Genomic DNA, 121,896 nt, shown 5'->3' with positions numbered 1-121,896 from the left:
CCAATCAAATTTGAATTCTAGTAGAGACTAACTTTATTATTTCCAAATGAACAAGAAAAACCAAATTTGTCCAAACTAGAAATAGAAATTAAATTCCGTCTAAAAGACGGTACAACAAAAGTCTCATACAAATCCAAATAAAATCCAGTCTTTAACTGCAATCTAAAAGTTCCTATAGCCTCCACCACAACCCTTTTGTCATCGCCAACAAATATTAATCTTTCATCATCACTTGGCAGTCAGCTCCACAGGAAACCTTGCATGGTTACACTTATGTGAGTAGTAGCACCAGAATCTACCCACCAAGTATCTTTAGGTACAAAAGCTAAATTAACTTCAGAACAAACAAGAACAAGAGATTTACCTTTCTTTACACGCCATGTGGCGTACTTGGGACACTTTTTCTTCATGTGTCCAGACTTCTTGCAGAAGTAGCAGGTAAATTCCCCATTCTTCTTTGGTTCTTTTGCTAAGAGGACCCTTCAGCAGCACCCTTAGTTTTCTTTCTTTTCTTATTCTGAGAGGTGGAGCTTAAATGAGCATTTTCATATCTGTCTCTCTGCAGCCTCTCTTCCTCTTACACACAGTGAGATATAAGCTCATTAAGGGACCATTTGTCCTTCTGAGTGTTATAACTCACTTTGAATTGCCCAAAGTGTGCAGGAAGTGAGATCAAAACTAAATGCACGAGCGAGTCTTCACCAAGCTCTAACTTAAGTGCTTTTAGTTTAGATGCCAAGTTAGACATTTCCATTATGTACTCCCTTATATTACTTTTGCCCTTATACTTCATGGAGATGGGTTTAGCCAAAAGGTTACTCGTCTCTGCCTTCTCATTTTTGGCAAAGTACTGTTCAATTTCATCAATAAATTTCTTTGCATTTTCACCCTCAGAAATAGATCCCCGAAACGCTTCTGGAATAGAGCGCTTCATTATCATAATGCACATTAGATTGGAACGATCCCATTTCTCAATTTTTACCTCATTGGAGGCTTTCGAAGTGGAAGTGGGTCGTTCCATTCTTAGTGCCAAATCCAAATCCATACAGTCGAGAACAATTTCTATGACTTCCTTCCAAACCTGAAAATTTGTCCCATTCAGCATGGAGATACTGTTCACTTGAGCAGATACATTTACAACACTAGCAACAGAAACTGAATATTAATAAAAATAAAAAATAATTACATGCTCACAATATATATATATATATATATATAACAAGACATGTGCAAAATAGTTCACATAACAAACTCATCACAAGATACCCAGCACAACATTAATTCATAATCTTTGGACAAAGAAATTAATTTGTAATTGGTACTCTCAACGCAATGATCAAATATTGACAATAAATTCTGTTAAATCATAATCTTTCTTTGGACCAACTATAATTCACATGAAAATACTTTATAATTGTCACGCATTTATCATCACAGGTATACAATTATTTGGCCAAATTGTGTCTTCCTTTGGGCTAAGCACAATTCACATAAATAATTTTATACTAATATCTATGCAATTTTAATTAAATTAATTTACGCAATAGAGATTTCTTTGACAATATATTGTTTCAATCAACTCAATCAAAATTACCAGACATAATTTTTTAGGGTTTGTAATTTCTGAATTTACACCAAAACATAATGGGAATCACCAATTACTACACATAATTCACAAATAAAAACAAGGAAAAAAAATAAAATGCAAAAGTCCAATTGCATTTAACGATATGCAAGAGAGGTTTTCTTATGATGATATAATAAAGCCAAAGATTATGTATCACATGTATATCATGTCATGACATGTATGGCATGGATTCATGGCATGCATAAGGAAACGAAACCAACAGCCATAAAAAAGTAAACACGTGAACGAAAAACAAAAATGGATGACTATTCTGGAGCGAGAAAAAAAAAGTTTTTCTCATGGAATCCAAACGCAAAACATGAACGCGCATATGATGATTATTATATCGTGATTGAAAAGAAAAAAAATCCAAACTTACAATCATAATTATAATTGTAAAGATAAAATCCCAAAATAAAATTAGGGTTCATGTAACAAAAAAATACAGGTATAACACAAACCAAATAGCTTTAATTCCCAATAATCTAACAATAATGGTGGCTCTGATACCACTTGTTTGATATTTTAGGGATCTTAATAAAATACAAATAATTACCAGAAATATTAAATTTTATTGAGACTCATTTTTATCTTAGTTTGGTAAATATTAAATTTTTAGTTTAGATTTAGTTCCTTGAGTTGCATCTAATATTTTTTTGTCTACTTTTTGTAGAAGTGGAGTGGAAAATGGAAAAGCTTTAGAGCCAATTTTTGAAGAAAAAGCAAACTTTGATGTAGTTAAGCCAAAAAATAGAGTTGGAGCTAAAATTTGACAACAAGTAAAACGGATTTCTATAAGCTAAAACTAAATTTTGGGACTGAGCTAGATTTTGTTCTCTTAATTAGAATGTTTTGCACTTTTAGCTAAGATGGAATTTTGAGCTCCGCTAAAAGTAACTTAAAATAGAACTTTTTGCTCTTGTATAAATAGGGTTGACTGTCATTTATGGCACATGAGGCACTTCATTTAGCACGTTTTTGCAGACCTATTGAGAGAGAAAGCTTCACTTAGGTTCCATTCTTTATCTTCTTTTTTCCTCCATGTATTTTGATGCTACTCATGGCTATGAGTAGCTAATTTTCTCCATTGTTGGGGTTAGATGTAACTAAACTCATACTCTCTTATATCTTTTGATTATATATATATATATATATATATAGTGTATTGATGTTAGTATCTTGCTTCTTTTCTTAATGCTTGTCGTGGAATGGTCTATCATGACATGTTTTTGGGACTTGATTGTTGTTGGAAAATGCTTTTATAGTCTTGAACTAAAGCAAAATACTCAATGAACTTTGCATCTATGAATGAAGCTTAGTCCATTGGTTATTTTGAGTCACTAGACTTAAAGTTAGTCCTTTTATTAAGTTTTTGAGGAATCGAGACTTAATAACTAAACTAAGACTCTTATCACCTACAGGATTAGGGCTTTGTTGAGTAATTTTAACATTGATTCACGGCGAGCATATGTATTGTGCATTCAAGCAAGTAGAGACTGTAGTTTGGTGAAGCCTAACCCTGATAATATCTTTGTTATTTGAAAACCCCATTTGTCCAAGCTTTATTTTTATTCAAAAATCACAAAAATAGTTTCTTTAACTATGTTACCCCACTTGTTCTATTTTTACTTCACAAACAATAATTTAAAGTTTATGTTTTTATCGCTTTCTTGTGATATTTGTTATCTTAAGTTAATATTTACGTGAAAATTGCTAATATTGTGCATGTACTAGGGAAACAATATTTGCACTTTCCATTTTACTACTTGTACGATTTGGTATGCTTACCAAAGAGGTGACAAGTTTTTGGCCTCATTGTTGGAGACTTGCGTCTCAATATTAGGCAATTTAGCATTCTTACTATCTTAGGCGTTATTCTTTATTCTTTTATTCTTTGTGTCTTATTTTAGTTGTGTTTAATTTCTTGTGCTACCTTATCTCTTTTAGTGTGTTGTTTTCCTTGTTTATCCAAACTAGACGCTAAATTGATCCTTTGTTTTACAACCCGGAAGTTGAAAGTACTACTCGAAGAAACAATGGTTTGACAAGGAAGAGGAAGGCACTAGAGAGACTATCCATCCAAGAGCCCAATTCACCCATTTCACCAAATCTTTTGTTACCATCCATTCATGAGGAAGAAGAACTCATCATGGCGGAAGAAAAACATGTATATCTACCACTAAGACAGACTCTACATAACCACTTAACTTAGCCAACACTGGACCATGGTACTTCAACACTATTGCTAGGCTGAATGTGATAGCTCACAATGTGGAAATGAGAGCATCTCTAGTTCAATTTATCCAACATAACAAATTCCATGACTTTGATTATGAAGATCCTTATGCCCACTTGACTACCTTTGTGCATATTTGCAATACTACAAAGATTCATTAAGTGGATGATGATTTTATTCATATCAGTCTTTTCCCATTTTCATTTGCTGACAAGACTGAACATTGATATCAAGCTATTCCTCCCAACATTCCTTTGGCATGGGACGAACTTTGTGACAAATTCTAGAATAGATTATCTCCTTCAATCTAAGATCAATGAAAGGAAGACGACTATTTCTACTTTCACTCAAGGAATTGATAAGCCACTCTGTGAAGCTTGGGAGCTATTTAACAGTCTCTTTAGACAATGTCCAACCCATAGCCTTGACGATGCAGGTCAAATTAACACTTTCTTGGTGTGGTTGAGACCTCAAACCAATCTTATGCTTGATGCTTCAACTAGAAACAAAATCATGTACAAGACACCGGATGAGGACAAAGGAGATAATTGAAAATATGGCCTCAATAACTATGAGGTGCATCATGATAGAAAACTCATGCCTATGCAAAAGAGAGGAGTTCTTAAGTTAAATTCAGAAGATGCACTCTTAGATCAAAACAAGCTTTTCACTCAACAACTTGATGCACTCACCAAGAAAATTTTCAAAATTCCTCAACTCCAAAGTGTGCAAGCTACTCAATTTGGTACTCAACAAGTTTTAAGTTGTACTCTTTATGGAGGTGGTCACCCAAGTGGTCAATGCTTCATGCTAGGTGGTTCCCTAGAAGAATTCAATTACATGGGAAATCAAAACCGGCAAGGAAACTATGGCAATCCTCCCTACAACAATATCTTTAATCTATGGTGGAGGAACAACAATCTCGGTTGGAAGCAAGATGTCGGTCCCTCCAATAGACCACTGCCTTATGGTTATTAAGCTCAATAAGGCCAATAATATCAACCTCTTCATCAAGACTATACTTCTACGTTGGAGGGCACTGTTAATCAATTCATGCAAACCCTTATCACCAACCAAAAGAATATAGATATTTCTATCAAGAACCTCAAGGTGAAAATGGGAAAAATTGCCAAGGATGTGACGGAACTTAAAAGTGGAGCACTTTCGCTAATACTCAAGCTAATCCAAAGGAGCAATGCAAGGCCATCACCACAAGGAGAGGTAGATTGGTAGGTGACTTAAGTAAAGAGAAAAGTAAGTAAGAGGTTGTAATTGAGGAAGTTAATGAGGATGAGGAAAGTGAGCTTGAGAGTGAGGATGGAGAAAAAAATGAGAATGAGGTAGTGAAGAATGTTGGGGAATTGAAAACAAACAGTCAATTAGCTAAGGAAAAGAAGAATGTGGTAGTGAATCCTCCCACCAAGGATCTTTTATATCCACATGCCCCTACAAGGAAGGACAAGAAAAGGCATTTTGCAAGGTTTCTAGAGATTTTCAAAAGATTGCAAATCAATATTCCTTTTTCGGAAGCTCTATAGCAAATGTCCACCTATGCCAAATTTATGAAACAACTTCTCATCAAGAAGAGAAAATACATAGAGGCGGATACTATTGAGTTAGAAGTGAGATGTAGTGCTATAATTCAAAAGCCATTACCTTTCAAGCACAAATATCCCGGTAGCTTCACCATTCCATGTACAATTGGAAATCTCTCTGTTGACAAAGCTTTGCTAACTTGGGAGCAAGCATAAATCTTATGCCTCTTTCCATGCTTAGCAAGGTGGGGGGTGTAGAAATCAAGCCTACAAGGATGACACTTCAACTAGCAGACCATTCAATCAAGCTTCCATATGGTGTTGTAGAGGATGTCTTAGTGAAAGTGGACAAATACATATTCCCTGCAAACTTTGTAATCATGGATAGGAAAAAGGATGTCGAAGTTCCTCTTATTTTGGGGAGACCTTTCATGATGACAGCCCGTGCCTTATATGTATTGTGTGTTCAAGCATGTAGAGAGTGTAGTTTGATGAAGCCTACTTCCAACAATATCTTTGTTATTTAAAACCCCCCCTTTGTTCAAGCTTTGTTTTTATTCAAAAATCACAAAAATAGTTTCTTTAACTTTGTTACCACACTTGTTTTGTTTTTAGTTCACAAACAATAATTTAAAGTTCATGTTTTTATCGCTTTCTTGTGATATTCGTTAACTTAAGTTAATATTTACGTGAAAATTACTAATACTACACAAGTCTATAGGAAAATGATATTTGAACTTTTCATTTTATTACTTATACAATTTGATACATTTGTGAAAGCATTAACATCAAGCTCCAATTTTTGTCTTTTCAATTCTCATCCGGCTTATTACCAAAATCAATCTCACATACCGAGATACACATTTTAGTATAAAATCTGTAACTTACATTAATTTGAGTATGCATCTTAATTAACATCCTGTTCATCAACAATTCAAAATTGAAATCAACCCTAACAACTAATACAAACGGACACATAAACAATGCTTCAACTTGTTTCACTTCCATTGCTCCAGTAGTGGTAGTTGAACTATACTTGAGTTTCCTATGCTATTTTCACTACATAGCTTTAAGTTCATCAGTTCTGCACTCTCAAGAACATGATTTTCTCTTAACCTACCACCACCAGCTTCATTGCCAACATATGTTGTGAGAGCAGTTGCTAGTGCTGATTGAAACTTTGGGTTACTTGTGATTGCCTTGGTTGCAGCAACAATGGGATCAGGCAAAGAATGCTGAGAAATGGTATTGCTTCTCATGTAAATAGGTTGATGGAGATTTCCTAAAGAATGTGGTTGATTTTGATTTCCAGTGTTTAACAAGTAATTACCACCATGTTTTCTATTTTGAGAAAGTGTTCCAGAATTGAAGTAATTATAACTGCTCCAAGGTGATTGAGGCATGCTAGAATGTAGAGGAGAGAAACCAGAGGAGAAATTCAGGTTTGTTGATGAGTATTTTGGCATGTGAGTGAAGCTTGAGTTTGAGGAAGTTGGGGGTGCTGTAAGGTCCAGAGTGATTGTAGGGTGAGAATTCAAGGTTGAAATGGATGAGTTGGAGAAGTAGAATTGGTTTGGTCTAGAAACTTGGTGTGTGGAGAAGTTTAGAGCATTATTAGGATTGTAGTAATTAGCAGCACTGGAGTTGATGATGGAGGATATAGCTGAATCGACTAGTCCATGTTGTGAACTCAATGAGGGAGATTGAAGCATGGAAGCTGCAGCAGAAGTTGTGCAGGCCATTGCAGTGGCTGACATAGGAAGAGGGTGATTGTGTGTTCCTTCATAGGTGGTAATCAATATGGACATGTCTTCAGCACATCTTTGCACCTGAAAGTTAATTAATTACAAGAAAATATGGTTAATAATTACTAGCTAGCTAGTATTCTTTAAAATCCTTTTGCATTCAAACTTGAGCTTAATTTGATGTCATAAAATCAATAAAAAGTTAAGAAAACCAGTAGTATTCAATCCTGATAAATCTACCTTTACTTTTACTAACTAATCACTTGGATGCCTAAGTACAAAATGCTAGAAGTTAAAAAGATTTGAAGTGTGCATAGTGTAGTGAAGTTTAGAGGAAATAGAGTACACATTACTATTAGGCCTCCCATCTCATAGCACAATTAAATTAGCAACTCAATTTATATTAATCTAATCCAATGTAATAAAATAGTGAAAATATTGAGATGCTAATTAAGAGAAACAAATTGAAAGAGTAAAGAAAATGAAAGAAATAAAATTAATTAGTAAATACAGGACTGCATGCATGCATCATATGTATCTAGACTAATTGTAATTTTCATTGTTTTCTATGTGCCCATCAAAAGAAAATATTGTTTTCTATTCTGCTCTATTTATTAATTATCCAAAACAAGTCATTAGAGAATTCATACCTGCTTTCTTACAGGGCAAGATGGAGAAGCAGTGCATCGATAGTAAGCTCGGGGGCATGGATTTCCTTTGGCCATTTTCTGTCCATATTTTCTCCATTGGCACCCATCATTCATCTGTATATATAAAAATTTAATAAATCATGCAAGTTTTAATTTCATTTTTTATTTATTTAGAAATTAAAAACAAAATTGCAATATAAAAATAATAATAATAACCCGATTGCAATATTTTTAGACTAACTTGCTCCTTGACACCTATTCATAACTTAGGCTTTTATTTTCTGTTCCAATATTTGTTTTCTTTATGGTTTGATTTCTTTTAGTTTAAGATTAATTTCATTTAAAGTTTTCATGCAATAAAATCAATCCTAGCTATATATATTGTCAAGAATAAGCAATATATCACTATCTTACATAACATCATTAAGAAACATGTTACTAACCGTTTGGGTATCACATCTGGCTCTAATAGAAACCCTAGTCTTCTTGGGCTGATAATGTGGTGAAGCTTCACTTTTATCCTCACTTTTCATTGTCTTCGAAACTTTACTGGGTGGCCACATCTCAGTTGGTTCATCTTCCTTCCCTCCCTCACCAAAGCTACTTTCAGGGGTGGAATTATTTGCAGCTAATTCATCTTGATCTACAGGGTCCAAATTGATATCTAACCCAAGTACAAGTCGTTTATGCACATCCTCATCTTCTCTCTTTTCAATTCCATTATTAATCATTTTCTCATTCTTGCTAGGCTTGCCTTTAGATATTGATATCCCAAGAGAAAGTGACACAAGTTCACTTTCTTCGTTTTCCTCAATATGGCTAAACACACCTTTAGCATTTGTAGCATCATCAGGTTTATCGTGATGAAGGATTCCATAGAACTCTAACATCTTGTTTTCTTCTCTAGTCTCTCCCTTTTCCCCTTTAGCTGATTCAAGATTTTGATCCTGCATGCAATAATGACAACACATATACAAGAGAAAATTATATATAAGAATCTATTAAAATTAGCAAAGTGGTTAATACTTTTGTATGTGATCAGATCGAGAGATGAAAAGAGATGATGGAAACGGAAGGTAATTAATTGATTTCAAGTATATATTCCTCGGTGATGAGTGCAATTGGAAAATGAGATTTCTTTTGAGATTTAAACACGTATGGTCAAAATGCAATTGATTACTTTATTCTTTGTGCATTGAAAAAAAAAAAAAAACGGTTATCATGTTGGTGCAACTGTGCAAGCGTGTGTGTGTACTATGCATGCGTCTTTTACACTTCTGGCTGAAAGAATTTATAAGGTATATATGGTTATTTTTGGAATCACGCACGTATTTAAAAAGATTATTTTAGAGAAAATTGAAACATATTTGGGCAGAAATATTTACATATTTTAGTTATACTTAATTAAATAAATTAGATGATAAATAAAAGAAACGAGAATGAAGAGTATAAATTAATAATTGGATTGCATGATAGCTTTTATTTTCATGTTATGGGAAAAATCATATACACTCAACTTCATCTTGTGATAAAAATAAAGTATAACATAAAAATGTTACTATCTTGTTTCTTATAAATAGAACCAGAACCAAAGATAGTATTTTTTTTTTTAAGAATCAATAATATTTAAGAACATTTTTTTCAGAGCTTTGAACTAAATGGAATGCTATATTTCATATTTGCAATTTTTTAAAATAATTTTACAATCAATAAAACAAATTAATTAAATGGATTGCAAGAAAAAAATGCACATTTTTCACACATTGTCTCATTTTTTAAGAGAACATAAATTAATAACAAGTTTTTTATTTCATGAATAATAGTAAACCTTCTTAATGTCCTCTAGAATTATACATCATTGCACTAATTTGAAATTTTATAAGGAAATATAAAGTGTAATACAGTAATGTGAAACAAACATTACACACTGTACAAATACCATGCCCCTTCGTGAACTCCATTGTGTTGATGTGACCATCGCACCTATACCAAAAACGTACTAGTATAAAGACGACTTTTGGCCAAATTATTTCGTGTGTGCTAGCTTTTCAACATTTCTCCAGAAAATAGGGAGGAAAAGTAGAAGCATATAGATTCTAACATAATTTCAGCTTCAAGGTCTACAATGTTCTAGTTCTAAATAAATTGTCTTTGTCTCTGCTCTCAGTGGAAGCTCAGAGAGAGGAGAGAAGCTGAATATATTTTCCCATTTAATGGGAGAAAAGTAAGAATGTATATTGAATTGTAATAATATTAAGTTTTTAATATTTTATGAAATATTAAAATAAATTTAATATCTTAAAAACATAAAAGACATTATTTTTTCTATTTAATTAATAAGTAGAAATAATTAAGATGTGTAAGAACATATTATAAGAGAATATTATAAATTACTATGTAATTCTTAAAATCGAGAAGGGTAAAGAATTCTTTGTTCCTGTAAGATATAATAGGAGTTCAAGTACGTGGAATTATGGGCAACATATACTTTCCAACATACCTTCAATTATTTACTAATTTTTTAATAGAAATTATAAAATCATTAGTGAGACTAATCAATTAAAAGTAAGACTTGCATAATTCTGTAATTATTTTTAAGGAAATGATTAATGGCAAATAATATTTTTCTTATCAAACAATAATGTATTTAAAAATCACGTTATTAATATTTTCTTATGTACTGTAGTATAATTTGTAGTGAGCCAACCACGACTTTTCTTATTTCTGTTGTCGACAATATGCATGCATACAACCATTGTTTGTCAGGAAAATTAATCATATTCTGCATTTCAATTGGCTTTCATTCCTATGAGTTGAATTGAGCACGGGCACATAAAATAGAGAGACAGTTGGTGCTTTAATTTGTGTGGGGTTCTCCATATACTTCTAGTTTATAGAAATAAATTTCCCCCAGCACACTTACTCATATATTTTATGAAATACACGATAATACAGACTTTTAATTTCCTTCACCACACTTAATTGCAAGTGGAAATTTTTCACTTAAAAATGTTTCTTTTTTTATTTTATCTCTGCTCGATCAAAATCTTCTTTTTTCTGCTTAAAATTTACTAAGTAAAATATCATATTTCACTTAAAATAAAAAATAAATTCATTTTTTTCCCTACAGACTTCAAACTTACCTCCTAGAAAATCTATCAAATTTATACCAAATTCTTAACTTTTAAACTTTTAAAAATGATCTTATATCCCAAATTATTAATCATAAATCCCAAATATTTAGACAAAATGAGAATTTCAAGTAGAAAAAAATGATAGAAGGAACAAATTTGTTTAAATTTAAAATTAAATAGAGAAAATTAATTTGAAAAAAAAATAGAGGATCAAAATTATACATAGCTCAAACTAAAAGGACAACAAAATGCAATTAATAGTAAATAAAAAATAGCAATTAATTAAATAAACGTTCTCCATAATAAATATTTTAATTTAAGCTAATCAATTATTAAAGTAGTTACTCATCATTAAATACCTCTTTAAATATTTAACTACTTTTGGAATCCTTGCATTCTTTTAAATTAAAAATATTTTTTTATAATTTCCCCCTAAATATATTGATCCGACCATCGATCGGTTGCCCAAATGTCCAAACATAATTTTGTCATATGTGATAATTTTCTAAGCGTGTTTAGTTGCCTATAGTCACAATACCAGAAAGTTGCCTATAGTCATTACATACATTAATTATGAGGGAAAAAAACATAAAACAAAAAAAATCCTTGCGTTAACCTAAAATTATTTATTAATCCTTACCAAAAAAAACATTTATTAATTAGACTCTATCCTAATTCTAAAAATTAAAAACAAAACACACGCTAAAATGTTTAAGGTGACTCAGTCTATTTCCTCATCCATATTAGGATTCAATTAATCCAACTCCTTGGCTACTGTATAATTCACGCTGCAAGTACATACAAACTATTTTCAATCTTCTAGAAAAACCCATTACCCATTATTGTAGCTCACAAAATTAACCTTTCAATTGACACTATCTGAAGTATGAGATATTTGACTCAATAATGGCGAAAATGACTAATTCTCACCATGTATAGGAACAAACAAATCATCCGAAAAGCACACATCAAGATATGCTTTTGAATTTTGAGGTGAATTATTATCGATCAAATTCAATGGTCCTGTGATAGAAATTAAGCTAATTAAAATCGACATACACGCACCATTAATTCCTAAATTGTAAAGGTCGTTCACGTGTGGATGAGTTATTAGTAAATTAAATTAACTACCTTTGGAAAAAGGTTGAAGCAGCTAATTATACAGATACCCAGAGATGTAATATGCATGTGAAATACTAGTTAGATACATATTTCAAAAGGCATAAAAACAAAAGCTTTGGAAAGAAACGTATTCATTAAAAAGTCATATATAGAGCAAAGAAAATCATACCTTCACATCGATCTCTTCATCACCGTTTGAATCCAAGAAGTCATTATCTTCCATTACTAGTACTGTATATGATCTCTTCATCACCGTTTCACTTTCTAAAGTTTAATTTCTATGGCGACAAATTTTCTCTACGAGCCTGGCTTCTTATATACTAAAGCTTGCAGATGTTGACTTCAATTAATTATATATGCTGAGATTCAAAGAGAGAGGTTTTTTGCCTTTCATTGTCAATCACAGAAATGTCAATAGCGCCCATATAAACTTGAAGAACAAAAATTATATATATATATATATATATATATATATATATATATATATATATATATATATATATATATATATATATTAGTTGGCTTTATCTTATTAAGATAAAAAATAACATTATAATTCTGAATTTCAACGTTTATGAGAGAGATTGGAGAAATATTTTGTTATATACAACTCATGTTAGTTGATTAGGAGTCTTTACGAATTGAATTGGATTGATTTTGAAAGAAAAAAAAATCCGATCTAATAATTTTTTTTATTTATTAATTTATCATTCAATTAGTTTAGTTTAAATTTTTAATTTGATTCAATCCAATTTAAAGCGATTTGGATTGAATTAATTTTTAGTTTTAATTCTATTTTTAACAATTTTTAGAAAATACTAAATAAAATAAAATATAAGATATATAATAAAAATAATTTAAAATATGAAATATTTTATTATATGGCATTATATAACTAATAATAAAATATTTATACATCTTAACTCAAATTATTAGTAAAAATATTTTTAATCAAATATATTTTTTATAAATAAATATAATTTATATGATAATTTTATAAATATATAAGAAATAAAATATAAATGAGTGATATTATAAATTTATAAATAAAAATACATACATATGTATAAGTTCAGTTTGAATTAATTTCTAAAATAAGTTCAGTTTGAATTGATTTCTAAAATGAAATTTAAAATCCGATCCAATCTAATAAAAAAAATTGATTTTCTAATTTTTCAATATGTTCGATTTAAGTTGAGGTAGGATTGAAGATTCATCTATTTGTGAAAAATGTCGCAAATACCTATCCCAGTCAAAGTTCATCATCACATGCATCATCCTTGACAATGATCACCGACTATGACATTTTATGGATTTAAGGTGAAATAATAAACAATGGCTCTTATATATAAAGGGAGGGAGCTAACATACTCACACCTCTATTTTAATTAGTTGGAGTATGTCAACATTTTAGGACAAAAAAATTCACATCTCTTTTGTTTTAATTAGTTCCTTTAAAAGATATTAAAGTCATTTAATACTTTTTATATAAAAAAAACATTTTCTCTCTCCGCTTTCCTCCCCACTCTAACTCATTTCTTTCTCTTCTTCCTTCTTTCAGATCTGTGTCAGCAATATATGTTCATTCTCGCATATATAGAATAAAAAGTAAAACTTCATTGATAAGTCATACGAAATTTATTCACTTGAGACCGAGGGACCATGTACCCTTGATCATTGATAATGGATCGATCGACATTCTTTTAAGTCTCTTCATGCTACGCATTCAAGGCTGAGGGGTTGTATACTCTTTGGTTGGCCTAAGGCCAAATAAGACCCAACATCCTACATAGTGGTCAGCAGTCAATTGGACCTTCTGAAATGAAGGGTATTAACGAATTGGAAAGGATTAGCATTTATCTTGTTATCCTTTTGCTATATCTTATCATATTTGGTTATATTTGTAGAATATATTTTACCAGATTTCAATCATATTTTGGTTATATCTTATTTATAATCAAGGAAATAAAAATAAACTTGGGGAGCCTATATAAAGCACACAAGAGAAGTAGAGGCAGAGAACACTTGATGCTCTAGGTAAGTTACCTCTAACCCTAGATTGAGTTAACCTCTATTCCGAAACAATTTTGAACCATCGGACAGGTGGATTCACACTTCTTATAACCAACACAATCCTCTTTTGTTGGGTAGAAGTAATTTATTTAGCTTTATACTCATCCCAAGATATCATTTCTAATATATATGTTATGCGAACGATCAACCTTTCATTATTTAATTAGTATAGCTTATCTAAGAAGAAATCAAACTTTTAGAACTAAAGATAGAAAAATAGATTTGAGGTTGGAGAAATTCCTCAAGAGTATATATTTTATACAAACTAATGAAGGAGCAGGCAGGAGTAATTGACTCCTAATGTGTGTGAATTGAAAAACAAATTAAAATTGTTACTAAATGATTGCTCAAGCATATTAGTACATCATTCCAGCTAATGAAACGCGAGAATAAGAATATGTCTCCCAAATTTTCAAAGCCACTCCAACCTTTGAAGAGCCATTCCTGCTGCAGGCTAGCTTCATGGAAGAATTAAAACATTCCAGCATTAATATATGGATCGTTGCATACCTTAATTCTATGGCCAACTTTAAGGGCCGGCAATGTGTGGATGTACATACTATACGTTAATTAATTATTCACGGCTTATGAAGTTTCTCATTCCAATATTACTATTACCAGTATTAATTATTGATTATGTTTTTTCTTTTAGGAGGGGTACTTGTTTTTCAAAGAGAAGAATCAATCTTGCGATATAAGAATATTTATAATAACTTGCACTATTCAACTTTTTTTTATTCATAAAAATTAAAGATAGATACTAAAGATTTATAACAACCCATGCACCATATTTAATTAACTAACTGAATTAGACTCTTTTAACACACTATTACATAACTAATTCAAATAAAGCCACTGGTTACTTAATTATGTTTAACAAGCTCTGTGTGTCTCTAAGAATATCTAATTTTTGGTTTTTGAACGCATATGATGTAGCCATGTAACTGGAACGGTAGCTGGCATACAGATGTATATAAGCTTTGTCTATAGGGAAAAATTAGTTTTGCCTGCAAGGAAAAAATCATTTCTTGTATGCAAAAAAATTATTCAGAAGACAAATAAATTTTAGAAAACAGATCCAAATTTATTTTTGAAAACAATAAATAAACAAAACAACATAAAGATGTTTTGTTTGTTTAGTTTTAAAAACTAAAATGGATATATTAGTTTTGAAAACAATTTTCAAAAATCACTAATTAATTAATTAAATATTTTTTTTTCAACTTCTGCAAATGATGAATGGGTCATCAAAGGCAGCAATTAATTACTTGCTATTTGGTGCAGGAAAGGAATGCTGATGAACCATGCGTGTAGACTATAGCAGCTGTCATCATGTTTGAAGATCCACTAAGTAATGCATGAAGCCACATTGCCTTGTCGCATAGATGTAGAGGGCACCATGAAGTTTGAGGATGTCGGTCTTTTCACTGTAGTCAAGTAATTTTATCAGTTACGTTTTATTTATTAGTAAAATTCATGCGTATTAGATACATACCACTACTAATATTTTTTTTAATTCTAAAATGGCAAAACTTTGAGGGGGAAATTGATTGGAGACTTTGGCTTTAAACCAATTTCATAAGCAGATGTTTTTTCTATTTCTTTTTTGTTCAAAGCATTATGATTATGATTTATGAAGGATTGTCTTATTTTTAACCGACCAAAAAGTCTCTGTAAAAGAAAAGGACTAAAAAGTCCACACAATTACATATCAGAAAATAAACCCAATTGTCTTAACCTTCTTTCGATGAAATAAAATAAAATAATTTTATGAAATGATTAAGTATGCAAACCTAACTAAAAGAAATCATCATTATTATTATTATTATATACAAAAGTCGTATTTATTAAGGGTACATTAGGTAAATTATTTTTTAAAGAAAAAGTAGCATTTGAGTGTGAATTCTTTGAATGAATACTACTTAGTTTCTGTTTGTTTTGTTCCAAATTAACATCACGATATTGTCCAAACAAAATCAATTCTAAAAGAATAGTGTTTGTTTGGTATTTTTTTCAAAATCTATTCTTCTAAAATTTAAAACAAATGGATGCTTATATGTATATTATGTGTTCTTCTTTACAAAAACATTTAAAAACCGGTGGGGCCTTTTAAGCTAGTTAAAATTATGTCTTTTGCTTTGCACATGACTATAAATCTATAATGATCAATACTATTAATCTTTTATGGGGACAAAGTATAAGTAGGGAGGTCTTGTCAGTTTATTTAATTAGTATATATGCGAAAGTGGTCGGTGTTCTTTCTATTTTAGGAGAGAAATTTGGTAATCCATAAGATATTGTGTGTACATCAGAAATTAATGATCAAAGAGGAAAAGTTATAAGGCAAATGAAAAAGCTATTGTTCCACATTGTCATAATTAAGATTAAACTGTGACCCTAAAACAATCAATATTTGTATTGCATGACGCGAGGGGGAGACGGCTCAAATTATCAGTTTATTTAATTAATTCATTGACAGCTTTAATTCATAATTAAGGTTTAATTATCCAGTCTCCTCCACTTGAATTCGGAGACAATTAGACAAATTAAGTATTTCCATTTCGTGCATATTCATCACCCTGCTTGATTCTTCTGCTTAGAACTTAAATATTTGGTGTGCCTTTAACTTTAAGTGTAAAATCCTGAATTTATATATTTTCACACAATCACATCACAAGATTAAAACATTAAAACAGTGTCACAGCTCCGAAATACAACTAATTAACCTAGCCTAGCTAGTGCCATTTTTTATTGATAAAAATAATTTATCGTTCATGGGCCTAGTTAAGTCTGTCTAATATAAGATCAAGGAATAATGAAATTTGTCGCTTACTTCAATAAGAAGGTTTAGCATTAATTAAGAAGCTACTTGGCATAAGTAGTATATACGAGAGTTCAACTGATCATATTAATTTAAACACTTGATGCTACTGACAGCTCAAAAGAAGGTCAGATTTCAAGTAATACTCAAAATATTACTTAAATTTGATGCATTATTAAGATTCTTACAAATTGATAAATTAAGAAAACCCAGGAGGGTCAATCTTCAACAGATTTTGGTCAAGTAGTTTGTATTTAAGTTGATATTATAAGATCATTTTTCAAACAAAAAAAAAATCACTTGCACACGACCTTATATTAGGTTGACCTCAATGTTTTTTTTTATAAGAGCTGAAGTAAATTTAGTATTTGTGTTACATTCCATTAAATTATGTGTATACTACAAAGGAAGCGGCACATAACGTTACCCTTCATGGAATGTCAATGGCCTTTCCGGTAACCATTATATATGCTACACATGCTTTATTAAGAACCCCCATAACTAGCTATAATATTGTGTTAACAAGTCATTTTTCTCCGCATTAAAGGTCAGTAGAGAGATAAAAAAGAAATGAAAAGAAATTAAGTGAATTAGAATGAAAGTTTTAAATTAGAGTGCAAAAGTATGAATCTTATATAATTTTACTGTTATTTTTTTTTCACTCTCTTTCTTTTCAAACGAACACACACCAATTCAAGAGCGAGGGGGGATTTTGATCAATTTTTCAATTTTTTTTACATGAGGAGTCTTTATTAATTATTATATAAAAGATTAGTACATACTTAACAATGTCTATAATATGCAAGTGATAATATTTTTAATTACGTAAAATTAGTGAAACTGATAAAATAATTTCACTTGACCTTCAAGGAAATATATATTTAATTGATGACTATCTAATAGTTTTAAAATTAATTGATAATAATTCTATTACAGCAGTGGCTTGCCAATTTATCAGTCCCACCTAACTATTTAAGCCGATTTGTGCGAATTGAAGAAAATCTAACATAAATTAATAAAAATATATAATAGTTGGAATTCTATTCTATTTAACTTTTTTAAGAATAATGACATGAATCTTCTTTGAATTTAGTAAATATTATAAACTCTATACTTATTTCAAAACTTACTCTACACCTTCATTTCTTATTCGCTCCTTTGTTATTCTTAAGGATACAATGTATATATAGTTCATACATAATATAAAAAAATACGTGTAATTTTAAATAACGAATATTACAAACATAAGAATAATATATAAAAATAAGGGATTAAAATTTAATTTTTTAAACAACTTAGGTTTAAATGTACGTAATTATCACTAACCTCAATAATCAACGTATTTATCCCTGATTTTTAATTTGGAGAATTTTAAACATGGTTAATCTCTACTTATAGAAAAGAGTTTTTCATTAAACAACGAAATAATTGGCAATGAAAATTTGACGAAGATACAATATTGTACCCAAACATTTGATATATAATTGAGGATGGCAAGGACATAGATTATGTTGGGCAAAATATTTTACCTAGTTTTTAATTTTTCTTTTACTAATTAAAAAGTTTGTTTGAAGATTCTTTAATAAGTTTTTTTTTATATAATTTGTAGTATTTTTTGAAATGTTACTTCAATTAACATTTTTTGAAACGTTAACTTTTTATATTTTCTTTCATTTTTATCTTTAATATATTTATTCATTTTATTATTATCTTTTTTAAATAAATCATAATTTTTTTTATTTTACACTTTTTAACTACCTCAATAGTTAATTTTGCAAACATTTATAATTTAATAAGTTAACTTTTTAGATATTAACTTTTAATTATTAACTAACTTTTCAATTTTTAGCTAATTTTATCGAATACAACCATAATTGGATACTTCTATAAGTTCTATTCCATTTTACAAACCCTATTTTTATAGCCTTACATGGTTCATAAGATAATATAAAGAAATCATACAACAAAAAGAATAAATAAAAGATGATGTGTCTTATAAAACATTAAAAACTTATATGATTATCTAAAGAGAACGATGTTAAATTTCTTGCAAATTGTTCTTTAGAATTTAATTTTTATAGATTACCGGTTTAAATATTTTTTTACTATCAACTAATATTAAAAAATCATTCTAGATATAATTTTTAAAATAGTTATTATAAAGCCAATAACTTATCATATATAACAATCTATTATTAGACAATTCTTTTTTATATTCCATAGTCGAAAATCCTCAATTTCAATTGAGCAGCCTGTAATTAGTCACGTAAAATAGGAGTTCGGCTGCATTTTTTATAGATGATTTATATTTTAATAAAAGCAAAATGGAGTGTTGTTAGTTTGGTACAATGTTAATTTGTTTTTTTTTTTTTGTACAATGTTAATTTGTTTTAGACCACGAGGTAACATGTTTTGTCTATTTTGAGAATTTTATGAAATTAATCCTTCATTCAAGAACAAGAACATAAGGACTGTGAATTCTCTCCACAAGAATTATCTACACTTCACCCTTGCATGTTGTCATGTTATATTATCTCCTAATGATGCAACAATGAAATTGAATACTTTTGACCAAAAGAGAAGAATGGACTTCAACAGCGTTATTAATTGGGTTGGCAAGCGATAACCCTTAAACACGACCTTGAAAGCCTATGTTATATGGGCCATTATCCAAAAGTGCAGTGGTAATTGCTTCCTGTACCCTATATAATTTTAAAACAAAATTGAATTCCCAAAAATATCCTTTGCAGACTCTTAGAAAAACTTGAATGGCATATCGAGTAGGCCCTCCGAACTTGCAAATGCCTCCAGCGATCTATGCTTAACTAGCATTCAAGGCACACACTTGTATCTTGATTCCAAGAGCCACCAGATTGATTCCTCAAAATCCCTCATGAATTACCTTCTTGATGAGTTAGTCCGCAACACATTAGTTGTGTAGATTTCCAAAAATACAAATCCAAAATAATTTTTGTATATTACGGATTAAGTAATCCAAAAAACATATTTTTTTCCAAATCACTTATTCCAGAATACTAGTACATAACTTATAGATCTGTAACAAGCAAACATTGGTATACCTTTCTCTGCCTTCACAAATCCAGAATTAGTTTTTGGTAATATCAGATTGAGTAACCTAGAATTAACAAAAACTAATTTCAGATTCGCGAATCCAGAAAGGTATGCCAATGTTTGTGTTACGAATTCAGCATTTTGAAAAATAACCAAAAGGGGGCTGCAGGGTAGTTTTGGAATTTTGTAAAATTTAATGTTAAAAGAAGTGCAAAAAGTGTTTCGTTGGGTGTAGGAAAAAATTGTCAAGTACAATTTGATTTTTGAGGGAAAGCTTTTACATGTAACTTAAAATGGTTGTAGAGTATGGTGGATCTAGAATTTCTTTTTCTGATATAATAATAATAATAATAATAATAATAATAATAATAATAATAATAATAATAATAATAATAATAATAATAATAATAATAATATAATTATTATTATTATTATTATTATTATTATTATTATTATTATTATTATTATTATTATTATTATTATTATTATTATTATTCGTTCGTTTTATCACGGAGCACACAATTAGGCATTGTTAAAGTTTAGGTATTACAGGATTTTCGAATAGACTCCATATGAATTCTATACTTGTTTTTATCTCATCATATGTTTTTAATAAAGTTTGGTTTGGCATAATTTTAAGTCTAATTTGAAGTCCACTTTTAGGTCTTACCTGAAAAAAAAAATCGTTTGATAATTTATGACTAAATAAAATGTGAATATATTGCTTATTAATATTTCTAATTATCCGAAAATGCAGTGACCCCTCTTTTCCTTATGTACTTTCAACAAATTTTTTAAAATTGTTTTTCAATAAAATGTGAATTTGGTTGAGAGACAAAACAAATTGAATCCATTTATCAATGATTTTATGAAATATTTGAATTAATGAGTATATTTATACTTCAATGAAATGAATTTAATGTTATAAAGAGAATGACATCAAGAATTAATTTTCAATAATTCATTCCATTGATAACATTAATATTGAAAATTGATATTACTACGAGCAACAAAATCTCTGTGGTACGACACTGTCCGAGAGATTATTACTACGAGCAATTTGGTATACTTGCCAAAGAGCTAACACGTCTTTAAAACTATGATATTTTCATAAATACAAGAAATTTTAAAGATAATTTTTACGAAAATGTTATTGAAATCACAAAACAACACGACGCATCAAATGATCTTTGTAATAGATTTTTTTAAGTTAAATTTATCTTTTGTGTGAATAAATTTCTATTATATGTTATCAAATCCTTTTGGAAAATACATGATTAGTATTTGATTAAAAATTAGATATATGTTAATTTGTACAATGACTCATAATATTTATTTCCATTTGCCTATGTTCCTGATAAGATTGCAATTAGGCTAAAAATAAATATGGTCCAATTTATTTTACCTTGCAATGTATGTGAGCGGATGAAATGGAAATCTAAGTTAATTAGTTGGGTGGATGGAAAATAATTAAAGAATAAGGAAATAGTTTGAAATTAAATTAAAGAAAAATAGAACAAAAGCAATTTTTTATATTTAGAAGTTTCTTTTTTTACTTTCTCTTTAACCAAAAAAAATATATCATTCTTATTTTTACATAAAAAAAACTATCATTCTTTTTGTTTTAGGAAAAAAAAATATGACTTACTAATAAATAGGAATGATCACCAACTCACTTTAGAAAGTAAATTAAGCCATAATAATCATAAATGTGTTTATGCATCACAGCTCATAAATGTAAAACAAGAATACATATAGCAGAGAGCAACAAACATGGCTCCCTCTGCAGGATATAAACAAAAAAACGCCTAACCCCTTAAACCATATGAAGGAAATAAGAGGCACTAGTAAGTAGTAACCCACCACCAAGCCTTCATATAATCACTCTCCAACTTTACTTTTTAACAGCACCAAGCCCACACAAAAATTAGAGACCTGTACACTTGAAAATTGGCATCACCACAGCTGCACATATATAATTCCAATTTGGTTCCTAACCAGCTTCCTTCTGCGCACGTGTGAACATCTGATAAAAGTAAAACTAATACATCCAAGGAGAAGCTAACAGTAACACATAACATCTGAAAAATTTGCCACACACGTATTATAATTTACTTGATAAACTTGTTGCTTCCCTCTGTTTGCTTCCCAAAACATCTCTGACATTTACATATATTGATCATTATAAGCAGACCCGAACACCCACAATATCATCCTCTGTCAAATATTTCCTTTACTAATTAATTATCTAAATTAATCTAATAATCGCCAACAATCTCCACCATGGTCCAGTCCACTGAAACAAGAATGTTCAGAGGCTTCACATTGCCTTCAACGAAGCAGGTGTACGTGATCAATGAATGCCATCTTGATAATGATAATTCAATTACTGAAGAAAGGGTTGGCGGGAAGGTATGAACCAACACATGGTTAAATTATTCAACATGCCTTTTTATTAACCAGAAAACTATATATATATATATATATATATATATATATAAGCAACTGCGGTTGAATCTAAGACTTCCTACAAACCCTAAGCAATGTAAAGAAAAACTAAAAATATAAACAAATTTAATGAAATTCACAGTTTGTTTAGTAGAAGATATAGCTTGTTATCAACCCTAAAAGACCAAATTTGGAGCTCGTGGCCTTCTTCGAACTCATTGATAAATACGATCCTATTCCAATTTGTTACGAGGTTATAGGTGTCAGTCCTTTGCATGCTCCACTTCTTCAATGCTAAACTAAATTCTCTCAGACATGGGTCTAACACAGTCACTTCGAGACCAACCAGCCGTCCTTTTCCATTGCTTCCATTTCTTTCATCCAATTTTTCAATCTCGTGTGAGAAATTCACACATAATCTCATTCATGGGCATCGAGAGACGATTGTTGTTCGGCCTCACATCTGAACAGAAGAGTCTCTTGTGCATCAAATATTTAAGATCATGACCACTCAACTCAGTGACTCGATTCTTGAATTGTACAGGCAAATCTGGTGATGGTCCGCTATGTTCCAAGATTATCCTTCTTGGCAAATCTGATGATGTTCCACTATGTCCCAAGACTATCCTTCTGGACAAATCTGGTGATGGTCCGTTCTGTACCAAGATTATTTTTCTTGGTTTTTTAATCATTGCGGGCATGATTCTTTCCTCTTTAGGCCTCTCCTCAATTTGTCTGAAAGTACATACACAAGAGAATCATATATTTAATACATCAAGAATAACATTTAATTAAATGACATAAATGGGAGCCCAGGCCCCACAGGTACGCACCTTTTTTTGGCCACCCTCTTGTCAGTCTTGTTTGTATTTGGCTTCGATTCAGCCCTCGAGAGTAGTTTGCTGAAATTCTTTAATTGAATCAACTGTTCTTCGCTATATAAGTGGGGCGCATCTTGTGATATTGCCAAATGCAAAATGGAAGGCTTAAAGGGTTTGCAAGACATCTTCTCAAGCGACTTCCAATCTGTAACGCTTGCCACCAATTCCTTTAAAGTTTTCAAGTCCCTCATGGTGGTCAAAGGAATAAAGCTTAAGAGTTGAAAACACAAATGAAAGAGGAAATCGCTGTGAGACGATTGAACAAATTTTTTGCGGTAAAAGTTGGGAAGAGTGGTGAGGGTTTTAAAGAGAAGAAAATTTTCCCGCTAAAAATAACTTTAAAATAATTTGGTTTGCGTATCAGAGATAAATCTTCTATAAAAAAAGATTATTATACAAAGATAAAACTGTTTCAAAATATCAATCACATAAATTTGACTTGACAATAATTTATTTAGCGATAGATAGTTTTAGATTCTAATATTTACTTCAACTTAATTCTGATATCTTTTTTTGTAACTTTAAAAAAAAATCGATCGCTTTATCTGTAATGTGTACGTCGTGTAGGTCTTCGGTATGATTGATGAAACTGAAACCGTGAAAAATCCATTTATCTAGTTCATCTACGTAAAATCCAATTTAAATCTTCTTTTAGAATAAATACTTAGATCAGATCCAATTGATCTTATAATTAATCAATAACGATTTATCTTATCTTATCTTCAAATCAAATGGACTATTTAATGAACACTTTATGGATAAAAAAATAGGATAAAATGATTTTTTGACAGAATATTTTTTAAAAAATTATTAAAATTTCTTGAATAGTTTCTTAAAAATTAATTTTATGACTCATATATTCTAGCATTTAATTAATTTATTACTCACTAATCAGGGTTGCAGGTCTACTATGAGGTTTGAATAAAAGAAAAAAAGGTTTACATGCAAGGAGGTTTATAATAAGAGATAACTTAGGATTATCTTGGAAACAAGAGAAGAAATTTAACCCTAATCACAATCTTTCTGTAAAACTAATACTATCAGTTTCAATGGAGTAGAGAGTTTAATTAATCTTAAAAATATGCTAACAAAATGTTTAAATAATATATTTATACTCTATTAATAATCTTAAAGTAGATTTAATACTCAATAACTAATCTAATAATTAAAAGACTTAATAATAATAATATATTTTAATATTATAGGAGAGTGATTCAATTAGGTACAATTCTTAGTTCACATTAATCTTACAAGAGTCACATTAATTGTAATACTTATATTATCATATATTTTCAACGAATCCAACTTATAAGCATTATCATTTATTTTTCTAGAACTTAAAAAGGTACATCTCTTCTTTGGTTGTAACTTGGGTTTTTTTGTTAAAACCTCACAACCATATCTTGCAAGGGGATACCGACCGAAGGAAAAAAAAGAAACAAAATAGAAAACCATAGAAAGTAAAGAAAAAAGAAATAAAATAGAAAGACCATTGAAAGCAAAACAAAATTGTGATATCAACAAAATGAATATCTGTACACTTGGCCAAAGGTGGCGGCAAGTAATCCTCCTATGCCTACTTAATTCACAGCTAATGATGAAATACAGAGCATCAACGAACGTGATCGACTGTGGCCCGTACGATCTGATGACCATGGAATGGAACAATCAACGCTGCACTTCCAACTACTTCACCTAACGCTTGTCCAGCCATCCGATTCTGACCAATTCGCCGGCGTCTGATCGGTGAGCAGCCGCCGAAACCGATTCTCCGGCGAACACGAGGACCCGAATTCCGCCATACGCCACTCATCAGAATCAGGGGAAGACGGAAGCCACGTCGTTACGGTGGAAGCCCAGTGAGTTAAATCAAAGTGTGTCCTCGGTGACGGAGACGGTAACGGCAACGGCTCATTAACTTTGTGAAAAGAAACCGTTTCATTGTTAACGAAAGGGTGATGCAAAAGCATCTCAGCGCTCCACCTCTTCATTGGATCCTTAACGAAACATTTCAAAAGAAAATCTTTTCCCTCTTCTGATAACTCTTCTGGAATCTTGGGCAATTCTTCTCCCACCCCAATTCGAATCAACAACGACCATATATTCGACCCGCGAACATCCCACGCGGGTTTTCCGGTCAGCATCTCCACGACTGCGCAGCCCAAAGCCCAAATATCCGCCGGCGACTCGTACTCATTGTCGTTCACAGATTCCGGCGACATAAACAACGGCGTCCCCCTGCACTCAAACGTCCCCTGTTTCTCCCCTTTCTCCTTCGCGAGCCCAAAATCGGCGATCTTAACATCCCCATTCTCAAAAACGAGAATGTTTTGAAGCTTCACATCGCAGTGAACATAACCGTTGTCGTGAATATGTTTTAGACCTTCGACGATCGACCTCGTACACCTCCGAACGTAAGACTCCGGAAGCCTCCCGCCGTGTCTTTTGACCTGATCGGCGAGAGAACCACCGGCGGCGTATTCGAGGAAAATGTTCTAATACTCTTCTCCGTTTTCAACAGTGTGATCATGGCCGAAACATTTGATGACATAAGGGGAAGCTCCAAGGCAATCGAGTATCTCCTTCTCGTTTTTCAGCATAGACGAGGAGTGAACATCGGAGGATTTGACGGCGGTGGGAGAAGGAAAATGAATGGAAGTATTTGTGGGTATGGCTATGTTGACGGTGGCGAAGCTGCCAGTGCCGAGAGAGTCTCCGCGAACCCAAATCATGGTTATGAACAGTGTATGTGTGTGTTCTCTGTTTTGGAGGAGAAAGAAAACAAAAGAAGGAAAGGGTGTGTGTGTTTAATTCAAGTACTAGCTATAAGCGTGGGCGCCGAACTGAATTTGGCGGCAAGGAATATTTGAAGCACGTGATAATTAAGGACATTTTCCGCGAAGGACCCTTTTTCCTCTATGCCCCTCAACGTCTTTATTACTTTGTTTTCTTATTGGGATGGGAAAGTTCTCAATCTCAACGGGATTTTATATACAAAAATTTACAGATATATCATCCTAACTAACTTATCAATTTCACTGCGCTTTGAAAGGTCATACCAATGATATAAAAGACTCTTTTTTTTTAATAATATTTTCGGCAATGTTATTTATTTTTATATATATATATATATTTTTAAATATTGTACTTATCTTTTATATTAAAATTTTAAGAATAGTATTAGATAAGATATACAGTTTTTATATGATTACTTTTTATTTATATCTTTTTTTTTATCAATTCTTTTATTTTTTATCTTTTTCAATTATCTTATTTTAAAAAATTGTAATTATTTTTATCTTAATTTTTTTAAGAATAATAAGTTGGATAAATTATTTAATAACCTTATCAAATATTAGATAAGATATCAAGTTTTTGGTATGATTTTTTTTATTTATGTTTTTTATCAAATCTATTTTATATTTTCTCAGCTATCTTTAAAATATTGTACTTTTTTTTATCTTAAATTTGTAAGATTAATAAGTCGGATAAATAATTCGATAAAGTTAGCAAATATTAGATAAGATATACAATTTTTTATATGATAACTTTTTGTTTATATCTTTTTTTTTATCAAATATTTTATTTTTATCTTTTTCAATTACCTTATTTTAAAATATTGTACTTATTTTTTATCTTAAGTTTTAAAGAATAATAAGTAGGATATAAATAATTCGATAAATATTGTACTTTTTGCTAAGTGGTCAGCACATCTATTGCCTCGTGGTAAATATGGTGGAAGTTCATAGTACATTTGGTACCCAACCTATGAATTACTTGTACTCTTCTGCTTATCAAAACAATTACTTGTTCTCTTCTATGGCATGGACAAAACCAGCACAGTGGAGGAAACTTCTTGGAGCAAGCATTCTTTTTCAGTTGAAATGCTATACCTAAGAATTTGGTGAAGCAAATTTTTACTACGTTTAAAATAGACTTTTTCCATTCTAACAAAAAAAATTACTTTTCTCTTTATTTTCATATTTCATTTTCTTATTTATTTATTTTTCTCTGCACTCAGACGAAAACTATATAAACTATATGTAATATTGTTTGAACAAAAAAGTATACTCTGAGTTTATTCCATCCAAAAAAATTATATTTTACTTATATAATCTTATGGCTTAACTTAATGTTGAAATAAATAAATTAAAATAATTCTGGTTTGTTTCAAAATATTTATCATGCGTTCCTATTTTTTTACTTTTAGAAAAAAAAGTATTTATTTATTATTTTAAGAGTTTAAAATGATGTCAACTATTATTGTTTTAACTATACCTTTTATCTTCACTTTATTTTTTTATATACATAATTCTCAAATACTTTACATATCTGTCATAAATAAGAAAAAATAATATTGAAGAATTTATTATGAAGTTAAAAATAATTTTAATATAAATATAAAAAATCACAGTCCTTAATATGTTGTAACTATCTTTAAAAAATATTAATTATTATTATAAAATATATTTATTTATTAATATCTCACTTAAAAAATTTAACACCCCTCCACCTCACACGCATGAAATGGAGAGAAGGGGTCTTAACTTTTTTTAACAAAAGTTTAGATTTTCTTCAAATTAGTTTTGATATTTTTATGTCTTTTATTATGTATTTAATTCATATAGATAAATGACTGTTTTATTTAATTATACAGCATGTTTTTTATTTTATTATTTTGTTCTTGTATCTTTATTCCGAAAGAGAGTGCAAAGCCAAATGAAAGAAGACAGAAAATAAGTGTTTTCGACACCGCTTACTGAAGAAATTTGTTTTCGAGCAAATGCCACTCAGTAGACTAAGGGGGTGTATTGGATTAAGATTTCAAAGGATTTTAAAAGATTTTTTTATGATTAAAAAGTCTTGTGGTATTCAATCAAGACTTTTATAAAATATAAACAAATCTTGTGGTATTCAATTAAGACAATAAAGATTTTTTTTTCAGGACAACAAAATCTATTGGTATTCAATTGAGATTTCTTAACACTTTTAAAATGTCTTTTGGTATTCAAAAGTAAATAGATTTTGATGGATTCTTTTGTGGAATGGATTTTGAGAGACTTTTTAGTTAGAAATACACATAAAATACTCCTCCAACAATCTCACCCAAACCCTTGAGACTTTTCATAATCTTCCAAAGACTTTTTCTTCTCCTGCCGAACAAGACACAAACCACTACCAGGTTCATTCTCTTACAACTTTTCAATCAATTTTACCTATTTTTTTAATGGCAATCGATAGTCAATATTGTTCATACTATATGTATATTACGCAAATCAAAAGAAAAGGGTGCTGTATATGCTTCAAGATTTCGTATTCATATTGTTTTCAACGTCCAGGCAATGAATATGCATCAAAAGAATGACAATTGATATGCATCAAGATTTCATATTGCTTTTTTTTTAGTACTGTATATGCAAATCAAAATAAAAAACTCTTTTTTTTTTCTGTTTCTTCAACTTGTTTTTTTACAACGTCCATTATTATTATTATTATTTTCTTGTGTTATTATTAAAATGTTAATTATTAATGTGTTATTATTATTTTTTTGACAGCGTGTTATTATTATTATTATTGTGTTAATAATTTTTAAATTGTTATTGTGTTATTATTATTGTTATTTTGTTAATAGTTTTTTTTTAAAATGATTTTATGATATGAGTATTATTTTTATGGAAAATGCTAACATGTGCCCTTAAGACACTTGTTAGTGTATTATGTATAGAAATTTTGTATTGAAAGTTGTGCAATTTACTTTTTTAAAAGTCAAAAATTGTTGTTTTTAAGACATAGTTACTATTGGAAGTATCCTTAACATGTGCCCTAAGTGCGCATGTTAGCATGACCCTTATTTTATTATTAGGTAGTTTTTTATTGGTTTTTCTATTGAATTGTATATTATTCGGGATATAGTCACTATACTTTTGACAATTAGGAAACAATAACTATTTTTGTAAATTATAATATTTGTAGTATATTAACAATGATTTTTTTTTTAGTCCCACCCAAGTCACAGCAAACTTCGAGGAAAAAGTATGGTTGATTATGAGTATTTGAAGATCGTTGTTAGGGGTGGAGTTTCTAACGGGAATAATTCTATATCAGTCGATCCAGATGATACTGATGCAACAACTTTTGAGCCAGAAAATAGAACTGTTGGGATAGAAGAATTTTCATATGATCCTAATAGTGATACATTCATAACACCAAATAACTATGAACCAGCATATCAGCCTCCATCACCAAACCAACCAAGTCCACCATCCCACCCCCCTTTAGATTCAGAGGTTCCCATAGAAAAACAAAACTGTCACAAGCGAAGGAGATCCGAGTATGGAGGGAGTTCAAGCGCTGTTGGGATCAACAATCAAGGCAACGTTCTGGAAAATCTTTCTGTTGGCATTGGGACTATTGCTGTGAATTTTGAAAAAATATCCAACATGATGGAGAAAAGAGAAAAAGATAGAGATAGAGATAGAGAGCTCGAGGGTATTATTTGGGATGTTATAAAAGAAATTCCAAATTTGGATGACATAACGCGTTTCAAGACAGCTGAATTGTTAAATACTAAAGCAAAAAAGGATTTTTTCTTGAAGATGTCACCGGAAGAACGCTCATCTTGGATAAACTTTAAGTTAGGGAATAATTAATATTTTGATCATCTATTATTAACATATTATTTTAAACATCGTGAGTTTGTTGAACTATATCTTTTGAGTCTCTATTTTGGTTGAAGTATTTGGTTTGTTTTTTGGTCGAACTATTATGGTTGTATTTTGGTTGAAATATTTGGTTTGTTTTTTGGTCGAACTATTATGGTTGAAGTATTTAGGTTATATATTTTGTGAAATTGTTGTGGTTAAACTTTAGTTATATTTATTTTATATATGAATTTGTATTAACTTTGATATTAACTTTGATATTGACTTATAACCATGACCATGACATAAAGAACGAAGAAATGGATGGAGATATATATAATGAAGATACAAATGATGAAGATATAGATGACGAGGAAACAAATGAAGAATTTTATGAAGCCACATACACATATGTGATGGCAATTTATGCTTTAATAGATATATTAAATCAGTTTTTGAATATGATGCGTGGTGAACATATTGAACGTCCATTAACTCGACGACAAATTACTAGTCGGGGATATGACTATATACACAAAGCATTAAACGATGATCCTGCAATCTTTCGACAAGTATATAGGATGTATCCTGATGTATTTCGAAAGTTGTGCACGATTATAAGAGAAAAAACACCTTTGGAGGATACAAGATTTATTTGTGTTGAAGAAATGCTTGCATCATTCCTACAGATTGTCGGCCAGAACACTCGATATTGTGTAATCTGCAATACATTTGGCCGATCACAATTTGCTACAAGTGAAAATTTTCACAAGATTTTGAAAGCTCTGAACTCATTAGCACCTGATTTAATGGTTAGACCAGGCTCAACTGTGCCTGCAAAAATAAGGGAAAGCACAAAGTTTTATCCTTATTTTAAGGTATGTGATCATTATCTAATTATAACAAAATTATAATTATAATTATGATTATTATAATAATATTTATGATTATTGATACACACACTTTAGGATTGCATTGGAGCTATTGATGGTACACATATTCCCGCATCAGTAAAAGGACGAGATGTAAGCAGTTATCGTGATCGTCATGGAAATATATCACAAAATGTATTAGCTGCTTGTAACTTTGATTTGGAATTCATGTACGTTCTTAGCGGGTGGGAGGGTTCAGCACATGATTCCAAGGTGTTAAGTGATGCTTTGGCAAGGAAGAATGAACTTAAAGTGCCCCAAGGTAAGTATTATCTGGTGGATTGTGGATTTCCTAATCGACGCAAATTTTTAGCCCCATATCGAGGTGTACGATATCATCTACAAGATTTTGCAGGTCACGGTAATGACCCTGAAAATGAAAAGGAATTATTTAATCTTCGGCATGCATCCTTAAGGAATGTGATTGAGAGGATATTTGGTATTTTTAAATCGCGGTTCACAATTTTTAAGTTAGCACCTCTATTTCTATTTAAAACACAAGCAGAGCTTGTGTTGGCATGTGCAGCACTTCATAATTTTCTTCGCAAAGAATGTCGTTCTGATGAATTTCCAGTGGAACCTACTGACGAGTCTTCATCTTCATCTTCAGTGTTACCAAATTACGAAGACAATGATCATGAACCCATTGTTCAAACACAAGAGCAGGAACGAGAAGATGCTAATATATGGAGGACTAATATAGGTTCAGATATGTGGAGAAATGCTAATAATTAGGCGAACATGAAGTGAGAATCACTTTGTTATTATTTTTTTAGGCAATAATGACTTTGTTATTAAAAGGTTTAAAATTTCTATCGTTTTTATTTTCTTTATTCAAACATTATAATTTATTTATCATCTTTTTCATTCACTTTTGTAACTTCCGTTATTTTTTTGTTTAAAATGTATTAATCTTTCAAAATCTTAAAAATCCATAAAGTACTTTGAAATCTTAAAAATCTGTGTTAGAAATCCATTAAAATCTTGGGTTAAGAATCCTGATTGTAAAAAGTCTTTTAAAAAAAATCTTTTAAAATCCCACAAAATCAATACAATCCCACATAATCTTTTAAAATCTTCAAGATTGTTTTTGTCAAAATATTCTCTCAAAATCCCAATCCAATACACCCCCATGAAGAAAAGAAAAGTTTAATTTTGATATGATATTGATACAAATATTTTTACACAATCGACTAACTAAAAATCATCCTAGATATGACTTCAAATAATTACTACAAAATTCAACAACCTTCCCATACATAACAATTGGAGGTTTTTTTGTACCAAAACACTTTTACCCTGTCAATACACGCTAACTACATTCAAAAACAAAAAGGAAAAGTAATAGCCACATAAAAACAAAGGAAAGGAGTAAATAATTTATTTTAACAAATAAGTAAATAATTCAATTAAATATGAGTGTTCTAATAATGATACTCAATTTCTCAAACAATTCTATGCTACCAGATGAAGAGATTCAACACATTTTAAAGTTGAGAAGGTAGCACAGGGCTGTGTAACTGCCTGCAGTTTTGAAAGTAATTGCAAGAGTGATCCCTATCTGTTCCATTCATTGTCTGCTCCATATCTGGAGTTGGTATTATTCACTTGACTATATACCTCTGGCTTTATGGAGTTTCCAAAGGCATTCCAACCTAGAAGGTATGGCATGATATACTGCACAGAAAAGAAGCATAAGTACAATCAAAATGAGCAAAATATAAATCAAGTTGAGTTCACAAAGGAAAATTGGATTCACTAAAAGAACAAAAAATCTTGTAGAGCAACCTGTTTTTAAATGCTATATCTCTTTACATTCCAAATTACAAATTGTTTGTCTTACAGAAAAGCAAAAATTCTATAAACCTTGAAGATTTCATGATAAGTAATTTGCCTTGACAAGTAATCTTCTTGACTAGAAAATTGAACTACTATTACAGAAAGAACTTTACAGCATGAGAAAGTTTGATATCTTCTTCTGTGTTATGGAAAAGGACTCAGATCTAAAGTGAGTTTGTCTTTAACGTAAGCAAGTAAGGCTGCATCTACCCTCGAATTTTAGTGGGTTAAGATACAATACACTTTAAATTAAATCATGCATATACACTCTCACAGCCTTATCTTGCTGCTACTATACATATTCCGATTGCATTATCAGAGTCATGGCAATGAATATTCAACCATTAGAGGAGGAGGAGAGAAAGAGAGATCATACATTGAAAAGCACCCTTAAAACTGCTAGCTCTGCCCTTGTAACAGGGAGAGAGATGTTTTTCTGAATTCCCTCCATGTTCACAGGCTTCTTTTGAACGCCTTTGAAAATTCACACAACAAAGTCAGAACTTTTTATTGGTAGGAAAATTGAATCATTTTATTGAAAACCAGCACTGTCACAAGTTGTGATACAAGCTGGCTGCAACAAATTACAAATGTATAAAGTGAAAAAAAAAAAAAACCAATACAAATAAGATCTAAGCTTTAATCAAAAGCAAGTAAAACTCCAAGAATTTACTCCATTCTCCATTCAGCTAAAACGTCACCAATGTAGCTCCACAAACAACATATGTGCCATAAATTATATACTGTAGCTACAGTGCCAAAGAAACAAAATGCCATAACTCTGCATGATACCGTCATCAATTATTTGCATCATATCACACTTTTTTATTATCTTGAAAAAATACTGGTCTGTTTATGTGGCATTTCAAAATATATGGACCGAATACTTTCCCCACCACCATTTATCTGTGTCCAAAACCACCTACACCCCATCTGTTCGATGAAAAAGCTCTAAACACTTACAATAGCACACCAATTCCAAACAGCTGTGAACTTTCCAGAAACACCCTTAGAGAAAATTTCATCATCAGACGTGTTTTTAATAACAAAATAAAAGCAGAAACTTCACCCTCCACACACTGCACACTCCAATACCAAAAAATACGATACCTCCTTCACTGTTCCTTTTACACCCAATCTCACCAATTACTTTTTCTGTGGTCTTAACTCTGAATCCCTACATCCACCCAGAAAGAGGATATGTCAGACTCCCCCTTAAATTGTTCCACTGCCTCTACCAGCTTTAAAATTTATGACATTTAATATTTTTCCTTTATATTGCAGGTATTGGCATAAAAATGGGTAAGCTAAGTTATTACATATCACTGTTAAAATATTGCATCACTAAGCAATCTATTTGCAGTTTACACCAAATAGAGACTTGTGAACTGAATTAAACCGGAGGCAGAGAGTATCCTAACAACCTCAAGATGGCAGGAAAGTAAAATCAAATTGATAAAATAACAGCAAAAACAGTTTAAGAATAAAGAGAATTACTTAAGCTAAATAAGTGGCCAGTAGCATCCAGAAGTGGCTCCACCTTCAAAACTTTTCTAACTTCAGTTTCATTGCTGCATAACAAGACAATTTCCAAAATGACTTAAAAGGATGAAATAATAGCAGCCATTACTTATGGCATAACATACACACATTCCAAAAAAACTCAAGTACAGTGGATACTGATTTAGTTAATTCACGTGAATCAACATATATGGTCAAATTACATGTTTCATTTATTTCATGGTTTGAAGACAATCAGATACCCTTCTCTTGTAAAAAGGAAATCCAATTTGTATCACAAGCAATAATCATAAAATTTGTCAATATGTTGGATTGTTCATTACAATTACTAGAAGATACAACACAGAAACTACCTTTTCAACTTAACAGTCTCATGAGAAAATTCCCAAGAATCCCTTGCACCAAGGGTAATTAGAGTTCCCATTTCACTCACTGATAGTGAGAATATCTGCATTCAAGCAAAGTGGACAATTACCTCACGTTTTAAACTATAAGACTATGTTCAACAGAATCATAAATTCCAATGAAATCACATTGTTTTTCTTTTTGGTTCAAGGGAGGTCCCATCACTGATGGGCCTTGGGGGAAGCCCACAAGAGGTCCCATGAGGAGAAGGGGAGAAAGAAATGGAGGCATAGTGCATTGCAAGGTTTGAAATTGAAACTGCACACTACTTGCATATCTCATAGCTGATAGCTATACCCACTAAGGAACAGTGAAATCATATCTTTATTTTTCTCAAAGAAGGGGGAAAGAATCATTCAGTTGAGTTGGGAATGAGCACATACAGAAGCATGAACGCAATGGACAATGATATTCTGATGAGTTACTACTTGTTAGTCATAGGATGAGAAAATAAATCATTCATAAAATCTACTATAACTACTTGATAATGTTTGCTCTGAGGCTCATTCAGAAACTACAACAACAAAAACCTTATCCTACTAGGTGAGATTGCCTACATGTCTAACCCAAGGCTCATTCAAAAACAAAGATTAAATTTCCTTAATTTCATACATAAACAAAATCATAAACACACAGACCTGCACAAATAAAATTTCAGTTTTACAGAATGACCTTGTCTTGAATTCTTTCAAATCAAAGTCAGGCCTATTCTAAATTAAATCTAACCACTGTGTGGATTTCTCTCAAAACATTCATTTTTTTTTTTCACACCACCACTAATTTTTTACATAAAAAAACTTAACCATTAGCATCATGCATTAAACTACTCAAAACATATGTTTCCCCAAACTCCAAAGTGAAAAAAACACAGCTGGCAGACCAGGGTAGCCTCTCAACTCTAAACAATCACTAAAACCTATTGCATTTGTGTAATTGGGTAGCAAAAATAAAGGAATTTTAACCACCTAGCCAAAACCCCTAAAGTATAACGAATAAGTTCGTATTTTACAAGAAATCTCAAGTTATTAAGTGTAACACTCCCAGTAGCCTTATCACGACATTAAAACCCCTAAAGGAATTTTAACCACCTAGCCAAAACCCCTAAACAATCATCAGCAGCCTTAACACGACATTAAAACCTCCTATCACAATTTCAATCCTGACAAAACTCTATCACATCCATCCAGGTGCTGTTGAAATCATCCCCCCAAATCACACCTCCAATTTCATCTATGGTAAGTTAAAATTAGCTTATATATAAATTAAAATGAGCTTGTAGAGAAGCTAATATGAGAGTGCTTCTACATATTAAATTATACATTTTTACTTGTTAGTTTTTGCTCTCGTTTGTGCTTGTGAGAAATTTATTCAAACGGGACCTAAGTATAGACTCCATAGAGGAAGCACAAGTTACCTGCTTTTGGTTCCAATCATATATGGGCTCATCAGCACCAACTGAGGGAGCAAACTGGAGCACAACATAACCTTCCTTGGACACTTTGAACGCCCCAGACTGCAAAACAAACACCAGAACCTTCCATAACTAAACATTCAATCTACAATTCCAACACAAAAACATCAGAAACTCATAACATACACTTTTCGATTCAAATTCCGGAGGTCTAGGAGTCACGGTGAGCACGCCCTTCCTCGTGTAAACGGAGTAACCCACGTACACCCTTTGCTGTGGCAATTCTGCAACTGAAAACACGAACATACCCATCATTCAAAATCGTAACTTATGAAAGAAAAATGTAGAATTTTGTTGTGAAGTTGAGAAACAAACCTGGAGGGCGTTGTGGCAGTGGTGGGAATGGCTTGGGTTGGACAAGGTTAGGGTGGTAGCATCTGACGGAGAGTGATGTTGAGAATGTGAATTTAGGCGTGAAAGACAAATTGCGGTTCAAAGGAATGTTGAACTTTGGAGGAACGAAAGTATGGGTTGGTAGTGAGAGATGCTTCAAGGTAATGGACTGAACCTGCGCCATCTTACACCTTGTCTTTCTGTTATTTGTGTTCTTTTTTATTTTCAAACGATAACATATATGGTTTGAAGGGATATGGTTCAAATTGATGGAATTTAGGCATTAAGGGAAGAATAAAATAAAAAATGAATTCTGAATTTGATATTAATTTAATATCCAATGTTAGATGTGATAGTACAAGATGTAAAATACTAATCTTTATTTAAATTAACACTAGATTGTAATGATATATAAGTGGGTAACAAAGTAATTATAAGAAAATGAGGAAATGGATAAATTAATTTTGAAATATTTAAATTATTGTAAGATGCAATTAAGATAAACTAGATATCCTAACAAATGTTATTCTAAGATGTTAATTTTTATGGGTGGAGATTTATTTATTTGAAGACTAAATCATTTTTAAATTTATTTTATTTAATATTTTTTTAGATATTAAATTTCATTAATTTAATGATAAAGTTTCCATATATTTTCAACTAATTTTTTTTTTATTTTACAACATTAAAATTACATATATTAAGATCACATATAATTTTCTTGAAAAGTAAGTTCCATTTTTTTAACTTTTATGGATTAAATAAAAAAAAATACACTTTCAACTAAATTACTTTTATTTATGTAATTACTTTTCTTAAAATTATAAAAAATTATACAAGATTTTTTAGAATCTAATTTTTATCCAAATATTTTTCTTAAAAAAATTGTACATTAGTAAATAGTAATTATTTAAGTTTTAACTTTTAACATGTTGAAAACCCCTACCCACTTAATCAAGTGGTACATGGTATGAATATTGGTCTTGACTTTGAGTATGAAAGGAAATAAATAATGTTAAAATAAAAATATTTATTTTATATGAGCTTACCATCACAAAGATTAATTCTCAGTTTCGGACGTGTCTCGACGAACACATAAGCTCGATTCAAAATTTTAACCAAACACGCTACACAGTCGCACACTCGTTCCTCGTTACCTGCATTCGATTTTCTTCTCTTCTTCACTCGCCATTGCAATTGATGCACTTTCGTGCCCTAACTCCAAACACCGATGTCGAAATCTCCTCCCTGTACCTACTGCGGCCGAGCCTCCTTCATCCGTGATGATATCTCCGGCGAGTTAATCTGCTCCTCGTGCGGCGGCGTCCAGCAATTCGACCAATTCGACGCCCAAATTGGCGGCATCGACGGTCCTCAGGGAACCTTCATCCATGTCGGCACCGCTGGTTCAGGTAGCCTCTACTCCTACCGCGAGAGAAAACTCTTCGCGGCGCAAAACCTAATCGACGAAGTAACCAACCAGTTAGGGTTATCTTCCAAGAGCGGCGACGTGAGAAGCATGATATCCACCATCACCGAGGGCGAGTTCGGACAGGGCGAGTGGTTCCACGTGCTCATCGGCGCGTGCGCGTATGTTGTCATGCGAAAAGAGGATCGACCCTTGCCCATGGCGGAAGTCGCCTCCGCGATAGGGTGTGATGTTTACGAAATCGGGAGAATGATTTTACGCGTTGTTGATTTTTTGAATCTGAGGCCTGATTTTCCTGAGTTTGATATTGTGCATTTGCTGGAACGGACGATTAGGAATTGTAACGGTTTTGCCTCTGTTGAGAGGGATTTGATTGAGAGGATGAGGAAGCAGGGGGTATTTTTGATTCAGTGTGCGGTGAAGTGGTATCTAAGCACCGGGCGGCGGCCAGTGCCGTTGGTGGTGGCGGTGTTGGTTTTCGTGGCAGAGTTGAATGGGGTTGGGGTGGGGATGGAAGAATTAGCTAAGGAGGTTCATGCTAAGGTTTCCACATGTAGGGCTAGGTATAAAGAGTTGCTTGAGACACTTGTGAAGGTTGCACAGGTGTTGCCTTGGGGGAAGGATGTTACCGTGAAGAACATTGTTAAGAATGCACCGATTGTGATTCAGTATATGGAGAGGAAGGCTATGTTGAAGCCTGGGAAGAAGAGGGAGGGTCTTGATCGGGCTGCGGTGGATTTGGAGGATGTGGTTGCTGAATGCTTGAGAAATGATGGTGAATTTGAATATGGGGTTGATGGCATGACTAAAAGGAAGGATTCACAGTATTTTTCGTTGGAGAGTAATGCTGGTAGAGTGGGTGGTGGGGATTCTGATGGGCTGCAGATTTCGCCTGAATGCTTGTCATTGCTGTATAAGAAGTTTTTGGATGAAAATTGTTGTATTGAGTCTCTGAGAGGGAGTGGGAATGCTCAGAAAAGGAGGGTTTTACGGTTTGATCTGCTAGAGTGTAGGGAGTGGTGGGATGGGAAATCTGAACTGAGCAAGAAGCTTCTGCTTAATCGTTTATTGGAGAAGGATGTTGGAGTGGATACCATGCCACCATCGTTTGTCAATGGTCAATTGAAATGTGAAATGAGGAGGGAAAGGATCAATGCTGCTAAGGTTCGAATAAAAAGAATTATGCATCCGTCAGATGCTGATCTGGGTGATGCTGAGATTCCTTGCCCTTTAGATAGCTCTTATCCTGAAAGAAGAAGGAAGAAGAGAAAAGGAATGGTAGTTGATGATGTTGATTGGGAAGACTTAATTATTGAAACCCTTGTTCTTCATCGAGTGAAAGAAGAGGAAATTGAGAAGGGACATTACAATACCTTACTGGATCTACATGTGTTTAACTCTGGCATTGTATGAGAGGTTTCAGGTATACAGGCATTTTGTGAGAAGTTTCAGATATACTACTACCCATTGACACTTTTGTCCCAGACAACCATCATATGCTAGAGCAGCAGATATTATCTTGCTGCAAATTTTTGTACTAGCAATTTTTATATATGGATTGGTAATGGAAATGACCTTTCTTTACTTCTTGATTTTATACAATTTTATATACATGTTATTTTGATGCTGTTTTCAAGAGATTGCTGTTTGAATCACAGCTACATTACATCCTATTTTTCTCCTCTCATTTGGCTATGTTGGGAGTGTTATTGGGTTATGTTTGTATTAATAATACTATTGAACTTAACTTTAAATACTAATATAAATCAGAGTATTAGGCTAGTGTTTAGCATTACACCTTTGGTTGCAATCCTTCCAGTGAAATTTGTTCACTGCTTCATGAATTCTGTGGCAAGAATTCTCTTGGATTGATAATGACTTTTCTTTTGAACTGTTGGGCTTTCAAGGAAATATAATTTTGTGACCTGCTAATGTAGAATTGATGAGAAATCTTTTGACTAGTACATTAAGTTGGGTCTTTACTGAGCTACTTTTGGAATTTGATACAGCTTTCCCTTGGGTCAGAAACTGTAGTGAATCACACTAATTTCTGTCAGATTTTCAACTTTCAATATTTGGTTAAGAAACTATGGAGCCATACAATATTTATCTTTCTTGAAATATTGAAGCTACTGAGCCTTATTCTATACTGTTATCAAAATCAGATTCATTGTGCATTGTGCAAGAAAATTGTTACCTTTTAATAGTAATCAAATTATTATATAAATTACGAATAAATTTATGAATCCAAAAATTATTATATCTATTATTATTTTAATTAAAATTAAATTACTTATGATATAATTTCTTTTTGTTAATAACAATCAAATTAAATATGATACAAATTATTCGTTTTAATTGAAATTGAATTAATTATGAAGTTATTTGGTATAATAATAATAATAATTAGTATACAAACTATTCTTTTTAATAGCAATCTAAGATGCAATTTTTTTAAAAAAAAATTATATTATAATTAATTTAATAAGTTTATTAACTTTTATCATCATTATTTTAAAAATTACTTTAAAATAATTAGTTGACAACAACTTTTACACTCACATGCGTATTAGATTCATTCAGTGGCCAATATTTGCCAAAATATAAAATGAATTTTTTTTTCCGGCCATGAGTGTTCCTCAAATCTATTGAGTTGAATTAATCTGGATTGCAATGAAGGATTGTTTGATCCAAACAAGTTTTGCACAAATCCAATATATATTTTTTTGTTAAATATATATTTTTTTTTCATATGTGAATAGAACGAAACTTTACATCATTGTGTGAACCTATGGTTAAATATAATATGATATGATAGCATGTTTATTTTTAGGATAAATAATTCTTTTTGTCCCTAAAATTGTGTTCAGAGTTGTCACCGGGATTTGTCGGTTAACAAGTTAACTTTTTATTTGGTCTCTCAACTTAACCTTAACAACATGCCATCATTTTAATTCCTGAACTTAATCACTTGCTGACATCTTGATCCTTGAACTTAATTACTTTTGGTCCTTGAATAATGTTTTTAAATTTTTAATTAACTATCACCCTACATATAAATTGTTAGCATAATAATAATAATAAATTACATTTGTTTATAGTGATAACAAATATTTATAGAGATAAAAATTGAATGAAAAAAAAAATATTAGGTATGGAAATAAAAAAATATTATATTTATATTTGAGATCATTGTTAATTTATTTACTATATTTATATTAAGTTAAAATTCTAACAAATAATATTATAAGAATGACAAATAAGAATATAATTGAAAATAAATAAACATATCAAAGTTAAATTAGTTTGTCATCAGATTCAAATTAAAATTGTATATTATACAAATATATAGATACTAACAAATAACTTATTGCTTTAGAAAAAACAAATAATTTATTTTTAAAAGTAAGTATAGTTATTTAATTAAGGAGGAAATTAAAAAATAAAGAGATACAAAATGAATCATTTTATTTGACCAAAATTTAAGATGAAATTATATATATTTTTCACCTTTTATTGTATTTTTTTTTATTTTGTATACTCCAACAGTGATTAATATAATGAATGAACTATATTTTATATTTAATTTTATAGGTTTATATATTATATGTTCCAACATGATAGACAGTAAATACTTTCTTCATTGATAATATAATGGATGTATTATATTTTATGCTTAATTTTATAAGGCGTATATTTTTAACTTATAACGAATCATCTTTTTTCTAATACTCAACCGTTGAATAACGATGTGAAAATTGTAAAAGAATATTTAAGAAAATGGTTTTAACACTTTATTTTTTTTATGTCCTCTTATAGTCAATCATTTGTAATATGATAAGTTTTTTGTAAATGTCTTTTTGTCATTAATATAATTTCATAAAATTAATTAATTAATTAATTAATCAATCTAACGTTACACATATTAATAACATATAAAATAATAACTTAATTTTGGTAGAATATTTCGAAACCTTATAGAATCATGTTAGTAATATTTTAGATTTAACACTTATTACTTATTACTCTGATGTAATCACTCATACGTTAGTTTCATATTTATAATATCATTTAAATAAAAGAATTTTAGAAAAAAATAGAAGTGAGAGGATATGATAATGTTTATACTAATAATTTTATGCAACAAGAGAGACTTAATTGAAAATTTAAAATTACTTTAAGGTATCAAAATGACAATACATGTTAAGTTTAAAGACTAAAATATTAGTAAGTGATTAAATTTAATGACTAAAATGATAACAATTTGTTAAATTTAAAAACCAAATTAAAATTTTAACTTTTTAACATGTGACAACGACTGAATAACACATAATAATAGTTATCATGTGATTATAGAAAGTATCATGTGAACACACATGTGTTTGAGTTAGTAGAAAAAAATAAATTATAAAACTAATATATCGTACTTTTTCAAATTCGAGAACAAAATTTAATTTCATCTTTTAAGAATCAAACTATCAGCATCTAATAAATTATAAAAACAAAAATAAGTATTTATTTTAATTTCACCTTGCTAACAAAACAAAACACAGTCGTTTAGGAAGGCGGTTCCCCGTTCGTGTTTGGGTTAGTAGTCAAAGTATTTGATAGTGCAACCCAACCTAACTAACGATTAACCAACCTGCATCACGCACGTCTCTCTCTCTCTCTCGCCATGGCTATGGCTATGCAAAGCGGAATCGGAGTCTCCAAGATCCTCATCATAGCAGGAGCAGGTACCTCACTCTCTTGATCGCATATCAGTAACTACTTTTGTCACTTCTCTGATTTCACTCTGCTCCTCCAGGTTACACCGGCACCGTCCTCATCAAAAACGGAAAACTCTCGGATTTAATCGGCGAGCTTCAGGTTTTTCCCATTCCACCGCCTTTGCTTTCCCCTTCACCAAAACACAATCTGCTTCTCTCTCTTAACTTCTATTTTTTTTTTCAAATCCGCCTGCAAAAATTTGTGTAATCGCTTCTTTTCGGTAATAGATTTTGTGATGATGCTGTTGAAGTCGAGGAGGTGTTGTATAATTAAACTACTGTTATTTTGTACGAGATGGTGATGATAGAGTTTTGGAAGATTCGTTTTTATCAGATGTTAGGGTTTCGGAAGATTTGTTTTTAGCTTTATCTGATTCTCAGTAGTTGTGACCGTAAATCCATTTGGTTTCCCACAAATTTGGAATTATTGTTTCATGCTGAGGCTGAATACGGTGGCCATCGTGTGTTTTCTATAGTCCTCGTAATTTTTAATTTTTTTTTATAGTTTTTACGACTAATTATTTGTTGAGAAGCTGGATTATTGTTTTTTAATATATGTAAGCTCAGTGTTTACTTTTACTATTTTTTGGGTCGTAGTTGCTGGTGAAGGGATTGGAAAAATCTGGGGAGCATGCTGAAGGTGAAGGTGAATATGCTGATGCCATAGCTGCTCAGGTAACAAACTGGTTGGATAAGTCTTGGTGTCTTTTTGTCTATGAAATAAACTTGGAGGAGAATTTGAAGTTTTTTTTTGGTTACGAAATTATTGCTTGATTTTGCTTTAGGTGCGTCGCCTGGCGAATGAAGTTCGGCAGCTAGCATCAAACAGGCCAATCACAGTACTGAATGGGGGTTCTGAACAAAGTAATATAATCTATTCTACCATCTAATGTAGCTGCTTCTTAAGATTCTGTATTTCACTTTTCATTCTTCTCTGTATTTCGTACTCAGGATGTCCAGAGGTTGATGTGTATTGCATAGGCTTAGAGAATATTTTTGTGTTTTGTCTGCTCCGTACGTTGCTTTTCTAAGTGTTTGTCCTTTTTAACAGGTAATTTATCATCCCTTGTCGTTCCAGCTGCTGCCTTGGGCGCTCTGGGTTATGGCTACATGTGGTGGAAGGTATGGAACTGCTTGCCTACTTGGATTCTTGTGCATTCTTTCAATAGTTTCATTGGTTTATGGTTGAAATTGTATTGTATTTTTCTTTTTTACCAGTATGTGTTTCTAATTATATCATTTAAAAGTAGCAAATTGATATTCATCCCATAATTCTTTTAGATGATTTAATCCATTTAATTTTTCTGATTTATTTGTTGTTTGTGATTTGGATTTCTGTTTTCTCCTTTTCAATATCAGGGAATTTCATTCTCAGATCTTATGTATGTGACTAGACGGAATATGGAAAAAGCTGTTGCAGATTTAACCAAAAAGTTGCAGCATGCCTCAGATGTCATTGCTGTATGTGTCCATTTACTTATTGGGATTTTCTTGTTATATCTTTATGTAACTATGTTTGTTAGGTACTGCATACTGATTGCACTTGAAAGCTATGAGGCCACATTGTCATAGAATATCAATTGATGAAGAATTTGTCATAATACTCAGTTTTTTACTCTTATAAGTTCCGCTCAATTCTTTTGATGGCAGGATACCAAGAAGCATTTGACCCAGAGAATTCAGAATTTGAATGACAAAATGCTCAAGCTGAATGAGTTGCAAAGGTCAACTAAGGATGAAGTACGCCTTTTGCCACATACAAATTTGATGCTTGCACGTGTGCCCACATAATGCAATCAAACAGATTTCCATACACATGTCAAAATGCTCTTACATGCATTTTTTTTTCTCTATTTAGCATATATACTAGTCCATATATAATTCTCTTCAGACAACTGGATCAAGATTCCTTTAGATGATATTGATTTTGACACTCTGTTGATGGATATCTATGTTAGTGAATATTATGTGGTAGTAAGGCATCAAAACTCTCCACTGGGCTGTCTTGATCTCATCCTGATCAGTGATCAGTAATTAAGTGGCTTACATGCCTATCATGTTCATATATTTAGTCATTATTCTAAATACTTTACAACTCTTGAATTTTTATTGATAATGGAATATCAAGTTCTCTAAATGTTTGGTAAGCTCCATACCTCTCCTTCTACCTCATTCAGTGGGAGCATTATGTTTTGGTTTTTGTTCTTGGCAGTAGAACATTCAACATATATTTTTGTTAATTAAATTTATATTGTGCAGAAGACCAGCTACTGTATCTTTACAATTGTTCTTCATTTACCCTTTGTTACCATATAAATTATGCTCCAGTTATATTGATTTTCCGCAATAAATTCAACCTTATAATTTTCAAACTGGCAGCTAACCTTTTTGTGTACCTTGAACCTAATCATTAAAAATCTTCAAATCACAAAAATATGTTTTTTAATTCCAAATCTTGGAATTTTTAACTTTTTTGCTTGGAAAGCTTGATTTAGTTACTTTAATCAAATTGCTCAAAGTATTTCTTGCATTACTAACTGAAGATCTACAAACAGTCTAGAAATATTTAGCATAATTTTTTTTTGTTAGATGTCTATCTTTTCATAAGTTACATGTTATACTGGTAAGCTCTTTCAAATCAGCTGTGTTGTCTACGATAAACGGATAAAGGAATTGAAACCAAGTTTATCAATCCATTTGTATAATAATTTATAAACATTATTTGAAGAAAATAATCTGAAAGCTTTTCCTACATTACGAATTAGGATCTACAGACAGTCTAGAAATATTTTGGATAAAATAATTTTATAGATTCCTATCTTTTTACAAGTGTTGGCATGGTGGTAAATCACCTGCTTAGTCCAGGATAAAGGAATTGAAACCAGAGTTTATTAATGCCATATCCATTTCTGTTATTATTTATAAACATTATGGGTAGGAAACTAATCTGTGGTTAATTGTGATACATCTTTCACAGGTTGCTGGAGTTAGAAGTACTATTACTAATATCCATGAAGACTTGGGTTATTTGCAACAAACAGTGGAAACATTGGTATGTAATATGTTTGTTTTCTTGCCGTGGCTAGTTGATTGTTATTGGGGTTGTCTTGCTAGCATAGGAGAGTATGATGAAGGATATTTAGGAGTTTGCCTTGATTATTTGATTTTCATTTGAATTAAAATACCTATCAACTTGTCAGAGTAAATATTATGTTTATGTTTCCCCAAAATTGGTTAGTTGTTTTATTTGCTCATATGTGTGTGTCTGTGCTCACTAATATGCTTGTCTGTTCCGTCTCTTTTATTTGATTTATTCTTATGTTGTATAATTATGCCATTTCAGGATTATAGGTTAGCTGAATTGAGTTCTAAGCAGGTAAAACTCTTTCGTGTCATTGTTAAATTTGGAAAGAAATATGTAATTGTCATAAACATTCTTGTTTCTTTTATTTCGAAAAAATCGAAGTGCTAGAATGATTTGGTATGCATGTAGATTTTGGTACGAGAATTGTCACTCCAATTGATACACCTAAAGAAAATACTGATTTAGTTGTGTGGTTGCAGGATTATGCAAATTATGGATTGTCATATCTCATCGACTATGTACACGGAAAAAGCCAGAAAAAGCCCGAATTGTTGCAGGTTGGGGTTTGTTTCTTATATTTGTCAGTTGTAAATTGTAATTATACTCTCTTTTGTTGTTTGTCACTCTCAACTGTGACTGCTAGATATGTAATTATATTATTTATATAGTCTGGACTCTGGATTATCAGCTGCAAGTGTTATAAGAAACTTAGATTTGCTTGAAGAGCTTATATTTAGAGCTGACTTTTAAATTACGGCTACGCCTTATTCAGATCTTCTCAATTTTATGGTGGCTTAGTTATTAATATATCTGTTTACATTCCTGTTGAGATATTGATCTGATGTTAATTAGTAAATATTCTGCAGGAGCAACTGAAACTTTCAGGGAAGTCCCCTAATTTGATCACATATAAAGGAACTCCAAATCTAATGGTATTCTTCTACCTTGTGCTTTGTTTTCAAACTAGTTTGGCTGTAATATGCTAATATGCTTTTATATTGTATTTATTTAGGGGTGTTCACGGGTTAGGTTTTGTTAAACCTGTTACGCAACCTAGTCTATGGATTGGGTTGGGTCGGGTTTGTGCAATTTTTTTTTGTTTTTACAAACCCAACCCAAACAACCTGATCATAAATGGACTGGGTTGGGTTGGACTAATCGGGTCTGAATATTTAACAAAATATTTTTTATTTTTTAAAATATAAATTTTTTTAGAACAATAATTTGTTTTTGCATAAAGCCTTGTAAGTATATAATGACTAAATGCTCTCAAAAGAGACTAAATTGTGATAATATTTGATTAATAGAATTAATAATTTCAATCCTAATATGATATTTTTATTTTAGATAGAAATAAAGTATTATATTAACATGAGAAAACAAACAAAATCAAGACAGAGATAAAAACAACTTAAAAAATAAAAAAATCATGGGTGGTTTAATTTAATAATTTAATAAACTATGAGCTAAAAATTAATGTGTTTTGTATTTAATAATTAACTTATATAATAATAAATTTAATTATATGATATGGGTTGGGTTAAAAAAAATGAACCTGTTAGCCAATCCATTTATGATCGGGTCGGGTTTAACCCGAACACTAAAAGAAGCCAACCCAATATAATTGGGTCACGGGTAGACCTGGACACTTGAACACCCAATATGGCATCCCACTGTATTAATTAATTTGAATTTTGCTTCTTATAATATGCTCAATGATTCTGTTTTCACTTGCAGGGTCTTAAAGACATTGCAGAAACATTGTCTGGTTTAGACATGTCTGCTTCAGATAGTGTCATGCCAGATGGCGGGGATAAACGAGAGCAACAGCGAAGGCCATTGTTGAGGTTTGAATTAGCTCATTTTTGGTTCTTTGAATCTTTTCCCCTCTGTAGAAGAATGCATTGCATGCTGCACATTCTAAACTCAGATAAATTTTCGGGGCACTATATTTTTCTATAACTTGGGGATGACTGAAGAGTGATTACTGATTATAACTTCAGTTTGCTTCTCACATGCTGTTAAGAGTATGTTCTGACTGACGAGTGATTACTGATTATAACTTCAGTTTGCTTCTCACATGCTGTTTAGAGTATGTTCTTTTCATTGACTGCTTAAATGTTGCTTGGTTAATGTTACCTTTGTATGTGAAAACATAATTTAGGGTAGGGTTGAAGTCCTTGTCTTGTAGGAAGGGCATTTGTTTTCCTCGGGAAGGCAATTTTATTTATGCAGAAGTGCAATGTTACAAAAACAGGAGACTGCAAACATTTAATGATTAATAATCCAACGTTAAATGTCATCTGGTTATTAATGTCTTGTAGGAAGGGCATTGCAAAAACATTGTCCAGTTTAGACAAATTTGCTTCAGATGGTATCATGCTAGATGGTGTGGATAAACTAGAGCAACAGTGAAGGCCATTGTTGAGGTTTGAAATAGCTCAACTTTTTGTTCTTTGAATCTTTTCCCTATGTAGAAGAATGCGTTGCATGCTGGGCATTCTAAATTGTGATCCTGATAGTTGTTTCCGTTGTTGTGCTTATGCTCAATCTGCTTGCATTATTTTGATTCAAACATGCTTTGATTTTGCAGGACTAGTTCAACCAACCGTTGATGACAAGGTCTTAAATCATGATTACCAACCTTTTAAGCGTTCGTTCCTCGTTTTTTTAGCAGTAACTTTCAGTTCACTTGTTCATAAATCAAAATATACTTGTGACAGCTATTGTGATTTTCACACTAAATTTTATCCTACATAGTATATTAATAGATTGGATACATTATATATTCAAGCTTGTGAATTGTGATTCTAAATTGTAAATAAAATTTTGCTGTCAAGGTGTATGTTGGTTTGGTGCTACCAGCTTATGCCCGATGCTTTTGGTTTGCTAGATTCATGACTTCTGTTGTATTTGTTTTACCAAAATTGTGATCGCCTCCCACTGTAATTTTTTTTATCGACAAATATTAGTTGTTAGATTGTTAATTTTGTTAATAGGATGATTCGAATCTACGATATTTTCCTCCTTTGTCTTTCACTATGAGGTGGATGTGGCATTATGAATTATGATTTATGAACACCGTCACCAGCTCTATACAAGTTAACTTTTTATGAAGCTCAGCGAGGTTTCCAGTCAGCAATTTAAGTTGTGTATATGCTCATGTTAATTGGTAATCAAATTTAATCGAAATAGGTTTTCCTTGTTTCTAGGTAATTTTAATTGGCAACAAATTCTCTGGTTCAATCGCATCTTCTTACTACGTGAGGAATGTTAATATTTTCTAGACTTTTTTATTTTAATATTATAATTTTGTGAAATTTATATGGTTTATCTTTTGTTAAGTACCTTTCATAGAAGATTTAATCATAAATACTATATTGAAAACTGAAACGTGTTGGATCCAATTTTTAGCATGTACTTACATTAGTATGTTTTGATATATATCTTGGGAGTTTTTAAGCAAAATCACGATTCCGTTAGAATCAATCAAATTCATTTAATTATATGAAAGATTGCTTTTAATATTTAAAATAGTTGAAAGTTCAACCAAAACTTAAATAAATAGATTTTTTTATATTTGGAATGAAGAGAAATTTAAATACTTTAGAATGGATCATATGAATAATTAAAAAAAAAAACCACCAACTTGAATATATTCATTAATGGATTTTTTTTCTTTTTTTAGTAAACCCAAAACTTGCAAATGAGAGAAGATTCAATACTTTACAATGAATAATGTAGTACAATTAATTGTTTGGATTATTTATTAATAATACTTTTATTTGAATAATGTAATACAGTTAGTGCTAGGTAATAGAATCATATGTAGTTATTATATGTGTGAATGTTGATTATGAAATATTGATACTGTCACACCGTTAATACTTGCGCAGAAATCCTTAAAGGAGTGAAGCTGCATAGCTACTAGTACAAAGAAATAGAAGCTGTAAAAGAGACAGGATGTAATTATAACCTGAAGCTCTCCCTCATCAGAACCAGGGACATGTGAATCTTCTTCATGTTCAGCTTCTTCACCCTAAGAATATTCAAAGACAAATGTATTATAAATAGGTTCATCATCCTCGTACTTTCATGATCTCACTGCGCAATCCCCTCCTCCAATGGTATCTTATGGCCTGACATTATTTATCAATAGGAATAATGTAGTATGGGCAATTGAGAGGGGAAGAGTTTTTTCATACTATGAGAATGTGTAAAATAGTTTAGTCTTAATATGTTTTTTAAAAATGAAAGATTTATGTAAAATATGTAATTAAAACTTTTTCTTCACTCGAAAAAGTTGGATTCCTGTCTTCTTCTTGGAAATATTTACACGAAAAAGTACACTAAAATTAATTCTCAGAAATCATAATTTTTTGGTGATATTTTTTTATTAATTGCATATGAAATATGATGATCATAGTTTCTCACTTTAAAATTCCTGAAAAATTTTAAAAAAATTATCTATCAAACACGCCCTTAGTGTAGGTAATCAAATTATATTTATATGAACATTGATTAATCAATCCACCATAAACAAGACACAATAATTGTCCAACCCACAATTAATACAAATAAGAGATGAAGGCATAATAAATTATCTATATTTTATCTTAATTTAAATTTTTTGTAATTTTGAATCAAAATATATTAATGTTATTAATTAATATGAATTAAAATATATATTACTCCTAATTACTTTAAATTAATTAAATTAAATTAAATATTTTTTAAAAGAAATGATTGAGCATTTTATGTTAAATATTTATTTTATATTTAAATTATTTTTTTACTTATTGAATTACAATGAGTTGAAAGATATTCCTCTGGTCTCTAACCCAAGAAAAGAAATCATAAACAGATATTTTATCACACTTAATAACATTATGCATTTTTAAATAAAAAATAGAATTATGTATTTTAACATATAAATCAATCAAATCAAAATTTATTTTTTGTTAATTTATTATGCAAATAAAAGATATTTCTATTTGTTTCTAAATTTTAAAATTTATTCTATTGGTATCAACTATTTTTACTCAATTTACATATCAACTTATTTAATTATTGATATGTATAGTCATCCCAAATTGAATTATCTTTGAAGATATATTTCTTTCATTTTTTGTTTCCTTGATTGCCTTCTATTTTTTTAAATCTATTTGAATTAAAAATAAAAATATTAGATACTAATAATTTTTATTATTACATATAATGATTGTGAAATTTTGCTCAATTAGAAGATACTATATAGATGCATTTTTTATTTTTGAATGTCATAATTTTCTTAAAATTATTTTGTTAGCAAATAAGTATGAGACTAACACATAAACACAAAATAGTGTATGACACCAAAGAAAATATTTATTCAAAAGGATTAAATATAATTTTGGTTTTCCCATTTTGCTCAATTTATAATTTTGGTTCCTCCATTTAAAATAAAGACATTTGGTTCTTATGTTTTAAAAAAATATGTGATTTTAGTCCTTTATTTCAAAATAGAAACCTTTGATCCTCTTATTTTAAAAAATGTACAATTTTAGTCAAATCATCAATTTTGTCTATAATTTATTTCTTTTATTTTGATATAGTTAAATCTTAGATCTAACGTATTCATTTAAGGTATTATCAAAAAATTATTTAATTAGTTGTAATATAAGAAATTAAATATAGATGAAATTGAAGGCTGAACCAAAATTATATATTTTTTAAAATAAGGACTAAAATTGTGAACTTTCTAAAATAGAAGGACCAAATGTTTCTATTTTGAAATATAAGGATTAAAATGATATTTTTTTATAAAAAAAATTGAGGGACCAAGTGTTTCTATTTTAAAATAGAAAAACCAAAATTATATATTGGATAAAATAGGAAAACTAAAATTATATTTAAGCATATTCATAATTGTGTGTAAAATATTTTTAGTAATTTCATATTTATTACTGACAATTTTTTTTATTACTTGCACTTGTTAATAAATAATTATTTTAATAATAAAAATAAGTATAATACGTATGCAGTAAAAAATTATAATATGCATAATTATCATAAATCATTGTTAACCATTATAATTATTAAAAATATGATTACAATCAATTATTATAATTACATTAATTATTATTATTATTATTATTATATAATTTAAAATGAATTCTATTTTAAAAAAATCAAATAAATTTATTGCTTAGAGCTCTTAAGAGAGACATGGGTACAGATTTCTATTGAAAAACATTTCCATATGTCTATATCTACATGCATGTATGTGTATGCAAATGTACGCCATAGCTTACATCACATGCTAATCCAGGGAAACATCTCCATTTAATAAAATTTTGGTGTAATTTCCATTTACAATTTATCAATGAATACATGGAGAAAAAGAATTTTGTGATGAACATATTTTCTTTCAAACAAACTGAGGAAAAAGCAGACAGGGAAAATTATGACAAGGCTTGATTGCTTGGTTTCTTGTTTTGTTCTTTCCTTTGGCAAATAATGGTTATGACTAATCAACAAGGCTTTCCAACAATGCACCTAAGGCTTCCAGCATAACGAGTGAGCCTTCCCACGTATGATCCAGGCTTTGCTGTTATCATGTCCTGCCTTGAGAACGGCCTGTCTGTTATCTGAGAACCACCTTCTCTGAAAAATGCTCCATTCATGTACTCATCATTGATTGATCTCCATTGCCAGTTTTTCCACTCTTGCTCCGGTGAGTACTCCCTCTTTGTTATCTTCACCAACACCAACATAGCAAATTAGTTATGTGAGTCACTCTTGATCTACATTCCAGTTTCATGAATTTTATTTTGTATGTCACTTGAGAGTAATGCAAGACCAAAAAACTAGCAACATTTTATAGGAATTCTTTGAGGTTGATTTGTTTGTAACCCAATAGCTAAGCATAAACTATCCTCCATTTATACTACTTAGTCAAGAACATTTAGAGTTAAGGAAATTAAATGAACTTGATTGACTGAGAATCAATGCTAAACCAAATAAATATTACTGTAAAAATTCTTTTGGACAGTGAAAAAATTGCTTTGAGTGCTAATAATTAAAGTATGTTAGCTTAAGAAAAAACACACATATTGCATGAAGGCTAAAGAAATTAGAAAAGTACTACTATCTTCTGTAGTAGTCGAGCGCAAATGACACATGACAATACAATTTTGTTTATTGGGTCCTTGAGTTCATCGGAATTTATATATGATGTGCTTGGTAAGAGGGAAATTGGAAGAAATGAAGGGAAAAAGGTTTGGATTCTTAATGTATGTTGTTGAATAACAACATATGGTCCAATTAGAATACTTTTTTTTAAAAAAAAATTTAACTACTAGATCCTACAATTAATCACAATGAATCATTATATTATAACAATTTATGTCTTTCTCTTTCTAAGATGGTATCATGGTGAGATACTAATCATAGAAGAAAAATGATCAACAAAGAAAATATGCACACTTTTATTTGTAAGGAGGAGCATGACTTAGTATATATTTAGATGCATACCTCTTTAGCATATACGTTGTTAGGGGCTATGAATCTGTTGCCCTCACTAATAATGGTAGGATGCTTGCTACCACCAATGGCATACATTTCCCAATGAGTGTAATCGTTGTTAACCACATGGACAAAACCATATCTGCACCTTGGCATCCTTTGGACTAATCTCTTGCCAAAGTGGTTGAATGCCAATGTGATCTGCATTATCTTATCGCCATCATAGCTGTCACTAGCACCAAACAACATCACCTAGGCAAGGAAACATTTTCACTTTCAAAACCAGGAATTAAAAGTCTAAACAAATAAGTGAAAGAAATTAGGATAAAGCATGTTTTTGGTTCATCAAAAGATTGCAAAATTTTATTTTAGTCCTCATAAAACTTTGATACGTACGCGTTTTTAGTCCCTTCATTTATCAAAAGTCATGTGGTTTTAATTAGTTCTTCATCAAAGACCAAAAAACAGGTGTTTCTGTTAAAATAAAAGGACTAAAAACATATACGGAGGGACTAAACAAACAATTGAAATTATTCAACTAATCACCTCATTGTGGTCTGTGAAATGGCCATTAGAGATGGTAATAGCAGTGGAACCCTGAATGGCATCTATCAATCCATCTTTGCAATTTCTCATGGAAACATGGTCAATCCAAACATTGCTGGAGCCAAAGATGGAAATGCCATCACCATCACTATAAGTCCTAAAACCATAGTGGGTCTCAGAATCTCTAATAAGTCCACCATTGCCAACCTGAATGTTAAAAATTTTGATTCCATGGATGATCACATTCTTGATGAACTGGATGGTAATACCAGCCCCATTAGCAATGTAGACATCAACTCCTCTTCCATCAATGGTCTTGTCACTTGTCATAATGAGCTCCTGGCTGAGCCTAATGTTCATGCTACGAGCAAAGATGATCCACAAGGGTCCACTTCTTGTAACTGCATGCCTAAGGGTACCAGGAGCAGGATTCACCATGTCATTATCTAAACTACTGTTTACCACATAGAATGGACCATTCTTTCCACCAATAGTGTTTCTTCCAAAACCTTGCACACAATCTGCAAGCTTCTTGCGATTGTTTGCCCAGTTGGGATCACACCTCCAGCACCTGTCAATTGGGTTTGTTGCCATGCATTTACCACCTCTTCCCCTCAAATTCCTTCTTCCATTCTTCTCACCTATTATGATTCTGTTTTGTCAAACAAAAAAAAAATGGGAACGTTACTTTCATGGACTAAATTATACTTTTAGGATGATATTCCTAGGAATACTATTACTAGGAATATTATTCCCAACATGTTTGTTTAGCATTTCTTGGAATAAATTTGTATGACTTGAAACAAACACACTCTAAATAAAAAGCCTTATCCTACTGGAGATAAAAAAAAATACTATATAACCACAATGAATGAATATACATATATATGAACATTTTCTCATGAAATATAACATGATATAGCATTAAGATGACAATTTATAAGACTCACTCGCTAACACTAAAGGTCAAGTTCTTGGTGAGTGAATATGGGTCAGAAGTATAAGCTTGCTGGTTCTCTTTTTCAGCAATTGATGCTCTTTCCTGCCAATATGAATCAACAAGAAGTACTTCACTTTGCCTCTTCCAATATGCTTCATCCTCTTTGACATTGGCATACAAGGTAGGTATCATGACTACCAAACAGGTTAAAAGGTAGAAATTATGAATTTTTGCCATGAAGGTTCTTTTTCCTTTTTTTTTTTATATTTTGGGTGATTATGGCCAAGGGAAAGGTAACCTCAGCCGAATGGATTGAAAGATTAAGAACCCTCCGGCATTGAAATGAATACAAAACTATCTCTATATATATGTGAGCGCGCACTTTATGAAGCATTTGACAATTGACATATTTGTTTATATTTGGATGAATTTGGAGAAAAAATTGGCTGAGATTACGATTAGCCTCTGTCATTGAATAGATTTAGTGAGAAAACTTGCTGTAAAATGCTGAAATTCAGTTTACTTGCATTTATATTCATTCAAAACAACACATAATTTCCGTGTCATGACCATCAAAGAAAATTAACGGGTAATTTTTGTCTTTTTACCCTATAAACATGATGTTGGATCTAGCCAACCAAACGTTGTTGCTATAATATTGTTTGTTCTACCTTGACAGGTGATATAAACCATTGATTTGATAATGCATGCGTGCACTTGAAATAGATATTTATGGTTTTGTCATGCTTGCGATGATTGATCCCTTAGGACACTATACGTACCTGTAATTAGTGTAGCATTTTATTATTGTGAAAACTGAAAAGGGTAGCCGAACACATAATATTCTTACCACTAAATAATTTTATAACTAGCAAACTTTATGTTTTGATAATATTGATACTATAATTTTAATGTCAAAATAGTTTTTAATTAAAATTAACAAAATACCTGAGGTAGGATAAATGTTGACCTCAAAGCACTTTGTGCATATATGGATTTTGACCCTCTGATTATGAACTACTAAGATAGCTATTATCAGCTTATTTTCTTGTTTAGACACAATAGATGTGTTTGCATAAATAACTTAATTAAAAAGCTTGTTTAATAAATTAAGCTTACAATTGGAGAATTTATTTTTAAATTGGAGTATATGAAGCTTCCCTAAATGAATTAAAAAGAATTTATTTTAATAATTTTTTATTTAAATATATTTTTGTCTCTTCAAATTTAAAGTAATTTAGTTTAGTCTCTCAAATTCTTTACACGTTTTTTTATCACTTGTTAATTTTTTTGTCTATAATTTTTTATTGGTGAAATTAAAATGTGATCTATTAAGTGATGATGTATATCAATCTTTTATCCATGTAAACACTTGCCACATGTATCCATATAATTACCTAGTTGCTAGATTGAAACCCAAATGGCAACCAACCAACCACATGACAAGGGTTGTTTATGTCCTTTTAAAAATGTTTTTTTACTTAAAAAATTATTAAAAAAAATTCTTGTAAAATACAAATTTTCATTTTAGTTAATTTTTACTTAGTTTTAGTTTGTTTTCCAAACCCACATTTTCTTCTTTATCCACTTCTACCTTCACCTCACCAACAGTATTACATAACTAGTTTTTGATTATGTTTGTGTAATTATAGGATGATTTTATATCAAATAAATAGTTATAGAATATGGAAAAGTTTGTTCAATATTTTTTTATTAATTTTTTTATTTTGAAAAAGAATAAGTAAAACATTAAAAAAAATATTTTTATTGAATAGAAGTAAGATAATGTGTGTTATTGTTTATAAAACAATTATTTACATTACAAAAAGTTGTAAATGTATATAAATTGTTAAAACACATATGTAATTCTTCAATTATTATTTACATGTCCAAAACACTTAATTAAAAAATAAAGAAAAAAATATTTTAGTATTGATGGAACAAAGTTAAATTAATTTATTTTATTTATTAGAAGTATTAATGTAAAATTTGGTGAGTAATATTGACACTATATGATATAATGTGTAACTAATACATGATTTCATATGAAGTATATTTGATGAATTATTTTAAAATTTAACAAAACAAATACCTTTATTGTAATATTTTTTTAGAGCAAAAATATTGCGGTTTCAATCTTATATTATATTTCTCTATCAATTTGAAACCACAAATGAATATTGAAAGTTACAAAAATAAAGAGATAAAATGGTAATAAATAGTGAAATATATTATATAATAATGAATAAACATATAATATCAACATCTTATTCAAATTTTGACAGACATCTCTATAAACAACATTTGAAGTGATATTTAAATTATCTTCATTTTTATCACATAAGAATATTCCATTATTCATGTGTTGTAACCTTGATATTGCCATAGATAGTTGTCCGTGTGAAAAAAAATCTAGTATTGGAAGATAAATGCCAACATCTTTTAAAGACTCTCCTTGACTTTTATTTATTGTCATTATAAAGGAAATAATTATTGGAAATTGCTTATGTTGAAACTGAAATAAAATTTTGGAAACAAATGGAATCAATGTTAATCTACAAATGAAAACTTTTTCCTCAATGTTGTTGCTAGAAATCACTTGCTTCTAAAACATGATTTTCCAATTGAGTGACAATGAGTCTAGTGTCATTATAAAATCAAGAAGATTGGTATGTATTTCTTAATAGCATAATGGGAAGACCAACTTTAAGCTTTAATTTATGATTCAGAAGTACAGATAAATAATTGTATTTAAAAACTCTAGAGTATCTGTAATAATTTGGTCAGTACGTTTTGAAAAATCAAATGTTTCATCAGTTTTGGAGTTGAAAAGTCAAATATTAAATGAATACTAATGGTGGCAATGACTACTAATGAGTGATAATGACTACTAAATGCATTTTTGATGGTAGAATGCCTATATATAACACATGTATTTGGTTCATAAGTTCACCTCTTTTAAATTTCGTCTAATACACCATCTACAAAGAGAGAGTGTAAGAGCTTGGAAGAACCAAAACAAGACAGTTGTTTCACAACAATGGTTGGAGGTATATTTTGATTTTTATTTTTTTGCATTTGTTAACGACTTGTGTTTTATTTTATAGTTTGTAACATCACAACCTACAGGTTACTAGAATACACATAAGTCTTTGGGTCATTGAAGGTTCTTCGATATATATTCGTTTTTCATATGTTATATCCTTATTCCATTTACCTTTGTAATTTATGGAGTTTTGATTTATTTTATGCATGGATATGTCCTGGAAAAAAATTATTTTGTACATATATATATGAAATCAAATGCATAATATTATGTGTCAAATATGAAATTATATATTTTATTCATCATTATATTATATCTTGATCTTGATATGCGTAATATGATTTATTCTCATATGATTAAGTTTTATGTCTAAGTGAACTTTATAATTTTGATTAATTATGGATTAGCCACAACATCTATAATTTGATTGAAATTATATAAAGTTGTTTAAAGATCATATAAGGAATTATGTGTAATATTATAATTAATTGTACTTTATATAATGAATTTTATCACACATAAATTTTTATTATATTTGTATAATTAATTGAGATAAAATGACATATTATTTTTCGTGGTTTACCCATAGGGATCATGAGGTATGTATAATTTGTCAATTTTATCATAAAGTAAATATATGCAATAAAAAATTAAATTATTTTCATGTTGTACCTGTAAAACATGAATTTAAGTATGTAATTTGATTATTCTATTATAAAGTTTAATTGTTTCTTATTGAATTAAAAATTTAACCCACAAGTAATTTTTATGTCACAAGATTCAATTTTCTAATATGTTTACATTGGTAAAACATACAATTAAGACTAATATGCCTCAAATTTTGACACAAGCCTTTGGATTTTTGCAGCTTCTCAAACTATTAGTTTTTCTGATATTCAATGTGATGTTCCCGAACTCAAAGGAGATAATTATAAGATATGGAAGGAGAGAATTCTTCTATAATTTGGGTGGATGGACATAGATTATGCTATAAGGAAAGACGAACCACCTATAATCACTGATGAAAGTAACCCAGTTGTTGTTGCGCTATATGAGCAGTGGAACCGATCCAATCGGCTCAATGTGATGTTCATTAAGACCAAAATCTCAGCTAGGATATGTGATTTTGTCTACCAGCATGAAAAGGTCTGAGACTTGCTTAAGGCTATTGATGACCAGTTCATCACTTTAGATAAGGTTTTATCAAGCACCCTGATCATGAAGTTCTTCTCTCTCTGGCTCACCAATGTGAAAGGTGTTCGTGAGTACATAATGCAAATGTAAGATATTTCAGCTCAACTTAAGAAACTGGAGGTTGGTATGTCTGACTCTTTCTTGGTGCACTTCATTCTGAACATCCTTCTGACGAAATATGGGTCGTTTAAGATTTCCTACAACACACATAAGGACAAATGGTCTATTAATGAATTAATGACCATGTGTTTCAGGAAGAAGAAAGGCTTATAATGAAGATGGGTGAGAGTGCATTGCTGACAACTGCTTGTGGGAAGAACAAAGCAACTAAGTCTCAAGCTAATCAGAAGGGGAATGGCAAAGTATCACCTCAAGCTGATATTAAGAAGGTGGCAAAGTGTTTCTTTTGTAAGAAGTAGGGACACATGAAGAAGAATTGTCCCAGATTCTAGAAATGGCTTGAGAAGAAAGGTAAATCAATCTCTTTAGTATGTTATGAATCTAATATGGCTAGTGTTAATATTAACACATGGTGGATTAATTCAGGATCTACAATTTATATTGCAAATTCTTTGCAAGGTATGCAAAACATAAGGAAACCAGTGGGAAGTAAGCAAAGCATTTTATCAGGCAATAAGTTAGGCTCACTTGTGGAGGCTATTGGAACTTGCATTTTAACTTTAAGTAGTGGCTTTATTTTGAAATTAGAAAGGAACTTTTATGTGCCATGTTTTTCTCGAAACTTGATTTCTATTTCCAAATTCGTACCTTTTGGATATTCCTTTAATTTTAAAGACACATCGTTTGAGTTATATAACCCACAAGAGAAGAAAATTGACCCAAGGACTATTAGTGAGTATTTCATTGGATATACCGAAAGGTCTAAAGATTATTATAGGTTTTACTATCCATATCATATTACTAGGATTGTGAAATTAAGAAATGTCAAGTTTCTTGAAAATGACTTAATCAGTGGGAGTGATTAATTGAAGGACTTAGCTTCTGAAATTGATCATATAGAGTCTCAACCTTCCACATCAAGTGAAAGATTGGTTGCAATTCATACCCCTTAAGTTCAAAGGGATGATGAATAACACACGACTAACATTCCACAACATGTTGCTGATAATCCAATAGATCAAGTTGATTATCAAATTCCTGAAAATGATGAACAAGTAACTGAACAACATGATCTCCAAGAAAATGTTGATGCAACATTAAGGAGGTCTACTAGAGTAAGAAAATAAGTTATTCCTAGTGATTATATTGCATATTAATTTGCAAGAATCTGATTGTAATATTGGAGCTGAAAATGATCCCAAAACTTTTGATCAAGCCATGAGTTATAAAGAGTCAAATTTATGGCATGATGCCATGAAGGATGAGATGAATTCCATGCAGAGTTACAGAGTTTGGAACCTTGTAGAGTTGCCTGATGGGGCAAAGGCCATTGACTGTAAATGTGTCTTTTAGACCAAAAGCAATTCATTAGGAAACATTGAGAGATACAAGGCAAGACTCGTTGCTAAGGGATTTACTCAAAAAGAAGGAATCAACTACACATAGACTTTTTCTCCTGTATCTAAGAAAGACTCTCTTTGTATTATCTTGACATTAATTGCTCATTTTGACCTTGAGTTGCAACAAATGGATGTAAAAATAACATTTCTTAATGGTGGTTTAGAGGAGGAGGTTTATATGAAACAACTTGAAAGCTTCTCCTTTAGCATTGATGAGCATTTGGTTTGCAAGCTTAATAAATCTATATATGGTTTAAAAAAAGCCTCCCGTCAGTGGTACCTTAAGTTTGAGGGGATAATTTCTTCATTTGGTTTTGATGAAAACCCTATGGATCAATGCATATACCACAAGGTCAGTGGGAGTAAAATATGTTTTCTTGTTTTATATGTAGATGATATTTTACTTGCAGTCAATGATCAGGGTTTGTTACATGAGGTGAAACAATTTCTCTCTAAGAATTTTTAACATAAAGGATATGGGTGATGCATCTTATGTCATTGGCATTAAGATTCATAGAGATAGACCTTGAGGTATTTTAGGTCTATCACAGGAAACCTATATTAACAAAATTTTAAAGAAATTTAGGAGGAAAGATTGTTCACCAAGTGTTGCTCCCATTGTGAAGGGTGATAGGTTTAATTTGAACCAATGCCCAAAGAATGACTTTGAGAGGGAACAAATGAAAAACATTCTTTATGCTTCAATTTTTGGAAGCCTCGTGTATGCTCAAGGCCTGACATTGCTTTTGTAGTTGGAATGTTAGGAATATATCAGAGTAATCCTGGTATTGACCACTGGAGAACTGCAAAGAAAGTGATGAGGTACCTTCAGGGGACCAAAGATTACATGCTTATGTATAGACAGATAGATAATCAAGATGTGATCAGTTATTCAGACTTAGACTTTGTTGGCTATGTTGATTCTCGCAAATCAACATCTGGGTACATTTTCATGATGGCTGGTGGAGTTATTTTATGGAGGAGTGTTAAGCAGACTTTTACTATTACTTCTACCATGTAAGTTGAGTTTGTCTTTTGTTTTGAGGCTACATCACATGGTGTATGACTTAAGAGTTTCATTTTTGAGCTGAAGATAGTTGATACTATTTCAAGGCCTTTGAGAATTTTCTGTGATAACTCAACTGTTGTCTTTATGACTAAGAATAACAAAAGTGAAAGTTGAAGTAAGCACATCAACATTAAGTACTTAGTCATTAGAGAAAGAGTAAAAGACAAAAAAGTGGTTATTGAGCATATAAGTATTGAGTTGATGATCGTTGATCCTTTGACTAAGGGCATGCCACTATTTCAATTCAAGGATCATGTAGAGAGAATGAGACTTAGTTCCACTTTATGATTGTATACATACAGGTTAGAGTTGAAACTTTTATATTATAATATTTTCTCATATTCATGTGCATGTTGATTTATTTGAGAAAAATTATGTTTTTGACTAAGAATAAACACTGTGTTTATTCATTAAATTTTATTACCACCTTGAGTATACTACTTGGGAAATATAACATATTGTAATACATGGATGATATTACTCGTTATAAGAGGAACTATCACTATGATTCGTATATTCATTTCTTAAGAAGATTGAAGATTGACTTATTTTAATTAATGAGTCAAAATGTTTGGACCAAGTGGGAGAATGTAATAATTTGGTTTGTGCGTTTTGAAAAATCAAATGCTCCATTAGTTTTGGAGTTAAAAAGCCAAATATTGAATGACTACTAATGAGTGGTAATGACTACTAAATGCATTTTTTATGATAAAATGCATATATATAGCACATGTATTTGGTCTCTGAGCTCACCTCTTTTAAAATTTGTCTGACCATCTACAGAGAGAGAGTGAAAGCTTGAAAGAACCAAAACAAGGCAGCTCTTTCATGACAATAGCTGGATGTATATTTTGATTTTTGTTTTTTCGCATTTGTTAATAACATGTGTTTCATTTTGTAGTTTATAATATTAGTGGTTAAAGATTTTAGTCTAACAGTATGTACATCATCTAAAATATCCCCATTTCCATTTTTTGAACATTGGACATCCAAACTTAAGTAAGTTTTAGCTTCACCATGAATCAAAGACATAATGTATTCTTTCAACTCATGAACAATATCATTAGTTTGTGCTAAATTAGCTCTGATGAAAAAAAAATGTGTTTAAGGTTTTCCAAAAGTGAGGAATATGTGTTGCTGACAATCTCTACAAGAAAATCCCTTGAATTGCCAATAAGAATATCCAATGATATGTCAATGGTAGTATTTTCATCATTGAGAAGTGCAGATGAACAATTGTATTTAAACTTTTGATGTACATTATTCGGTCTATCCCCATTTTCATTTTTTGAACACAAGACATCCAAACTTAAGTAAGTTTAAGCTTCACCATGAATAAAAGACATAATGTATTCTTTAAACTCACAAACAATATCATTAGTTTGTGCTAAATTTACTCAATGATGAAAAAAAAGGGTCTAAGATTTTCCAAAAGTAAGGAATATGTGTTGTTGACAATATCTACAACGAAATTCCTTGAAATGTTAATAAGCATATCCAATGATATGTCAATGATAACATTTTCAACATTAATGTCACCAATTGTAACATTTTCAATACTCAATTTGAAAATTATTTCACTTGAAGTTTCAAATTGAAGTCTCATGTTTTTTGTTAAGGTCTGTTTTTTTCATAAAGACCAAAGATATGAAACATTAATATTTTTGCATGAACAACATTTTATATTGTTCCCTTTGGTATGATTGGAAACATTTATCTAAAATTCCTCCAAAAACTTTTCTCCAAATAGAAGTTGGGATTTTTTCCTATTAGAAAATCTTAATATATCCCTAAATGTTCGAGTCATAAGGGCTTCCCCCCAAATTATGAGTTTAGTCATATATATTAATTTAGCTAATTGAAGAACTATCTTGCTTTATGCTATAAGTAGAATCTTCATTGACTTTAATTGGAATATGAAATCTAGAATGTGTTGTTCTTCTGCCTTGGAATCAACAAAGCATCAAAGTTAAGAAAATTTCTCATTAAGATCTAAATGATTCAAAAATATTTCTTCAAAAAAAAGTTTTACATGTCCATCCATAACAATAAGAAATAAAAAAATCCCCCAATATTTGAAGATGCACTAAACATGATTGTATTATATATCTTTTGTTGTTCATCAATCATTGTGAACAACAATTGATTGTATTCAGTTTGAGACAAACTCATACCATAGTTGAGTTCATCATAAATGAGATAATTTAGAGATGGAAGAAATTTTCAAAATAGACATTAGAGAAAAATCAAATAAACTTTTAGTGTATTGTTTTCAACTCTTCATCTATCAACACTAAATCTATCATTAAAAATGTAGTTAAATTATTATTAAATTATATATATCATAATAAAATAGAAAACGAAATTTACATAATAAAAAGTTATAATAGTTATCATTGATTTGAAAAAGCAATCTCTATTTGTAAAGAATATCATCACTTAAATGTTTTCAAGTCTTTTCCAAACATAGTTATGACATTTCTATTTAGATCAGTTTTGTATGTTAAACCAACTTCCAAGTAGTATCCCTAATTGGAGAAAAAGTTTTTGAAATTTTCATCTCATCCTACCAAATACAAATTTAACAATGAAATATGTTAGTAAAAATATATTAAATTTCATAGATAATTAAAAATAAAAAACATTAAAATTTTGACATTTTTAAAAGATGATTTTATTCTAAAACTCCTAAACCAACCCATGAATTTTTGTCTTGAAGAAGACTCCATCCTACAAACGTGTATGTGCACACAACTAAGGGTACAAAGAAATTATCAACTTAAAAAATAATTTAAAAAACCATACATACCTTTTAGTAGTGACCTTGAAGAAGAAACAGAATAGAGAAGACAAAAAAAAAAAAAAAAAACCAGAAGAACAAACTATGATACTTAGGTTGCTACTATTTAGTTGTGTCCAATGCCTAACACTCTATTGTTCACTTGACCATCTTATTTAAATAGAGAAAAAATTATAACTCCTTCATATTCATTAAACCCAAAAATCACAAGTCACATTTTTCCCCTAAGAAAAGTCATCTTCTATCTTCTATGTTACAAAAACAAATTAAAATCTTAACATTTTTTTTTATCTTCTATTATAAACATGCATATTGCTCACCTTCTATGTTAAAAATATAATTTAATTATATAACATTAAATTTTGATTTCCTGACATATTTAATTTTTTTCCATCATATCAATTATAGTCACAAAAATTTTATCATTTCGAAAAAAAAATCATGTTTAAAAATATGTTTTTGAAAAAAAATCCTTTTTAAAATTATGTTTAATTAATTTGATCATTTAGAAACAAACCTGTAAAAAATATTTTTTTAATTAATGGAGCATATTAAATAAAAGAATTTAAAACATAATTAAGGAAATTAATTTGAACATTAAAATGTTTGCACTAATTGATATGAGATATAAGATATCATTATATATATTCTAATTAATGTTAAATCAATTTGATTTTTTTTTCATATTCTATACTGCAGTCACAAAGATTGCCTTAATTTGAAAATATTTTTCATTTTTAAAATTATGTTAAAAAAATTATACACATTGTAAATAATAGAACAAATATAACAAAATAGAATAAATAATATTGACAAAATTCGTTGACAATAACGGTTAGTTAATGGTATGAATGAGATATAATTAAAATATCAAAATAACGTGAATCGTTGCCTTTTTACAAAAAAAGGTTAATAATAGTATTAATCGTGCATTTATAAAAAATAAACGTATTTATACATTAATATAATTGATTGTATATTTAAGAAAAAATACAAATTAAATTTCCATCAAATTTTCTACAATTATATTTTTATTAGAAAAAAAATGTCGGGATTAATTTAACTATTTACATTAAAAATTATTGACTGTAAAATGTGTTTTTACATGTTATTAAATATGTGGATCGTGACAATCGGATAATGAGTACCATGCCCGTTATATCTTTAGCTAAAAGTGTCCAACATCCAAGGACAGCAAGGTTGTGTATTTAAGGTAACACCAACAAGTATAAGAAAGTAATTGCCCAGATTCCAGAATAGTGGTGCTAATTAATGATATCAGGATTTAGTTAGAATTCTGTGCTTATACAAAACCATAATGAAGTTAAAATATATCCTTAATTTAAACAAACAAATAAAATCATAATGAAGTTAAAATTTCATAAACTTAAAATAAGTTTAAAAACTGATAAAGAAGACTTGTCACCTTCATAAATTTAACCAAAGATCTTATGAGTGTGCAGCAAATTCTGTAGACGTGAGGCTTCACAAGTGCTGAAGAGGATCACACACAAAATAGTTTTATTCCGTTTACTAGAGCTTGAAATCAAAGAGGAGTAAAACCAATTTGAGGAAAAACCACTGCCCGTCTTTTTTGTTTTTTGCTTTTAAGTTTAAGCATTTATCATGGAGACTAACAATGTTAACAAGGAACAATAATCCTGATTCTAGGACAATGTCTTCTCAATTCTAGCAGGACAAACTCGTCATCTGCTCTGAATGCACACTACACTATCACTCGGAATAAACTATACATAATTAAACAAACACAAACCACAAAACCACACATAAAGCAATTTCGCCCACTATCATTACTATTTGCAAAAACAATTTTATTTGGTTTGGATGTATTATTCACAAACTCAAAAAAGATTGAACTAGATGGAAAGACACCGAACATGGGGTGGAAAATCTATAAAAAAAAAAAAGTTATGGTGTGGTCAAGAAGATATGATGGGTTCACTTGGATAACCTATGCAAACCTTTATTATGCAGATTATTGAATTGAAGAACAACAACAAAAATACTTAGAAGAATACAACTATATGTTGTCCCCTACACACATAGTTTTGTAGCTAAACCTACTAGCTTATGCAAGTGATCAAGACTTTGTTGCATTTCCTTGTTGAAGACCATCCCTAATTTGTGAAGCAACGTCATGTACAGAACCAGGTCCATGTGGAATGAAAACAGCATTGGATTTTGAGGATGCACCAATATCCTTCATTGTGTCAAAATATTGGGTCATGAGAACCATGTCCATGATATCCTTTGATGTTGTCCCGGGAACATTCTCGGAGAAAGCAAGCACACTGTCTCTCAAGCCATCTACTATGGCTTGACGCTGACGAGCAACTCCAAGGCCTGCTAGGTACTTTGATTCTGCATCCCCTTCTGCTCGCTTTATCTGCACTATCTTCTCTGCTTCCGCTTTCTCGTTCGAAGCCACCCTCAATCTTGCAGCTATTTGTGATGATGGTAAAAGAACAATGTGAAGGGTGATCATGAAAACATAAAAATTGAATCAAATAGTTAACTTTTTCTTCAAACAAGATAAATCTTTTTTAATTTAAGGTCTCTGTAAGTTTGCAAGATTGTGTCTTTTTAATTAAAGTGGCACCAACAAGTAATTGCTCAGGATAATGATACTAATGATGTCGGGAATTTGGGAAGTATTCTTTGATGAAAAATGATTCACTATTCAGACTTGTTAGCACCACGAAAAGCCAAGTCTTTGGTATAATTAATATATGAGTTACAACTCCTTTTATAGCTTAATACAGCTTTATATATAATGAAAAAGAATCGACAAACTCTCCTATCAAAACCTCTCCATTAAACTAACATTTATTTTGATAGCTTGAAAAGGAAATATGAATGACTCTATAATTGAAGTAAACACATGAACATCTTGAAAACATACCAGCATTAATTTCATTCATGGCCCTCTTCACACGCTCATCTGGCTCAATATCCACAATAAGAGTCTGAACTATCTCATACCCATATGCTGACATAGCCTAGAAATGACAAGAAAACAGATTAAAGATGTCCTACTCCATTTTTAATTTAAAACAAAAGTAAAAGGGTATACCTTTTCAAGTTCTTCCTCCACTGTTTTTGCGATGTCGGTCTTCTGCTCAAAAGTAGCATCTAGTTCCATCTTTGGAACACTTGCTCTTATAACTGAAATAGAAACAGGAGTAAATAAGTTTCAACTTGAAGACGCACATAAACCTAGTTTCTAAGTAGATTCACAAGCACTAAATTAGCTACCATCAAAGACATAGGATTGTATCTGTGCTCTGGTATTGCTGAGTTTGTAGTAAGCATCTGATGCCTTTTCTGCCAATGCTCGATACTGGATAGAGGCAACCACAGTAACAAACACATTGTCCTGCCGGGATTTGCATTAAATTAGCCATGATCTTTCAAATAGTTCATCAAGCCATTAATCAGGATACAAATACGCGCAATCATTTGTAGGAAAAGCAATGACCAAACAAAAATATTGTAAGATATGTCAACATATCAATAATCTTAAATTTCATCTATAATATCCTTGCTCGTGCCAAGTGCGGATAATTGTATGATATGAACATATTTTATATTGATCTTGTTAGAAAAAATATATTAAGAGGAAAGCGTAAAGCAGAAAGAGACTTTATTAATTAAGGATAAAACCTTTTTATAGGCTTATACATAAAAGATTCATTCCTAAACTCTAGGCCACAAATCCATAACAAACCCATGTTCTACATGAGGTAACAAACTCCTAAAATTAAGGATAAATTAAACTGAAACAATTCAACAAAAATTAACGTGCAAAAACGTGCAGAAACACTAAAACAAAATTATCCTAGCAGATCTAACTAATAACAAAGAAAGAATTTTGTTAAATAAAAGTAGACCAAATAATTTCAATTTTTGCCTCTAAAAATAATGGTCGCTCAAGACAATAAATGTGAAACACTTTAATCCTTTAATAGTAGATGGAAGTATACTAAAATGTCTATTGATATATAATTTATTAATTTATGTACATTCATAGGATAAAGAGGTTTTTTTTATCATCTAAAAGATAACTTATAAAGTAATTATTATAAAATGATAAAGACACATTTTAAGGAGGAGGAATCGGTTGGTGCTTTTGGTTTATTTTTCTATAAGAATTAGAATATCATCCTGATATTTCACATAATAAAGATCAAGGATTACAAAATTAAAACTTTAAATTGTGATTAATGAACATCACCAAAATACATTGATAGGATACTCAAACATACCCTAAGAAAGTGCTAGTGGGAAAGTGGAAGAATCGAACCTTTGTCTTGGTTTCACAACGAACATCTAGCTGTTGTATACGCAAAGAAAGTGCACCAGCCACACGATTGCCGAAATACCACGGCACACAGTGGCAACCAGGATCGAGAACATCATTGTACTTCCCGAAAACTTCCTTGATCGCCACACTTGACTGTTCCACTTGCACAAAACCAAACATACTGAACATTTGTCCCATCTTCGCTAAACCTACAACAGAAATTAAACAGCTACAAAAACACCAACATAAATACAACACATCAATTGGATTCTACTAAAAACTCAAAAGAATAATAACAGAAAAATGATAGTACACTCATTCACCTTGATAATGAGAATTTGATATATATATATATATATATTTGTGTGTGTGTGCGCGTGTGGAGTGAGTGAGAAACTGAGAATGACAAAGAAAAAGGATGGAGAGTGATATATAGTATTTATAGGGCGAGGGAGTTTGGAAGAGGATAAGAGGAGGAAAGAGAGAGGTAAGTTCATAAATGTATAAAGCAGTTTCGCAAGGTTTTCGATGTTTTCAGTTTTCAGAATCCAAAAAACAAGAATTAGGCAGTTAGCACTTTGCCGCGTGTAACAGAATAAATAAAGGAAGGAAAGTAAGCATGGTATATACTAAAGAGACGCCTCAGACTCAGACGTAGCCAATGTCATATACAAGACTCTTCAATGTGACACCCCACGTGGATCACGCGTGGCTACAGCATCACATCTATCCATTTCTTTTTACTATTCATTTTATTCTTTTATGAATGATAATAAGATACTATGAAATGAAGTTGTACCTTAAACTAGAAGATTGAAGTTGCATGTAGTTTCTCTTTCATCATCCATTGAACTGAACCTTAAATTAAATATAACCATGTTTGCAACTACCAAGTCCTCCACTTTGTCACCTGTATTCTCTTTCAGTAGAACAACAACCTCTGTCCCTTCCAAACCCAAATTCTGGAATTTGGTTCCAATGAACCAATCTTCTTCTCCGGGGCACTTGGCCTTAGGCTTAGACAATCCACGAAGAACCCTTCACGTGTTTTGTGGCTCCACATCACAACATGCTTCCCAGAGATCATCAATTCAGGTTCCATTTTATTTGTTTGATTTTGTTTATTATCATCCTAGGATTTCCTGTGACATGTTCTAATTCTGAATGAACACAAAATTCTGCCATGTTTGTAGTGCTCTTAATGTTATAATATCATGTACTCTCCAAATTTACACATTTAGAGATTAAATTGTAATTTTTGTTTTTTCGTGGAATAAATTGTCACCGATACCATAAAGAACTAAAATGATTGGTTATCCTTTATTATTTTTCTATTAATTTTGAAGAGAAAAATAAATTTGACACTTGATTATATCGCCAATGGATATCCATGATGCTTATAGTGATAGTAGCCTTGTTTGTTTACTGTTTTCAAAAACAAATTTTTGTTCTCTAAAATTTGTTTGTTCACTTTGAAAGTGTTTGTCCCTGAGCATATTTATGTTCTATAAAAGTTTGTCTCCTAAACACTTGGAATCATAAAGTACTTGAAGAAAATAGAAGAAGATGATGAGAAAACATCTCCCATCTGTTTCTGGTTTCAGGTTTTGAAATCACTTGTTTTGGAAGCAATTTTCAAAACATCATAGATTTTGGACGAGAAATTGATTGCTGCATGGTGTGAAATTGTTTTAGAAAGCAGTTTTTAAAATTAAAAAAAAAAAAGTGAGAAGGGAATCAAACATGGCCTAAATCTCTGAGATCTTGTTTTCTGTACCTTATGTTTTGGTCTGGATTCTCAGTTTCTCATGAGAAGACAATTTTTCTTCATGCAGGGGGGGTGAAGCTTATTTCAGGGGTGTGTTGGAAAGTATGTAATCCGTTTACTTGAACAGAAATCCTACTGCTAAGGCCATATTGGACCTTGTTCACTCTGCTGAGAATAACTCATTATGCTATGATCATCTTGCATTCAGGACATTTGGGGTACTTCTCATGGCTTTACTTCCTTACACTAGTACATTTTTCTGTGTGACTCAATTATTCCTGATTAGCCCATTCGTGTGTATTGTTGCGCTTAATTAGGTGAATGGTTATGGAATTGATTCCATGGCTAGTTTTTTTCTGGATTATGGCTATACACAGAGGGAGGAGTTGAGGTTTCCAGCCAAAAAGTTGAGGGCTTTGTGGTTTTCTCCTCCTGCTGATTCACTTTCTAGCAGTGGCAGTGGCATTAATGGGCCTTTGCCCAGAATATTATTTATATCAGAGCTACTAGTAGATCAAATGAGTTCACAAACTCAGGTGTGTTTGTGAGAAAAAAAATTTAACTAATGTCATTTTACATCTATGCTCTGAGAATTATAATGGAGGCTGGTTTCCTCTCTCTATTTTGCAACCTGTTTAAAATGTTAGCAACTGTACCAAAAAAAGTTTCAAATATTAGCAGAGTAATAATATGATAGAGATCATCTTTTATCATGACGTTCTTGTGCTTGATTTTATGTAGGGTTGCGGGTGAAAATAGGCAAGACCGATGGTCCGAGGCCTATGGCCTAACCCATATCAAGTGTAGTCAAGTTAGGCCTATTTACTAAATAAGCTGAGACAAGGCCTTTTTAAAAGCCTATTTAATTTAGGTTAGATTAAAAATTTGGTCCTGATACTTGACACTATTTCTTGGTTTAGTTCTTACATGAAAAAAAATTACACTTTAGTCCCTACATTAATAAGTATTTACAAATTAGTTCCCACCATTTGGCAACATCATAATAGTGTTGTGCTGGGATATTTACAACTACTATGCGACTTCCACCTCTATTTTTATGTGGCAAATTGAGCAGCTATTTTGTTTTTCAGCTCTTCATATACTCAACGGTATGATGCTAAAAAGAGTACTGCATAATTTTCTGAAATTCACTAAATTGTACTGGGGTTTGAGTTTAACATCTGTTAATTCTCGCTATCTTTCTCACCATTTTGGACTTAAAAATTAAAGGTATAGCATCTGTCACAATCCTGGTTGTTGAAATTGTGTTTTATTGAAGGTCATAAAACTATAGGTTCCATTTTACTTGGTATGGAGATAGATCATAGATAATTTCTTGAATGGTTCCTTGTAACTACCAGAACTGGTTGTAAACTTGTAAGGCAATGTTTTGTCGTATTATCTTGTGTTGTTAGTAGTTGTATTTAGTATGATGACCATAATTTGATAAGCAAAGAATTGATTGATTTCTTAGGATTTTACATATGTTACTTCTCTATATATTAAGATTGAGATGCAGTATATGATATGCTATCTGTAGACTATAGTGATATAAATAATTGCATGACATCTATGGTTTACATTTTTGCTGCATTGTGGCTCCAACTCCTCAAAAGCCAATTGTAGTAAAAGAAGTTTTGAATTTTTCTGCAGGAAATAATTAGAAAATAAACTGAATCATCTGGGGATGGAAACAAGTATTCAGCACTTGCAAGTTCCCTTGGACGTTTAACATGGGAAAAGCCCTTATATTGTGAGTTTCAACAATTGGCAAGGTATTACTATCTGTATGGAGGGCAATAGTTTTTTAGGAAAGTCTGCACTCGCTTCTAGCATCTTGATTACTTATGGTTTATTGGTATTTGATGCACAGTGAAAGTGAGTATGCTGCCTGGACCCTAGTCAAGGGTATGCGCTAAGCCATGTTACTATATCCACTCATCGGCTGAAAACTCATTTGAAGGATATAAAAAAACTAAATCAGTTTATTGAGGATAGTGGATTTAGATTGAATTCTGAAGGAGGAGGGCTGAAAGGTTTGTACCCTTGTTTGTTATTATGCAACTATAAGGTTTTCTACGTTTTTTTCTAACCAAAATAAAAGCATTCAATATGCATTGTAAGACAATCTCAGGTCGGTTTCTTTCTGATTAAGACAATTGCTATCTTAAGTGAAAAAATGAGGATTGAAGAGAAAATAATTCCCTCATATTCATTAATGGCAAATATGAAAATTTTCCTTCAATTCATGCTTGTGTTCACCTTCTGAAAGTTTGCCATGCTCATCAAATCTATCTTCTTTCCCTCACTCATATGTTTGAAATAAAATTCCTGTAAAGCTGTTAAATTTGTTTGCATGCTCCTAATTATGAGATGAATACTGAAATTATAACCTAGATTAACTATGAACATGCTGATATAATCATCTTGAAGTTGAAGATGACCATAGCAAGTTGTAGCTCATTCTGATCAAGGATCATGTGAATGATTTGAATATTTCCTCTACTTCCAGTGAGCCCTGATGATCTTCTCCAGCAAAGATCTACTGTAGCAGATTCAATTTCTTTCCAATTTTCTGAATGACCTTCTAATATAATATGTATTGTAAGAAATTTTTCTGTAGGATTTACTGATCCTTGTTTTGTTTTAACTAATGGAACAGGTTAAAGAGTTTCATAGGAGAGATGGTTTTGAGGTAGCAAGTGCTGACAAGATATTTGAAAGCACATCCAAGGAGCAGTTGAGCAGAGTAGGCTCTTAAGTGTCTCGTCTCACCCCCATACCATGAATGAGCACATTTATTCCCTTTGGGGAAACATATTATATTTTATACCAAGTTTTATTCTGGAAATTTGGATTTCATACACTTCCAGTCATGTGGATGTTGCATAAATAAATTGGGTTGGTTAATTTAAAAAAATAATTAACTCACACAAACATAAAATAACCCCTAGTGGTCTCACATTTGACAAGTTGCAAGTTTGTGGTTCCAATTCGTGTCCTTGGGTGAGATAAATGTAAGTTTGTAACTATTGTTTGAATCTAAAGGTTTTTCCAGTCTTGGACTAGGATGTCATCCCATTCCCATTAGTTTTTCTATATAATAAAACACAAACATAAAATAAGGTGCCTTTTTCCTTAATTTCTGTTTTTCTTCTTATACTGCCATTGCTAAGTATTGTGTTGAGTTACATGCAAAGAGATCAAATTATACTTGTATAATTTTGATAATTATTATATATTTTTATAATTTGATATAAAATATGATTTTTATTAATTCAATAGTTGAATTATATCTACATATTATTAAAATTATTTGTATCAAATTTTATCAAAATTGAATAACAAGAAAATAAACAAATGATTCATATTTTAATATATTTTAAAATGTTTATATTACATTTATTTGCATTTATATAAACAAGATAGTAAATAATTTTAGATTAATTAAAAATTGTGCATATGTAATATACGTGAAAGAAACTTTCAATCCAACAATAAATTTTTAAAAAAATATTATCCAATTAAAAATTATAGAATAATATAATAAGCTTTATAATATATATATATATAGAAGGTAGGAAGATAAAATGGAATTAGGAGATATTAGAATGGTTGGCAAAAAGTGAAGGATCTGGATTATTTGCATAGGCAATCTGGTCTGGCCAGGAAGATTCCATATAAATGAATGGTTCAAAAGAAAGAATTCACTCGAATGAGTCAAACTTTTAATTTTAATGAACATGATATCAGAAAGGCAAAAAAAAAAACAACTGAACAAGAGACTACACAAGAGAAAACTACATTATTATTAACTTGTATCAGCCAAAATGGCCATAAACAAGATGTGTTCTCTTTTAGCATAAAATTTCACGTACAAACCATTATGCTTTTCATTTGATTTCCTATTTTAAATTATCCTGGTCTCACTTTAGGCAGTGTTCTGCCAAGTGGTTTCTTTAAAGAAGTATGGTTACAGTAGTTGTTCATACGAAGAATGATTTAAAATGTCTCTTTTGCATTCAATGGTGGACTTATATATTAAGGGTATTCAAACGCCACTCCTTATTAGATAAGATCACAAGTAAACATATTGGGCTTTTATATTTTTTTTCCCTCTTTTTATATTTAAACTTAATATTTTTCCACTTTTTTGTATTTTCAATTATAAAGCATCTAATTTTATTTTATTAGAATGTAATAGAATTTTATGATTTTAACATTTGTCTTCAAATCTACCATTACTTGTATTAAGTTTCTTTCACCAAAAATATCTTTAATCGAATTATTTCTCTGAATTCAATAAATAGTAGAAATACTCTCATGAAAAATATTTTAAAGTATTACTTTGCTTCTTTACATTTCTTTACATTTATAAGGAAATAAAATAAAATTAAAACAATAAGAGTATGTCTTGTATTAGAATATTTAAAAATAATATGGAAATTAAAAAAATTAAATGTTATTAACTAAATTAATTTCTTTAATATTTTTTAATTAGTTAAATGAAACTTGTAAAACAGACGAAAGAGACTACTAAATTTAGTCAGAACTCAACCTCGAGTCTTGTCCGTATCAACCTAATTGGAAACGTAACACGTGCCAAAAAAATTTAAATGTAACATGGAATTATATATTGAACATCATTTACACGTGTACTGTTGCTATTGCACGTAAACCACTTTCAACAATGTCTTTCATTCGGCTACGCAGATGATCCATATCAGGTGTCTGTCTAGGAACAAGCTGATTTTTGAAGATTATCAATTTTCTGTAATAGAGATTATTAGCAAGATTATTATATCATTTTGATTTAATATAATTTACATTTTTTCAAAAAAAAAAAAATGCTCATTAACATATCATCGAGTTATTCACCAGATACTCAATTATTAAATGGACTACGGAGTGTATATATCGCGCGTCATTAATGTAATAACGTTACACTATTAATACACTTCAAGCATAAGTCTTAAAAACCTTTTATCTATTAATTCTTTAACTAATACTTTAAGAACATTCCTGTGTGACCCCACATAAAAGTATATAATATATCATACACTTGAACCCCACGCACTACAGTCTTTAGAGACAATAATGATAAGAATGAACAACATCGATGATCAAACTATAGACATTGAAATTTGAATTTTTAACTACTAGAAGGTGCTATAAAGTATATAACATGCTGCATATAAGTTATATAAAATAAGGAACCGGGTCATTTGAGAACAAATAACTGGTTATAAATTAATGCAATAAAGCTTCTTTCTCATCTTTTCATAAACAAAAAGCTAGTGATTAATTTAAGGGGAGATGCAGGGTTTGATATCACAAGAAAAGCCTAAATAAATCAGGAGATAACATTTCCGGGGACAAATGTGAAAAACAAAATAAAAATAAGGATGAGGATTTGATAGTTTTCAATATTTCCAAGCACCCTGAAGAAAATATTGAATGACAGTTTGAGACAAGACATAGTAGCTCAATAATAAGCTTCATTTGCTCTCAACCCTCACATTCTTTCAAGCTAAAGGGGGTCAACTCCCATAAGTTAACATAACATCATAAAGCAGCAGATGCTTTGAAAGAAGGAACATCTATAAGAAGAAACTAAGAAATGGTGTAAAGGGTGAAGGAGAAAAAGAAAATTTTCACTGGCTCTAGGCTTTGCCATTGGGCTTTGGTGATGGTTGGGGAAACTGATGGTGATATGGAGATGCATAAGTACCATTTGGTATTGAAAGGCTCCTTTGCTGCTGTCCATTACGGGTGAGCAATGCACCTTGCATTCGCCCGTTTCTTGTGTTCGGGCTCGCTCCAAATCGGTCAGCTTGCATTGCCTGGAAATAATATGAAGAGCTTGCCATGTCCTTGAGGCTTGGCAAAGGCTTTAAAGCTTCTACAACTTCACTCATTAGGGGTCTGGATTTTGGATCTCTACTAAGGCAGTGAGCAGCCAGCTGGGCAGCTTTCTGAGCTCCTTTTACCGAAAAATGACCTTCCAAGCGAGGGTCTATCAACCTGTAGAACCTTCTCCTCTCTCCTAGATGTGGTCGAGCCCATTCCACAAGGTTATGCTCACCATTGGGTCGGTGTTTGTCCATGGATCTTCTGCCGGTCAACATCTCAAGTAGTACCACTCCAAAACTGTACACATCACTTTTTGATGTAAGATGACCTGCAAACCACATGAGTAAATCTGATTAGAATGGAAGCAATTAGATATTTACAGGTGTTGGACTGCATTTAAAAAGAGTTTAGAACAAACATAACTGAAAATTATCAACACAATATAATAAAACTCCCATTTTTGTAAGTCATAAACATTATGAGAACACAACAACCGAAAATACCAAACCATCAATACAATTGATCACAGACAGGGAAATTATAGATGGAAAGTAAATTATGATCTTAATCATAAATCTGTCTTGAGTGGAAAACAAATAACATCAGAGATCAAGAGCTTCATATGTACCAAACATTAAAAACAGTCCCACAAGGAATTATGTTCCAAATTTTTTTAGAGTAGTGATCATCAATAACAAAACCAATGAATTCAGAGATGAAAAATGCCCAACAAAATAAAGACAGATAGAAATAACAATAAAGCATATGCATTTGTGACTTTCCGAATAAAAAACAACTAAAACATGCAGATTTGAACTGGCTATATCAAACTAAACTTACCTGTCATGACATATTCTGGTGCTGCGTAACCATAGGTTCCCATCACCCGAGTAGACACATGGGTTTTATCACCTTCTGGACCATCTTTGGCAAGACCAAAGTCTGAGAGCTTGGCATTGTAGTCCTGAATTGGGGCAATATTAGACTAACAAAAAGGAGGAAATATGCAATCTTATTGTAGTTTCGGGCACTTACTGCATCTAGTAATATGTTTGAAGTTTTAAAATCCCTATATATTACTGGTCGTTCAGCTTCTTCATGAAGAAAAGCAAGACCCTTAGCAGCTCCTAGTGCAATTTTCATTCTAATGGACCATGGAAGAGGCATGGATCCTACATTAATTTCCACATGAGAACATAAATAAAAAAGGACAAAATCCAAACATAAAAATATACAGCAATAGTTTTGAGTTCTTGTTCTACCAATGATAGAGAAAGCTACGAAATGCACCATTACACAAGTGAGATACTCAAAGAAAAAGGTTATCAATGGAAACTATAATAGTAGTATAGCACTGTATCATATCATCTCACTTCCCTCACATGTTGAAAAAATGTTTTTCCATGCAAACTGCCAAAAAAATTAATCTGATACATGAAGGAACCATGCTTCACAAGAGAAAGGATCTTCATTTGATGTTATTAAAATTTCAAGGTGCAGCAGTGGTCCAACTATTATTCTTGAAAAAGAAAATGTCGAAACTAATTAGATATAAAATAGTAACTTACTCCTAAATAAGTGGTTTTCCAGGCTACCCCGAGGCATGAATTCATACACTAGCAACCTTTGATCATCTTCAATGCAGTAACCTACAAGTTTAACAAGGTTTGGATGAACTAGATCACCGAGAAAATTCACTTCAGCCTGTCACATGATCCAAACATGAAAGATCATTAAAAATATAGAATTCAGTAGTTAATAATAGAAGAAAAGAAGGACTTTTGAAAATATACAAACCAGCCATTCTTTATGACCCTGGAGCCCATCATGGTTTAGGGTTTTTACAGCAACCGTAAGCCCTGTGCCAGGTTTCACTGGAGCAGTTCCATTTTCTTCAATCCACCCCTTGAAAACACAACCAAACCCACCTTCACCAAGAAAACTCTCAGGCCGAAAATTTCTTGTTGCTGACTTGAGATCATTGAAAGAGAACTTTCGCAGCCTGGAAGCAATTTTAAGCTCTTCTTCAAGCTTGGAAGTGGACGAATTGCTTTCTGCATTACTAGTGGTTGTAGAAGAGACTGCTGGAGCTGTTGGTTGGTCTCTACTAGTATCATTAGTTGATTTACTTTCAGCTAATGGGAAGCCACCAAGAGAGAGAAAATAAAAAGTATTAGGATAAGCAGTAAAAATAGCATCATGCATTATGGGTTTTAGAATAGATAAGGAAATAAGCATCACCTCAAGTAATTTTCCTTTTTAGCATGTGTTTGAAATTAAGTTATGTCCAAACAGTAACTGAGATAAGCTTCCTTTCTAATATTTACTCCCACCCATATCTGATAATAATTAGGTTAACTAAAGTCTCAAGTTTTGTGTATTTCCTTACTTTTCTACCCAATTTAAAATCTAAATTTTCACGGGTTTCTCACTCTATAAACATGGAAGACCATAGGGAGGTAAAGGAAACATTCTAGTGATGAAGCTTAATATGAATTGGCATATATTTTGGGATTAACTAAGTAACTCACTCCAGTTCTGAATAAACAAGAATAGAAAAAAAAAACTCAAAATTATATTTCAACATAGTTTTGCTGCAGCCCTGCAAACACCACCTACAGCACTCGTAATCAGACACCCTTGTTCTTTTGGCATTATCAGTTGTGTATACATTTCACATTGCTTAGCACAGTAACTTTCAACCAAATCAATAGGTGCTCAAGGGAGGAATTCTCAAAAGCTAAGACAAACAAACTACTAAAAACAAAAAAGGAACATTTTATGCACAAACACATTTACCAAAGATGGAACATCCAACTCCAAGCAAGCAAGCACATCATCACATGAACAACAATAAGTCTTGCAAGGAAATAGTGATGAATTTACCATAATGAGTACTGATGCCACTGGCACTGACTGAGGTATCAACCTTGGATCTTGAAGAAATGCAGCTCCCAATAAACCTCAACCTAACCCAACACCCAGCCTCAGCCTCAGCCCCTTCTTCCACTTCTTCTGCATCCCCTTTCTTCTTCTTCTTCCTCCCACCTTTTGATTTACACACATCCCAAGACTCCACCACCTTGCCATTCTCACCACCCAACCCCATCTATCTCTATCTCTACCAATCAATCAATCCCTAGAAACCCAGATACCATCAATTCCAAAAACCACAACCCCAGATAGCAAATTCCCAAATATAACCTAAAAATCACAACTTTACACGCCAACAACCCATAAAACCGGGTAACCCACAAACCCCAGAAATTGAAACTGAAAAGGGCAAAAGTAACAGATCACATTAAGTAAAAAAAAAAAAAAAAAAACCTTGGAGGGTATATGGATTGGGAATTGGAAAATGGAAAGTGAGTAGAGTAGGGGGCAGAAAGAACAGAGAGAACAGCACCTGAGCTGAACTCAGTAATCTCCGCTCTCAAAGTTACAGATATGGGGTCCTCCTCTTCTGCACCAACAACACTGCTAAAACAAAAATACTATTCTAAATATTTAATTTAATATGGGTTTTTTAATTTATATAATATTATTATTATTATTACTACGCTTGCATTGCAGCAGTTACGAATTAGGATACTCACTCTCGTTCGTTGGTTGCTGCTATTATTGTTGGATGATGAGACATGAGAGTGGGATTTCGGTATATTCTTAATTAAATTAAATTTTTAAATTTTATTATTAATTAAAAGTGAGATTTTTGTCATCGAAGACTAGCTGCCCGAAGAAGACGGGAAGGAGTTTGGGCTGCCCGAAATAGTGGGACCCACCGTGATGCTGACGTGGCTGCCCTTGGCGGGCTTAGTAGCAAAAGCTAAGCCGAACCTCGCGTCAGCTTCACTGCTTCAGCGGTAGCATTTGGCATGTGTGTAACTGTTGCTATGTATATGTTTATTTTTAGTATTTAATAATAATTAGTATTTTAGTGCACAATAAATGTTTATTTAATTGATAAATTATGTACACGTCATCGTGAAGTTAGATATATAATACATTCAATAAGTTAATTTTTAAGGAAACAATAAAAGTTTGATTATATTATTTATTGTGTGAGCTTAATATATGATTTGGTATTTGAAAATAATACGGTATATATTTTGTATTCAAAGATGGTAATGTATCTTAAAAGATAAACAAACTTCAAACATATACCAGTAAGTTATAAATATAAAAAAAAGTTTTAGGATTAACAATTCGGTGAATTGAGATAAATTTAGGTATCAATAGTATTTAATCATTTAGTAATAAAAAGTAAGAAAGGTTTGACGCAATTTCTTTCGTTCATTCAAAATAAGAGTATTTTAGAGGAAAAAAATTAAGTATTTAATTTTTTATTTATTAATGAAACATTTAATAGAAATGGATTTTAAACGTGCGTTTATTTTATGTGGGTTTTAAATGTGCATTTATTATTGTTAGTAGGTTTTAGGATAAGGACAATAAATTTTAATGGTATTTAAATTTATTAATTGATTATTATGTATTTACTTATTATATTTATGATTTTGAATTTTAAACATAAAAATATCATATTTCAACTTTAAAGAATTATTATTATTATTATTATTATTATTATTATTATTATTATTATTATTATTATTATTATTATTATTATTATATCTTCAACTTTGATGTAATATACAAGGTAACAAATACTTTATTACATAAAAAATATTTATTATAAATTTAAAAAATATAATACTGCATACTTTTATGACACGTTAATGATTTATTGTTTTATCTATAATTAATTATTCATTTAGTATTTTTTTATATCTTTTGAGAATATGTTGTAAAAGTTTAATGGCTGCCCATTGATATTTGATAGTATGAAGTAGTTTTATATTATTATTAAATAAAAATCATTATTAATATAACTTTTAAAATAGTTGGTATAAAAGTTAATAAATTTATCATACATAATTATTTATAATTAAATTATAGTGTAAAATTATTTTACACTATCAATATATATAGTTAATTTCTCATATTATAAATCAACCTTTTTAAAAAAATATATCAATAAAACTCATATTCGTATGCCATGTCACTAACTGATATGTGTTACATAATGATGAAAAATAAAGAAAAGTCATGATAAAAATGGGCCTCAATCTTGTGGCGGTCCTGGATCCCAAGCTCCTTGTGCAGCAGTGATGTCCGCAACGTAATTAGCATCAACTTCAGTCTCTGGGGCATCATCATTACCAATACCAGAGGTATCACCCCCCTACAAAAAGAAGTTGAACTCCTAGCCAGACAACCTAAGATAGGAATGCCTCTGGTGTCATCATTGGCTGCTAGAGAGATAGCTACTAAAGGCTCTGCATCAAAAGGTACTATCCATGGTGGAGGCTTTGTAGCATGGGGAAAAGCTGCTTCGACTAAGAAGAAGAGGGAGAAGGCTTGTCGTTTGTAGAAGAAGTGGCTGGAGGAAGAATCATCGGAGGTGGAGCGTCTGGAGTAGTTTGGGCCTTGACCCTGTGAAGACAATGGAAGGGTCTACTGGATTCACAACTAGCTTGGCTTCATCTTCTTTTGGAAGCACATTCTTTAGGTGTCGCTCAACAAGGTCAGTTTCTTGCTTAATTGCCTCCACCTTGAAGCAAGTGTTAGGATGCTTTATCGCCTCAAACAAGTTGAAGGTGACTTTTTAGTTCTCCACACTCATCTCCAAGTTATCATTTCCCATGTCCACAACACATTTTGTAGTAAGCATGAATGGTCTGCCCAATATCAAGGGAATATCATAATCATCTTTTATGTTCATTATCACAAAGTCCACTGGAAAATTGAATTGGTGAACTTTTAACCAGAACATCTTCAACTACACCATATGGTTTGATAATGGAGTGGTCTGCTAATTGAAGAGTCATTCTAGTAAGAGCAAGTTTGAGATTTTCGATTATCTGGCACATAGAGAGGGGCATCAAATATATACTTTCTCCCAGATCAATGAGAGCTTTACCTACTGACACATCCCCCAATAGAGCATGGAATGGTTATACTTCTTGGGTCTTGAATTTCTGTGGTGAATTCGTCTAAATCACAGCACTGTAATTTCCTTCCACCATGATACTCTCATTGTTTATATATTTCCCTTTCTTTGTGAGGAAGTCCTTTAGAAATTTGGTATACAAAGGCATATCCTATAGGGTCTCTCCAAAGGGAATGGTGATCTCCAGCTTCTTGAAGATGTCAAGAAAACGAGCAAAATATCACTCATTGTCCTTCTTTGATGGCACCAAAGGATATGGGATTTCCTTCACTAGGACTGAGGGTATCTCCTTTCTAGCCTCCCAAACTAACTGACTTTTGGTCTTAGTGGTCAAGACCTCATCACCACTTTCCTTACTCTCACTTTTTTCTTTTTCACCATCTTCTCTCTTTTTATCCTCTCCTTCCTCATTACTCACATCCTTCAATACTCCCTCAGCTCTCTTCTCAGCACTCTCCCTCCTCTTACTCCTAGTGAAAATTGTCTTGCACTCCTCCTTGGGATTATTCCCCGTGTTCGTGACAAAATTGCTCGTGGACTTTTTAGCCAATTGCTTAGCTAATTGGCTCACTTGTACCTCCAGATTCTTGATTACTGACTCGGTGCTCTTGTGATTTGACAGAGAAACCTACATAAATTGAGTCAGAGTCTCTTCTAACTTAGTGGTCCTCTCATAAAGATTAGGCCCTTGATTGGGAGGCCAGATGGATGGACCGCCTTGATCTTTGTTGAAGTTATTCCCACTATGGGATCTTCAACTTTGGCCTTGATTTTGAGAAAAATTTCCCCCTAGATGGTATCCTGGAGGTCCTCCTTGATAGAACCCTTGATGGTTTGGATTGGTCATATAGTTGACCTCTTTAGATGCATTATCGTAAGCCATGCACATGCTTGACTCATGGGCCCCACCATAAATATTGCATCCCCCAATTTGCATAGCTGAAGAATGAGTAGGTTGCACTACATGCAATTGTTGAGGAAGCTTGTTCAATGTCTTGTGAGGGTTTCTATTTGCTTGGCTAAGAGCTTGTTCTAAGCTAGTAATGCATCTTAAGATGTGAGCTCAAGAAGACTCTTCTTTGTAGGTGTGTAGGCTCGATCACGAATGATGGCATGGTCACTACTTGCCATATTTTCAATCAACTTCATAGCTTCATCAGGTGTTTTCAATGAATATATTCAGTTGAACAGGCTCGCTGAACCCATGGGTGGGAATCTTTCAGAGTAAACCATGGAAACGGTCTAAAGCTTCACTTAATGATTCATCATGGAATTGGTGGAATGAAGAGATCTCCACCTTTCCCTCAGCGGTTTTGGACTCTGCAAAATATTTCTTCAAAAACTTCTCCACCACCTCTTCCTATGTCCATAAGTTATTTCCTTTGAACGAGTGCAGTCATCTTTTTGCTTCACCGGCCAAGGAGAAAGAAAACAGGTTGAGGCTTGAGGCGGATGACATCTTTCAGAACTCTTGATATCTTCACTATGTTGTAGATCTCTATGTATGTAGCAAGGTGGGCGTATGGATCTTCATTGGGTAGCCCATGAAAGAGATAGCCTTGAATCAGTTGGATGAAAGAATGTGGATAAGTGATGTTGGCAACTTAAACTTTAGGCGGGGCGATGCTTGTGAAGTAATAAGGTGTAGAGGAATTAGAGTAGTCCTCTAGAGTGATCCTCTATGGTCGGCCTTCTGCCATGATGTGTTCTTCAAAGTTGGGATGTGGGAAAGAAGAAAAGGATATTGAGGATGATAGTTTTTTATTCCCTTGTTGTTCTCTTTTTCTTCTTACAGTGTTGTTTCTTCTACAAGTTACTTCAATCTCTAGATTCAATGGAACAAGATTGTTTCCTCGCACACAAGCAAAGAAAAACACTACCATGCAAGTTATCAAAGCAAAAGAATTAAAACAGAAACTAAAAATTAAAGAGTAAAAAAAGAAAATTTGAGAATTTTTATTTTTATTTTATTTTTTCAAAAAATTAAAAAGAAATTAAAAAGAATTAAAAATAAATTGCTTTAAAATTAGAATATCCAAAATACCAAGTACAATGAACAAAGTCTCCGACAACGGTGCTAAAAACTTGTTAAACTATTGGCAAGTGTACCAATTGGTCCCAAGTAGTAAAGTTAAAATGAAAATTCGAGTGTTGAATCCACAAGGACTTTGTTTGTACTTAGGTAGATGAATATTTAATTAAGAAAAATATTTGAAAAAGGTCCTAGAAAAATAGTAAATTAAATTGGCAAAGAATCAAATTAAAATAACGGGAAGAAATTAAAAGGTAAATTAATTAACTAAAACAGAAAGATTAGATAACCCAATATTATTGTGGAAGTAAATTCAGAAGATGAGAATGTCGGAAACTTAGCCTACCAAAGTCACTCTTGATGTAATATTAATGATTTTTCTCTATTTATAATTATTTTAATTTACACCTGCATCTACTAATATACTCTAATCAAGACCCCTCAAGTGAAAGAGTCTAATTTATCTATTTTTTTTCTCCTAAATTCCTTTGTAGAGAGCAAATAATTAAATTGCATTAAGAGTAAAAATGTATAACATGCTAAACAAAAATCAACTTATTCCTAATAATGACTTTATTTAGATACAATTTTTCAATTCTATTAGAAAATAACATTTCTCAATGCTACATCTAAAACTTACCATGCAAATGGGTGATCAAGCCACAAGCAATAATATTAAGCACAAGAAATGATAATACAAAAGTAATATTATTAAATAGATAGGAAGAGAAATTACATCAAAATGATGTCAAGTTTCCAACAAAAAGAGGGATTTAACCTCTCAAAATATACCTATAAATAGCAGTCATCACATATATAAAATAATTAATAAATACATTTTTCAATATGAATTCACAAGAGCTTGAACAACAACTTTATTTTTTTATTTCCTATGAGATATAAAATAATATTTTTTATATAATCAATTAAAATTGTCATCGGTTAATATTTTTTTTAAAAAAATACAAGTAATATATATATATATATATATATATATATATATATATATATATATATATATATCATAAAAATATTCAATTAAGGAATTATAATATTTTAACCAAAAACTAAAATATATATTTTACTCAATTAATAGTTAGTTTAAATTTAAGTAGTTTAATATTTATAGGAAATATTAAAAAATTTAAAATTAGTTTATTTTAACTTCCATCAATGATATTTAATTATAAAAATAATTTTAAAAATATCTACCAAAATATAAATTATACTCCAATATAAAAATATTAGTTAAAAAAAGATAGTGTAAGAAGTAATTATTCTCAAGAGTACATAAAAAAATAATAATTAAATTAAATAATTATAATACTATATTTTTAATATAACAAAATGAAAAACCAATACATATAATTAGTGAAGGTGGTATGATATCTAAAAACTCAAAATGCTAATAAGGTTCTAAGTTTTGCTTTTAATCCAGAATAATGTCAAAACCAATTGGCACCGATCTAGAATAAGGTCCTCAAATGATTCAGATTAATCACATTGTTTATATTAACGTCACAGTACCTCCTAACCAAGGTTAAACTTCTTTCATAAATCTCTAAATGTTGGATCTAGACAGTGAAAAAATAGACCATATTTGTTTTTTTTAAGGTAGATCATATTTGTTCTTCTTCATCAATGTACACCTCTTACAACTAAGATATATATTGAAAAAAATTCACTCAACTTATTTAATAAATAAACTTAAATAAGGTCTAGCTTAATATGGAATATATTATAAATCTACAATGACATACCTATCATATTTCCATGGCTAATAAAACCAGATTTAAAGCATTTTTTTTTAGTGAATTCGGGTTATTCTTTGGTTAAAAGATAAGCAACTAACGTAAATTAAGGATCGAAATGAAATTTTAAAACTTAATATATCAAAATAAAATTTTTAAAATTATAAAGAATCAATATGAAAATTTTAAAATTTAATGTATAATGAAAAAAAATATTAAAATATAATATATGAAAACGGACATTTAATCTTTTTAAAATTAATTACTCTATCAAAATTTGCCACAAATTATCCTTTTGGTTGCATAAATATTTCAAGAATAAAGCAATCACACAAAAGAGTCAACTTAGAATAAAGAGTAAAAGTATGACATCCATATCAAATTTTAAAATCAACTTAGAATAAAGAGTAAGAGTATGAGATCCATATCAAATTTTAAAACTTTTCTTTCATTTCTCTACGGTCGCCAGCGTTCTTTTTGGCACAACCCTAACCCTAACGCTCCCAAAAAGAACTTTGGCTTTTTGTTTTATATATATATATATATATATATAAAAGCTTCGACTTTATCATCAATATTTGAGAAAGGTCGGTGATGATAGGTTTGGGGATAATTAACTAATTATAGACGTATGGTAATAATTATTTAGCATATGTAAACACATGTCCTATTCTATTACACTGCTAGAAAAAAGATTTTTTACATATCTCTTTCTCCTAAATATATTTGCTAGCTTTTTCAATAGCCTATAATATTTTTCTATGTCAAAAAATTGAATAGGCTATGTAACTATTCACTAGTAAAATTTGAAACTCTAGTTTGAAATGCATCCTTAAACTAGAATTTTCCTTTTTTATTATTTCATTATAATTTTTATTTTTTTAAAATAAAATATTTTAAAAAAAATTTAACTAAGAACTGTCTTATAATAATATTATTCTAGAACGATTTTTAATCAAGAATCGTCTTAGAATGTATCATTCTAAGATGATTTTTAGATAAAAATCATCTTAAAAACAATATTTTTTTAACACGATTTTTTATGAAATCAAGACTTTTATGACATCGTCTATGATAACAGTTGGTTAATAATTGTCATAAAAAATATCTTTTAATTGACTTAGAATGTTTTCTGATGATGAATTAGCATGAGAATAGGTATTAATTCGACTACATTATTACATATCTATTTGTAATTCTATCTGTTTGAAAATCAAATTGGGTTTATAATGTTTTTTATAAAATTTCTACTGATTTTAGGATATTTTTCATAACTATCAAGTTCATTATTCAACTGTACAACAAATGAATAATTAATTAATCTGCGTTTTGTCTTATGTATTTCGCATTCCTACCATCCTTTAAATCTCCAAATAACTCTTTTTGGAATTTTTTAAGGATTTTCCAGTTTTTTGGACATGAAACACAATATCGTTGGTTAAGAGTGTTATGGACGTAGGTTAAGGGTGCATAGATAACGCATTAGCAAACATGTGCATTGTAAAATTAAAACTTGTGATTATTTTTCAGCAGTTTTTTTTTCTCTTGAAAAACTTTAGGCTAAATTACAATTCTAATTTCTTGTCATTTCAAATAAATATTTAAAGCCAAATGTTGACTTTGAACTGATATATTTAAACCTGATAATTAAAACTAAGGATATTCAGTATGGGAATTTCGAACAAGAGGAATGTAAAAACCACATAAAATCCCTCATGGATCTAAAGGTTATAGTACCTAGTACTAGTCCTCATAGAAGCCATGCTTTCATTGTTAATAAACATTCAAAACAAAAAAGAGGAAAAACTAGAATGGTTTATAATTATAAAAGGCTTAATGATAACACTTATATAGATGGATACATTATTCCTTCTAAAGATGTGTTGATAAATAGGATACAGAAAGTCAAATGGTTTTCAAAATTTGATTTAAAATTAGGATTTCACCAAGTTAAGATGCATCCCGACTCAATATAGACTGCCTTTTCTTGTTCAAAAGGATTATTTGAATGGAAAGTAATGTCTTTCGGATTGAAAAATGCACCACAAATTTTCCAAAGAAAAATGGATAATATTTTTGGAAATTTCAAAGAATTTACTTGTACATATATAGATAATGTATTTGTCTTTTCGAAAACTAAAGAAGAACATTATTTACATCTTAAACAAGTTCTTCATTTATTTAAAAATTTTGATTTAATTATCTTAAAATAAAAAATGGAGATTTGCAAGACTCATATCTCTTTCCTAGGAACAGAAATAGGAAACGGGAAAATTAGGCTTCAGTCTCATATCTCTCAAAAAAAATTTGGTTTCCCGGATAAAATGAAAGACATAAAAACCCTGAGAGCCTTTCTAGGCCTGCTTAACTATGCAAGAAATTTTATTAAAGACTTAGGAAAATACGCAGCTCCTCTTTACAACAAAACATCTTTAAGTGGATAAAGAAAATTTAATACAGAGGATATAAAATTAGTTCAGAAAATTAAAGAAATGGTTAACAGTTTGCCATATCTATCTCTACCATTAGATTATGACTATTTGGTCATAGAGTATGATGGTTGTGAACAAGGATGGGGAGTCATCCTAAAGAAAGAGAAAAATAAATATGAAAAAATTCATGATGAAGAAATCTGTAAGTATGCTTCAGGAAAATACCACACAAAACCACATGTATACTCAACTTCTACATATTACGAAGTAAATGTTGTAATAAATGCCTTATAAGGATTTAAACTCTTCTTGGTTAATGAAAGTGAAATTATCATAAGAACTGATTGTGAAGCGATAGTGGCTTATGGTAGTTAACAAATAAATACTAATAAAAAGTCTCACAAAAGATGACTTTTGTGTCAAGAGTATGTTTATCATAACGGGATAAAAATAAATTTTGAACACATAAAATGAGTTAAGAATGTTGCTGCTGATATTCTTTCTCGTTTTGTAGGGATACAACAAGATGAAGCCTTCTAAGGTCTCTTATCAAAATATAAAACAAAAAATGAAATTTGGCAATCAAGAATTGCATGTACTTACAAATGAGTTTCACTATCCTGGTAGAGAAGCCATCAACGAAAAATTCAATTGCCTTATTTACAATATTTGAAATATTCCAAAGCACACAAACAATAATGAGCAATTTGTCTATTCAGTAAAAAAAAAGCATAATTTGTGTCTTATACAATTTCTGCATACCAGATAACCAAGGAGTCTCTCTCCTTACAAAAGCCTCTCCTTCTGGGAAAGGTTATACAATTTTTGTCCTGTTATCAGGACCCCATAAAGGTGTTTACATCAATTTCAAAGACCTTTGCTTGACAAAGGAGGGTATTCAAAGCCCAATTTATAAAGTATTTTATTCAAGGGAAAAAGCAGAAAAATCCCTCGAATTAAATACCACATACATTAATAAAATCAAGAAGGCACTTGAGCCAGAAACCACGACCATAATCATAAATGCTGACCAAACCAAAACTTGCCACAAAACCTATAAAGACTCAGTCAGTCTAAATGTCCCCAGACCAATAAACAGCTTGAGCCTAGACAACTTTAAGAAAATACAAAAATTATTGTTTAGGGTATACAACAACCAAACCCAGAGGACCATAGAGACTTTCCTTGTCTATTCAATGATGAATACGAGACTTGGGATGTACAAGGTAACATACAGTACCAATACAATCTCATGAGGGCATAAATACAAGGGTATTAATGGTTCTTCTCAGATACAGATAAATGAGAGATTGACCTGATAAGAGAAACCCACAACGCAAAGCTCTTCCAACCATCATACAATGGGAAGTTTTTCATTTCTTTCCCAGTTGATCACAACAATAAACTGGTTCAATTCTTCCAAAAAGAGAAGAAAGATAAAGAGATCTATGAAGCTAGTGGATGTCATGGACAACAAACTCCTCCTTTTCCATCCACTGATCTTTCTATGGAAGACTCATCAGACATTTTCTGCTCTGGAAACATTCAAGAAGAAGAAGAAAATGTTACTATTTCAAAGTCATCAAAGAGTTGATCAGAAGACAGAAGCATCCTGCCAAAATACAACTGAAAAATTTAAGCAGGAATCTTTTGCTTTTGCCAAGACTTTGACACTGAGCCTATCCACAAAAATGTATTGTAAAATGGGCCCTGTGACAAAGTAAATGAATAGTAATTTTACTATTCTTGACTGAAGGGGCCTTTTGTCATTTTCTTTCCGCTTTCTCTATATAAAGAGTCTCAGGGCTCATTTGTACACACGCTAGATAGATACTAGAAAAACTAGTAAGAGAAATAGAAAGATAAAGTTTGTAATAGTATTTTGAGCAATAGTATCCAGCTTCCTTTCGAATCTTTCCCTTTCCCCCTTGATTTTTCTGCCAATCTGTAAGTATGATATCCATTATATCTGGTTAAATTCTTCGAAGGCACCCTCAAGGAGCCTTAGTTATCTTTATTTAGAAAATGCGAATATGATTTAGAACCCAAACGTCTAATTTACCTTTAAATTTTTTTTCAGAAAACCTGAGATTTGTAAGCCTGCAAAGGTGTGCCCTTGATATTTGTTTTTGGAAACAATGGAAGTCCTTTTATGGTTAGGCTGATGCTTGGAGGAAAATAAGATCTTCGTAAGACCCAAAAGAGTGTGGGCTATTATTGATCTTCAGTACTCGACTTAATATCCAGAAAATCGATAAGGTTCTTCTATGTTTTTTTTTTTAAAAGAGTTTGGGATCATCATATTCTATATTTTTCTTAAATGAGGTAACTTATAGCGTTCACTTGAGGAGTGTCCTCTATCCATCTAAATCGATATTTTCTTCCACTTATGCTTACTCTTAATTGTGTATTTTATTTATTTAATATAATATAATATAATGTAACTAGGAGGCTCTGCCACCTTTGTTGATCTATATTATATTATTTTACATTCCCTTGTCTTTACTTTTTCTATATTATATTGTTTTTACTTTTTTTCTTGTTTATAATACAAGCGACTTGGTACCACTTTCATTTTTTTCAATTTATTCTTCATTAGAACTTAGTATAAAAAACAAAGAAGAATCATTGAAACTCACACCTCAATTAAACAAAGAGTATTTTAGAGATGATAGTATTAAATAAGATTAGTTGAAATTTTTTTATATTTGAGATTAAAAAAATATTTTTCTTCTTATATTTCATACCAAAAAGGAGTAAATCATTTGGTGTGTGTTTGCTTTTGGCGTTTTGGACTGGCGAATTTTTTAATTTTCATATCAAAGGAAAAAAATGACATAGAAGCTACATAATGTAGCATCAGACACACACAGATCCATTGGCTTCAAATGCATGTCCAAACATGAGGATAATATATGAACAATAGCATTTTTTTTAAAGTTTATACCTTTTCCATAATTTATTAAGATTAAACCTTTCAAATTTAATTAGAGGGAAATGTGTGTACATTCATAATACCCACGTTAACAACAAAAATAAATTTAAGAAATAGACGACATTTAAAATATTGGGTGTTACAAAATCCAAGATATTATACCAAGAAAAAAAGAGGAGAACTACATACCACCCACAAAGAATATCTATATCGAGTGTATTCCTAAACTTCAAATCAGAGGTAAGATTAATCAAATAATAAAAGTACTAATTCAAAACTCAATAACTACATTTAATCTTGGTACAGGATCAGGGAACCACCCTCAAGTACGTATAAAGTCCCTAAAAACTCAAACCTACAACTTAACAAATGATATTTTATTTAGTTACACTCACCCAACACCTTAAAATTATAAGGCATGCACTACATTTCCATGTTAAGCAAGTTAGAATTTGATATTTTTCATTTGTCCTATGGTTTGTTCTAGCACTAAACACACAAATACCTTGAAGTGTTTTGTTATATTTTGTAGTTATAGGCTCTTCTACGGAATTACTAAAAATAGTGGATTCTAGATTCCAAAAGAAAAAAAAACAAAATATAAAGGGTACAAAACTCACTACATGACACATAATGAAGCTACCTTGTGCACTTCCCAATCCCACTACAAACTAGTGATCTAAAAGGCACACGTGGCGATGGGCGATGGACAATGCTGCAAAGCTCGAAATTTCCTTGCCAGTGAAGCAACAAGTGGTAGTAATTTGAGATACCAGCCTTATAGTAGTATCTTTAATTATAATATAAAAAACATTACTGGCTAACAATTTTTGTACATATTATATACATATTTTTAATTTAAATAAATTTATAAATTCAAGAGAACAATAAATAATTTTATTATTAATAATGAATTGTCTTACTATATTAAATATTAATAAATTAGAAAATAAAGCTTCTATAATTAAAATATCATATGTTAATTATTTGAATTGAAATATATTATTTTTATTGATGTATCATACAAAATTTAATTTTAAAAAATTGTAATTGTGGTTGATTAAGATTATAGATTTTTTAAAATTTATTTATCTAAAAAAAACACCCTCACTTTTGTATAATGTATCAAGAACACCTACTAGGATCCACCTAGTAGTAAGGAATTTAAATAATTTACATTAAGATTTAAGCTCAAACTTTATTATTATCATTGTATATTTAAAAAATATAATGTATTAAGATGTAAAAATTACAAAAAATTAAAATTGGAAGTAAATTTAAGTAATCATAATTGATAATAATAATAAATAAAAAATACAACATATTTAAATACTCAAAAAAGAATTCATTGATTTAATAGAAAATTTAATTTTGTTTCTTGAAATTTTATTCAAACTTGATTTTGGTCTTTTACTTTTATAGTAATAAATGTAGTTCTCAAATTTTTAAAGATGTGAATTTAGTGTATCGTCACCTTAACGTTTAATTAATGATGGTTTTTTATCACTACAAAATTAAACATATGAACTAAATTCATATATTTTTAAAAGTTAGAAAAATAAATTTATTATAAAAGTACAAGGACTAAAGCTAAGTTTGACCGAAAATAAATACAAGGACTAAATATTTTTTCTTAACTTAAAAAGGATGAAAATAGTTTCTAAACATACTCTTGTTTAAAAATAAAAGTTTAAATTTATAATAAAGAGGTATATTATTTACTTACTTTAACTTTTAATTTCTTTATTATAGTTAATGTGTGATAATGGTCTTTCAATAATTTTTTGAGTAAATTTCATTCTTTAAATTTTCAAAATTATAACAATCAAATCCCTTCCTTTGTTTTATTTTTTACTTAAAACTCTTAAATTTATATATTTTTTTATATCAAAGTCTTCATAAAATGAATTAATTAAATTATTTTGGGTTCCTACAAATAAATGCTTAAGGATATTGATTAAAGAAATAATAGATAGAAACAGTTTTTTTATTTAAGGTCACGATAGAAATGCATTGACAATATTAAATATTTACTTTGTGTATAAAAACTTGGCACTTTTGATTCATTAAAAGCTTTTGTTCGCTCAAAATTTACTAATTAAAACGTTAAATTTATTCTAAAATAATAAATGAATAAAATTTTCTTTCTTTTCAAATTTTAATATTGTATTTTATTGCAGTAAAAATATTGTATTTTATTAAATTCTTCAAAATTTATTAACCTTTTTATAACTTTAAATTTTAAAAAAAATTATTTCTCAAATTTATGTAAATTTCCCAATTTAAATGGAAAAAAGATTTTAAATAGACAAAAATTGACAAAAGAACTAAGTTTGTTCGATTTTTTTATATTTTTTTTTTATAAAATTAAGATTGATATGAGAGGGACAGGGACAACTCCAACTAGGTTATTACCCCATAGGTCTCTTAGCCACACGAATCCAAAGAACATTAAATTGATAAATATGTTTTACATAGACACAAGTATAATTAAATGTTTAATCTTAATTAGACTATTTGTCATCAACTTTATATTTTTTGGCACATTTTGTTCCCAACAGATGCATTTTGCTTTTCACTTTTAAAATTTTTGCAAATTGTGTCTTCTATCATATCTCTATTAAGTTTCAAACAATTCTAATGCTTTTTAGTGATTTTTAATCTCAGCTAAACACACGTATTTAAAATAAATGTATTTAGCATAGTATTTGTTAACATTTGTCACCATTAATTAGTTTTCTTTTCTTTTCTAATGACTGTCTTCCTTCTTTAGCAAGTCGCAATCCAGTTCCTACTCTGAGTCTCGTCTCAAAATGGTCATTTTATGAAATGAAGCTTTGCTAGCATTTCTGAAGTTTATGAAATGATGCTTAACTAGCATTTTTGAAGTTTAAAAATTTCAAATTCTTGTCTTTTTGAAAACTAAAACATCAATTTTTTGTTGATTCAAAGGAATTGAACTTAAGTATATAAAAAAAATCTACAACAACTCACACAATTCTTAATCATAAGTTCTGAACTATATCACTTTTAGACATTAGTTATTTTGAAAAGTGTATAGTAGGAAAATTCAACACAGTTAAAAGTTTAAACACACAACAATCTGTAAGTGTTTGTTTGGTTGCGGGAAATGAATTATTATTTATGAGTAAATTTTTAAAAAATAGTGTAGTTTTTACACTTTTTTATTCTAATTCAAATATTTCTTCTTAATCTCTTTTTTTTTTCACACAATCAAACTCTATCCCACAATAAAATAAAAAAATAAAAAACGAGAGAGATTCAATGATTAGGACTATTCACTCACAAGTCACAAAAGTCCAAACCCAAGACGCCCTATGTCTAGTAGTGTCCGTTTCGTTTGGCTCTGCCACGAGAAGCCCAACCACTTTATCTTAATCAAAGCGAAACTCGCACGTTACCAAAACAAAAAAACATGTCTACTAAGTGATGACGCGGATTGGATAAGAATCTAGTAAGAGCCAACATTGATTTGTTACTTGTTATTTAGTTTCCCTTGTTGTCTTTCAAAAGTGAAACTCACTCTTGAAACCGTTTCACCCGTGGCTTTGAACCTATGGTTTTGAAATGTACCATAGAGTTAGTAGTTGGAAAAAAAATGTAAATTATATTAAACTCAAAATGATACAATAATAAACAGAAACAGGGCATACCCTTATAGTCAGGCCCCTAATTAAAGAGTCAGTAATGTATTGTAAAGAAGTGAAACGTCTGTGGAAATCATAGAGTTAGTAGTTAATAATACCATCTCAAGGACTTACTTGTTAGTTGGTACTTTCCAATTCTTTCTTTTTTTTCCTCCTCTTTCATTGTAAAACTCAGAATAGTTGCTTAAATCCATAACCTGAAAAAAAAAAATCGTCGCTGTTAATGGATAATGACTGGTGAGAAACCGGGTTTTGTATACAAAGCAAAATGGCAAACGTATGGTTGCGGCTTTGCCTGACTATTTCCCGTTCTTTGTGTTGTACATGTTGCTTCACTGGTCCATTTACTTGACTTGAAATCGTGCTATAACTGAAAAATATCTTGCACTTTATTGTTAATAATTCACGTACTCACATAAAGGCTATGGTTGGTTTTGTTTGTCTTCAAATATGATCATTTTCGTTTCAGAGTACGGTACAAAGATTAGAGAAATTAATAGTTTTCGTAAACTTAAGAAAACAAATCTAGCACGGACTGAAATATATCTTTTTTAGTAACATCTCATTTCTTTTTTAAAAAATCAATTTTTATAATTATCAGGACGACATAATTAGCATAGCAATACAGCGTACATGAAGTTGGTAGAATTTGAATCTCATTAAAATGAAAAAGTCCATGATATCTATTCGACTGGTTAAGGTTTTAGGTTACTAAATCAATGATTGAATAAGTAAGTCACTAATTGGTTTACATAATTCAATTTGTATTAAAAAATATAAAACTTTTATACTTGTAGTAAAAAAAACTAAAAAAAAAATTCATTATTCATAAACAGAATCATAATATCAAATACCTAAAGCAATTACACACAAATAACGTTAAAACCAAATCAACAATCATGTCGGAACAACAAAGCAAAGTGTGCAACCAAAGATGAAACATAGAATAATAAAGAAAACATAGTTGACAACATATTAATAGGAAAACATCACAATTTCATAAACAAAAGGAGATTGAAATAACGAAGATTCGAATAAACTTACCAATGCTTGGTTGTGCGAAGGACAATGTCGACGATGATGGAAGGGATTGTCGTTGACGAGGAGGAGTGACGACCGAGGACCTTTAATATTTTCGAAACAGTGAAACAGACAAACACGAATATGATCCTTTCTTTCTTTTCTTTTAGTCATTAAAAGTAAAAAAAACGTCATTTTGAGTATTTGAAAGAAGAAAAGAGAGTTGTGTGATCCACTCGGATCAACAAGTCACACTGGGTTGCAATAAGTCATACCTTATTGACCTATGATCAGTTCAATGCCCAACTCGATCTAGTTAGACCATCAATTCGTGGTGGGTTGGACCATCAGGGTCGGTCTAGATTTTAATACCATGCTTCCAAGTATCGTTAATTTTGGAAAATATTTTCTTATAATTTAAAATTAAAGTCTATTTTCTTTATCAATTATATTTTTTTAAAGATAAAATGCTTTTAGAATTAGTTTCGTGAAAAAACTAAAAGCATCTCACTACTTCTATTCCTATATTTTAGGAAACTATCTTTTACTTAGTCAATTTTCTTTGTGAACGACACAAGTCTTTAACATTAGGAAGTTTGTTATTTGGATTTTTTTTCTTCTGTTTTCTAACGTTATTGCTGCAAGTATTTTGTTGCTACATGTTAGTGCCTGGTTGCCTCTATATATATAGCTCCTTGTTAATAAACACATGAAAATACAACACATAAAGCAATAAAATGAACATAACTCAAACAGTAGATATTTTACCTATCTCTTTACAAAATTCTACTACTATTTGAAATATATTTTGAGAGTATGACACATGTGTTAGGAGAAGGTCAAGTGAAGCTAGAGCTATCTTTAGAGAATTTTCTTGTTTTAGATGGAGTTTATCACATTTCTGATATTAGGAAAAGTTTAATAAGTACTTCTTTGTTAGACCAATAAGGGTACAAGGTTATTTTTGAGTCCAATAGAGTTGTTATTACTAGACATGATGTTTTTATTGGTAAATGTTACATTTATGATAATCTGTTTAAGTTAAGTCTCATGCTTCTTTCTATTAATAAAAAATCTAGCATTTCTTTTTTTGTTGCAAATGTTGAATGTTATGATATGTGGCATGCTAGGCTTGAACATGTGAATTTGAATTCTATCAAAAGAATGATGTCTCTTAATCTTATTCCTAAAGCTTCTATTGATTTAAAACAAAAATGTGAAGCATGTATTCAAGCAAAACAACCTAGAAAGGATTTTAGTACATGTATTGAAAGAGAAATTAACTTGCTTGAATTGGTTCATAGTGATATATGTGATAGTAATGATGTGTTAACACATGGTGGTAAGGGATACTTTATTAGTTTCATTGATGATTTCTCCAAATATTACTATGTGTATTTAGTTAATCACAAAAGTGAGTTGTTTTATAAGTTCAAAGTATATAAAACAGAAGTAGAAAATGAATTAGAAAGAAAAATTAAAATTTTACGCTCTGATAGAGATGGAGAATACACATCTTTGAATATGAGTAATTTTTGTGAAATGCATGGTATTATTCATGAAGTGACACCTCCATATGCTCCTGAATCTAATGGTATTGTGGAAAAAAAGAATCATACCTTGCTTGATATGGTGAATGCTACACTTGTAAGTTTTGGTTTGCCTAAAAATATGTAGGGTGGAGCCTTATATTCTACATGTCATATTCTTAGTAGGGTTCCTTATAAATTTTTTTGGTGAATGCTATGCTTGTAACTTTTTTGTGATACTTCTTGTTCTAATTTACCATCTTGTAGTAATGCTAATAAGGACGTTGATTTTGAACCTAGGAGGAGTAAAAGATCTAAAACAAGTTAAGGATTTTGGTTCTAAATTTTGTTCTTTTTTACTTGAAGATGATCCTAAAACTTATGGTGAGACCATGAGGTCTATTGATGCACTTTTTTCTTTTGGAAAGAAGCTATTAATAATGAAATGAGTTCTCTTAAAACTAATAAAACTTAGTTTCTAATTGATCTCCCCCTAGTGGTAAAAGTATAGGTTGTAAGTGAGTTTTCCGAAAGAAACTAAGAACTGATGAACCTATAGAAAAATTGAAGGCAAAACTTGTTGTGATTGGTTGTAAACAAGTAGAAGGTGTAGATTTATTTGATACATATTCTCCCGTTTCTAAAGTTACTACTATTAGATTTTTAATTGCACCTGCTTGTGTTTTTAATTTGGAAATTCATCAAATGGATGTAAAAATTGCTTTTTTAAATGGTGATTTAGAAGAAGAAATTTATATGAACCAACTTGGAGGTTTTTTAGAACTGGCTAAAGAAAAGAAAGTTTGCAAACTTGTTAAATCCTTATTATATGGTTTGAAACAAGCTCCAAAGCAATGACATGAAAAGTTTGACCAAGTTGTTCTTTCATAAGGTTTTCAAATCAATAATAGTGATAAATGTGTGTATAAGAAACAATTTGATGACAGTGGATGTGTTATTTTATGTTTGTATGTGGATGAAATATTGATATTTGATAGTAATATGCATTTCATAAATGATGTGAAGTCTTTTTGTCTAGTAATTTTGATACGAAGGACCTTGGTCATGTAGTCAGTGATTTTGGGTATCAAGCTTATAAAGAAAGATGATGATATGGTTTTAATCCAACACATTATGTTGAAAAGCTATTGAGAAAGTTTAATTATTTTGATGTGAAACCTATTTCTACGCATTATGACTCATCCATTATGTTAAAGAAAAATTTGAGAAAAAGATTTTCTTCTCATAAATATTCTCAAATTATTGATTCTTTGTTGCATTTGACAAACTTCTCTAGGCCTGACATTGCATATGCAGTTGATAGATTAGGAAGGCATACTCTAATAATCCTGATCATTCTTATTAGACTGCATTAGAAAATGTTTTTAGATACTTAAAAGGAACCATTAATTATGTCATTAATTTACATGTTTTCCTGTTGTAATTGACGGATTTAGTTATGCAAATTTGATTTCTGATTTTGATAAAACAAAATCGACAAGTGGTTATGTCTTTACTTTAGCTGGTGGTGCAGTATCATGAAAATCTGCTAAACAAACTATTATCTCACGTTCTACCATTGAAGCATAAATTATTGCTATATATACTACTACTAGTGAGGCTGAGTTTCTTAAAAATTTGCTATGTGATTTGTCATTGTTGAATAAGCCTATACCTCTAATTTCAATGTATTGTGATAGCCAAGTTGCTATATCTAAAGTTACTAGCAAAAATTTTAATGAAAAAAAGAAGACACTTAAGACTGAGACATAAGTCTATTAGAAATTTGATTTCTCATGGTGTTATTTCTCTTGACTTTGTCAAGTCAGAAAACAATATTATGGATCCGCTTACAAAAGGGTTGACACGCTAATAAGTATTTGAGTTGTTGAGGAAAATGTGACTAAAGCTCATTATTTAGTCACAACAATGAACATCTGTCTCTATGTGATTAGTGATTTCATGAATGAAGTTCAACAGGTAATAATGAAATTGTTTGTTTGACTAAAATACACCAAAATAAAATTTTGCGGAATTGTTCTGTTTCTCATTTCTATGAGGAGGTGTATTGTAAATTGTGACAATATTAAGGTTGAGGTATGTACATATGTTTATATATATATATATATATATACCTTTTAATGGATCCGATGACAATTATTGTAGGGGTGGGGGTCACAAACCACTCTTTGAGGATTCACCTAGTGAGTGCAGTGGTGGGGTCGCTACTGTGAGATATGAGCTAATCTCTAAGTGACACTCACGAAATAAGATACATGAGCAAAACCTTGTAAGTGTAACCACTAATTAGAACCTAAATGAACACCAATATTATAGGGATTGTGTACTAAAGTTCGATTAAAGAAGGTGTAGTTTAAGACAATTAAGTCTTTAAATTTTTCTTGGATAAAAGTTCATAAACACTAGATATAAAGCTCAAACCTAGAAGGTTCCTTATACTAAAATACAATATCACATGTTCTTTCTTTTATGTTTCTATACAAATTATTTCTTCATGTTGGTTTCCAACGTTCATTAGGTGTGATAGTTTTACTTTGAGTTTGTTGTGTTGTTATGTAAGGGGGTCTATGTCAATATATATATATCTCTTCTTTAGTCAATAGATATAAGTAGAAAAATAATTTTGTATTTTTCTTTAAATTTCTTTTCTTCTTGTTCTTATAAAAAATTACTTTTTTGAGAGAAAGAATATTAATGTTTAGAAGGTTCAATGATCTTTTCGCTATACTTGATCAAAATCAACGGGTTGTGCATGATCAGATTCTCCTATCAATATTGTGGGAGACATTTTCTCTCTAAGAATAATATTTTTCCGCTTTAATCTAAATTATTTAAAATTTTTTCCTTAAAATTATTTACATTATTAACCCATATTCAGTCATAATCCAAAGTTATACCACTATTATTCTTTTATTTCTTTAATTTAGTTTGTTACTTATTTTATTTTATTTTGCAAGGGTTAATCTAAAAGAAAAAGTATAAAGTCAAAAAAGAATAACAATATTTAATTTTATTTCAATAGAAAATAAAAAAAAATGAAAGAAATTTATGTGACTCCGGTTCGCTGCGTAGGGAAATGGTTCCTTCCTTCCTCTTGTGGTAGTGTAACACTCCGTTGTCTTGTCCTCCGAGTTCCTCACTCATAATTAATTCCCCCTTTCATTTTCCTTCCAATTTTTCAAACACCAGTAAATGGCCACCCATCAATTCCACCCCCACAATTCCTTCTTCTTCTTCTTTCCACAACACTAAACGCCGTCGTTTTCATGACTCCATAATTCACCAGAAGCAGAACAAGAAGCAGCAGCAGCAGCAGCAGCAGCAGCAGCAGCAGCAGCAGCGCGAGTTCACATGGGATTGGGAACAACCGCGGCGAGAAGCAGAAGAAGAATCGTCATCGAAGAAGGTTCTAGAAGAACAACACACACCGCCACCGCCACCAACGCCGATGCCGATGGAGCTGGAGCTAGGTTCAACAACTATCCAGCGATCCTTCAACACGCGCTACACGCGCCACGCGCGCGACTCGCTCGACGAATTGCCTGACAGCTTCACCATCACCGACCCCTCCATCCCTGGCCACCCCATCGTCTTCGCCAGCCCGGGCTTCCTCAAGCTCACGGGCTACGCGGCCCGTGAAGTCCTGGGCCGACCCGCCGCCATCTTCCAGGGCCCGCGAACTTCGAGAAAATCTGTCATTGAAATTCGCGAGGCCGTTAGAGAGGAGCGAAACGCGCAGGTCGTTCTGCTCAACTACCGCAAAGACGGCACGCCGTTTTGGATGCTTTTTCGTGTTTGCCCCGTTTTCAGCAGCGACGGTGGCGCCGTCGTGCACTTTGTTGCCGTACAGGTGCCGCTTCAGAAAAAGGAAGGGTCTGGAGTGAGGGATTTCGGGTTCGGGTGCTGTCGGAAGGAAGTATGCGCCGATTCGTTGGCGGAGATTGGTCGCGTTTGTTCATTAGAGCAAGTGCTGGAACCTGACGTTAGAGGTTTGTTTCTTCCTTTTGTTTTTCATGCAAGTGAAGTGAGTGCTTCGTGCTTAAGCATTGGTTCTCCATCCCTAATAATTGATTAGCTGCATAATAATTAAAAATGATTTTAGGACAAAACGTAGATATGCGTTCTTTTGATTATGTTAGGCTGTGTTTGATTTTGCAACGTTCAACACCAAAGTTTTGTCTCTGTAAAATTACGTTTGAACGTGTCTTGAAATGCGAGATTTGTTTAAAACAAACAGATACTTGGTGGTCGATCGGAATTTTTGGAGTCTCACTTTTTAATAAATTTTAACCTTTAATATTTAATACATATCTTTATTACACTGATTAAGGACTTGTTTGTATAAACCTCTTTGAAAGGAAGTCTAAGAGAAGTAAATAAGATAGAAAATGAAGAAAAGAACTTTTCAATAAACTAAAATTTATTTATGCATAGTTAAAAATAAGCTTTTGAATAAGTTAATATGAGAAAATTTCTACAAATTAGCTTATGTTTGAGCTAAATTTAGCTTATGAAGAAACTTTTATATTTTTTTAATTTTCTTACCCTAGAAATAATATGGAGAAGTTTATCAAAATAGACTGTAACCATATGAAACTCTAAATGTTGATTAATAAACAACACTAAAAGTACTTAAGCAGCGATGTCTTTAAGTATTATCCTCAATATTAGAGTTTCATTTCGATAATCGGTATGTTTCTATTAAAAGTTAACATAGAATAACAAAGTAAAACTCCAATTTTAATTCAAGAACAAAATCAAAAGCACTTAGAAAACTGTATCTAAGTTTTGTGCTAATTTTAAATCCTCCTATATCCTTTTCTTTTTCCTATTAATCCTTGTACTTGCTAAATAAAGAAAAAAGTTAAATGAAGTTTATATTTGATGCAGAATTGTAATAGCTCAGTTTGGTCTCCCAGTAATTGTCCTAGTGTTTGGGTTCTACTGATTTTTTAGCTTTGTGAGATGCAGAATTGGAGAGAGAAGAGCCGTGTGAGGCAAGTGATGAGGAGAAGCGTAGTGCAGTTAATGCTATGGACAATATATTTTCTGTGCTAACCCATTATAGTGAGGCGACGGGCAGATTGGTGTGTCAAAAGAGATGCAGCATTCCTGATGTGGGTCTTTTAAGCACATCCTTGATTATTTCTCTTGGTAGAATCAAACAAAGCTTTGTATTGTGAGTTGTTGGAAATGTCTAGTTTTGTTATTACTTTTCCACAAGCTTATGCTTTCCGCAGACCCTTAATTTGTTGCTTGTATGATTTTGAGTTTCCTTGCAGAACTAATCCGCGTTTATCAGACATGCCTATTGTTTATGCTAGTGATGCCTTCTTGAAATTGACAGGTTCTAAAACTGTTACCTTGTATAAATTATATCAACTTTACATAAACTTCTGAAAAGGTAAAATGAATTAAGTTTTCATCTCAAGTTAATATCAACCTATGCATTTCAACTTTTATGGAAATTCTCTTATTTGGCTTCTCTAAAAAGTAAAAGCTGAGACGCATAAGTTGATTTTAACTTGTGGAAGAAGTTTGGTTCATTTTGCCTTTTTTAAAGTGTTTATTGATTATCCAAACTTAGCCTTAAAAGAGCCTCGTGAGCTAAATTCTGGCATCTGATGTAAGGATATAAAACCTATAGCTCAGATTTACTTATGTTTTCAATTATCCTGTTACTTGATAGGTTATGCAAAAAATGAAGTTTTGGGCCGCAACTGTAGATTTTTAGGTGGAACAGATACTGATACCTCGACATTACATCTGGTAATACACTTCTTCTAACCATAAGTTTTTTAATTTTGTCTTGTAATTTGGTAACTTAGAGTCTTAGACTAATGGGAATGGACCATCTTGTTATGCCTTCTCTTATTGCTTACGTTCAGATAAGGGAGAGCATTAAAACAGAACAACCATGCACAGTACGTATTTTGAATTACAGGTTAATACTTCACTTTTGTTTCTGCTGCCTAAGCTGTGAAGTTGATTTATTGAATATGCTGAATTAGTTTTCTGCAACACTAACAGGAAGGACAAAAGCTCATTTTGGAATTTTCTTCATATCTCACCCGTTCGTGATGCTTCTGGCAAGGTAATCTTGACAGAGTATTTACTAGCTGAAATATAAATCTTAAACGTCTGTTTTTCATTATCTGTCAGTCATTTGTTTTCCACAGTCCGATTGGACAGCAGAGAGAATTTTAACACAGTCAAACATGATTATGGTCATTATATTGGAAATTAGATGACAACTACTGTTTTTGCTGCTTTGACAGTACCAATTTTTTTAGTATTCTAATCAGTCAGGTCGTAATGCATACCAATATTTAAATTTATAGAAATTTTCATGTTGTTTGTTGAAGTATCCTCTTTATGATTCTAAACTCTGAAATTTCTCATTCCTTGTGCATGGCAAGTGATTTGTTGCTCTGGAATAATCGTTTTCTAATAGTTGGGTTGGAGAACCAAAGAGTCCATAGTTGTTGCTGTGTGCTTGGTATAATTTTTAATGTGGTAGAAACTAGTATTTCTGGCTAGGTTGTTAAGAAGGTAATTGTTCATATAGTAACAAAACTGATTGTATTTGGTTGCTTTTTACCAGTTCTTACTAATCCCCCACAAAAAAAAAAAAAAAACTAAAACTTTCAAGCAAGGAAGTCAGTAAACTGATATGCAAAAAGTTATAATGTATTCAGGATTGTTCATTGGAAATTGCACTACAGCAAGTATTATGTAAGTTTTGGTGATGTATCATCATCTACCTTTAACGTACAGATCTATGATTTCTAGAATTGAATTGATATAATCTGATGGCTGAAAGTCTTGTGATGAAGAGTAGTAGCTGACATTGTAGTTGATGCCTTAATAAATATATTTGCAATTCTGTCTTAGTTATTTGGATAATTTTTACAGTCCATTGTTGTGCCTGATTACAATTTCACATGTGAAGATTCGGTCTTTTGCTTACCTATTTGATACCAGGATTTTTCCACACTCTCCTTTTCGTTGTGGCTAGAAGGATGAAAATTCCAGGTCTAGCCTCCTCCCGTCCAATCTATTTTCCATAGAATAGACTGATTGATCCAGGCTTTTTAATTTGAGTTACCAACTATAATTAGTTAATTGGCTGAATTTTGTTTTGCCATGGATGCAATCAGTAAGCGTCTTGTTTATTTAATTTAGTCACGGATACATTGCATGCACTTTGGGAAGAGATGCTTTCAGCTTAATATACGGGTTTTAAGTGTGTATACGCTATACATCATGAGATAGTAGTGCTTCACATTTACGTGCCTTGAATTTGATGATTTATTACACTTCTATTTTAGTTGTATACAAGCTAAACTGGAAATCTTTGTGCAAAATGTAGATCGATACCAACTTATTCTGACCCTTTTTTATGGTGAACTTTTGGTAAAAGTAATGTCAGAGAACAAATTCTACTAAATTATATTGACTGTTGCTGAATTCTACCTTCACATAGCGAGGAGCTTCCGGGGTTTTAGTTTTACTGAATCCTCTGTTTGTTCAGGTTGCATACTTTGTGGGAGTTCAAATAGAAGACAGCAATAAAAACGATGATAGCCATTGTTTGAGTCCTGAGAAGAGGCAGCTTAATGTGGTTGGTGTAGTCAAGGTTGCAGTGAGGAGTTTATCAATGACTGTGGGATCTTCCAAGTCGTAGCAAAAGGATCATGTGAGTGTGAGTTTGGAACATATAATATTGCCTACTTCTCAGAAGTCAGAAATATTAATCCATTCGGAAAAATGATCAATCTCAACCAGTGATTGTTGAGATGATAGAAAGGTAAAAGAATTAATTTGTCAAGAAAGAAAAAGAGAGTCCATATTGTCAATTGTAAGAAAGCATTCTCTGTTGGAAGTTTATAAATAAAATGTATTATATTTTCCGTAATGTAGCAATAAAAATTGACTTGTACTAATTTCGTCTTATCTTTTAATAGTTGCAAATTTGCAATGACTATGCTTTCCCCCCTTGATAAAATTGACCTGCAGTGACCTTTATATGATTTTTTTTTTAAAATTTAGGTAACGAATTTTCAAATTTAAGACGTGATTAGTAAAGCCCATATTATAGTATCTATATTTCATTAAAGAAAAGAATGCCTTCATACCATTATCATAGTTATTATGAATACACATTAAGTTGAATTGCAATCCTTAAATGATGAGAACCTTAATAATACGACGATAAATTCGTGGGCCGTCATTACCTTAAACTTATATGTATAATTGATGCTTTTTGTTTTTGCTGAGTATCTGTATAATTTTTGTGCTGAAGATTAAAGTTGATTTTTAAGAATGGCTTTAACTCTTTAAGTAATGAACACGTGACAAATTAAAAGGGTAGATAATAGATATACTACTATTTTGACTAACACCTACGGGGTAGTCGTAATAATCAAAGCTTAGTTTAAGTAAGAGATAATAACATATCAGGAATAACTGATGAAAAAAGGAAAAAACAAACAAACTCAGTGATAAAATAAGATTCACCAAAAACTGATGAATAACTTAAATAGAATAGGGCTGTAGAAAGAAAAAACTTAAATAGAATAGGAAATTTCCAACGTAACATGAAATGAAAAATTAAAAGATGTACAACATAGGCCATAAAAGAATAGGTCTTTTATATTTCGATAATTAATATAGACTAATATTATAAAATAATTATATTATTTATTTATTATTAGTGAGTTTTATTTTATGTGATCAAATTAAATTAGTTTGTTAGATTATTAAATAAGATGATATGGGTCTAAATGAGTAGATATTAGTCAAAATTAGTAGATGTTAGTGTTAATGCATTAAGAGTTAATGAGAATCCTATTAAGTTAATAAAGATTATGATCTCCAATATATTGAATCATGAAACTCATTCTCTCTTCTCCTCATCTGAGTTAAGAACTCAATAAGCTTCTACAATTCCGTAATGGATCCTAAGAAGAATCATAGATCACGAATCACCTACAAATTTATATATTTTTTCTATTCTTAAAAACCAAATATGTTATAAACCCCAAAAGCTTTCAGTCATTGTTCTAGGTTAGAATTGTTCCTTTTAGCTTACCCAAACCTTGTCACCTCCTGAACCGCCACAATATCCAACACCAATAGCATCTGGTTCACCTTGTACCATTAGGAAGCAGAATCATATCAGGCATAACCCTAGGAATCGGCATAACTTCCATAACCCATGTAGGATTCTCATCCGTCATGGGATGAGAGTTGCGGAGGATTCTGTTTTTGGTGTAGTCGAAGAGGATGGAGTTGCGGTTGGCGAAGATGAAGAGGTTGCCGTCGGGGAGGAGGTGCAAGAAAGGGTAAAGATTGTTCTCCTCGCCGCTGTTGGGGTCGCGGGTGAGTTTCAAGAACCGGAGGAACCAAAACAACGCCGCCGCAGCAGCCGCCGAAGATGATTTTGCCGTTGGGGAGGATCTGATTTGAGGCGTACCAGCGGTCGCGGGGATTGAAGCAGCAGCGGTGGCCAGAGAGGGAGATGTTGGAGGGGCCGAAGTCGGTGCGGTCGAAGATCACTACCTTCTTGTCGTACATTACTTGCATGTGCATGGCGGAGATGCCTATGCTGCGTTGCAGCTGAACCCAGTGGCCACCGGTGGTGCTTGTTGTTCCCTCTTGAAGTGTCACGGTGAATTGGAGAAGAAGAAGGAAGAACGATGAGACGTTCTTGATCTTGAACTCCATTGTAAGAAGTAAGTGCTTATATGATCGTGTGTTTTCATTTCCCCTACAATTATTGTGTGTATATATAGAAGGCCAACCTAGAGGACAGGTGAAGAACAAGAAAAAGAGATCACGAATTCAAATCCTTCTATTAATAACTACTAATAAGTGCTTAACAACTACTAATATTTATCTATCAAAAGAAAAACAAAACTTAGATTGTAGGATGCGTGCTTAAGGAAGTGGGTTATGTTCCTACGTTGCAAAGTTAATCTTTACTTTTTTTTTTGTTGTATTTTCTGCTGTTATGTTCTTTTATATGGTCACATTCGCGTATTATCTCACTCTTTGCTCTCTCTATTTTTTTTTTTATACTGTCCCTCTCAGTTGAATTTATTGTGGATATTGAGTTTGTTGTTTAATAAAGAAAAAAGCAAGCGGCAATGCCACTCTGCTCGTGAGGGAAAAGGGGGTGCCAAGGCTTTGCGGTTTTGGGAGGACACATATAATACTTGGAAAATGATAGTTGATACGATTATTAGAGAGACAGAAAAACAATGAATATTGCCAACATATTGAAAAATGCATTGCCAACATCTACTCATTCATGCGTAAGTTAGCGTTTTCTACTAACATTAGAAAATAGATTTTGAACCTTGTTAGACCATGATGCATATATATATATATATGGTATAACTAACATGTCTTTTCACTTGACTTAATCAACTCAATGTCTTGAAATGTGTGTACGTGAAACGGAATCCAGTGAAGTTATATGAAAGCATAGATCCCTCTTTAAACACTAAGTGATGAGAGACCCAATTCATTTACATCAAAAACTTAAATAATGAATATTTATCATTATAATTAAAATAACAGAATGTTAATTTTCACAAATAATTAAATAATGCTAAATTAAGGACAATCTAATGTTTTACACATTTTTTTGGACTCAAAATTTCTATTTATTACAAAAACTTTAAATATGATAATTGCCTCTTTTTATTTTTATTTTTTAATTACTATTTATTACAACCACACTTTCTTTCCTATATTTTCCCTCACACGCATCCCTTTCAACTTAAGTGATTTTTCTGTTATTTGAGTTATCCCTTGTACTTGGCTTCTTGGCGAGTGATATGACCCGGAAGTTTTGTAAAGGCTTAAAGCATCTCATCATATAGTTATCGTAATTACAAAGATAGTTAGGTTAATTTACCTCTGATCACAACTAACAACCGTCGTAAAAAGTTATGTTTACAACGACGGTTAATAGAACCGTCTTTCAAGTAATTGTACCTTTTACGACGGCGGCAATTACAACGGTTGAAAACCGTCGTTAAAAACACTACTTAACCGACTTAGAAAGACGTATTTCTAGTAGTGCGTTGATTTCACTATCATTGGACTTACGAATGAATCAGTTAATTAATTAATAGTAAAAGCATCCATCACTCTAAATAAAGGAGCATACGGTTTATATATGTAATTAATGTCTTATTAACTAGTCTCACTAGTACATTTGTTAAGAAACTAAAAAAAAAAATATTTATTATATAAATCATAAGAGAATATAAAAAAAATCATAATACAATTTTTTTTTTCTCAATAAAATATTTTTACTTAAGTTTCTTGGTACGTATCTTACTACATTCATTAGCATGTACTGTGTTTTTTTGTCTATTTAGAATAGAATCGCACTTCACTCTCCTTACACAACATGGAATGGCTCAGATCTGTCAAATATAAATAAATATGATGAAACTGTATATAACATTTATGAACCACGGTATAATTAATTCAATTAAATTGGATCTACCTAAATTTTACTCAGGGGAGGCCATCTCCACTTGTGCCACAAACATATGGGAAAATCAGCACCACCATTAATACAAGATGTGATGATTCAATGGCTGTACACATTTTCTGTGCATGCAAGCAGTGGCCTGGAAGCTGATGCTTCTGCAAATTGATATTTTTGAGGAACCATGGCTGTTTCTTGTTTCCCCCTATCCATTAATTAGCTAGGTTCATTCAAGAGGAAATGGCCTGACAATTTCTACTTTAATTAGAGAGTTTTATGCGGACATTTTTCTTACTTTTATTATATGGTTGGTTATGGTGCATGTTATAACAATTATCTCTGTGTACTAAATTTAATGGAGACATGTTAATTCAAACAACAGATCGTACATTATCTCTGTGTAATAACATATTTTTGTGTTTATCTATGGAGAAAGATAGAAACAAAAAAGAATATTTATAAAATATTGTATGAATTGTTAAGTGTATCACATCTCAATTAAATGCATGGCAAGTATGTAACTTATTTCTCCCAAAAATATTTCCCTTTCCATTCGATTTCTTTGTAAATATATCTACTATATCCAGCTTTCAATTTTTATTTTTATTTTTTATTTACAAATTCTCTTCAATCGGGTTATTTTGGCGTTTCTGGTCCTTCAACAGGTTATCAACTGGTTTCTGATTTAATAATTTTTTTTGGGTTATCATGGTATTTTTCAATTTGAATCTTCGTGTGTTTTCTCTATTTCAGAATCGGGTTGCTGCTTCTTTATGGAGGGAGAAGGTTATGGTCTTTTACATTTGTTTCTTCTTCTGAAATTTGTATTTCCAATGGTTAGTATATATACAACATTTCAGAACCTCTTCAACGAATCTATTTTGATGCCAAAACATGGTGAGATCGCTTATTCATATGCGTTGGGTTTGTGTTTATGCTAATTGCTAAAAGCTTTAGTTTACTTCCACAAAAGATCGTTGTAATGGTTTACTAATCATATGAGTTGGGTTTGTGTTTATGCCAAATGATGTGGGTTTTATATTATGTGTTTTTTTTTTTTTTTTTTTAACTTGGTGAGAGTATTATGTTTTCTATAAAAGTAGCGTTCAGTAAATTTTAAAGTTCGTCTGAATTTTATGTTCTATAACGATATGGAATCCTCTTTAGTCATTGATGAAGTGGAAAAACTCTTATGTTTTATCCCTCCGATGAATATGTTTTACTTTTATTTTATGTAAATCAAAACAATTCTATTATAAACTACTTATCCTTTATGTATACCAAGAGTTAGTATGTACCCCTCTTATTACATTTTTTGTTCAACGTTATTTTATAAAGATGCAACAACTGAATTAATCTTTTTTTTTCTTTTCAGAACCTCTTCGAATTATCTGTTTTGGTGCAAAAGAAAGGTGATATTGCTTATTTATATGTGCGAGTTTGTGTTTATGATAAAAGATGTCGTTTGTTTTTAATTTTTTTAATCCGTTTACTTCTTTTTATTAAGGGTCTGAATTGTGTGTTCTACTTTTCACATTGTTGTAATGGTTTATTCATATGGTTGATCTCGTTTATTTGGTTGTGTCGTTCCATTTTCACATCGTGTACAGATTAATAAATCGTCCCAAACACAAGTTGAATAAAAATCATTTTGCTCTCACTCTATTGATTGATAAACGAAAGAGTTACAATGATTACACATGATGCTATATCACTATTTTTGTTTCTTTTTCCTGTGCTGTTTCTATTCTATTATTCTAGCATATATATATAAGATATCCCAATGTTATTTGAATTGGGGGGGTAAATGCTGTGCACCCTGCTGAACACAACTTCAATACAAGACTTGCATGGCCAAAATTTGATCGATGAACTCTTGAAAATGCTCAATTAAACCATATGAAAAATTTTCCCCTTTGCTTCATTAACTAGTAGTACCTGTCCCTCTATATTTGTACCTGGTGGCCCAATACAGGTAGTGTAGGAAGTTCAACCCACTTAGCACACACATGAGCCAATAGAACTTCTCTAGGTGATAGTGGTTAAAGTTGGCACCAGATAGCCATGGTTTGTGGGTGCCATTTCCAGTGACACTGTTTACTATAGACACAATCACTGAACTTAGGTAGTACCCCATTGCCAAAGAGGCCCATGAAAGAGATGTGGCCAATGATCTCATCCTTATTGGTGCTTCTGAAAAGAAAAATTCCAACAATCCTGCCAAGGTGAAAAGATCAGCAGATCCAAGGAACAAGTACTGAAAAGCAATCCACAAGAATGTGATAGGTAGTGGTTTGGTAGGATAATCAAGTAGGCCTGAGTGAGTGGCCACTCTTTTCCTTTTGATTTCAACAAGAGCAGCCACTGCCATTGCAACTATGGAGAGCACTAATCCAAAACCAATCCTTTGGAGGTGTGTGATTCCCATTTCTGATTTGGTTGCTTTCCTTGTGTAGGGGATGATAATGTGGTCATAAATTGGTGCTAGGATCATGATGAATACCACTGGGAAAACTGGTAACGAAGACGGTGGAACCTTGAGGGAACCAAGCTTGGTATCCATAGTGGCAGCTTGTTCAACAGAGAATGTGGACAACTGAGCTAGGCAACAGTTGAGGATGATGGTGCATCCAAATATGGGTAGCACTTTCAATACTACCTTTACATCTTCTACTTGCTGTACAGTGCATTCTAGTGATGAATACCTTGGCTTGTTTGTAACTGCTTTGTTGAGAAACTTGAGGTGGCTCGTTGGGGTTTCAGCTATTGTGCTTGCTTTTGCAGTTTCTAGTTTTGATTCCATTCTACCTGAGTGTGGATTAGAAGGGCTTGAAGCCATATTTACCACAGCACTGCTAGTGTTTTTGTAGGTGCAGATATTCAGTAAAGCAGCAACCAAAACCTGCTCAAATTTAAAGCAAGAATCACATACCATGCTAAATTAGTCAGAGGGCGATATAAGGCAACAATGGAAGAAAAAAATGAAAAATTCACTTATCTTCTATGAAGCACCGACACCAACACGGACATTGGACACGACACGGACACGTGGACATCTGTAATGTCCAAAATATAGAACGTAGTATGGGTGTCGTGTCGGTGTCGGACACTGACACAGACGCATGTCGGACACCGGACACGACAAGGGGCTGGAATATCTGTGCTTCATAGCTTATCTTATAGGAGTAAATAGTATATGTACTAACAATGTAAAAAGATTTTCCATTGTCATCCAAATACAATGTTATATATAGTGTGTTAACTTTTATATAATCATTTTAAAAGTCATACCTATGTTAATTTCTGATTTCCGATTTATTGACACTGTAAAACTTTTTATATTGATAGTATATAGAAATTAAATTAAATTAAACTCTTCTTATAAAGTAAGCAGATAGCTTAAGTAGAGGTTGGTGCAATGAAAGTTACCTTTAAAATGGTTGTAAGTGGACTTCCTGAAGGGATCTTGTTCTTGTAAGTAGCTGAACCAGCCAAGAACACTGGGATAGACACAAATATGCTAATAGTAGATATTGCAAAACCCCATTGCCACCCTTTGTTGTCTTCAATCCACACCACAAAAGTAACTGCAATAAGGGCACCACATGATAGGCAGAAGACAAAGTAGTTGAAGAAGGTTGATCTCTGCTTCCTCCCAGATGGAGTGGTTTCATCAAATTGCTCACCACCATGTGCTGGCAGTGACCCTTTGATTCCTCCAACCCCTAGAGCCACCAGATAGAGGCCAATGAACAACATTGCTGCTTTGCTACCATTAACTTCTTGACATGGGGTGTCTAAGTCACACTTTGGTGGTTTTAATGAAGGATCACGAGCTTGGATGGTGAGTACAATCAGACCCTGCACAAAAAATCCATGTTCCTTAGCCATGTCACATTTTTGCAATATAGCAAAGCAGAAAAAAAATGAAAAATGTCTCAACTCTAAACCCCTTTAGTTGTTTTAGTTTCTACATGCAACATCCCTGATAAAATCTCAGTTCACAGTTTCACAACTCAAAAGAAGGATTTTTCAAACTATACCAAGAGTATTTTCTATAAGAAACAATCATATTTGAATAAGAACATTCATATTTACGATAAGATTAGCTCTTGTGACAGAATTTTTTTTTTCATATAGAGCACTCATATCATTAACTCTAATCCTACTAAATATTAATGACTCATTTGTTTTAAAGACATGTAAACTTGATTTTGTTAGAATTAATTTTATACCATTAAAAGTAATTGAGATGTATGCCAAAATTAATTGCAATTACAAATTTTAATTTCAAACGTGTGTTACAGTTAAAGAAATTGATTTTAGGTGTAAAAGGATCAGACCCAAATAGGATTAGCTACATGAATTAAAAGACCTTAGTGGTTAGTCACATTATTATGCTTTCTCCCTAACCAACTCTTCATCTTTTATGGGCCATTGATCTGGAAAAGGGCTTTTATAGCAGGCCCAAACTAGTTGCAGCACCGCATCCGTTGCTTCGTACACTCTTTTAGAAATAGTTTTTTGACCTTTGCAGGAAGCAATGACCAACCCTCCAAGTCCAAGTTTGTCCCAATTCATGGGCCCAATTTAATGTACAACACAACACAAAAGCTGCAAGAAAATATCATCTGGTGGGTACCACTTCCAAATGTTAGACATCAATGCACATGGCATGGGCATTGCCTTGATCACATTAGTGACACCTACCAATCTTTTTCTAACCGTTATTTCCCTTTGTTTTTGCTCAGATAACGAAAGCAAACCAATAAAATATCACAAATTTGCCAGCGGATATGCTTTTGGACTACTACATAACAAATATAAGTGTGCCTAGTGCCTACCATATTTCCTTGAATATTTGACCAACAATAAAGAATGGTATAGTACTATACACAAAAGTGTTCAACATAAAACAGGGTCCTAGGTCACGTGTCTATGCCTCCATCCCCACCTCAGTGTCTAGACCTTGCACGGACAAGGACGTATTATAATCCACTATTAACATTTATGAAATGTCACTTGTGCTATGTTGGCTTTTTGAGTAAGTTTTAATTATGTGAAAGGGTGGTGGTGATAATGGATCATCCAAATGACAACCACACACGTGGTTCACAAACTTTCTTTGCTAAAGAAAAACTATTATGTATAATACGCGAACTTGCCATATATGTGCCTTTACGACTTCTAGAATCTAGAATATGTAGATTTTAGAAAAGAAAACCTTCTAGAATAAAAAAACAAAGACATGAAGACAAGGTGTTCATTATGAAAATCTTTTACCACAAAGATTTTCAAGGACCATGCACTGCTAGAGGTAGTAATGGCACTTATTAGCTAGGTTGGACATGATGTATACCAACCAAATACCAATGAAAAAAATATTGAATCAATTACAAGGTGTTACTAAGTAGTGCATGCTCCTTAATGTGCATGGTTTTATTTTTCTAAGGAATTTGCTGACGAATTCGCGAGCTGAGCTGTTGAGGCTTTTGAGCACACGTTACAAATTCTTATTCTTATTCACTTGGCTACTATTAAGCTGTTCCCAAATAATAGAGTGAAGTGAAAATGATGTCTTACTTAATTTGAACTCACAGATGTTATTGTCCTGAGTTCATGTATTTAAATGGTTAATTGTTCTGTGGAATGCTAATGAGCGTTGACTCAATATTCCTATTTTTTTCATTCTTTATTACTCCTTCTGGTTTTTATATATATTTTTCTATTTCATCAAATATTTCTATTTATCTGTCTATTAAAAATTTTAAACAATATTAATTAGTGTATTTTTAACTATATTCTTATCTCTATTTAATTTTTAGATAATTTTTTTATAAATCATTTAAAAATAATTAGGAGACGAGGATGAGTTGTACAACAGCTACTCTGAGTAAGTAAGTGATGACGATGACACGTAATAGTATGGGCGAGATTTGAGGAGCCAAAACGACAAAAGTAGATGCACTAAACAAAGGGGTCCTTGGCACTAGAGGAAATTAAATACGTTGCATGAAAAATAATACGTGGGTCCTCTTTTATTTAATAAATTAATTAAAGATATGCTAACAAGTCTTTTAAAGATACTTTTTAAAAGAATCAAGATAATATAAAATTACTTCATACGTTAAAAAATTCATTTTCTATTTAATAGTTTTTAAAATAAAACACTCTTTAGACTTTAACCTTTATAATTAATTGATTAAGCATTCTATATCATGTATATATATAATTTATCTTCTCACACCTTTACTTCATGTAACACCAAAAAATCATATTATATAGAAAGACAAAATCTCCTCCCACCAACATTATTTTATCTCCTCCACTCCATTAAGCAAAAGGATAAAGTCGTCGGACACTAACAGCCATATTATGTGCCCTTCCCATTTAAATGATGTATGTTGTTAGATGCTGACCACAAGATCAATTATATAATTATGTGCACCATGCTCATGCATTACTTTTTTTCTTCTCTCAGCTACTCTGTTTCTTCCCTGGCCACCACTAAGATTGTGAGTTCAAGGTTATAACTTATAACATATGCTAGTAGACATATTTTCTAGTGATATTTTTAATTGGGATCAAATGAGAAGAGACATAAACCTATGTAAATGATTGTGTATCTTTTTCCTCTCCCCCATTTTGTGCCCCAAATTAATAAATATTCTTGACTTGGTCTGTTTGTTGACTTGTATCTGAGTGGGCATTAATTCATGCAATTCATATCACAAGGTTTTGTTAGACCACAAGTGGGAGAGGGAATTGCAACAAAAGAACAAGAATCCAGGGTTGGATAAGTGCTTTTAATAGCATTCACATTTTCAATTCTTCGATGAGAATTTGATTAATTGCACCATTTGATTCAACCCTACCCTCCAAGTTGCAAACCTTTGCAACTGACTCTTATTCCGGTAGACACGTCACATCCTTTTGCCAGACACGTGTAACTTGAGTCACCCATAAAAAAAATTGAAAATCTCTTCTTTTTTTTTTTTATGTAATTATTCTCCTATATAATAACTAATTAAATAAATGTTATCTATTTAAAATTTGTTAAGAAAGAGAGAAACACAAAATTCGATATCCCTTTTCACTAAGCGACATAACATGGAAATAGAAAAACAATAAGTGCAAAAGCTAAAGTTATAAAAAAAAACAATGATACACAAATATTTTTTTTTTAAACACTTTATCAATTTTTATCTCTCTGTATTACATCGTAAATCCTATTATATTTATATTTTTCTCTAAATTTTCTCTCTTTTAAGGTGTTGAATAGGTTAATGAAATTTTGTTAAAAAAAAGGTAATTAACTTAGTACGTAGGTTGGAGGCTTTGAATTGAGAGTGAGTGAGAGAAAGTCACACACAAACAGACACAAAGCATAAAAAGTGATATCATCATTAATTACATGGAGAAAACAAGCTAGAGTAGTGTACTAAATTAATAATATATGCATTGCGGTGGCTTACCAGGAACTCAATAACTGCACTTATTAGATAGACACGATAAGAGGTGAAAAAAGCATCGGATAAGAAACCACCGAGGAGGGCAAGAATAAAGGCCGTTCCCATGAAATTGGTGACATTATTTGCAGACTTTGAAGGTGACATGTGCATGTAATGCCTCAGGTACAACACCAAGTTGCTAGCATTGGCCAAAAACGCCAGATTCTCCAATATCTCCGCCACTAAAATTAACAAAACACAACACAACAACCTCGGAAATCAATACTTGACATATCACAATGAATTTGTCTCGTACTAGCTATTCAATTATTATGGTATGAAGTATGAACATCTTATATGTTTATCTTAAACTACTTTTTCTTCTTCTTTAACATTAAGAAAAAGGACTTGGGTCGAAAGTCAAAACCGAATTTAGTTGTGGAGAATTTAAAAAATATGCATGAAAATTTAGGTTTGATTCTCAATTTGGTCATTGTACATGAAAAAGAAATCGAGACAGCATTGAATTTGGCTTAAGATACTCCTATAGTATGTGTGTGAAAATGATTTTATTTTTTGTTGAAAAAGAAAAAAAAAAAGATTTTGAGACTGACCCAGAACGAAGGAGGCTGCAAGCATGCCTCCATGGCGTCCTCTAAGAGCAGGCTTGTTCCTCCAATCCACATACCCTTCCCATGTGCTAACTTGTGGAGCTTCTAGTTCCTGCAAAAATTTTATTTGGTGTGAAATATTAATATAACACTACTCTTTTAGAGTAAAAAGGAGGGAGAAATTGAGAGAAAACTCAATTATCCAACCCACCATGGTGGTTAGATTAGTTTGGATCTGAGACAGGTTCTGATGGTTAGGACTTAGGGGATAAAGAGTGATGACTGTGGGTGATATTTATAGGGGAGGTATAGCGAGCTAGCTAGGAAGACTCCCAAGTTGGGGCATAATGGTCATCACGCACCACACCATTACCATTGAAATTGACTTTAATCCTTCTTTTCACATTATTTTTTTATTTCTTGATAAATGTGCTTTTATTTGTTTATTGTAGTATATAATAATGTTTAATTTAATCTTCGATTTTAAATAACGTATTACAATGTGACGTCATTAGCGTAGGTAATATGATACTTTACCTTGCACAATCTTTTAATAGACTTACTTGTTAATACGTTAACACGTTTTTGTGTTATACTTAGTTACTTACTTTATGTATAGTACAAGATTTAAATAAATTAAAGTTATTAACGAGTTTATCAAAATACCAATTCAGTAGATATCGTACTTACGTAAATAATTATTAATTATATTAATAAATTGTGTTGATAATTTAAGAATAAATTGATAGAAGAATTTTATTTTTCAATTATACAATTAAAAAATGCGACCATAATAAAAAAAATCATTAAAAATTCAAAATCACGCATTACCAAATTAAAAATATAATTTTAAAATTTGTTTTATCTTTCACCTCCGGTCTTTTTCTTTCCCTCGTCTTATTAATATAAATGTATATGTTATACATTTGGTAATGCATAAATATATTTTCTCTTGTACGAATACTTCCAAGGTCGATTAAGCATTAAAATCAGAAAAATGTTTTTTAAACGTTAAATGTTTGTTTTTTTTATACATTTGGTATTAATATAAAGTTATTATTATTATTATTATTATTATTATTATTATTATTATTATTATTATTATTATTATTATTATTATTATTATTATTATTATTATTATTATTATTATTATTATTATTATTATTATTATTATTATTATTATTATTATTATTATTATCATCATCATCATCATCATCATCATATGTTGTGAAAATATAAAATTCATCTTATTAAATACTTTAAATTCTTTCATATATAATATGGAGAGAAGTGATTAAAAAATAAAAACTGAAAAATTAAATATAACGTTAATTTAATGTTACCAATACAACTCACTTGATTTCTAATAAAAATTTATTTATTGATTTCTTATCGACTAATCGCATAAATATTTTAATTTTCTTTTTAATAAGAAATTTTTATTTTTACCTTTTTATCTCATCTCATGAATATACATTAGAAAAATCATATCATTAACAACTTAAATAGCTAAACAATATTTTGGCTGAATAATCATCTTAGTCCTCAACATTGTGAAACAATATCAATTTAACCTAAAAAATTATTAAAATATCAAAATAATTCCTGATATTAATTGAAATAATATGTCTTTATACTGGATTCTAAAAAGTGAGAAGTCGATTTTAAGATAATTTTCAGACAAATGTCTTTTTTTTTAAGAACACATTTTAACTATAATTTTTTCAAAAAGAAAACACATATAAATCAAACGATATATGTGAGACTAAAATCTTGTACATTCATTTAACTGAATAAATGTCAGATGGGTATTCTTTTCATACCCACTTATCTTCTCCATCTTGTAAGATAAATAAATTTATATAAATTCAGAACACTGACATAACACTTATTTATTGAAGACATAATTAAGAAGATGATAATTGTTTGTGCATAGTGCGATTTCCTGGAACCCAAAAGTCTGACCTTTCTTTGCTAGATCACACACTCTAAATACTAGAGTATTCAATGGACAAACCCTAGAGTGCAACTAAAAATGTAACAACAAAAGGGATCTAATCTTGCTATTTATTAACCCTAGGCACTTTCCATTATAAGCCTAATGATTAGGCCTACACTATTTTCCTACACTGATCAGAATTAGGTGTCTAAAGCCCGTAAACCATCAATCACATTATTAATGAGCTTAAGTATTATCAAAGGAATCATAATATTAGCTCATTTTTGACGAAACTAAATATTCAATTATTGTATCCCACAAGAGTTAATAAGAAAATTCTAACATTCTTCCATTTAGGCAAAATTAATTGTGTATCTTTAATTTTAAAAACATTTTCGAAAACGAATCTCGAGTTAACAACATACTGTGGCCAAAAAACATATAATCTCAAGATACAACACCTAATTTAAACTCTATCCAACAAAAGCCATGTAACACCGTTTCATGGCAGTAATTACATCCCTTATTGATGTAACACCTTCCATGGTCACACATATTACCAACTTCGTCGACTAGTTATCAATATGGAGTGTAGCAAGAAATGACGTGCCAATGCGATTAAAAAGCCATACTGTCATTTTCTTCGTCAATCCTCAATTTCTCTCAAGTGGTTGAAAGCCAAAGAAATTACATGGTTTAATAAGAAACCATCAGGCCTTAGCTTCAATTCTGGTGTCAATTGTTGGCACAATGATCCTAATGACACTGAGATTTAATATCATTATGGCTTAGCTCCAATTTTAGTGTCGACCATCGGCACAGTGGTCTCAACGACACCGAGCTTTAATAATTTCACATCTAATATACACATACAAAAGGTATCATAATTAAATTCATCGCATCATTTATTCATCAAATCAAATGTAAAATGTCATCAATACATCATTTCCCAAAATTCAAAATAAGGATCCAACAACATGAAAAAGGAAATAACATAAATATAAAGCTCCCACTAACCAAGCATATCAAAAGAACTCACAATGCCCATGTTTTCAACATGTTGTATGAAAACTACAGGCTTGAGTCCCTTGGTCATGGGATCAACCAACATGGAATCTATGTCCACATGCTTTACCACTATGGAACCATCTTTCACAAGATCTCTAATAGTTGGGCACTTTAACTTCAAGTGCTTAGATCCTTTAGAAGTCTTATTATTCTTCGTATAAAACACAACAATGTTGTTATCACATAAAATCCTCAAGGGCCTAGCAATGGAGTCCATAATGCTAAGTCTTGTCATAAGATTCCTCAACCAAACAACATGAGTAACAACAGTAAAACAAACAATGAACTCTGCTTGCATAGTACAAGAGGCAACAAGAGTTTGTTTCTTACTCTTCCATGATATTGCGTCCCCAGCCATCATAAAGATATATCCAGAAGTCGATCTCTTATCATCGAAGCAGCCACCAAGATATGAATTTGTGTACCCCACGACCTCCAAGTTATCAACTCTCCTATACACACATATACTCCTTAGTTTTCTGCGAGTACCTTATTACCTTCTTAGCAACTATCCAATGATCATTCCTAGGGTTCAACTGGTATCTACTAAGAACGCCAACTATGAAAGCAATATTGGGCCCAGTGCATACTTGAGCATACATGAGGCTGCTCAGACCACTCCCAAAAAGTCTATCATTCATCTTTGCTCGCTCAATCTCATTCTTATGACATTGGTTCTTATTGAATTTGTCACCTTTGACAATCGACACATCTCCAGGTTCATAATTCTGTATTGAATCACTCTAAAATTATATTAATATAAGCTTTTTGAGATAACTCTAGTGTATAATGCGATATATTTCTAGAAATCTCAATCCTCGACACAAAAGAGGTTTCACCAAGATCTTTCATGTCAAAAGATCTCATTAACATATGCTTTGTCTCATGCAACATGCCAAGGTCATTAGAAGCCAATAATATATCATCAAAATATACCACAAGGAAGATAAATTTTCTCTTGCTAACCCTAAGGTATATGCACTGATTAACCTTATTCTCCTTAAATACCATAGAAGTCACAACTTCATCAAATTTTAGGTACCACTATCTAGAAGCTTGTTTCAAGCCACAAATCGACCTCTTTAGTTTACATACAAAGTCCTTATTACTACTAATACAGAAACCTTCAGGTTGCTACATGTATATTGTCTCACTTAAATCACTATTTAGAAAAGTTGTCTTCACATTCATTTGGTGCAATTCCAAATCGAAGTGAGCTTTGAGGGTCATAATGATTCTAAAGGAATCCTTTGTCGATATAGGCGAAAATGTCTCTTTAAAGTCAACACCCTCATTTTGCATAAAACCCTTTTCCACTAATCTAGCCTTAAATTTCTTAATGTTACCATTTGAGTCCTTCTTTGTCTTGAAGACCCATTTACAATCGATTGCATTACAATTCTCAAGCAAATCAACTAGCTCCCATATGCCATTAACTATCATAGATTGCATGTCTTCATTCATTGCATGCTTCCACATTTCTGACTAAAGGCATGAAACAACTTCTTGATAGCTCTTTGGATCAACAATATCTCCAATGTCATATGAATACTCACTAAGATAGACTTGAAAGTCACCACCA

At 31.2% G+C, this 121,896-nt stretch overlaps 12 protein-coding genes and 2 pseudogenes across 16 annotated transcripts; 5 read left to right on the top strand and 9 right to left on the bottom strand.

Annotated features, from left to right (window-relative positions):
- Nucleotides 1-577: 577 nt before the first annotated feature.
- Nucleotides 578-1,105, bottom strand: LOC114406614. Its single transcript, XM_028369374.1, has one exon. The coding sequence runs from the start codon at nt 1,103-1,105 to the stop codon at nt 578-580; it is 528 nt and encodes a 175-aa protein (XP_028225175.1).
- A 5,092-nt stretch (nt 1,106-6,197) lies between these two features.
- Nucleotides 6,198-12,442, bottom strand: LOC114410834 (probable WRKY transcription factor 61). Its single transcript, XM_028374754.1, has 4 exons — nt 12,219-12,442; nt 8,237-8,740; nt 7,794-7,907; nt 6,198-7,227 (listed from the first exon to the last, which is right to left on the bottom strand). Exons 1-4 carry the CDS (start codon nt 12,297-12,299, stop codon nt 6,397-6,399), a joined length of 1,530 nt encoding a protein of 509 aa, XP_028230555.1. The 5' UTR covers nt 12,300-12,442; the 3' UTR covers nt 6,198-6,396.
- A 10,410-nt stretch (nt 12,443-22,852) lies between these two features.
- LOC114406605 lies at nt 22,853-23,535 on the bottom strand. Its single transcript, XM_028369363.1, has 2 exons — nt 23,297-23,535; nt 22,853-23,198 (listed from the first exon to the last, which is right to left on the bottom strand). The coding sequence occupies exons 1-2, from the start codon at nt 23,533-23,535 to the stop codon at nt 22,853-22,855; spliced, it is 585 nt and encodes a 194-aa protein (XP_028225164.1).
- Nucleotides 23,536-24,836: 1,301 nt separating this feature from the next.
- On the bottom strand, nt 24,837-26,181 carry LOC114410826 (annotated as a pseudogene).
- A 3,894-nt stretch (nt 26,182-30,075) lies between these two features.
- LOC114406596 lies at nt 30,076-31,652 on the top strand. The gene is made up of 3 exons (XM_028369351.1): nt 30,076-30,863; nt 30,954-31,179; nt 31,423-31,652. The coding sequence occupies exons 1-3, from the start codon at nt 30,306-30,308 to the stop codon at nt 31,650-31,652; spliced, it is 1,014 nt and encodes a 337-aa protein (XP_028225152.1). The 5' UTR covers nt 30,076-30,305.
- Nucleotides 31,653-32,111: 459 nt separating this feature from the next.
- On the bottom strand, nt 32,112-36,718 carry LOC114410815 (single-stranded DNA-binding protein WHY1, chloroplastic-like). Of its 2 annotated transcripts, XM_028374738.1 has the most exons (7): nt 36,469-36,718; nt 36,280-36,383; nt 36,097-36,195; nt 34,631-34,725; nt 34,254-34,327; nt 33,133-33,230; nt 32,112-32,594 (listed from the first exon to the last, which is right to left on the bottom strand). In XM_028374738.1, exons 1-7 carry the CDS (start codon nt 36,668-36,670, stop codon nt 32,475-32,477), a joined length of 792 nt encoding a protein of 263 aa, XP_028230539.1. In that variant the 5' UTR covers nt 36,671-36,718; the 3' UTR covers nt 32,112-32,474. The 2 variants fall into 2 exon arrangements, with proteins under 2 accessions (XP_028230539.1, XP_028230542.1); XM_028374741.1 differs by lacking the exons at nt 32,112-32,594; nt 33,133-33,230 and adding an exon at nt 33,254-33,933.
- An 826-nt stretch (nt 36,719-37,544) lies between these two features.
- Nucleotides 37,545-39,507, top strand: LOC114410807 (plant-specific TFIIB-related protein PTF2). The gene has a single exon (XM_028374731.1). The coding sequence runs from the start codon at nt 37,718-37,720 to the stop codon at nt 39,326-39,328; it is 1,611 nt and encodes a 536-aa protein (XP_028230532.1). The 5' UTR covers nt 37,545-37,717; the 3' UTR covers nt 39,329-39,507.
- Nucleotides 39,508-42,484: 2,977 nt separating this feature from the next.
- LOC114410795 lies at nt 42,485-48,661 on the top strand. 2 transcript variants are annotated; one of them, XM_028374722.1, is made up of 14 exons: nt 42,485-42,651; nt 42,723-42,784; nt 43,282-43,359; nt 43,470-43,548; nt 43,736-43,806; nt 44,044-44,145; nt 44,335-44,424; nt 45,662-45,736; nt 46,028-46,060; nt 46,249-46,326; nt 46,636-46,701; nt 47,507-47,616; nt 48,094-48,198; nt 48,363-48,661. In XM_028374722.1, exons 1-13 carry the CDS (start codon nt 42,591-42,593, stop codon nt 48,182-48,184), a joined length of 996 nt encoding a protein of 331 aa, XP_028230523.1. In that variant the 5' UTR covers nt 42,485-42,590; the 3' UTR covers nt 48,185-48,198; nt 48,363-48,661. The 2 variants fall into 2 exon arrangements, with proteins under 2 accessions (XP_028230523.1, XP_028230528.1); XM_028374727.1 differs by lacking the exons at nt 48,094-48,198; nt 48,363-48,661 and adding an exon at nt 47,961-48,087.
- Nucleotides 48,662-52,063: 3,402 nt separating this feature from the next.
- Nucleotides 52,064-55,121, bottom strand: LOC114410788 (probable pectate lyase 3). Its single transcript, XM_028374718.1, has 4 exons — nt 54,772-55,121; nt 53,822-54,473; nt 53,285-53,527; nt 52,064-52,506 (listed from the first exon to the last, which is right to left on the bottom strand). The coding sequence occupies exons 1-4, from the start codon at nt 54,996-54,998 to the stop codon at nt 52,282-52,284; spliced, it is 1,347 nt and encodes a 448-aa protein (XP_028230519.1). The 5' UTR covers nt 54,999-55,121; the 3' UTR covers nt 52,064-52,281.
- An 11,184-nt stretch (nt 55,122-66,305) lies between these two features.
- On the bottom strand, nt 66,306-68,939 carry LOC114401593 (hypersensitive-induced response protein 1-like). The gene is made up of 5 exons (XM_028364178.1): nt 68,715-68,939; nt 67,667-67,787; nt 67,485-67,576; nt 67,314-67,410; nt 66,306-66,853 (listed from the first exon to the last, which is right to left on the bottom strand). Exons 1-5 carry the CDS (start codon nt 68,910-68,912, stop codon nt 66,492-66,494), a joined length of 870 nt encoding a protein of 289 aa, XP_028219979.1. The 5' UTR covers nt 68,913-68,939; the 3' UTR covers nt 66,306-66,491.
- A 1,155-nt stretch (nt 68,940-70,094) lies between these two features.
- On the top strand, nt 70,095-73,606 carry LOC114406587 (annotated as a pseudogene).
- A 2,221-nt stretch (nt 73,607-75,827) lies between these two features.
- LOC114410776 (probable serine/threonine-protein kinase PIX7) lies at nt 75,828-79,952 on the bottom strand. 2 transcript variants are annotated; one of them, XM_028374711.1, is made up of 8 exons: nt 79,932-79,952; nt 79,742-79,812; nt 79,222-79,608; nt 78,133-78,470; nt 77,904-78,039; nt 77,371-77,507; nt 77,176-77,299; nt 75,828-76,663 (listed from the first exon to the last, which is right to left on the bottom strand). In XM_028374711.1, the coding sequence occupies exons 3-8, from the start codon at nt 79,442-79,444 to the stop codon at nt 76,146-76,148; spliced, it is 1,476 nt and encodes a 491-aa protein (XP_028230512.1). In that variant the 5' UTR covers nt 79,445-79,608; nt 79,742-79,812; nt 79,932-79,952; the 3' UTR covers nt 75,828-76,145. The 2 variants fall into 2 exon arrangements, with proteins under 2 accessions (XP_028230512.1, XP_028230507.1); XM_028374706.1 differs by lacking the exon at nt 79,932-79,952 and having other exon boundaries at nt 79,222-79,812.
- Nucleotides 79,953-100,804: 20,852 nt separating this feature from the next.
- On the top strand, nt 100,805-105,689 carry LOC114410764 (protein TWIN LOV 1-like). 2 transcript variants are annotated; one of them, XM_028374699.1, is made up of 8 exons: nt 100,805-101,722; nt 102,705-102,912; nt 103,016-103,080; nt 103,423-103,502; nt 103,622-103,677; nt 103,764-103,827; nt 104,718-104,768; nt 105,268-105,400. In XM_028374699.1, the coding sequence occupies exons 1-7, from the start codon at nt 101,182-101,184 to the stop codon at nt 104,757-104,759; spliced, it is 1,056 nt and encodes a 351-aa protein (XP_028230500.1). In that variant the 5' UTR covers nt 100,805-101,181; the 3' UTR covers nt 104,760-104,768; nt 105,268-105,400. The 2 variants fall into 2 exon arrangements, with proteins under 2 accessions (XP_028230500.1, XP_028230496.1); XM_028374695.1 differs by lacking the exon at nt 104,718-104,768 and having other exon boundaries at nt 100,807-101,722; nt 105,268-105,689.
- A 5,191-nt stretch (nt 105,690-110,880) lies between these two features.
- Nucleotides 110,881-117,623, bottom strand: LOC114410757 (protein NRT1/ PTR FAMILY 4.6-like). The gene is made up of 5 exons (XM_028374688.1): nt 117,519-117,623; nt 117,311-117,419; nt 116,721-116,938; nt 112,675-113,106; nt 110,881-112,147 (listed from the first exon to the last, which is right to left on the bottom strand). Exons 1-5 carry the CDS (start codon nt 117,519-117,521, stop codon nt 111,170-111,172), a joined length of 1,740 nt encoding a protein of 579 aa, XP_028230489.1. The 5' UTR covers nt 117,522-117,623; the 3' UTR covers nt 110,881-111,169.
- Nucleotides 117,624-121,896: the final 4,273 nt, after the last annotated feature.

This window comes from Glycine soja, chromosome 1, assembly GCF_004193775.1.
Source record: "Glycine soja cultivar W05 chromosome 1, ASM419377v2, whole genome shotgun sequence".
NCBI classification, from domain to species: domain Eukaryota; kingdom Viridiplantae; phylum Streptophyta; class Magnoliopsida; order Fabales; family Fabaceae; genus Glycine; species Glycine soja.
This window is presented reverse-complemented; position numbering and strand designations above follow the sequence as displayed.

Coding starts and splice junctions, on each gene's coding strand:
- LOC114406614 (XM_028369374.1), bottom strand. CDS start 1,105: ATGCTGAATGGGACAAATTTTCAGGTTTGGAAGGAAGTCATAGAAATT.
- LOC114410764 (XM_028374695.1), top strand. CDS start 101,182: ATGCCGATGGAGCTGGAGCTAGGTTCAACAACTATCCAGCGATCCTTC. Junction 103,081..103,422: donor TGCCTTCTTGAAATTGACAG/GTTCTAAAACTG, acceptor GTTACTTGATAG/GTTATGCAAAAAATGAAGTT. Junction 103,828..105,267: donor TTCGTGATGCTTCTGGCAAG/GTAATCTTGACA, acceptor CTGTTTGTTCAG/GTTGCATACTTTGTGGGAGT.
- LOC114406596 (XM_028369351.1), top strand. CDS start 30,306: ATGGATGGAGATATATATAATGAAGATACAAATGATGAAGATATAGAT. Junction 30,864..30,953: donor AGTTTTATCCTTATTTTAAG/GTATGTGATCAT, acceptor CACACACTTTAG/GATTGCATTGGAGCTATTGA. Junction 31,180..31,422: donor TGAACTTAAAGTGCCCCAAG/GTAAGTATTATC, acceptor AAACACAAGCAG/AGCTTGTGTTGGCATGTGCA.
- LOC114410815 (XM_028374738.1), bottom strand. CDS start 36,670: ATGGCGCAGGTTCAGTCCATTACCTTGAAGCATCTCTCACTACCAACC. Junction 36,196..36,279: donor CGGAATTTGAATCGAAAAGT/GTATGTTATGAG, acceptor TTTGTTTTGCAG/TCTGGGGCGTTCAAAGTGTC. Junction 33,231..34,253: donor TGGCCACTTATTTAGCTTAA/GTAATTCTCTTT, acceptor GAATTTTCAAAG/GCGTTCAAAAGAAGCCTGTG.
- LOC114410788 (XM_028374718.1), bottom strand. CDS start 54,998: ATGGCAAAAATTCATAATTTCTACCTTTTAACCTGTTTGGTAGTCATG. Junction 53,528..53,821: donor ATTTCACAGACCACAATGAG/GTGATTAGTTGA, acceptor TTCCTTGCCTAG/GTGATGTTGTTTGGTGCTAG. Junction 52,507..53,284: donor ACAACGTATATGCTAAAGAG/GTATGCATCTAA, acceptor GTGTTGGTGAAG/ATAACAAAGAGGGAGTACTC.
- LOC114410807 (XM_028374731.1), top strand. CDS start 37,718: ATGTCGAAATCTCCTCCCTGTACCTACTGCGGCCGAGCCTCCTTCATC.
- LOC114410776 (XM_028374711.1), bottom strand. CDS start 79,444: ATGGGGTTGGGTGGTGAGAATGGCAAGGTGGTGGAGTCTTGGGATGTG. Junction 78,471..79,221: donor TGGCATCAGTACTCATTATG/GTAAATTCATCA, acceptor GCTTCCCATTAG/CTGAAAGTAAATCAACTAAT. Junction 78,040..78,132: donor AGGGTCATAAAGAATGGCTG/GTTTGTATATTT, acceptor ATCATGTGACAG/GCTGAAGTGAATTTTCTCGG.
- LOC114406605 (XM_028369363.1), bottom strand. CDS start 23,535: ATGAGGGACTTGAAAACTTTAAAGGAATTGGTGGCAAGCGTTACAGAT. Junction 23,199..23,296: donor AAGAGGGTGGCCAAAAAAAG/GTGCGTACCTGT, acceptor ATGTACTTTCAG/ACAAATTGAGGAGAGGCCTA.
- LOC114410834 (XM_028374754.1), bottom strand. CDS start 12,299: ATGAAGAGATCATATACAGTACTAGTAATGGAAGATAATGACTTCTTG. Junction 7,908..8,236: donor CCAGATGTGATACCCAAACG/GTTAGTAACATG, acceptor TTATATATACAG/ATGAATGATGGGTGCCAATG. Junction 7,228..7,793: donor CTTGCCCTGTAAGAAAGCAG/GTATGAATTCTC, acceptor ATTAACTTTCAG/GTGCAAAGATGTGCTGAAGA.
- LOC114401593 (XM_028364178.1), bottom strand. CDS start 68,912: ATGGGACAAATGTTCAGTATGTTTGGTTTTGTGCAAGTGGAACAGTCA. Junction 67,788..68,714: donor GTTGTGAAACCAAGACAAAG/GTTCGATTCTTC, acceptor AAATCCCGGCAG/GACAATGTGTTTGTTACTGT. Junction 67,411..67,484: donor TGGAGGAAGAACTTGAAAAG/GTATACCCTTTT, acceptor TGTCATTTCTAG/GCTATGTCAGCATATGGGTA.
- LOC114410795 (XM_028374722.1), top strand. CDS start 42,591: ATGGCTATGGCTATGCAAAGCGGAATCGGAGTCTCCAAGATCCTCATC. Junction 44,146..44,334: donor ATGCCTCAGATGTCATTGCT/GTATGTGTCCAT, acceptor TTTTGATGGCAG/GATACCAAGAAGCATTTGAC. Junction 45,737..46,027: donor AACAAACAGTGGAAACATTG/GTATGTAATATG, acceptor ATGCCATTTCAG/GATTATAGGTTAGCTGAATT.
- LOC114410757 (XM_028374688.1), bottom strand. Junction 116,939..117,310: donor TGCAGCCTCCTTCGTTCTGG/GTCAGTCTCAAA, acceptor TGTTAATTTTAG/TGGCGGAGATATTGGAGAAT. Junction 113,107..116,720: donor GTGCAGTTATTGAGTTCCTG/GTAAGCCACCGC, acceptor TTTTTTGTGCAG/GGTCTGATTGTACTCACCAT.